At 36.9% G+C, this 144,179-nt stretch overlaps 1 protein-coding gene across 7 annotated transcripts; it reads right to left on the reverse strand.

Moving 5' to 3' along the window:
• Positions 1–24,256: 24,256 nt before the first annotated feature.
• On the reverse strand, positions 24,257–118,939 carry ETV1 (ETS variant transcription factor 1). 7 transcript variants are annotated; one of them, XM_065938446.1, is made up of 14 exons: positions 118,470–118,933; positions 118,175–118,371; positions 117,912–118,043; positions 116,958–117,045; positions 115,548–115,595; positions 106,297–106,350; positions 68,976–69,105; positions 65,708–65,896; positions 61,113–61,360; positions 43,167–43,235; positions 41,553–41,621; positions 38,086–38,255; positions 31,922–32,023; positions 24,257–26,987 (listed from the first exon to the last, which is right to left on the reverse strand). In XM_065938446.1, exons 3-14 carry the CDS (start codon positions 117,954–117,956, stop codon positions 26,766–26,768), a joined length of 1,434 nt encoding a protein of 477 aa, XP_065794518.1. In that variant the 5' UTR covers positions 117,957–118,043; positions 118,175–118,371; positions 118,470–118,933; the 3' UTR covers positions 24,257–26,765. The 7 variants fall into 7 exon arrangements, with proteins under 7 accessions (XP_065794518.1, XP_065794522.1, XP_065794519.1 ...); XM_065938450.1 differs by lacking the exon at positions 43,167–43,235 and having other exon boundaries at positions 118,470–118,939; XM_065938447.1 differs by lacking the exon at positions 118,175–118,371 and having other exon boundaries at positions 118,470–118,934.
• Between the last annotated feature and the right edge of the window lie 25,240 nt (positions 118,940–144,179).

Below are 144,179 nucleotides of genomic sequence, written 5' to 3' on the forward strand. Positions count from 1 at the left end.
GCTGTGGAGGTGTTTGAGCTCAGCAGACAGGCACATTTTTCGTGGGTTGAGCGATTGATCACTAAGTTCTAGTAACAGGTGCATTTTGCTTCTGGGGCCTTGAAACATGACAGCCTGTAGCAAAACTATTAAAATCGCTTTGCTAGCAAAGAAAAATCAATTGTTCTCCACGAGGAGGTGCCGTCAGGCACAATCAATATACAATAGCACAAGGTTGGGCTGTAAAGCCTGGGAATGGATTGAAGCTTTTGATTAGGTAAAAGTATAAAGAATAGTTGTTTTTCCTCTCCCTGATGGGCTGAGAGAGATAAAGATGTTCTTTGCTGCAAGTTGCATTTGGTTTCCCTTCAGCAAATCAACTTGTTAAAGGACAGGTTTGTTTGGGTTTTTTTGGGGTTTTGTTTGTTTGTTTGTTTTCTGTCGAGTATAATCCTTTCTCAAGTATCATTATACCTGTTTCCAGTTCAAAGTGTGTGGGAAAGAGGCCGAGTTGATAAGGGACCTACTTATGAGACTAGTTGGAGAATCAGAATGGAGAGACACATGGAAGCCATGACACCATCAACTGTTAAGAGCTCTGGTTGAAAAGTATATCATATTTGTGATTTTTCTGCTAAGTATAAGAGGCACATGAGTGGAGATTCGGGTGAAGACTTGGTAGTTTTTGTGCATTTTTCTACCAACAAATCAATAAAGATCTGTCATTTACAGACATAGATTTCAAAACTAGAAGAATGGTATTTTCACGGCATTTACAATCTCCATGTATTTTCATAAAGCTTTACCTGTGTGCCAATAATCTTTAAACTAGGCACAAAATTCAAAATAAAATTCACTTCAGGCTGTTCTGATGAGTAAAAAATGCACTCTCTATAACAAAGAACTTTATGCTGAGAACATGAAGTGCTTTTTCACTCAAAGAAATGTTATAGTTGAATAGCTCATACAAAACCCATTGAACAATCATCAGTAACTTTTCATGCCTAGCTAGAACATGTATACATTAACAGATTTAAAACTCAATGTCAAAAATATTAAACAGTCTTGATTTTATACATTAGCAACATACACAGTTCAGTATTTTCATGGAAAATTAATTATATTAATTGAGCATAAAACAAAATATATTTTGCAGTTTACAAGGTGTTGGGAAGTACACATAGTTTAGGTGGTAACTTTTGTTCAACATAGAATCAGCTAGTAAGTATCATTAAGTAAAACTTCCAGTCCCAGGAGTTTGAGTTTAACCAGATTAATATCTGATTTATCTTGTCCATGTGGGGATGTTTTGCCCATAAATAAGTCAGGTAGATTGCCCAACAGAAAGCAACATGGTTCTCAGTCTATGTACCCAAAATAAAGAAATATCCAGAAGTTTGACATTGTCAGGAACTGCGGCCAAAATTCTAAGACACAAGAGTCAAAAACCAGGAGAGGTCTATGAGATTGTTCACTCTAACAGCACCCTTCATGCTACTGCCAACTTTTCAATGGAATCAAATTTAACAGTTGTAAGTTATCCCAATCTGCATCTCCAGGGAAAGGCTATCTCACCTCTGATCAGACACTCTCATTATCCATAGGTTTTGTTCAATAAATTCTAAAGGGAGATTTTCAGCAGATGAAACTGATAAAAGAGGGAAGGATAAAAATGACAAAAAAGTATTGTAAGAGCATGTATTTGGAAAGCCATAGGCAAACCTATTGGTTTCTCCTATTCAACAATGTAAATCAGCCATAAGTATACATACATCCCCTCCCTCTTGAGCCTCTGTCCTACCCCACCATTTTTTTAAGGTCATCGTATTGACTGGAATAGTAAAGGTATTAAGTTCTGTTTCACTTTTTTTAAGTCAAAAAAGTATGTTGTGACCTCTAGGGCAGATGGTGATATGTCAAGGAATGTTATAACAGCAAAAATAGTACAATAATGTGTAACTAACAAACTAATGTGTATGGAATTTAATAATTAAATACAAAGGAAGACTTAGAAAGAGAAAACGATGTACATAAAACAATAGAAGAAATAGCAAACAAATTACAAGATGGCAGACTTAAATACCAATATATAGGTAAAATCATTAAATGTAAATAAACTAAAATTACAAATAAAGGATGAAAATTTCAATACTTTAAAACAACTAAATTCAAACAAGAGATATAGTTTCAATATTAATTTCAGAAAAGTTAAAAATAAAAGAATAATTGAGCAATATAAAAGGAAGTTTTTTATATTACATAAAGCAGACGCTAAGTAAAGATACACTATTAAAGATCAAAGATACATTTCACAATGATAAAGGAATTGAAACCACTGTAAAACTAGAATAATTCTAAATATGTATATCATAATAACACGTCAAAATAAATAGTGAAAAATTTCACAGTTCTACAAGAAGAAAAATAGTCAATTGCACAATTATATTAAAACTTTTTCTTAAAAAACTCTCTCAGTGACTGATGGGACAGGCAGATAAATCAGGAAGGATCAAACTTGAACAACAAAACTAATCAATTTGACATAATTGACAAATATAGAATATCCAAACCAATGGCCACATAATACAAACTAATTTAAGCTAAAGCATCTTCTCTGGGAGTTCAGCTGGTAAAGAATCTGCCTGCAAAGCAGGAGACCTGGGTCCAATCCCTGGGTCAGGAAGATCCCTTGGAGGAGGGCATGGCAACCCACTCCAGTATTCTTGCCTGGAGAATCCCCATGGACAGAGAAGCCTGGCGGGCTACAGTCCATGGCGTAGCAAAGAGTTAGACACGACTGAGCTACACAGCACAGCACAAGTTAAAGGTAAAGGGAATCTATTGATTTACTATAATTTATTATAACTAGGAAGTCTATGCTTGGATCATCAGGAATCAGACATCATCGACCAAGGGCTGAAAATACACTATGGATGTTTTTGCATTTTTTTCCTGGCTCAGTTCTGCTTAATCTTACATGTTTGATTCCATTATTTCCTGATGTAAATAATCTTTTTGAGACTCAGTATAGCGACCCAAGCAATTCTAAATTTATACTACTCAAGCACTAAAATTCCAAAGGCAAGATAAAATCATTGGTAGTTCAGTTCATTTCAGTTGCTCGGTTGTGTCTGGCTCTTTGCGACCCATGGACTGCAGCACATCAGGCCTCCCTATCCATCAACAACTCCCAGAGTCCACCCAATCCCATGTCCATCGAGTCAGTGATGCCATCCAGCCATCCCATCCTCTGTCGTCCCCTTCTCCTCCTGCCCCCAGTCCCTCCCAGCATCAGGGTCTTTTCAAATGAGTCAGCTCTTCACATCAGGTGGCCAAAGTATTGGAGTTTCAGCTTCAGCATCAGTCGCTCCAATGAACACCCAGGACAGATCTCCTTTAGGGTAGACTGGTTGGATCTCCTTGCAGTCCAAGGGGCTCTCAAGAGTCTTCTTCAACACCACAGTTCTAAGGCATCAATTCTTCGGCATTCAGCTTTCTTTATGGTCCAAATCTCACATCCACACATGACTACTGGAAAAACCATAGCCTTGACTAGATGGACCTTTGTTGGCAAAGTAATGTCTCTGCTTTTTAATATGCTATCTAGGTTGGTCATAACTTTTCTTTTAAGAAGCAAGTGTCTTTTAGTTTCATGGTGGCAGTCACTATCTGCAGTGATTTTGTAGCCCAGAAAAATAAAGTCTGCCACTGTTTCCACTGTTTCCCCATCTATTTGCCATAAAGTGATGGGACTGGATGCCATGATCTTAGTTTTCTGAATGCTGAGCTTTAAGCCAACTTTTTCACTCTCCTCTTTCACTTTCATCAAGAGGCTCTTTACTTCTTCTTTGCTTTCTGTCTTAAGGGTGGTGTCATCTGCATATTTGAGGTTATTGATATTTCTCCCAGCAATCTTGATTCCAGCTTGTGGTTCATCCAGTCCACCATTTCTCATGATGAACTATGCATATAAGTTAAATAAGCAGGGTGACAACATACAGCCTTGATGTACTCCTTTTCCTATTTGGAACCAGTCCATTGTTCCATGTCCAGTTCTAACTGTTGTTTCCTGACCTGCATACAGGTGTCTCAAGAGCCAGGTCAGGTGATCTAGTATTCCCATCTTTTGAAGAATTGTCCACAGTTTATTCTTACCCACACAGTCAAAGGCTTTGGCAAGGTCAATAAACAGAAATAGATGTTTTTCTGGAACTCTCTTGCTTTTTTGATCCAGTGGATTTGGCAATTTGATCTCTGATTCCCCTGCCTTTTCTAAAACCAGCTTGAACATCTGGAATTTCATGGTTCACGTATTGTTAAAGCCTGCCTTGGAGAATTTTGAGCATTACTAGCGTGTGAGATAAGTGCAATTGTGCAGTAGTTTGAGCATTTTTTTGCATTGCCTTTCTTTGAGATTGGAATGAAAACTGAACTTTTCCAGTCCTGTGGCCACTGCTGAGTTTTCCAAATTTGCTGACATGAGTGTAGCACTTTCACAGCATCATCTTTGAGGATTTGACACAGCTCAACTGGAATTCCATCACCTCCACTAGCTTTGTTCATAGTGATGCTTCCTAAGGCCCACTTTCCAGGATGTCTGGCTCTAGGTGAGTGATCACACCATCGTGGTTATCTGGGTGGTAAAGGCCTTTTTAAATAGTTCTTCTGTGTATTCTTGCCACCTCTTCTTAATATCTTCTGTATCTGTTAGTTCCATACCATTTCTGTCCTTTATTGAGCCCATCTTCGCATGAAATATTCCCTTGGTATCTCTAATTTTCTTGATTAGATCTCTAGTCTTCTCCATTCTATTCTTTTCCTCCATTTCTTTGCATTGATCACTGAGGAAAGTTTTCTTATCTCTCCTTGCTATTCTTTGGAACTCTGCATTCAAATGGGTATATCTTTCCTTCTCTCCTTTGCTTTTCACTTCTCTTCTTTTCAAAGCTATTTGTAAGGCCTCCTCAGACAGCCATTTTGCTTTTTTTCATTTCTTTTTCTTGGGGATGGTCTTGACCCCTGCCTCCTGCACAATGTCACGAACCTCTGTCCATAGTTCATCAGGCACTCTGTCTATCAGATCTAGTCCCTTCAATCTATTTCTCACTTCCACTGTATAATGGTAAGGGATTTGATTTATGTCATACCTGAATGGTCTGAATGGTCTAGTGATTTTCCCTACTTTCTTCAATGTAAGTCTGAATTTGGCAATAAGGAGTTCATAATCTGAGCCATAGTTGGTTCCCGGTCTTGTTTTTGTTGACTGTATAGAGCTTCTCCACATTTGGCTGCAAAGAATATAATCAGTCTGATTTCAGTGTTGGCCATCTGGTGATGTCCATGTGTAGAGTCTTCTCTTGTGTTGTTGAGAGGGTGTTTGCTGTGACCAGGGCATTCTCTTGGCACAACTCTGCTAGCCTTTGCCCTGCTTCATCCCGTACTCCAAGGCCAAATTTGCTTGTTACTCCTGGTGCTGTGGTACTTGCTAAAAAACGTGGGGATTTCTGACTAATCTGGATTCAGTCTCATGTTAATCTCTCAATTAAACATTGAGGGCTGGAAATGGATGAAATACTTTACTCAATAGCAGCCCCATTAAAATCACATGGGACAGAGGAATTTGCCAGTTAAACATTCCATATAACTACATATGAAATTCCATCTTCCAGTTACATGACCCTCAAAGACAGATTTTGATGTTGGATCAGAATAATAGAGCTATTTAAAAAGTTATGATTGGTCCATTTGGGGTTACAAATTCATCCTTGAACAACTGAAGCCATCCTTTAATAACTTTAGGGAATACATAGTATTCTTATTTTCTCTTTCAACTTTTTATTTGGAAATAACTTCAAATTTTCATAAAAATTATTGGAACTCCTTTATTTCCTTCACTGAAATTTTCTAATTGTCAACATTTGGTCACATTTCAAATTTTATCATACTGTTCATTATGTGTGTGTGCACTTATGTTTCTAAGCCATCACAAAGTATGTTGCAAACATCATTGCCTTTGCCCTACTTAGCACTCATTTTCTAAGTACAAGTACATTCTTTCATACATTATAACCTAATAATCAAGATCAGGAAATTTAATATCAATAAAATGCTATTATCTAATATATAGTTCATACTCAAAGTTGATCAATTATCTCAATGTTTTTAACCAATTTAACAAATGTGTTGGATATTTCCAATCTTTTTTACTATCCACACTCATTTTAATCCTATACTTTCTAAGCTTTTGTGTACCATGGTAGATTATCTGTCTTCTGTATCTCCTTTGTCTTGTTGCCTCCTGCTAATTTCTTTTCTCATTCCTTCCCTGTATTGCATCTCTGAGACCTAAGTATGCAGTTGGTGTTTCCTCCTTTCTCCTGCTATGTATAGCTACATTGCTGTGTTTATCCCCTTTTGATGTCAACAGTTATGCCTTAGGTTTGCATGTATATACTTTAGGATTCTACGATACAATGACCTTAAGATTTATTCACTCTAAGAAAAAAAAATTTTTTTTTCTTCAGAAAGAAAAAGGAGATAATGTTCCTGGGTCTTCACCAATGTTCTTCCTAACCCAAAGTATATTTACATCTCCCTGTAGCTACTTAGTCAATTACTCTAAAATTCAATAAACTACCCTGAACTTCCAGTCACTTACCTTAACTGAAAAAATTTCATTGATTTGTTTTTGCATGGTTACCTTTTATTCAGGAATATGGCTTTGTTACTTTCTCAAAAATGACCTTGACATGGACTTCCTACTGGTTGATTAAACTTCAGGAAAAGTTAAAATAATGTTACAACAGCACATCCTGTAACCCAGTGCTTCACTCCTAAGAACTAAACAACAAAACTGTAAGATAAACATGCAAAGATAAATCTATCTAAAATTTATAACAATACAGGGGGGAAAAACTCCCTAGAAACAACTAAGTATCCATATTTGAAAACTGGCTAAATACATCATGGAATACCTATACAATTAAGCATTATAAAATTTTAAAAAGCCAAAATAGACAGGTGTACCCAAGAAACAGAAAGTCAACCAGTTCAATAAATCAGATTATAAACTTGTTATTCTAGGTTTATTCCCAGATTTGATAGGAAAACTTGAGTTTATATAGATTTCTTACTCTGGGTCTGACACACCCAATCAACACAGTCCAGTATGATTCTGCACATGACCTTTATGGCTTCTATCTTCTGTTTCTAGAGGACAGAGACAAAGGATAGTACCCTGTTGGATCACATGGGGTTCAGTTTGCCTCTAGACTGCCCAGTTCATTAATATCCATGGTTATCTTCATGTCTGTAGAAATAAGATATTTGGACTTCCATTGCCCCATTGTCCTTGCAGTATTTATCAAAGCTGCAATTAGGCCCATTAATTCAGTGTTTGTTTAATTATTGGGCTCCAAAATCACTGCAGATGGTGACTGCAGCCATGAAATTAAAAGATGCTTGCTCCCTGGAAGAAAAATTATGACCAACCTAGACAGTATTTGCTAACAAAGGTCCGTCTAGACAAAGCTATGGTTTTTCCAGTAGTCATGTATGGATGTGAGAGTTGGACTATAAAGAAAGCTGAGCACCAAAGAATTGATGCTTTTGAACTGTGGTGTTGGAGAAGACTCTTGAGAGCCCCTTGGACTGCAAGGAGATCCAACCAGTCCATCCTAAAGGAGATCAGTCCTGGGTGTTCATTGGAAGGACTGATGCTGAAGCTGAAACTCCAATACTTTGGGCACCTGATGTGAAGAGCTGACTCATTGGAAAAGATCCTGATGTTTGGAAAGACTGTAGGCAGGAGGAGAAGGGGATGACAGAGGATGAAATGACTGGATGGCATCACTGACTCGATGGACATGTGTTTGAGTAACCTCTGGGAGTTGGTGATGGACAGGGAAGGCTGGCGTGCTGCAGTCCATGGGGTCACAAAGAGTTGGACATGACTGAGTGACTGAACTGAACTGAACTGAACAGGTCACACAAGGTCAAATTTAAAGAACTTACTACTTCAATTAGTCATGAGACATTGAAACAAAACATAGATAGAATAAGCAAGGAGATACAGTTGGAGGGTGAGTTTTAGATTTTCCAGAGTAAATGTTTATAGGGTGAGCTGAGGGACCACTGCAGGAGAACAAAGGGCCTGAGACAGGATAACTGTTGGATGGGGTTTGGGACACATTCCATTCAAGAGTGTTGTGGAACATCCAGGTTGAGATGTCCAGTAGTAAATTTGAAATTAAGATCTGTAGCTGGAGTTATGAATTAGAGTTCTAGAATACATCAGAATAAGAGGTGATAGGAACTATAGGCTTCAAAGAGAGAATCCAGGGAGAATCCACAAAATGACACTAGAAAATGGCAAAGGATGCTAGCAGAGCAAGAAGACCACTCTAGGGACTGACAGGAGTGACCACAAAGGCAAGACAGAGCGATGCCTGGAAATGTCTTAAAAATAGAGAAAGTGGCCAAGTGTTACTATCAATAAAAGGCTTTATTTGTCTCTAAATCCCCCAGAAGACAACCTAGAACTCAAATTTCTGTAAATACTAGCATTATGTTCACTATAACATGCACAGGGAAACCACCCCTTCTGATCAGAAGAAACTAGTGCATGTAAGAAGGTTCCTTCCAGTTTTCTTTGGTGCAGGCTACCTGTTGATATGTGTGTTGACTCTGGCTGTATTCAACCTTTTAGGTCCTGTTAAGATCCTTCCTATAGAGTTGGTTTCTGGTCACCTTGAAGACAAGGCTTCCCAGGCGGTACTAGTGGTAAAGAACCCACTTGCCTATGTGGGAGACATAAGAGACACCAGTTTGATTTCTGGGTTGGAAAGACCCCCTGGAGGAGGGCATGGCAACCCATTCCAATAAGCTTTCTGGAGAATCCCACGGACAGAGGTACCTGGCAGGCTACAGTATGTAAGGTCTCAAAGAAGTGGATACAACTGAGTGACTTAGCATGCACCATGAAGATGGGCCTTGACCAGCTACCTCTTTTGCTTTCTTTCAGTCCTTGACTAGCCCCCACCCACTCCTGTTCACGCTGTGATGCTACCAGACCAGAGTCTACCTCTTTTGTGGTTTGTACTGGCATCAAAAGTTTTTAACTACCGTCTGTTTCTCAGTGCCAACTGTTCTAACAGGCCCTAAGTGATGGAGGCCTGAACTAGACAGAGCTATTTTTGCTCCTTTAACTGTTTTAAATCTTTTGCTCTTTAGCACCTATGACTGGGAGCATTGGTAATAGAAGCCAGATTGATTCACTAGCCTAAATACATATATATTCAAGTACATTCAAAGACACTCTATTCAGTAATGCATAAAAGGTTATCTTGCTCAAGCTGGAAGCCCCAAAACCTCACCCTGGAATTTTGTATTAGGGAGAGTTGATGGGTTATGATGGAGAAATTAAAGACACCCATTCAATTACCAATCTTGAAGATCACACAGTATTCTGCAGTGAGTGGCAACACTGAAAAATTGTTCAGATAGACCTGTTCCTTTAGTCTCTTCTGTCATTTATGAATGAGGCAGGATGATACTACTGAATTGCAATTTGGGGCCGAATTTATTTATTTATTTATTTATTTTCTAAGTGACTTTTTATTCATTTATTCATTATTTAATTATTCATTATTATTATTATTTAGTTCAATTTTTGGCTGTGCTGGGTCTTCATTGCTGCCTGCAGGCTTTCTCAAGTTGTGGCAAATGGTGGCTACTCATTTAAAAGACCTTCCAACCAACTTGTGCAGATGTGAGTGTGATGCCGACCTCCCCAACATTATCCGTAAAGTACTGAATATTTAAAAGCAATCTCTCCACAGCAAGATACCACTGTTTTCCACACCCTTTCTTCACCCCCATCCCACTGCACTCTTTCTAAGTTTATTTCTTTTTGTCATTTGGGAATGTCAGATTTTAAGCTTCTTGTGAACAGATGTGAAGATGATAACTTTGTATTCCTCACAATTTTCTTGTGCTTTTAACATGGAGAGCAGACACAACTGTTGAGTGGGGGAAAGGGAGGAGATAAACCCAGTGCCCTTCTCTTTGGTTCTTCCCAGAGGAGCTCACAGTCCCTAGAAAATGAGCTTCTAGGGTCTAATTATGATCCTCACCTATCTCTTGCCTCAGCTAGCTGCATTCTAATTGATGAGCTTGTCTCTGTGCTGTATCCTCCAATATATCTGCACATATCTATTAAAAAAAACATTTTTTTAAACAAAAGGAACCTCTTTATACTTATGCTTAGGGACTCTTATGACTCACTTTGGCCAAAAGCTGAGTGTCTAAAATTTGCTTTATATTAACAATCACATGAGGGCCCTCTTTGGTGGTCCAGCGGCTAAGACTCTGTACTCCCAATACAGTGGGCCTGGGTTTGATCCCTGGTGGGGGAACTAGGTCCTACATGCCACAACTGAAAAAAGATCCTGCGTGCCACAACAAAGACCTAGCACACCCAAATAAATAAATATTTTTTAAAATACATTAAAAAAAGAATCATTTGAGCCTCTTAATTTCACTGATATTTTATGAATTAAATTAACATACAGTAAAATTAAAATTTTTCCTACTGGTTTGTAATTATATGAATTTTATGTAGCTCAATGCTTACATGTTGTGGTAGGCAGAATAGTGGACCCCCATACTTACAGACTGCATGAATCCCTTATCTTTCCACAGGACAATTTCAAGCTCTAGTTTCAGCCTCTCCCAATAACCTCAACCGCAGGCACACTTTCTTATATTTTCCATCCCGTGTAAGTGAGGTCGATGAATCTTGTATAGTAGAATCACATGGGATTAAGATTCATTGGAAAAGACCCTGATGCTGGAAAAGGTGGAAGGCAAAAGGAGAAGAGTGTGGCAAAGGATGAGATGGTTCAATAGCATCACTGACTCAATGGACATGAATTTGAGCAAACTCCAGGAGATAGTGAAGGACAGGGAAGTCTGGTGTGCTGCAGTCCATGGAATCTCAAAGAGTCAGACATGACTTAGCAACTGAACAACAATAAGAATCCCAGTCTTACTGAATCTGAAACTCAGGAATCTTTATTTTAAATCAAAATCCCAAGTGACTCCAGTGTTAAAGGACTCAGTTCTGTAGGTGGTTGTTCTACTAGAGGGTAGAGCCAGGTATTGAGTGGTGGTGGCATTTGTATGGGTTGTGCATTCATTAGAATTATCTTTGAAGCTTTATCAGCACAAGCTAGTCTCCTCCTTTTTGTCTGCTGTATCAGTGGGAGTTGGGGAATGGGGATGCATAGCTTAAGGAAGTTTCCCAGAAGATTCTGACATTCCCAGATTTTCTCTTTCTTCTCACTTGCCAGTCCCTGTTATCTATGTGAAATTTTCCACCAAATTTATAAGCTTGGGCTATATATCATTTCATCTATAAAGATGTCTCCATATCCACATTCAAGCAAGATTAACTGCTCTCATAACTGTACTCAGATACTTATTAGATATTCATATACAAAATTTCCCACACTGAATTATAGTCAGTGATCTGTGTCTTTCTTGCTTGCAAGACTGAATTTCTCAGAAGAGAAAGCTTCTTTCTTTTTGTCATTTTCAGAGCTTATCCAATAAATATACATTGAAGTAATTAAGAATTGCTTGTTTTATAAACACAACAAACCAAATATCTCAGGTAACAGTAGTAAGGAAGTCAGTGAGACCAGTTCTAGTGTGGCAACTTTGACCCTTTCATCTCTAGAAAACTCTGTGTAGCCAGATGCAGAGAGTTCTATTCCATGACTTCCTAAAATTTTTGCTATGAATATCAGTGTAGAAACCATCACATTGTTTAAAGATGTCATTTTCCTATTGGGAAGTTTTATGATGAATTCCAATGGTATTTTTCTTGAAATTCAAAACAAATATTAAGAGCCAAAGAAAGTTTGTTACCCATATTAAATGCCCTCCCTGTCCAAGCAGAAATGTTGTACATTCTTACTCTTTGGAACTCAGACTTAGTGAAATGACATTTCTTTGGCTGAGTATGAACAGAAATGATAGTATAACTTCATAGCAGAAGCTCCAGGAGCCACATTCTTCTTCCCTATCAGAACAATCAATGTCCTGCCTTAAGACTGCACCATCAAGGCACCATCAAAAAAAAGTTTGGGATGAGATTGCAGCTGAACAGAAAAATAAGACTTTGTTTTTGTAAGTCACTCAACACAAGCTAATATATCCTGAATGATACAACACTCTTGTGACACTAGACTCATGAATTCCCCAAGCAAGTATGACAAAACTCCTAAATATGGAAAACTTAGTTACTGAGATTTCTAGGGTGTGTTTAAAAATTATTTTTTAAACTTTCTGGAGAGGAGAGTGATGTTACAGGCAGTTAGAAATTGTGTGTATGTGTATGTGTATGCGTATGTGTATGTAAGGGTTTGACTGTTATCATTACTAGAGGACATACTGGCATGTAATGTCTGGGACCTGTAGATGCCATACATCTTACAAAGCATGAGAATCTTGCTCAAGAATTGTCTGGCCCAAATGCCAACTGTTCTGCTAGCAAAACACTGGACCACACAAACCACAGAGAAACATGCAGGTTAACCATACAAAAAAAGAAAGCATTGAAGGAAGGAAGGGGCATGTAGATCTAACAGTTATGGTCATAATGGATATATAAAAAATATGTACCGGGATTTGAATTTTTATTCAAATAAATTATTGAATATATTAGTTTGTCAAGAAGATTCTTAAGTTCTTGGCAAACCTTTGCTCAGAAAGCCATTGAGTTTCTCTACAGTAATCATAACAGCATGGTATTGGCACAAAAACTGACATGGATCAATGGAACAGAATAAGAACTCAGAAACAAACACACACACCTCCCATCAATTAATCTTAGACAAAGGAGACAAGAATATACAATAGAGAAAAGACAGTCTCTTCAGTAGGTGGTGGTGGGGAAAGTTGGACAACCACATGTAAATCAGTGAACTTAGAAGACGCCATATACAAAAATTAACCCCAAATGACTTAAAGACTTAAATATGACACCGTGAAACTCTTCCAAGACAATATAGGTGAAACATACTCTGACATAAATCATACCAATGTTTTCTTAGATCAGTCTCCCAAGGCAAGAGAAATAAAAACTAAAATAAACAAATGGGACCTAATCAAACTTGTAAGTTTTTGCACAGCAAAGGAGATCATAAACAAAATGAAAAGACAGCCTACAGAATGGGAAAAAAACACTTGCAAATGTTGTGGCCGACAAGGGCTTAATTTCCAGAATATACAAACAGCTCACACAGCTCAACAACAACAAAAACAAGCAACCCAGTGGAAAACGGCAGATCTAAATAGGCATTCTTCAAAGAAGAAATACAAATGGGCAATAGGCATGTGAAAAGATGCTCAACATCACTAATTATTAGAGAAATGCAAATCAAAACTACAGTGAGGTATCACCTCACACAAGGCAGAATGGTCATCATTCAAACCTCTATAAATAACAAATGCTGGAGAGGATGTGGAGAAAAGGGAACTCTTTTACACTGTTGGTGAGAATGTAAGTTGATGCAGCCACTACAGAAAACAGTACAGAGGTTCCTTAGAAAACCAAGCATAGAATTTCGTATGATCGAGAAATCCCACTCCTGGGCATATATACAGACAAAGTTCTCATCCAAAAATATACAAGCACTTCTGCATTCATAACAGCACTATTCACAATAGCCAAGACATGGAAACAACCTAAATATTCATCAACAGAGGAATACTGAAAGAAGAGGTGGTACATACAGGTGATACACACATACAATGGAATATTACTCAGCCATAAAAAGACATAATGCCATTTGAAGCGATATGAATGCAACTAGAGATTATCACACTAAGTGAAGTCAGAAAGAGAAAGGCAAATGTCATATGATATCACCACATATGATTCCACATATGTGGAGCCTAAAACATGGCACAAATGAACCTATCTATGAAACAGAATCAAGTATATAAAGAACAGACCTGTGACTGCCAAAGGGGAGGGGGCTAGGGGATGGATGGAGTAGGAAGGTGGGGTTAGCAGATGTAAACTATTACATGTGGAATGGCTGAACAACAATGTTCTACCACATAGCACAGAGAACTATGTGCAGCATCCTATGATAAACCATAATGAAAAAGAATAAGAAAAAAAATGTACATACATTTATTATATAGGTATTGCTGAATCAGTTTGCTATAAGCAGAAATTAACAACACTGTAAATCAACTATACTTCAATTTAAAAAAATCATTAACAGAAAAGAAAGCCATTGCATTTTGGTACATTCTCAAGTCCCTTATTTAATCAAAGGGTAAAATCTGAAGACTTTCTCAGACATATAGCATCTCCCTTTCTCAGGATTTCATTTTTTGTTAATGTGGCTCTAAACTTACTAATTCTAAGTATTTTCAGTTGAGTACTCTTTCTTCTCCTTAGAAAATACTCTCTTTTGCTACTCAGCCTAACAGATGTTATACGTCTGTCATATATAATTCCTTTCCCTTTCAATAATGCTATATATATTTTGATCCTTCATCGTGAGGCTATCCTCCACTACATAATCATTTTTTTGTTGCTGTCTTCTGACTTCTCTCTGTACCTTTTTGTGACTCTGGAAAGGATGTTTCCAAAGGGAATAAACTCAGTCTTCCAGAAGGGACTTGAGCATTGTGTTGGAAACTGATGAATCTTTTTTATAAACTCATCTAGTAGATCAAACATCCTGTTACATCTCTTGGGTGGTATCTGATATTGTAAACTCACATGCAAGTTGCTGTTTCCTGTCACCTCCTGGCATCCTCCGGCTCACTGCTGAATGTCTTTCTCCTTTCCAAGTGACTCTTGCACTTTGCATTTGACATATACATTTCTCAGTTGTGCCAGGGCACCAGTTATAATTTTACTGGTCTTACTGCTTTTTAGCAGCACCTCCCGATTTAGTATCAAATGCAGATTTTATTGGAATGCTTCTGTGTGTGCTAAGTCACTCAGTCGTGTCCGACTCTTTGCAATCCTGTGGATTGCAGCCTGTCAGGCTCCTTTGTCCATGGGATTTTTCAGGAAAGAATACTGGAGTGAATTGCATTTTCTACTCCAAGGGATCTTCCTGACCCAGGGATCCAACATGCCTCTCTTCTGTCTCCTGCATTGGCAGGTTGGTTCTTTACTGCTAGAGCCACCTTGGGAGGCCCCATGTTAGTCACTTGGATGTGTTGGACTCTTTGAAACCCCATGGGCAGTAGCCTCCAGGCTCATCTGTCCATGGAATTCTCCAGGCAAGAATACAGGAGTGGGCTGCCGCCATGCCCTCCGCCAGGGGATCTTCCCAACCCAGGGACCAAACCTAGGTCTCCTGCATTGCAGGCAGATTCTTCACTGTCTGAGCCACCAAGGATGCCCCAAAGAAAAGGGCTCATCCGGGACTGAACCTGGAACCTCTCGTGCCTCAGGCATGAACCGTACACTGTAGACCAATCAGCCAGCTTCCCAGGGAAGAGGGAATGCTTCTACTACTTTCTATTTATTTAATAAGTATCCTTTGAACTTGCATCTTAAGGGCAGTATCTACCATGAAGTCCAGACAGAGTGGTGGGATTCAAGTCACTTCAACACTAAAAAGTTGGGCAACCGAGAGCTTGTGTTATCTTCAATGATCTTTAGTATAAGGCCAGGCAGACTGACAGTAAATTATAGTATGATTTACCCCATATAAGAAGATGGATAACATAAAAAATGGGCTAGTCTTGAGACACAGAAAAAGATCAAAGAACAGCATCATGACAAAATCTCAGAGCACTAAGTGAATTCAATGATCCAGTGACATGTATTTTTAAAGCCATCAAAAATACATGAGTTCAAGTCTATTTTCTCCTTCCCCTAAATCTCCATTGACTTTATATACAGCCTGAAATCAAAAGGTGCATTCTGAATTCTTCATTCCACTTCTTTTTATCAAGCCTGAGAAAGCTGTGCGAATGTTAATATGGACTGAATAAATCCTGTGATCACTGCAGCACCTTATAATGATGTGTTCCCAGGCTGCCATATCATGGTTGATTATGACTTCTTTCTCTTTGCAATCCTTCATTAATTTCCATTCCTTATCGTGGTGTTAATATTCCTGACTCTTTAAATTCAGTTTAGAGTTCGTGAGATACTCTATCAAATGTTTTGCTAAAACCCAAATGTATTACATCTCCCACGTTGCATTCATCCACTAATCTTGTAATTCAATAAAAAAAGCAATCAGGTTTGTTTGGCATGATTTGTTCTTTGTAAACCCAGGCTGCTTACTGCTCAATGGTGCTTAAATGATAAGTAGTGCTCAATGCAAATTTCCTCATCTAACTTCTCATTTTAGCTCAGAAAAGTCTATAGTGTTTTTGTTCATAGATTTTTCTCCTAGCACACAGGAAGTTTATAGGTCCTAAAAAACAGAGACCAGAACAGTGTACTGATTTTACTACTGTGCCACTTTTTCTTTTTGTTTTCTTTTTATATGATTTCTTTTTCCCATTTATTATCCCTACAATCCCTTATTAGATTTTCATTGTATTATGTGAGTAATCCCTTCGTTTCTATTTTCCTCTAACATCTTTTTAGGAAAAGTGTTCATTGGTAGAAGGAAGAGGACTATGAGAATAAAATTTATTTTAAACATTCTCATTAAGAATAAAGGGCAATGCCTCAGTTATATTTATGCAATATCTTTGTCTACATTAGTCATGTAATATAAGACACATACAGTTGTAATTTCTCTCAAGCTTAAATCTCACACATAATGGATAATAATCATCTCACTTTAATGAGTTCTTTCGTTTGAGCATAACGTAAGTATCTGCTATGGGTTTAGCTGTGTCCTCCCCTAAAAAGATACCTGACGTCCTAACTGCAACAGCTCAGAAAGTGTCCTTACTTGGAGATGAGGTTGCTACTGAGTCAGGTTTGCCTTTCCTGTCAAGTCAAAGCAGGGGAGACACCAAGGTTTGCAGGTAAGAGAGGGCTTACTTGCAAGGCAGCTCAGCGAGGAGACAGGAGAAAAGTATCAAAACCACCTTCCCCAACGCAAGGGGTCCTGGATACTGATAGGATAACAAATAGGAAAGCAGGATGGCTTGAGGCCCTACAGGAAAACAGGAGAGGTGATTAGAGGAAGGTGTGTGGTTCTGCGCAGGTGTAACTACGCTAAGGTGTTTGCTGCTAGCTCATGCCTATTTGTAGGGTCAGTGGTCCTAATCAGGCTTTAACAGAAGCAGTATGATCTAAGGAGAGCTGACTCCAAGTTCCTAGATAACGACTCAGGCACACATCTTGTTGTTTAGGCCACGTGCAGCTTGGAGAACATGCAAATTTTAAAATGAACCTTGATTGGTGAAGGAAGGTGAAATGGATTTAACCATGGTTTCAGGGTCTTTACAGAGGTAAGTAATAAGGTTTCGGGGTTAGCCCTAACTCAGTGTGATCAGTATCCTTCTGAAGAAGGAGGAAGTGAATACAGAGGCAGATTCAAAGGAAAGATGAAGAAAAATGGTAAAAGGAAGAACAGCTACAAGCCAAGGAAAGAGACCTGGAACAGATCGAACCCTAGGTACCAGTCCTGCAGAAACCCTTGATTTGGGATGTCTATCCTCAGAACTTGAGACAATAGGTTTCTGCACTTTAAACCACTCTGTTGGTACTAAATACATCGTTCGGGTGGCCCCAGTAAACTAGTACCCATCCTAAACTCATATTGTTTTGCTTTCATCGTTATTCCTCTTGGAGTATACTCTTATAGAACTTGGTAAAGACACCCAGTAATCATTACTTACTGCTTTTATGCACATTACCATGTCAGCAGGCTTTAGAGACCCACAGGAATCAAAATACTCTTGAAGGAAATGGAAGAACAAAAAGGACATATTATATTCAGCAGTTTTCCCATTCTGAAGATGGATGAAGGGGGGGCTTTGAGAAAGACGACACCAGCAGGCAATTTCACTTCTTAAGTTGCCAGTTACTTGAGGGAATTACTTCTCATCCAGCATTCAGGGGCTTGATGGGACTGTATGATCTATGCCCATTTACAGGCAAGAAGTGAGGACACAATCCAAGGACAAACCCTTTTGCTCTCCTAGACTCTGAATCTTGGGTAAAGTAATGCAAGAATGGAAAGACAGTTGGTAATCATCGATTTTAGCAATGGTGACCTGAACAGATTGATGATTATTTCTTGCTACTAGGAATGTACACATACACAGCAAGTGGGCATTTGATAAATGCTATTAATCAAGATGTTCAGGGTCAAGAAAGTCCAGAAGTTAATGAAATCAGTTGTCTGGTCTGCTTTGGTTTTTAGTTAAATGTTCAGTATTCTTCTCCATGATGGGCCACATAGACTGCATGCAAGTCTATGATTAATTGAATGCTTCATTTTATAGTAACAGGTATGATTGACCTGAAACACTCATTATATTTTGGGCTTCCCCAGCGGCTCAGTGGTAAAGAATCTGCCTGCAAAGAGTCAGACAAGACTCAGCCACTGAATAACAATAACAACAAAGTAGAAAACCAACTGGTTTTATGTGTGCGTGTGTGTTCAGTCGTGTCTGACTCTTCGTGACCCCATGGACTGCAGCTCACCGGGCTCCTCTGTCTATGGGGTTACCCAGCAAGAATACTGGAGTGGGCTGCCATTTCCTCCTCCAGGGATTCAACCTGTGTCTCCTGCGCTGGCAGGTGGATTCTTTACCACTGACCCACCAGGGAAGCCCAACTGATTTGATAGCAATGTTTAATATCAATTTGTAGGAGATTCATAAATGGTAATTTTGTGGGATTAAATCAATAGATTTCCCCACAAAGAACAAATTGAAATGAATAACTCAAAATCTGTTCTAATGAGTGAATTAATATTCACTCAATGAATAAATTAGTGTGCAATGTATTTCTCCTTTGAGATATAAATTATCCAAATATTTATTTTCATATTTCTCCTGGTTTGGGTTTTAGAAACACTGCCTCAGGATTTCTACACAATCACAAGTTGTTACGACAATAACTAAACAGTAAATTCTAGAGAAGAATTCCTTTTTCAGTTGATTCTATTTCACAATTTTCTTGATACTGAATTTCAGAGGTTAGCTCGTGAAATAATTTAGATGGCAATTTTATGGGTTGTTTGTTTCACCTGCAAAGCAAGCTCTTCATGAAACAAAAATCAACAAACAAATTTGGAATGTTATCACATTTGGGCCTGATATTATATATCTGAGAAAAAATGAATAATAGAATCTTCTCTCTTCAGATGCTGTCCTTTCAATAATAAACCAAAATTTACTCCATAAGCGAATGATTCTAAACAAGTCATCTTGTGATTAAGTACCGTATTTCAGAGGACAGGTTTTGAAAGGAATCTATGAGATTTGAAAAGTCACAGAAAAATATTCAATTTGTTTTAATTTAGCAAGTTCTTAGTGTTTCAACTAAAAATATTGTGAAGGGTGGTGGCATGGTGCCCAATGTATTGTGTTAGTCTGATTTGACATTAATAAAACACATTTTTTATTAAATCTGTCATGTTTCTGTTTGGGATTTTTTTTTCCTTAAAAATTGTTACCTGAAACTATCTCTGTATTAAAGAGTTTAAGTGTAACTTTGGTATCTTTGTGTCTTAATGATCTGTTAATCAGATCTGTCCATTCAAACTAAAGAAACTTGAGTACAACCTGTCAGTTCTGTTTGATGTGGCTTGTCTTAAAGTGCTAGGCTGTTTTACTTGTTAATATAAATTACTGAGTTATTTTCAAACATTTAATAAACTCAGTATCTAAGTGAACTTTTTCCCCTGCAATCATAGAGAATTTGTAGACGTAGTATTTTTGACGGGAATATATTTGTTTACAACGTTGTGTTAGTTTCTGCTACGCAGCAAAGTGAATCAGCTAGATGATTACACTTATCCCCTCTTCATTCCATCTTCGTCAGTTCCTCTGTTGATGGACATTTAGGTTGCCTCCATATCCCGGCTACTAGAAATAGTCTTTATACATAAACTTTTTTTCTTTAAAAATGTTATTAAACCACAGTATGAAATCAAGGCCAACATATTAATAAAGGAACTATAACATATGAATTATTAGAAAGCATAATATTGCATTTTTACTTTTTAAATATATAACAAATATTTCCTATAGTTTTTTAAAATGCTTTAGGAATAAAATAATCTAAATGGATTGGAAATACTAGCAGTGATGGTTGCACAACACTGTGAATGCAATTAATTTCACTGAAGTAGACACTTAAAATAGTCAATTTTATGTTACATATATTTTACTATAACTTTTTTAAATGGGAAAAATTTAAAGAATTTTTAAATTTTAAAATATTTTCAAGTATAAAGTAAAATATTTCTTGAGAATTAGATAGCTTTTTGCAGTTTAAACTGTAATACAACATGTACTACCTTATTTTCTCCACATTTTTGATGCCATATTTTTCTTCTTTCATTTAAATTCACATAAAATTTTCTACAGGATAAATAGTTTTATGGGTTGTTCATAAAATTTAAGCACACATAAGATATCATAGTCCCCTCTGAAACAATATGATATTTTTTAAAAATTCAGATTTCTTTGAAAAATAGATGCTATGATTTCAGTTCTACTTTCTATTTTAGTTTTTGTGTTGTATTGATTTACTTTGTTTTTATTGGAGTTTAGGGCTTCTCTGGTGTCTCAGACAGTAAAGAGTCAGCCTCCAATGCAGGAGACCCGAGTTTGATCCCTGGGTTGGAAAGATCCCCTGCAGAAGGGAATGGCTGCTCAGTATTCATGCCTGAAGGATTCCGTGGATAGAGGAACTTGGCCGGCTATAGTCCATGCGGTCACAGAGTCAGACATGACTAAGCGATTAACACTCTCATTTTTTCACAGTTGCTTTACAGTGTTGGGCTAGTTTCTATTGTAAGGCAAACTGAGTCAGGCATCCCTATACATATATCCCCTCCTTCTTGGCTTTCCTTTCCATTTAGTCCACCATAGAGCCATGAGTAAGAGTTCCTTGTGCTATACAGCAGGTTCTCACTAGTTAATCTATTTTATGCATAGTATTGTGTATATTACAAAATCTCAATCTCCCAATTCATTCCACTCATTTGTTGCTTCTTCTGAATCACATGACTCCAAATCACATGACTTTTACCATGCTTTAAAAGTTTTCAGGGAAATCTATTACTTTCAGACATCATGTCTAACAGCATCAGCTATGGGGGCAGTGCTTACAACATTCTGAAGAAGTTTATCTGTCTCTTTTGGAATCATTAAGCTGTATTCTTCTCCAGTGGAAAAACCAAAGTGATACGTCAATCATTTTGATTTCTAAATGCTTAAAGACTCAAGAAGAAAATAAATTCATGTTTTGATATTGCTGTTGTTTAAGTAGTACTTGACTTCTTTTTCAGATTTTCTATAAAGACTAATGAAAAATGTTTAATGAAATACATTTTAAATAAACCTGTATTTCAGCAAAATGTGAATCATTGTTACATACATTTTTGCTGTTTAAAGTTTAAATCAAGAAAGTAGCTAGGTTAAGATTACAGAAAAAAGAAGGGTTTATAAACTTGCCTGTGATCACATGATATCTTAACACAAAGACTGGTTTTGTCGTTAGCCTCAGCTTCTCAGACAAAACCAGTGTGATGAAAACTGTAACATGTGTCATGTATGCATGCTGGTTGGCACATGAGAGTCACTGAAATAATTTAGATAGCTCCTTTCCAGGAATTTCTTCCTGATATAGTTGAACAGATTGAGTGAAACAATGCATTTAAAGAGATAGAACACCTAAGACCTGGTCTTCTCTACCTGCAATGCAAGAGATGCAAGAGAATCTGTTTCAATCCCTGGGTCAGGAAGATCCCCTGGAGGAGGAAATAACAATCCACTCCAGTATTCTTGCCTGGGAAACTCCAATGACCGAGGAGCCTGATGAGCTATAGTCCATGGGGTTGCAAAGAGTTGGACAGGACTGAAGCTACAGAATTCAAATGTCGTAAAATAAATGAAATGATTAAATGATTCATTTATTTATTCATTTAATCATAAATTAAATTATTAAAATGATTCAAAAGCAAGTCAAACATTTAGATGATATTTATCAGTTTTGCATATGCCACCTTCCAGAGTGATCACAATAGTGCAATATTTTCAGTTTCTGGGCTTTTATTTTAGACTTAAAATTTGAGCATATTTATTTGCTATAATCACATAAATTCCATAGAATGTTTTCTCAAACTGTATGTGTAATTTTAATACATCCAAGTGAATTAAAATTTTCTTCTCCATAGAAAAATGATTTTAGAATAGAACTAAATAAGAATATTGGAGTCTATATGCAAAAACAGAAAACAATCCTATTTTACATGGGTTTATAAACCATAACTATTTTATATACACTTTTAATAGAACATTCTAAAATCATCAATTTTTTTTTTCTATAAAGGCATCCCTACTCATCCCTTCTCCTTTTCTTAAACTATATTTTTCTATAAACTGGGTTTTTTAGATAAATACATTTTTCTAAAGTAACCTCACATTAAAGAAAAAAAAAGAAAAAGCTAAGTCCTAAAAGTACAAGTTAAGTTCTGAAAAATTGGGCCAAATTTCTGAGTATCATGTCCAACACTGGTGTCTTAGGAAAACTTAGCTTTTATGCAGTTCTTATCACAATTGCTTAATATGCTCATTCGCCTTTTTTGACTTCCTTTTATTATTTTTAACCTTTTCTTTTTCCTTACAATTCTATTTTTCCCCTTCCTCATATCAAACTGCAACTGGAAAATATCACTTATTTCTTATTTTCAAATTCAAGTTTTTCTCTTTTAAGATACCAAGGAACATTCAAATAGTCTTCCTTTCTGTAATGTTTTGTCATTATAAGCTCTGAAAATGCTGCCTGATAAGGATATTCATTTTAGAAACACCTATGATCTGGCCAAAGGCAATACACCAGGTAATAGGTTTTCTTCCTTGTCAAATAAACATGAGTTGACTCATATTTTAGAATTGCCCTTTTGAGTAATAGATATGTTTTATATATTATTCTTTCTTAAACAGTAATAACTTATAAATGTTAAGATTGCACAGTAACAACTCATAATCTCACCAGAAGAAGTTTATATTAAAAAATATGATCTGGCTTGGGCAATCTAATTCATTCTGCTATGACTCTGTAATTACTTTTTAATTTTTCTCTCTCATTGCATAATGTTACACAAGAGGGGATTAAATAATCTAAAAGCTCTGTGTGATAACCAGACACTTTAGTAGAATAGGTGAACTTTAACCTAAGATGTTCTCATTATCTTTTATGAAGAGTATAGTGAGACTATCTCAATGGTAAAAAAACAATGCTCTTTAGTAATTTCTAATCCTAGATCCATCAATAAAACATTTTTGCCCATAGGTTAAGTCAATCAGTATTTTTAATACACCATGTCTTCTGTGTAGTAAAGTGAGTAAGAGCCAGCTTTTCCCCCTCACACCCCTTATCTGCCCCCTGATCCCTGTGAATAACTTACCTGGCAAAAGGGACATGAAAAATGTGATTAAGTTAAAGATCTTGAAATAGGGAGATTACCCTGGGTTATCTGGGTGGACCCTAAATGTAATCACAGGTGTCCTTACATGAGACAGGCTGAGGGAGATCTGACTACAGTAGACAAGAAAGAAGTGTCACCACAGAAGCAGAAACTGGAGTGAGAAAGCCAGGAGGCAGAAATCTCAATAGGATGGGGTTGTCCCCTGAAGTTTCCTACAGCCCCTTTAGACTCATTGTGGACTTCTGGTCTCTAGAATGATAAGAGGATAAATCTGTGTTGCTTGGGGTAATTAAATTTGTGGCAATTTGTTACGACATCAATAGGAAATGGACAAAATCTGTAAAAAGGAGTTTCAGGTATATGACCTCCAAGATCTTTCTAGAATTTGAGGAAACTGCTCGGCACTGTCAGCTGTGTGAATTTTTATTTTATGCATTTTTATAGGCATAACTTCAGGAAAATAATTTTTCATTACTTATTTGAGAGGTAACATTCTTTATTGTAATTAGCCCCTTGGGTATTGGCATCAAGTGGCAGCAAACATGAGGGGAGATATTTCTTTAGTTTCTTTTACCAAGTTGAAAGAAAATGTTACATTATTGATTTCTATGTTTGAATAGCCAATTCAATTAGAAATTCAAAACACAAGAATCTTGCAGAAATCAGCTGCCAGATTTATTAATCTATCTGAAAATAAAAATACAACCAAACAATAAGTAGAATAAGAACAGAACTTAAAAAAAAAAACCTTTAGATACATTTCCCAAAAGAGTTTATAATGCAATGTTTTGAACCCTTCTGTGTTGGAAATATACTTAATGTTGGCCAATTACTTATTCAGTGAGTTACTACCATAAACAGCAAAATATATAATTTGTCCTTAAATACTATATAATCAATACCAATTCTTCCTTGATTCTTTAAAATAGCTCATAGCCCGATTCTTTCTCACTCTCAAACTAGAATTTTTAAAAGAATAAAAGAAAATGAGAAAAAAAAAGAAAAAGTATTCTCAATATAATTTTCACTTGGATCATATTTTAAAGACCCACTTTCAATTTCTCCAAATGTGTCAATTCTCTTTCCAATAAAATTTTAGCTGAATATTTTAAAATCCATTTTTATTCTAAGTACTGTAAATGGCCACATGAGCATAGTGGGTGGGGGGAATTCTGATTTTTAAGGCATATTTGTTAACCCATAATGGGCCTAATGATATATAATGTAAATGTAGAACAACCATTGAAATCACAGGTTACATAGATATGTTGAAATCAGAATTTTTTTGGTAGGAATAAATGTGAATAGTATAGGTTATGTTATGTGGGTTTCCCAATAACTGTTGAGTTTAGAGACATGAACTGTGATCCATGTCATGTTGGAAAATGGGTAGCCAGGAGATCATCTTTCAACAATTTTTTCTGTGTTCATCATGAAAATCTTTTCTAAGTTGATTTTGGCTTTGTGTTTAGGATTTTTTTTTTTTAAACATTTTGCTATTGACTCTCTAAAATTTTTTTTCCTCTGAGATAGTGAACAAAGTTTATGTTTCTTGCTTGAATCATTTTAGCAAGCTAATCAGAGATACTATAACACCATTTACTTATGGTTTTGTCAAGGTAAACAGAACATACCCTGCTTTCACTATTTCCTCCAAATGCAAACCAAAACCAAAACAAAAAGCTTTGAAACTTTAAATCTTCTTTCAAACAATCCAATCACATTTACACAACTGTCCAAAACAAGATGATGGATAATATCAGTGCCAGCACTATGCCATACAGTAACTTCCTCATATTCTTTAACAGTTTGTAAGTAATTTTCCATTTCGCCAAAAGTTTCCACAATTTCCCTTAGCAAGCTGAAGCTTACTCTTCATTTTGTCAATGTGCATAAAAGCTGCTTATAGCATAGCATGGCAGAAGCTATTTTTTAAGCAATAAATGGTTTGAGTCATCTATTTTGTCCTGAAATGCTATCTGTAGTTAACTGCGTTGCTTATAAATGGTCATAGTAAATTCAGCATGAAAGAGAATATTACAGAAAAGACAGCAGCAGAAGCATTAGCATTATCTAATATTTATATATGTTATCAACATAACACAGCAGTAAAAGGTTTAAATGCATATCAATGGGTACCATGTCTAAAAATTACTATAGTACCTATTTAGTGTATTGGATATTTTTCTTAAGAAGTGCTTGCTGTATCTAGAACAGCATATTATGTGATTTAGTACAGTTAATTCTTATTGATTAAATAATGTTTTTATGTACTGAAGGAAGTGAATGGAGACAGATATTTTTTGCTTCATTGCGATCCCAGATTTAACATTTAAATGAAGATCTCAAAGGACCATGAAAAATATCACTGTGAAACTGAAATGGGTTTCAAAATACTTAAAGAACAGTATTATTTGTATCTAAATAGCAAGGTGGCACCAGATACGTATACTGCTACTGGCCTGTGACTCAGCTCGGAGCCAGAGTCCAAAACTGTGCCCCTCATTTACAGTCATGGTGATGCCTCAGCTTCAGAGAGAATACCCATTGTATGGTTTTCCTCTGTGAGTCATATATAAAGCAAAACAAAACAAAAAAACAGTAAATGCAATCTCTAAATAACTTTTTACAAGAGGTGCAAAAACAGTCATTTCTAACAATTAAACTGCCTTTTACAGTAGCTTTTTTTTTTTTTTGTACACCTTGCGGAGACACAGAAATGATAGGGGAAAATGCCCAAGGCAGATAGTCTCCAAGTGGATATTTACACAGTGTGAATTAACTGTACCATAGATACCCAGAGGAAATGAACATTTTCTAGGTTGTTATGAAATCAAATCAACATGATATAGCTTCATCATACTTAAAACTTGTAGGACCCCATCCCAAGTCTAAGTAAAAAGTAATACCCCAATCCCCCCTCCCACTCACCCATTATCTTCCTGTTACACAGAATAAATGTTTAGATTACCCCCACCCACCCTCAAATAAAGTGCGCAGTCCATTGCAGACCATAGAATAATGCAACAGGAAAGCCCCTTTGTGTATTATTATTTAAAAATAAAATACAAATGACAAAAATCAAATATTGAAGAGAATTCAGAGATTCTCTTCATGTTGCAAAAGAGCAGAAGCGCGAGGAGGCCCTTGACTGTCACTGTGTTAATACACGTAGCCTTCGTTATAGGGGTGGGGGTTGCAGCAGCCCCCTTCCGGCATGTAGGCCATGCTTTCGTCAAAGTGGGACAGAGGCACCGTGTCCTCTTCGTTGATGTGACGTTCCATGTCTGTCTTCAGCAGTGGGCGCTGATTATCTGGAAAGGCCATGGAGAAAAGGGCTTCTGGATCACACACAAATTTGTAGACATATCTCTCTCCAGCCACCTGAGGGAAACATGGAAGAAAAAGCCCATCCTTATGTGGGAGGTCGGGATGGTACCTAAACTTAGAATAGAGAGCGTTTTGCAAGAGATACAAATATCCAATCATTATATTTTACATTGGAAGCTAATGCAAGATTGTTACATCAATTACACTGCAATTAAAACACACAGAAAAACACAACCTCATCTTCACCATTCCCAAATGGGGAACGTAGGGAAAGAAATGAACAAAAATATGGTTTAATGCTCCAGAAAGGATGGATAACAAAAGAAAATGGATAACAAAAGAAAAGGCAATCAAGTATTAACAGATACAGATAGAAAAAGAAAAATTCCTCACTTTGTGGAATAAACTACAGTTCAATCAAGGGAAATGCAAAATGCTGACCTTGAGTGATAATTAACATTCATTCTAGATAACACTAGAAACTTAGCAGTTTGTTGTTTTAATATAAATTTAAACATACATTGTTATTTGGGGGGAAAAAATCAATGATTTCATGCAGGCATCTCACATTGAATTTTTTTCCCCTCTGTTTGAAAAGGTAATAGCTACTGTACTTATAAAATAACAAGACCTTTAAAATGTAGTGTTTCCCTCTTAACATTATATTTCTAAAATTGTAGAAAAGCTAAACTTTCAAATCTTAAAAGAAAAAATGGATTGTGTTCCTAACAAGACTAGACTAGTGCTTCACTGATTCTCAGGGTGAACTATTCTTTTTCTTTTCTTTAATTTTTTTCTTTTGCACCGTATAGTCTCATCTGAAAAAAAGAAAGATGCATAGCCTTATTTAAATGAAAGATGGATCAACAGGGCAGTATTATCCTGGATACATCACTTTTAAAAATGAAAGCAAGATGCCTTAGACAGACGTTAAGGATGTATATATAGTGTCAAATTGAATTAAGAGGTGTAAAAAAAGTGAAAGGAATTTAAAATATACAATACATAGGGAGGAAATGAGAAAAAGAAATGTGACAGCTGCCTGAAATAAAGGAGAAGTAGCGTAATTTGTAGGAAATGACACGTCCCAAACTTAAATTTTGAAGAGTAATGCTTCTCTAGGAAATTATAAACAATTGAGTGAAACAAATACAGCCCTCCCCCGCTGCCATTAATAGACAATGCTGAGCTTCTCAAAAACTCAGAGGGTTTGGGTAGGGGGTGGGAGTGGATAAATACAGTTCTTTGTATTAAGTTTGATACTAACTTTTTGTGTGAATGTCGAGTTCAGTAATTTTAGAAAGGTGAAAATTACTCAACACCTCTACTAGTTGCTTTGTGACATGGGGAAATGGTGAATTCATGGTTTGTAAACTATCTGTGCATGTTTGTAGGAAAAAACTACCAAAGAGCAGTTGTTCTAGACTCAGGTTTAGAATGTTTTTTTGCCCTGGAATTTTTTTTTTTAACCCTGTAAGAGAAATCAATTTAGAGAATTCAAATACTGTGAATATCCTTAGGCTTGAAAACAGCCAACACTTAGGTTTTGGACAAGTTTCTTAAACCGCCCTCAGTTCCCCTTTTTTTGACGAAATGGAGGCAGGGGTGGCTTCTTGGAAAGCCTCTTGCAAGACTGAGATGGAAGTTTCTAGCACAAGGCGTGCAAACAGAGGAGTCTGGCATAAGTGTATTTTAAACACTTCATATAAAGTGTATTTTAAACACTTTAGCCCTTTATAAAAAGGAAATTAAGTTCATAAAGGTGAAATGGTGAAACTGCCATAAAAGTAAAAATAGGCCCTATCAGAAACAAAGCTCAACAATACTAAATCCCAGTTTTCATGTTATTCCTTTGTTCACAGTATTTTGAGAAAAAAAATGAAGTAATTGGCCGGCATATCTCAGAGCGTTTAATAACTGGCTTTGTTTTGTTTGCAGCCACTGAGAAGGAGGCATTTGCTTTGCTTTAGGCTACTGGAATGTTTTTGTACAACCTGTTGCTATTGGTTATAATTAGAAATTATTTAATAAATCACTGTGGGGAATTAAAATGTAGATATGCAATCAGCATCTCTTAAGGACTCTGCCTTTATACACTGTTTTACTTTTTCTTTCATTAAACATATTTAGAGCTACCACTCTATTTATTGGATTATGTTAAGTGCCACAGAGTTTAGAACAAGGACTGATAAACAACCAAGGAACATAATGAATCCTCTTATTAGTAATAGAATTACAATATGGACAATGTTATACACTGAGTATATATAAACAGTAATGCTTAGGTAAAACATTAATTTTGCAAGAGAGATGACTCAGAATTAAACAAGGAGGTTATCTTTTGAACTGTGCTTTGCAAGGCTAGCTATTTAAATTATGGGTTAACTCTTTAAAATTTCAAAAATAGTACAGAAATATTGGAGGAAAACTTGCAATTACAGATTAAGCCAAAAGAAATAATAATCTGATCATATCACTAAGAAATAACCAATACTTAAATGTCTGTATATACTTTTATTTAGGCACTTTTAAATTTTGAAGTAAAAGCATATACATGGATTGTCTATAATGTATAATAATCATTACTTCACCATTTCTTCCTTCAGAGCTACTTAAATAATCAGGGTTTCTTTCATGTTTTGATACACTTTGGTTTTAGTTTTTAATTTTTTCATTTAATTTTCTTTGACATACACTACATATACACAGAGTTTTAAGTTCATATACAAGCATCATCAGATAAACATTTTCCCCTACACATTAAAATATGTAATTCTATCTCAGATTTTTTTAAAGGACTGCACAATTTTCCTCTGAATGACTCTGTTAGAACTTACTTATCCATTATGTTATCAGGGAGAAAATGAAGCAATGAGAAGGCCACTGGTATATCAGAGAGTAGGAAGTAGACTGGATCAACACGTGTAATGAAGAGTAAATATGTATGTCTACAGAAACTGTCAAAATCTTGACTATTGTGCTAGTTACAAGTACACTTCAACTTTTGCATTTTCACCTTTAAATGACCTATTCTTCCTTATATCATATGTGATACCCCAAAAGGCCTGTTAAGTACACATTTTGCTATCCTATATTGGCTGATAAATAGTTACTAACAGTTTACCTTGGCAATAGGGAAAATACAGCCTAATAGGGAAAATTTGAGGAGCCACATTTTTCTCTGTATTCCAACATCTATGCTATCATTTGATCATTTGAAAGCATCTTGCCTTATTATTTTCTTAAAATAAGAGGTAAACAAATGGGATGTGTGATAACTACATAAATAAGTGGGAATATGGAAGTAATGATATCAGTAATAAGCATAAGTTTGAATACCTTTGATAATATCTAAGACCAGACAAAACATCTGAAGATACCCCTTTAAAACACTGTGTGTAAAAGTTGAGATATCATTAGATATTTTGAGATACTTTTTAGCTTTCTGTGACTGCTCCCTTTAGTAAGGGGCTTACTAGTGAAGATACACAAGCTATATATGTCTTGGCTTCGAGGTGCAAGATTTATTCACAGATACCATCTGGTGAAGACTTTCACTCCACCAGGTACAAGGCAAGTGTCTCAAGTATATTATTTCATTTAACGATCACAGCAGCTTCATGAGGAAAGAATACTGCTGCTTACTAGCAGAAGAATCTGTTCAAAAACAGTAATCTAACAAGACACTAACATGCAAACCAAAGTCATGCCTCCATTTGTTACCGCCATTTAACACTGCTCAGGGGAGCTGGGGAAGACCTACTGTGCCCGTTTACTTGCTATGCCTGATTATGGACACGGTGATGAAAATGAAAAGGACGGTATGTATGTGAAAAAGGTTGGCTGTAAACAGGAGTGGTTGGTGAAAGAAAGGGAAGAGTTAAAAAAAGACTCCAGGATTGAGATGGAGAAGAAGGAGCAGACAGTAACTGGTTTCACAATTTGAGGGTGAGATTCAGGGGAACAGGAAGCAATTAAGAATCCAATTCAACCTTATCTTTTAAGGCTCTTTGAAGTTCTAACTTACTGGCTGGCTAACAAGACAGCAGATTGCCTTTGGTCTAGAAAGCCCAAATGATGCTATTTCCCCCTCTTCTTTTACCAGTGTCATGGACCAACTGGTATAGTTTTTTTTGGCATAACTATGGTGACATAAAACTATGCCATAATCTGTAACATGTAACTATGCCCATGTTTCCACAATTGAACAAAGGACACATAATGAAACTATAATGTAACGTTCACAATGGATAAATCCTGAAATGCCGTTCACAGTCAAGACTAATAGATTGAGTACACATGCAAGGCTGAAGGATGTTAATAATAACAAATATCCAAATGTTTTATCTTTATTTATTCATTATCTTCTTCAAAAATTTTAGATTTTGTCCCAAGTGTAATTCATTTGTTTTATCTCACACTTTTTATACAAGCTACCTTGAAATATTAAGCCACACTCATTTGAAATAAATCATATTTAATATCATTATGCCAACAAGATAAGATTAAGTACTTATTTCGAATCAACTGTTTAAGATGTTAAGCTGTCAAGTACTGAAATCAGCCAAGAAAAGATGTTTTTCAGAATGAGAACAAGAAATGCTCTGAATATTTTAAGAATCAGAAAAAGAGAAGAAAAGGAAACATTCAGCTAATATGCAAAATTGTATAATTGTGGAGAATGAGCAAAATGTCAACAACTTTTGGGGACATATATTGCCATATTACTACTAAAGCAGGATTTTTTTTTACCAAACACAGCAAAGTGGGGACTTCCAGAAAGTCTCCTATTTTGCATTACACATTTGCCTATAATGCTCATAAATTTATAAACAGAAAGCCTTGTAATAGGAAAACCAACAGCTAAGCATACGTTAAAGTGAGCAAAAACCTTGCTTCAGCAATGTAATGATATATGGCTTTGAAGTATGACATGCAGATGAATGTGAAACATTTCAATAAATTTTAATGCTGTGTTAGCTGCTCACCTTTTGCATGATTCCTTTCTCATAATAATAGCGGAGTGAACGGCTAAGTTTATCATAGTTCATAGCTGGCCTGTTTTTCTGAATGCCCCAACGCCTGGCCACCTGCCACCGAGACAGAATTACATTGTTGTGTTAAGTATTGTCTTATCAACATATTTCATAAAAATTACGTTAATTCATTAATTACTTCCGAACCATCTTAAACATATCCAAATCAATGGCATACGTATAAGAGGCAAAAAGCTATCATGATCTGTATTTCCTGGGTCCTGGTTTGCTTTTTCAACCAGGCATTAAGTGATCATTCTGAAACATCACAATAGAATTCATTGTCAGTATTGTTTTGGATACAAAATTAAATGGAAATAAGGGAATGTGTTTACAACGGGAATGAACAGGCTGCAATTCACCAAAATGAGGCACATTTCCCATTCTGAGGTCCCCTTTCTGCTTTTTCCTTCTTATTTCTTTTTCAGATTAAAAACTAAATATCAAGAACAACTTTATCTATAAATAAAGATCTCTTGGTAAAGGTGTTTTTGAGGTTATGATAAATCAAAGGAAAAAAGATACCCTGCTTGACACTGGCTAAAACACACTGGCTAAAAGACAAGTGGCTTAGTGTGCACAAATTAGTAAGCTCAACTGTACATAATTTTTATTGCCTGAAGCAGCATCAGAAAATAAAAAAAGTGCAGTAAATACTAAACTGGGGGAATTAAGCATTCATTTAAAGAACAGTAATTGGATGCTAAAAATAAGAAGGAAGCGAAAAAGGTCACCATGTATATGAGTCCACAAAAAAAATCTCTAAAGCAGAATATCCACTTTGTGTTTTCGTGAACAATCTCTGAGCTTTTTATAATATGGCTTTGGAAGCGCAACTTTTCTGGCAAAGACAAAGTTCTTCAATAGAACTTTAGCAAAACCTCCTTCCTCAACGAATCTGTAACCCTTCCCTTCCCACTACCCTGGGCTAGCTATAGACGATCCAGAACAGGGTGGCCTGCTTTTGTGATCCCAGTCAAAGTCACATCCTCATTAATTTCCACTTTTGCTTCATCTGAGCAGAAATTGCAGCCCCAGTGTATACCTAGGCAACCCGGAGAGAGCATTTTCTAATAGGGCTAGAATTCTTCTTCAAGTTCACAGAATTCCAAGTTGTTGTTGTGTTGCCATACAGCAAAATCTTATAGAATACTTTGCAGAAATACTCTATTTTATTAGCAATAACCTTTCTCTGTGGTTTGCTTTTTTCTTTAAAAAACACTGATCTTCCCTATTTTCTCTCTCACTAATTTCTATTTCCTGAATGAAGATACAATGTAATTTAGTCACATGCATCAGTATACTTTTTAAAAGCAAAGAGATGTGATGTCACATCCCTGTGACTATATATCTCCAAATAGATATTAAAAAAAAAAGAAAGTCACAGTGACAGGCACACAGTAATATTCCATTAATTAGTGGATTAATTAACTAATGAATTCCATTAATTAATCCATTAATTACTATTAATCAATCCATTAATTAATTTCATTAATTAAGACAAACTTAATTTTAATGTAAATGTTGGGAGCAATAGTGTGATGGGCAAGTGGCAATAATAAGCGAAAGCAATACTTTCTAATAAAACATCTTTTAAACAGCTAACAATGGGCATCAGTGAATCTTTAATAGGACAACTGAAGAGCCTGTGAACCTGGAGAAGATGTGAAAATAAATTATCAGTATCTCCTTAAACTGAACAACAACTTCTGAATACTTTGGCATTTGCTAATGATTTTTTTTCTAGAAGCTCACCGGGATGCACCTAGAAAGCAAAATAACCTGCAACAAACAATAACTTCCTCTCTCCCCAGAAGAAGTCTCTAGGGAGAGAAAGAAGCCTTTTTTTTAATATCATAAGCAGAATTTGACTTTTATGATGCCAGCTAATTCATAGCACTGTGGGTTATCAGTAGACATATTAAAACAGTCAAATTTATTTTTAGAGTTATTTCAATATCACATTTATCATAAAGTTTGAGGAAAATGAGACATACCCATATGCCTAGGAGATGCAGACAAGTTACGGAAAATAAAGGAATAAGATCTAGAAATCTGCTTTAACACTGTGCCTCTAGTTTACAATATTGGACCAAGCACTTAAAAACTGGATAAGAAGATACTCCCATGTTGTGTTACTATCATAATAAAATTATTTTAAAAGACTGAAACTTAAAATGAATAGATAACATAAAAACTTCCGGGACAGGTGAGACCATCTAACAACTAAGAAAGTTCATCCAGCCCTCACGAATGACCCATCACAATCACCACTACATCCAGCACTACCAAAAGCCAAAGGACCACTTTCAACAAGGAGCATGTACAACAGTGTCAATACTTCTAGTAACTTCCTTACAACATTCTTTCAAATGAAAACGTTGGCTGTCAATGAGGAGAGTGGAAAGATCTCTGTAGCACTATAGCATTTACCCTTATTGTCAAATGAATTAAATAGTACAATGTAATTGTTCAATTAGTAATATTATTCAGTTTATTTTTTTAAAATCATGCTTGAATATGCAACAGTAAACCTAGAAACCACAACCTGGGCCTGGCTATCAGACTTCTCTATAACTCTCCCAGCTCAACAATCTCGAATATTACCAAAAGACTTCTACTCTTGCGTCCTATGGACTTTCCAGGTGGCACTAGTAGTGAAAACCCACCTGTGAATGAAGGAGATGTAAGAGATGTGGGTTTGATCTCTGGGTCAGGAAGGTCCCCCAGAGGAGGAAATGGCAACCCTCTCCAGCATTCTTGCCTGCAGAATCCCCATGGACAAGGGAGCCTGGCGGGCTATATAGTCCATGGGGTTGCAAAGAGTCAGACACAACTGAAATGACTTAGCGTGCTGTGTCCTATAGATGCTTTGCTATGTCAATAACTGTTCCCTGGAACAATTTCCCAGGACCCATGATTAATTCAAAAATAAGATCCCATAATTTCAAATATCTCGAAGAGAGAGAAGGTAAAGATTATGCGCTTGCTCAAGTTATCCTAAACACACAGAGCAGATGATCAGTGCAAGACTGAAATCTCACTCGGTATCATTTTAAACTGCAAGATGGAATATAAAGAAGTGGAACTTAAAGCAATTCCAACAAGGATGGTCTCACAGCCACCTTTCATGAGCGGCGCTGTCACAGACCCTCAAAGAACTGCTGCGTGACTGAAAGAAGAGGGTGACCGGGGGCCAAAGGGACTAGAGGAATTTCACAAACACTTCCCAAAGAAGAAATTTAAACATAAACACCAGAGTCATTGCCTGATGGAAGCAATTGCAGCACTAAGCAATGCAGCAATCAGAAATGGAATATTTCATTTTGAACAAAAGGCCTTCGGAGAGGCTCAGTGCTTACTTCGCTATTACCAGGGAGTTAGTTACTATTTGGAAATGGTCTGCCGACTCTCTGAATTCCTCAGCTCTTTTTTTACTTTCAGAATCTGCTACAGAAAAAGGTATCTAAATGTCAGTTTGTCATAAGAACAGATATAATTGTACTCCTTCTAGGCTAAAAAAAAAAGTCAGAGATTCGCAATCTTATGTAACATAATGGTCCCCTGGTCAAGCCTCCTAATCTAGTTGTTTCAACATGATCAGCTTAAAAATCAACACATAAAGAACTTAATCACTTGTCTAAGAATTTTTACACTTCTAAGTGGATCAATAATCACTGATGTAATTCAGTCATACCCCCATCTTAACAAATGAAAGTGAAAGTGAAGGTCATCCGACTCTTTGTGACCCCATGGACAATACCATGGAATTCTCCAGGCTAGAATACTGGAGTGGGTAGCCCTTCCCTTCTCCAGGGGATCTTCCGGACCCAGGAATCGAACTGTGGTCTCCAGCATTACAGGCAGATTCTTTACCAACTGAGCTATCAGGGAAGCTCATGGCAACAATAAAAAAATTCTGTTTCTGCTCACTTTAATCACAGATGGACAGAAGTAACTGGGATAAATCCCTGCTGGACGTCCTTAAGGTCTAGCACGAACCAACTCTTGCAGTGATTATTAACATCTTTCATGAGATGAAGAGCTCACATTCTCATCATTACTTAACAGGCTTTCAAATTGCTTTATGTTAAGTGACTCAATCTTTAGTGCTTCACATTTTTGTGGTTCTTTCACTTACATTATTTAAGTACATTGACATAAAAATGAATTTCCTTTGACAGCCAAATTAAGTTTTAGACACAATACAAAATTCAACTACCCAAACACTTAGCCCATACTTGATAATGGATAGTTACAGTTTTGATTCTGAGCCCTCTGTGTGTGGGTAGGTATGTATGCATGTACCTGTGTATACTTGGTGTGGGGCTAAAGAAGATGGAAGCATACCCTCTCATTGATATAACCTGGAGTAGACTTACTTGTGCTCATCAGTTCCTCTCATTTCATACTTTATTCAGTCCATTTTCCAATCAGATAAATCCCTTAAATCTTTACAAGTACTATCATCTTATCTTCTGGATATCAAATTAGGACGTAGTATCTGATTATGACTGAATACACTTTGGACTCACAGAGCAGATAATGTAAGCTGTATATAGGCCCATTAGCCTATGTTGCAGATGTCAAACCTACATGAAATGAATTAATTTGAGTTTAAAAAAATAGATATCTCTGAATTTTTTTTTACTTTTCTGAGGGGTTTAGATACAATAGCCAATATGAGTCATAGCTATGTTAGCTAGAAGTCTCCCAATGCTTTCTCAGCTAATGTAAAGAGAGAAAGCATCTTTTATGAAAAGACACAAACTTTTCATCAAAGTCGGCCCTTCAAATTTCTCTGCTGGTATAGTGGTTGAGAGTCTGCCTGCCAACGTGGGAAACCTGGGTTCGATTCCTGGTCGGGGAAGATTCTGCCTGCTGAGGGACAGCTAAAGCTGGTGTGTGACAACCGCTGAGCCTATGATTTAGAGACCCCGCTCCACAACAAGACAAGCTACCACACCAGAAGACTGCACACTGCAACCCAGACCCAGCACAGGCAAAATTCTTTTAAAAGTGTAAAGAAATAAAAAACGTCGGCTTTCTCTTGAGGTCCAAAATGCTATTTGGTAGGTCACACTGTAATAGTAATAGTAGGCCTAAATCTAAAGCTACTCCCAGGAAGAATAAACATTGACCTGAGAAGTTTTCTAGGAAAATACTCCATTTGTATGTACACCAAGGCAGGTTGGAAGGGGGTCAGACAACTGAACAGAATGAAAGGAGCTCCATTTATCCATAGTATCTCTATCCAGAGTCCTCTCATTTTGGCAATTTCTTAGGTATCACGGTGACATTTTAAACTTTATTCTTTTTTTTTTTTTTATTTTTCAGTGGGTTTTGTCATACATTGATATGAATCAGCCATAGAGTTACACGAATTCCCCATCCTGGTCCCCCATCCCACCTCCCTCTCCACCCGATTCCTCTGGGTCTTCCCAGCCCACCAGACCGTGTGCACCGCCCAGCTGATTCGAAACAGGTATCACCATTAATCAAAGGGTAACAATATTCCTATGGGCCTGTGTCTCCTAAGAGACACTTAAGGAGTGCGAATTTCCCACTTGACCTTTGACTGCCTTTATCCCCACAGCTGTGTCTCCCCTACAACCCGCTTACACATGACTTAGTTCTCTAAATGTTCCTCTCTGACCCTCCTGCCAAAAATCAAGACTGTCCAATTAATAACTGCTAATTCTCAAGAACAATTCCTCTCTCCCCAAAATGAGTTGAACTTGATGCATATTCCTCTCTTTCTCAAAGACCACCCAACATGCCCAACTTAGATGCACCTTCAGAGAAGTCCCAGGTCCTGCCCTACAAAGTCAGATACAACTGAAGTGACTTAGCATGCATGCACAGTACAGTTCCAGTTGACGTTCTTCAACATCAATTCTATAGGAAGGTATTCAAGTGGAACAAGCCAGTAACATGTTCATCTCTTATTTTACGTGTATGCCTGCTTTTTTGTTTCCCCCTTTGGACTACCTTTACACTCAAAATGTTCCCCTAAAGTTTTAAAATTAAAGAATGAATTTTTGGCACAATAATCAAGTATGTGTCTTTCTATTATGACATAGCTGATTTCCCTACACAGAATCTATGAAACTCACCTCTTCAGGCTCAATCAGTTTAAATTCCATGCCTCTCCCAGTCCAGGCAATAAAATGGGAATTTGAAGGATCGTCTAGGAGAGCTACCAAAAACTGCCAGAGCTGAAGTGATCCCCGCCGCTGGTATGTGGGTCCTTCCCGATACATCCCCGGCTCTTGCTTTATGTCTCCTAAATTAAAAACATTTTAAGTTTCTAGGATTAGCATTATTATGACATTTATATAAAATTTACGTTAAAATAATCACTAAAAATTGTTAAACCACAGCTAATTTAAGAGTTTCTATGAAATACATCTTTTTCATTAAATTGGGATTTAACACAGCTAAATGGTTGAATATAATCTACAAACTTACAGATAACCACACATAGGTCAATATAAATGCACAGGGCGAAATAAAAGCATAGATGTCATTGACTTATAAAAACATTGTATCTTTTTTTTCTTCAGATACATTTTAAAAACTATAGTATCTAATCCTACTTCTTTGCTTCATTGTTAATGTCATCTCTTACTGCTCTAAGCAGGGCTTCCCTGGTGGCTCAGATGGTAAAGAATCTGCCTGCAATGTGGGAGATCTGGGTTCTGTTCCTGAGACAGGAAGTTCCCCTGGAGAAGAGAATGGCTACCTCCTCCAGTATTCTTGCCTGGAGAAGTCCATGGACAGAGAAGCCTGGGAGGCTATACAGCCCATGGATAGAATCAGACAGACTGAGCAGACTCAGTCTGACTCAGATGCAGAATCAGACATGACTGAGCGACTAATACACACAAACACACATATGCCTACTTTAAGCAACAGTGGAGAGGGAGTAATCAATTTTAAGCTCCAGGCATTTTATTTATACAAATTAAAATTTGCAAACTATAATTTACAAAAACCTCATTGATTTGCATGTGACAAACTATTGAAAATTTAAATGCAAATGTTTCAAAGCAAATTTAATAGCAGCTTAAACTCTGTGAGCTAAGTAAAAATCAGGAAAAGATCATGGGTAATGCAAGGCATACTGGATTACCATCATGCCATTTTTCTACCACACATTCATATTGCCACCATGCTTTTCTCAGCTAGCAGCAAGTGAAAATTCTCTCATTTTTCTTTATCTATTGTTTATATTGCACTTATTTGAGTTTAGCTTGTTTTTCTTTTTCTGAAAGTCCAATTCAAAAATGCATATACACATAAAAATGAACATACCAGAGTTTTCTGTAAATCTGTATTTTTAAACAAGAAAGGATTGTTTGTGCTACATACAAACTGCAAGTCTATTAAATAGATTACAGCAATAAAGGTGTCAGTTTCCAATTCTTTGGTATAAATCTGGTCAGATATTTTGATTTTACCAAAAGCAAACAAACGAACAAAGAAAACACACAACTCAGTTTCATGACTACTGATTATACACTTCCAGCTCCAGCAAACCGTCTCAAAAACATGTGGAACCAGTCACACGGGGAGTTGAATGTCTAAGGTCCTATAAGCATATCACTATTAATGCATGAATTTCTCTCCTTCATGCAGAGGGAAATTGTTTAGAAACAATTTAGACAAGAATATACTTAAGGCGATACACTAACACGAAGAGTGAATTATAAAACAGCCCAAATCACAAGCTTTTTAAAAACTTTCTTTTGGTCAGAAGACAGAACTACACCTCTTAAAATAATGATAGAAAAAAATACTTTAAAAAATCAAAGTAAAATTATTCACTCAATAGCTGCTAAAAATCATTATGCTGTTTTTGTCTAAGCTATAGAATATGGAAGTGTCTCTTCATATTGCTCAGTGATAGTTTTATTTATTTTAGGTTTTCCTTCTGAGATTTAGAAATTTTCATGGGGGGGGCGAATGAATAATTTTGCAGATGAAATGAAGCACTCAAATGTTCTAACCTTTAGATTGCTTCTGCCTATAAAACCGACTGATCATATTGGCCTTGCACAAGGAAAAAACATTTCTTTGTTTTTCTTTCTTCTTGTTCTCTTTTTCTTATAAAATGTAAGCCCAATACTATTTTGCCCAAAGTATTTTCTTAGTATAAAGCTGAGAAGTATTTAAAAATCAAAGGGAAAAAATAATCAAGACAATTAGTTTCCCCAAATACAAGTGTGACTCTGTCTTTGCCCTGTTAGATTATACCCTGATCTTGTCTATATTTTGAAATATTTTTCTTCCTTATATGCCCATACTAATTATGGTGATTTCTTAAAAAGTTAACTCACTAAATATGAAAGGAACTGATGAAGGTCATTCTAAAAAGTAGACTTTCTGCTTTATTTCAAGAGAAAAAAACCTAGATTTTAAGCATTTTGATGCTCTGCTAATGGTTCTAAATACAATAGCACACATCACATCTCTGAAACTCAAGGATTAAAACTAACATCTATTATAGAATAAGACTGAAAGTTGGAGTTTAACCCGTGACCTTGGCATGAATTTAGCAGTATAAAGGGAGGCTAAGGAAACAGATAGTCCCAAGACTGGTCATCCTGTCTGATAAGTCTAAGAGTAGTAAAAGCATCGAGAACAGAGTAGTCTTCAAGCAACTAATTCGAGATAGAGGAGCAATCTGCGCATATCCTTTGCTGTTTAAATAATGACAATTAAAACTCCCAAGAGCTACCAAGTCATTACAGCCAAGATTCCGAAAGTTTATGCAATCAGCTAATCAGAAGGCCCCTGCTCGTTTCCTGTTAAACAATCAAAGCAGGAAATATGGAGACCACTCTGAAGAACCACTAAGTCAATCAACTGTTCACTTTTTACCCAAGCCTCCTTTGAGATGCTGACTGTTGCCATCTTTGTCAAGAGAAGAGTCTCTCTAACTTGACACCCCTTACCCCTTTCTAACGTGTGGGGGTGATGTTTTCATTTTCATTGCCACAGCAAGTGATATTAAAAAGGTAATGCTTTCCTAAATCCATTTGGAGCAATTACAAACTAATGTCACATTAGTAACGAACATCTTCCAAAGGAAAAAAAAAAAAAGAGGATGCACAATCACTAAATGGGCAGCTATGTTGCTCCTGTGTTCCATAATGCATCTTTTCATGAACAATAAAAGGCAAAAGGCTACATTAGTCATCTGTGCGTCCACAGTAGCAAGCTTTCTGCTCCGCTTTGTTAATTACGGGATCAGCTTTCAATACATCGCAAACAACAAGCTGCATGTACTCAGTGGGGCAATGGAAAGGGCCCTCTCTTATTCTACATGAAGCTCAGCAAGAATGATACTGTCTGTCTTTAAAAATGGGATCTCTCATAGGACAAAAGAGAAAAGCTTCTTAATGGGAAAAGGAAAGGGAATTTATAAGAGGTGAAGTTTAGCGAGACTTGAGTGCACTGTAAGTGATGAGCATGAAAATCTTTAAGTAGCAATGTTGACTGCTTTCAGGAGAGGCGAGGGTGATCTCTCCAGAGACTCTTACAGAAATCAAAACTTGATACACAATGAAAAACCTACCATCGAATTTCTCTGGGACGACACAGGTATCATCATAAAACTGCCTGGGGCCCTTTTCAAACATGCAGCCTGTGGAGGGAAAATGGGATACATTTATTCATGACAGAAATAAAACTCACAAACAATTCAAAATATAACCATGAATGCAAAAATAGAGGCAGAAAAGGACATCGCTTTTCCACTCTGTGACCTTGGACAGATTATTTAACCTCTGTGCCTCAGTTTCCTCATCTATAAAATGGGAATGATAATAAACCACCTATCTTATAGGGCTGTTGTGAGGACTGAATGGTTCAATATATGCAACTTTAGAACAGTGATTGGCACACGGTAATATATGAAAGTTAGCTATATATATTATTACTAAGCCAATAATGCTCATGTAAACACTGGCAAACCTGTGATGTAAAACAAATTATCTTATTTTTGGTTTCTTCCAAGTTTCATTATTCAAACAGATGAGAGCAAAATCAGAATTACTGACATTTATCTTGTATTATGATCCTGATGAATTTAAACAAATACAGTTTACCCCCGCACTCCTTTACAGAAATATTTAGCTGCATTAACCTCATGATTTCATCTTTAATAGACAAGTCAGATTGGAAAAAAAAAAAGAATTTTCCTTTATTGCTAAATCCTTGGAAAAAATGCAAAATAAATTGATGGCTTTCTCCAATCATTTTCTCCCCCAAATATCCTTGACTGTGGGACTTTCATTTAATTGCTGTTATCTTTAATTACTAGAAAGAAATTTCACATAATTTAGTCACAGTTTTATTTCTCATAAGTATTGGTCTCTGTGGTAGGTACGTAATATTAACAACAACAACAATGAAATTGCATTTGTGCAAAATTTTGGTCTTGTATATTCTGGATTTACCATCTCATTTTATTATCTTTTCAACACAGGGGTTAACTTCTATTGATGCAAAACAACCAATGTTAGACTCAACCTAGAAGGATGGATCCAAGTCATTTCATTGAAGACACACAGTGTTGACACCAAGGATCGTGCACATAATTCAGGAAATCCTTTAAAGGTTAGTCTATCCAGATAAAGGAACTTTCATACATTACCTCGTGAATATCATGCCCATTAGAACAAGCTTTGCCACCGAAGTTACTATAACACATCCATGAGAAAAACACCTTTTCTAAGCCTCTTGTGTGAGGCTTAACAATTACTTGTCCCCAAATGTAAAATCCAGGATATTTAAATGTGATTGTATTTAAATCAACTGCATTTTATCTCAACACAAAAACTTAGCTCTCTAAAGCAAAACTGAAAATTCCTTGAAGATACATTTCAGCAGACAGCAGTAAGGTGGGTGATCTATAAAGCACATGTTCTATTTTAAAAGGATGTGGTTGTTGGCAAAAAAAAGAACAGAGAAATTCACTTATCAGCTGTTTATATGCACATGACTCATGTTAACAAAATATAAGAGATCATGACCCGAAAAATCTTCCTTTTGCTTCAGAGAGTTTTAAAACAATGGTTTAGTGGACCTAAGTGATTTTTCCCGTATATCATGATAATGTGACAGCATCCTGAGGAGGGCTGATTATGTTGACAAGTATTTACAAGAATTTCAATAATGGAAAACTTAACTTCTGTTCTGCTGGGATGAGTCAGGAAGCCTTCTTGCCTCATATAAATGGAGTGGCAGCTAGGCACTTCTGAAAGAGGAAACAACATCGGTCAAAGAGAAGTCTGGAGCTGAAAATGTGTTGTTATCAGTGGACAGAGTGCAGATAGGAAAGTAACAGAAACACACACAAGTCTCCTGAGGGGAACTTGTCAACACACAGTTAACATTGCAGGTGGGGCCTGCACAAGAGACGTGGGGATGAGAACCATATCATGGTGAACAGTGATTCTCCTGAACAGGTGTGTGAATTCCAAGTTTTACCCACACTAACCTTACTAAACTAAAGGTTGGCTAAGCAACAGCACATAAATGTGATGGTGTCCTCAAAACAAATAGCACCATGAGTTCAAAGACATTTCAGGACATGTATGGAATAAATTTGTCTACCCAGTGGCAACCAAAGCAAGATCAATAAAAGACTCGTTCATAGTTTATTTCATGAACATTGGCAAGAAATCATCATGAAAAGAGAAAATTGTTATGTCTCTTACAATTACTTCAGCCTAGTAAGATGACTGCTAATTTTTTTTTCTTTAAACAAAAACAAGACTGACTTTTCATTTTGTTAAGCCCACAGGCCATATGCAAAGCTATAAAAGAAAAATTCAACAGCAACAAATTCAACAGCAACAAATCCAACAGGAGAAATCCAATAGCAAACAGGATTGCTACCCTAAGAGCAAGGCCTTACTTGTATGACCAACTTAATTCATTTCTGAGAAAATAAAACTTGGTTAATGGTTAAACTTGAATCATAGTGATGGCTGTGTATCTAATGTGTTTAGCAGCTTCAGTTCAGTTCAATTCAGTCACTCAGTCATGTCCGACTCTTTGTGACCCCATGAATCACAGCACACCAGGCCTCCCTGTTCATCACCAACTCCCGGAGTTTACCCAAACTCATGTCCATCGAGTTGGTGATGCCATCCAGCCATCTCATTTTCTGTCATTCCCTTCTCCTCCTGCCCCCAATCCCTCCCAGAATCAGGGTCTTTTCCAATCAGTCAACTCTTTGCATCAGGTGGCCAAAGTATTGGAGTTTCAGCTTCAGCATCAGTCCTTCCAATGAACACCCAAGACTGATCTCCTTTAGGAGGGACTGGTTGGATCTCCTTGCAGTCCAAGGGACTCTCAAGAATCTTCTACAACACCACAGTTCAAAAGCACCAATTCTTCAGTGCTCAGCTTTCTTCACAGCCCAACTCTCACATCCATACATGACCACTGGAAAAACCATAGCCTTGACTAGATGGACCTTTGTTGGCAAATTAACGTCTCTGCTTTTTAATATGCAGTCTAGGTTGGTCATAACTTTTCTTCCAAGGAGTAAGTATCTTTTAATTTCATGGCTGCAATCACCATTTGCAGTGATTTTGGAGCCCAAAAAAATAAAGTCTGACACTGTTTCCACTGTTTCCCCATCTATTTCCCAGGAAGTGATGGGCAGCTTAGATACGGGGAAAAGGAAAGACTTACAGATTTAAGAGACAAAAGATAAAAATTCAGGTCCTTCATTTACTACTAATAAAGTTATATGACTTTAGATAAGCCATTTTCTAAGTTTATATAAAATAGAGGAGTGGGTCACATGTTATCTGAGTCTGCTGTTCTTTGACTCTCAGTTTGGAAGTTCACTCACCTAACCAGAGGTCAATTCACGGTGAAGACTGAAGTTTCAACCTTAAGACCCTCCAATTGCAAAAGTGCTGCTGAGACCTTAAGCCTAATTTTGTATATGTCATTTCATTTACTTTTTCTTTCAGGTTCCACATTTTATAAGTTGTAGGTACCTAAAACTTGGGTCCAAATCTGAATATAACATATATAGTTTCCATAGATGCATAAACATGATTAAGTTGATTCTATATTCTGTATGTATTACTAAAAATTTTAAAGCAATATCTAAAAAAATAAGCATATATAAAAAAAAGGGTTGGGGGGGCTTCCCTGGGGGCTCTGCCTGCAATGTGGGAGACCTGAGTTCTGTCCATGGGTTGGGAAGATCCCCTGGAGGAGGGCATGGCAACCCACTCCAGGATTCTTACCTGGAGAATCCCCATGGACAGAGGAAGGAGCCTGGCAGGCTACAGTCCATGGGGTCGCAAAGAGTGGGACATGACAGAGCAACTGAGCACATACAAAAATAGATGTTCAAAATATATATGACAAGGTTGCTATTTAATATAAGAATACAACCTCCTTTCCACTCCTTGTAGTAATCATATAACTTCTGAACAAGTAATAGCATTTAAGTGAATTGGAATCTAAAGGCTCTTCTCTCTTTTTAACTATCAGTCTATAAACTTTCATGCTATAATAGATAATGACCATTATTTAGCCCAGATGTCATTCTTTTTAGGTCCGGAATGTTCCATTTTTATTTATTTATTTATTTTTTCCCATTTTTAAAGTCTATCTGAGTTTCTAAAAATTTGCCAGGTGATAAATGTCAACCAAAATATGAGATATCATTTCACAGGAAAAAAAATACATTATAAAATCTTAGTCAAAAATATCTTAATGGTGATCCTTAATAGCAATAACATTGAAAAGCATCTAGCAATCAATAGTTTACAAGCTGAAAATAGTGTCAAACTCATTTTCAAACATTTTATTGTGCTGCGCCTTCTTTAAAGTATTATGCAGTTTATAGTTCCAACCCTATAAAAGGCAGGGTTAAACCTTGTTTTCTGATATCAGTGCTTATAATAGGGTTGCAATGGAGCTGATCTTCTGGGTCACTAAATAATTAGCAATCCATTTTATCCCAACTTTTTAACCAATGATACTTCAAATTAATGTTTAATGTTATTTTGATTTATTGCCAAGGCATAAGGTCCCTCATGCAGCTGGGCCTGGAAGGGACTGTGTTAATGACTCTGCCATCAGCTCAGCAGCTGCTTAGAGGCAAGCATTTTGTTGAACTGATGTTGACATCCTGCCACAAAATACTTTTACTGACTGCTGCTCAGCTGCAGTGTGGCTGTGAAAACAGCTGGCTGGCTCTGGAGGCAGCTAGAAAACGTACAGGTTAAACTCTATTATATATAAGTGGGACTAAATGTAGTCCTTCCTCCCCAGAGGGGGAGAAGAGAAGTTCAAGCATTTCTGAGAAAGCTGAAGGGCCAGTTTATAAAAGTACTCCAACATCACACGAAACAAGCATAATTCTGGAAAACTAGACATTGGACATCAAAGATAGGATTCGATGGGTCATTTCACTAACACTCAGGTATTTACTGAACTGGACGATTTATTGTTTTCTGCTGTGCTTTAATATTTTTCATAAATTCTACTTATTAATCTATGACGTTTAAAGTATACTAATTTAAAATTCACCATAAATTAATGACATAAAATACACCTGGTGCCAGGCTTCCATTACACTTCCAAAGGCTCAACTTGGGATCTAAGTTCTAAAAAAAAAGGACCAAACAGCAATTTAGAAAAAAAAATGCATATATGAGAATATATTTGTGTTTATGCCAGTTCTTATACTATTTATTACACCTCAGAGTAAATAAAATTAACATCTAGCTCTTGAAATTGAGACACTCGGCCGCATTGTCTAAATTCAGTCTGTCTTTAAATTCAGCATCCTTTACACAGAAAAGAGAAGCCTAAAAAAAATATGGTTAAGAGGAGTTTATTTCCCTAAAGTAACTAAAGTCATGTTATCCTAAAGTGATATCAGTTAATTTATGACCATCAGAGTGGGTCAGACTCTAATCAAATTGTAGAAACATTTCCAAAGTGATTATTCAATCAAATGACTAACATGGTTAATTAGGAGCCATAAACATTGCTCTGAAGTTCATCAAAGTAATGACTTGCCCAGAAAAATTACTGCTAATTAAATTGCCTGCTGCTTTCATTTCTACCTTATCTAATAAAAAATCCAACCAATGAAGTTTGGCATTACATTTTAACTTTTGCTAAATGCTCAACTCAGATCCAAACTAGCCAAGTGGCGACTTCAAAGGCAAATGTTTTGTAGCAGGGAATGGAGGCATTTCATACATATTCATTTATGTTTATTCATGAAAAAACTTTTATAATTCAGTGACAATCATAAGCTGCAGTTTAGCCTATGCACAAATGTTAAGACGACTGAATATTTACAGTCTTAATATGCATCCATAATTATAATCTTAGGATCATTAGTATGGCAGTGATTACAAACATATACCTTGTCATCTAAGAGACCTAGTTTTGAAATCTCAGTTCTGATATTTTGTGGGAGCAAAACATTTTGTTAGTTATTTAACATCTCTCTCAACCTCCACATCTGTAAAATGGGAATCACAGTGATTTCCTTCAGAGATAAGACCATACGGAACAAGTCATGGATAACATTATGCCCAGTTTCTGAGAACACTAAGAATTCAATACAAGGTACTTATTATTAACAGAATCTATTTTTAAGTGAATCTCACAAGTATTTAAAGTGTGTGAATGACAGTACTTACAACAAAAAGTAAGTATGTATCAAAATTATTTTTGTATCTTAATTTTTTATTCTTATATAAGGTATCTACTGAGATGGCTGATATTGCTTATTCAGTGCTTACTCAGTAATATTCTTCATAAATATATTAACCTGTGATATTTAAAATACTGATTTTAAATTCATTATAAATTTATGATGTGTAAGGTTTAAGTGAGATGCTCCATTATATTTTCAAAATATTTGGAGGTACTTCTTTTGAGCTTCCTTTTTGCAGTATTATCCCCCAATATTTGTTGCTATATTTGGACTTTCGTTTAAAAAATTTTAAATTCAGTCTGTAAATTGAATCATGTATATTAAATTTAGGATAAAGGATTTTTTTTAAATTTTGAAACTTATGGATCAAAGAGCATGACATAAAGACACAGCCAAATTAGTTTGCAGAAACTAAACGGCTTATAATTTGTCACAGATGAGTTCATGGTGATGAAAAAGCTGATCTAATATGCTGCAAAAACGCAAAGCAGCAGAACACTGTTGTTATTTTAATGCCCTAATCACTGTGGGGGAAGTTAAGAGTAAACCAACACCCTAAACCACCTGACTTGATTAATCTTCACCTTTAGTAACACTGTTAAAATTTCCTTTAAATAAAGATATGAAGGTATGAAACTAAAAACTCAGTTTCTGTTTCTTGACCTGCACTTCCAGCTGCATTGGGAAACATAACACTGATTTGGGAAGCTATACCAAAGATCTGCCCACGAAGGGCTGCTGTGCATTTGCCAGGTACTTTTCTGGTTTGCCTAAGTGCTACCCTGCAGAGAATGAAGGTTCCTCTTCAGGGCATGGTTTGCCTAAAGTTTCTAGGAGCTGAACAGGCCAGATCAGAGAGGAACTATCTGCCACATTTCTATGAGGCATCCCTATAATGTCTTGAAACTGTTTGTTATAAAATAGTGTACAAACCTGAAAACACTCCAGATTGCAAATTCTAATTAAGAGGAAAAGCACCTCGCTTTCATTTGATGCTTGTAGTTAAATTCCTAAAAAAAATAACCGGTGTGATAACTTAATTAAGCACTCAAATCTCTAAAAGTCAATGAGAAATCCCAGTAAAATAGTACAACATTGGCTGTTGTATTTTAATGTGATTTTTACTTTCATATCAGTGTGCAATGCAGGGATGGACTGATTACACACGTAATTAACTCACTCCTTGAGGAGGTGATGTGAGAAAATCAAGTCCACCTAAATTTGTTTAATGTATAATGATGACGGTGGAAAATTTAGCACATTAAAAGCCCAGGGCCAAAATGAGTGTGTTGACATACATCAGAAATTAACAGGTACTTGGTGAGAAATATGTTTGTGTGTGTGTGCATTTCAATGTAAACATAGCAGTTTAAATAAATTTTGCAAAAACATTTACCCAAAAAATATTGAGCTGTACCAAGAACTAATGACATCACCTTCATTCAAGAAACATGAGTATTATGACAGATCTTGCCTAAGTTTTGTCTGTCTTAAATTTAATTTTTTTGTTTCTACTCATTTCCTGGCAAACTCACAGTTTAACATTTAAAATCTGAAGGTTTTCCAGGGTACATAAATAACATAAACTTCATAAGGATGTATTTAAAAGCAAAACTATTCACATACATACTAGTGTAGCATCCTTTGACTCTGCATATCCACTTGCCACATGAATAGATTTTTGTAGCTGATCAATAAAACATATTTTATCAAGTTCCCTGAAAAAGATGCTAATGTGAGAATTTTTTTTTACACCCTTTACAATCTTTCTATTATGTAACAAACCTGAAAATAATTAGTTCTAAAAATAAGGCCCAGTATTAGTATGTTTGAATTAAAGTGTGTCAAAATCAAGTGTGATGGCAAAAAAGTCAAGTTTTATAAGAGGTGTCTGTTGTCACTCACAAAATCTCTATGTGAATGTAACAACATAGTCATTGAAACTCATGTGAAGAAGGCAGAAAAGCTGGAGTTTTACTTCATTCACACTTAGATGGGAAATTTGTCATTAGGATTTTTAGTAAACTGTAAAGATAAATAATGTAAAATCTGCAGAGATATTTCTTTTGTCACAGTTCAGATGTACTAAATCTCCTGATGATATAGGAGATTATGTTTTTGAGGACAGAAAGAGAACTATGTCAGTCTTTGTACGCCCAGAATAGTGTTTGCAAAGCTTTACAAAAGAAAAAAAAAAAAGCATAAAACAGTGATCTGCAGTCAGATGCTTTTAAAACTTAAAGGCTACATAATCTAAAAGAACTAAAGGACAGGGAAGCCTGGCGTGCTGCAGTCCATGGGGTCACAAAGAGTAAGACATGGCTGAGTGACTGAACAACATAATCTAAAATAACAGCATAGACTTTTACCACAAACTTCTCTTGGAAGCATCTGTTTTTAGGGTGAGGACAATATCCTATACAAATAACAACCACATTCAAACAGGATTGGCTTATTGTGATCTAGTTGGCTCACTGTTTTACAAGTTTTACAAGCCTGTGGAGGTTTCGTTGTCAAGAGTTGAAAATAAAGCAGAAATGATAGGAAATGCAGTTATATAAAATAAGCACAATTTTAACCTTGACTATTTCTTAATATTAGTCTTAAACTTCTGACAACTAGTAGAAGTTTAAAAGAAAAGATACCATTAGCTGCCCAAACAAGCCATGAAACAATTTCTGAGGTGGGGGAATTTTTTATGATGAGCTTCAATACTGAATTGTTCCCTTTCTGGAATCCACGTGATCTGAAAAAACATACCATGAATTTGTCCTCTCACTTTCATTTCTCCTTGGATCACCACAGGATTCAGATGATTTCATCTACTTGCTTTGAACACGGATAGTCCTAGTAATAAGTTGAGTAGGATTGTTTCATTAAATTAGAAACGTCCTAATGCTACAGTGTCTCATCGGCCATACACAACATGATTGTTTTAACGTAAGAACATCTCTATTCTGTCTTATCCTTTAGCACCAAAGTGTATTTGTAAATGTTAGATATCACGCTGGCATTTCATTCAAGAACTAGCAACAATCTTTGAGGAAATCTCGAGAGGATAAAAATCATACCAGCAGAAATCCTTCTTATAATTGCCTGGACCCTTAGTACTTGAGCGTTTTACAAGCACAGTCATTGAATCCTTCAGTGAGTTCAGTTCAGTCGCTCACTCGTGTCCAGCTCTTTGCGGCCCCGTGGACCGCAGCACAAAAACGCCAGAGGTATGGGGATCCTCTGTCCCTTGCTATGAATGACGCAGCTGAGGACAAAAGAGGTAACACCACCCGCTCGGCATGACACCAGCAGTAAACAGCGAACAGGCCCAGGGTTCAGTATAATGTTCCCAGTGTCATACAAAGTGGGTGGTTTTATTTTCTAACACTAAGAATAATATAAACAAGTGAATGAAAACAGTGAACTGTGAGCGCCCACACTGAGTGGAAGGGTGAGCAGAAAGGAACATTTAAGGATACTTTTCTAAACTTCAGAGAACAGTAAATCCATCACAATGACACATGCATGTCATTCTTTTAGCTTTGCCTGGCTCTGTTTTTCACATGTGCCTTTGAATAACTGTCTCTGTAAAATTTTCAAGACTGTATTAGAAGCAATTCAATAGAAAATGCACATACAGGATAACAACAATAATGAGCCATTTAATTTGACAAAACTTCCTTGAAAAGATTTCCACTAAGTTATACACATGTTAGGTAAAAATATTTCATGAAATACAAAGTCTCCTTTTTCTCTAAACTATTAAATAAGTAAGTCACTAAAGGATAGAGTATAAAAAATTCTGTAACAATATTCCAAACCTAAAAATATATACTCAGATATATACACTCGTAAAAAAATATTTATCTGCCCTCTCTTATTCACTTTTATGAAACACACACAGGGAGAGATTCAAATGTACATCCTTAAACTGTCTCATTTAATTGCAAATCTTAAGTTGCACATGTGAAAACAGTTGTATATTCATTTCACCCACTTGGAATAAGCATTTCTGGGCCTAAGCATCGTGGTCATTTTCTTTAAAAAGAAACTAAAAATCCCACCCTAAAAAAGTACACTCCCCTCCCCATTCTAATTCCCTTTTTTCATGCTAGTACAACTCACAAGCCAACCATCCCTCCCTTCCCCCTTTCCTGCCTGTAAAATCCAAGTTAGACAAACACTGTGTGGCTGAAATGACATATTTGAATGGAATTCAGACCCACAAGTTCCTGTTTATGTTTCTGATTTGAGAATGTTGTCTTCTCCGTTCACTATACATTATGAACACTGAACGGCCATAAATAGTGTCAGGTTACATGCAGGCAGGACCAATGAGCATTAATCATTACTTCCAGGCAACTGGCAGAGGCAGCAGCTGATGGAACACTACACCCTTCAGCTCTGTATAAATGGACATTCCAGAGAGTCAGAGTGTGTCTGTGTGTGTGTGCGTCTGTATGTTTTTCCTTTCAGTCTCCATTTTATGAATGAAACTCCAGGCTCTATAGAGTCCATTCATGTAAGAGAAATGCTTACAGGGCTCTGCCTCTAGGGATCAATCAGTCATGGGTAAAACTGATATGATTGGTTTAAAACAGCCTTCAGCCTTCCATTACTGACTTAAAATGCAGTCCCTGTCCATTTGACCTGTGTTAATGCATAAAGAGTAAATCCAGACCATGGTCTCAATTCTCAAATCAAATCACTAGCCAATGCCACTTACTGTAACTGTAGATTTAGAGCATACTGAAGTATTTCTTAGAAAAACTGACAGAGTGGACCAAATCTTGGAGAGATTTGCCATTTTCACTCAGAACTGAATTAGGAAAACTCATATGAGATCTGATAAGCAAAAAAAGGCAATGTCAAGTTGTGAGGCCAATCCATGACCTCTGTTATAATAACAAGATCAATTGGGAAGACGCCACCATCACTTTTCACATTTGAAGCACCTAAAAATCAGAGATTATGTGACCTACTAATCCACAAGTAACTGGCTGAATAAAAGAAAATTATCTTTGGATGTCAGAGAAACAGGTAAGATGTTACTATTTTCTGAACAATCCAATAACTCATTCCTTTAAATTCCCAAGTGATTTTCCAGTTCTTTGAGTGACAATTTTAATGTTAAGAGGGAAAAAAAAATCAGTGGCCATGTTTCCGGAGAAAATGTGACCATAGGCAAACGATGTTCTGTCATGGAGTAGGGCCAAGGCTTGGCCTTTGGGAGTGTTAAATATCAGGTACAAAAAGCCAGAGTTCATGGAACCATAGTCATCACTACACTGGAAATTACTAAAGATGGCAATACTTAAAAATATCTAGAGTTTTTAGGAGGGAAGAAAGCTATTTATGAGCAATTAAGGGAACGATTTGTAAAGACTCAGTCCACTACCAACTACTGGTAAAGCATATCATGGGTTTTATCGGCCATCTGTAACTTGGTCCTTGACTCTGAAAGGAAGAAAATCCTTCTTTCTTCCAGTGACCTGAAGCCATTTTGTGAAATGGCTGCAGTCAACAATCCCTGAATAGATCTTTAACTGATTTCTCAAGGAATCTTCACTATGCTACAGAAGAAGGAATGAGAAGGAACACGAAAAATGCATGGTCTTTGGTTTTAAATGTGTGCAAGATTTCCTAATACGATGTTATAATAATTTAATATTTATCTTCTAATTTCTAATATCTGCCAAATAGAATGACAGAAAATAAATAAAGTTACCACCATATTTAACTTTGAACTAAAATTAAAATAGTTGACATAGCCAGGAGGAGAGATGATAAGGAAACCTAGATTATGTCATCCACAGAGAATACAGAACAGAAGAAGAATACTGAAGAGTCAATATATATTCAATTATTAATTCTTGAATAATATTCTTTTTTCAAGGCTAAAAAAAAATTCAGTATTTAGAACTAGTTTTCATGGTGGTTCAAAGATATGTAAGTAAAAATAATGAAGTAAAGCTGAATATTTACAATTGTCATTATTTCATCTTTTTAAAAATTAAAGTTACAATTATCAGTCTCGGGGCCTTCCATTTTGGAAACGACAAAGCTTTATGGTCAACCTGGAAGTGTAAAATAAGTATCAGGAGCCCTTCTATTCTCACTATTCCATCTAAATCTAATTAGCATTTTCAACAGTTCTCTTTTGCCTTCACTCCACTCCTTATTATTTCTTGAATGATATTTTTGGTTGTTTACTTATGTATAAACCAATTGTTCATTAAGCATGTAAGAATATTTATCATAAAACATATATGAGGCCAAGTTCCCTAAAACACATATCTCCTCTTATAAAGGAATCAATAAAAAAAAAAATAAGATATCCTGAGGACAGAATTCCTGAGATATTACTACAGTAGTAGTAGTGTAGTGGTAGTAACAATCAGAATAGTAATAATTTAGAAATAAACTACTGAGTAAATTTAGCCTTCTGAACTGTTTTCAATTTTGAGCAAGTTGAACCAGTTGATGAGGCCCTGTCTTCAACCCAATAAAGCACTGTTTACTCATATTTCTATGTGGCTGCAGAAAATAATTATCTTTTTCTTGCTCTACCAGCTATTGATTTCATCCCATAAATTTAACAGCATATTCTAAATTTTACAAGGAAAATTCCAAGAATGCTTACGAAGAGCAATGTTAGGAATGATTTCTCTATTTTCTTTGCTATTTAAGATGAGTACCCATCAACACAGCAAAACACAGAATAACATTTACAACATAAAAATTTTCTCTCACATTTCAGAAACCCAAGACTATTTAACTCTGATGGCTGCAGTGCCAGCTTGGGCCTATGTGAGTACCAGATATATTTGTCAGTTCTGACAGTTGAAAGTTAAACACATTGCTAGTTTTTAACATATTTAACATGAGCTAAATATTTTGCATTTATTCTATCATTTCTCTGCCTACATATAATTTTTATACATGCTAAGAACAGATAATTATTCTCTAAATTTGAAGGTTTGTCTACTGGCATTCATTAAGTCCTCAGATGATGAAGAAGTATATGGTGAACATAGAAAGGGTTGCTTGGATTTAAAAATGAAAGTGAGAAAAGGCCCATCTTATTTTTCCAAATGTAAGTTTTCTTTACATATTACAGTTCTTCGTAAGTTTTCTATTAAAAAATAGATTGAGCTGATACCAGTTTGAAAATGACTCTTGTATTTTAAGCCATCAAGCGATCAAGTGTTTTCAAAGAGTGAAGTGCAATAAGAAAGAAGGCTCAGACAAACTCAAAGTTTACATAATCAAAGAATTCTTGAGCTGGCTATGACACTGATTTGTTACCTTTCCTTCTAATTATCATTCATCCTTTTTCAGAAGAACTATTAGGAAAAGTCACTTATCTGACAATCTCAAATTTTGATGATGTCTATGGTGTATTTTTAAAAAGGAGACAGAACACATTTTAATCCAAAATATCATTTGAGGTTTTATATTTTCCTATCTTACAACAGTGAGTACCTAACAATCAGAATAAAATCTGAGGATTATCTAACATGAAATAAATGCCTTCAAATTAGGAAAAGCATACCTTAGGTTTTAGTGCAAATGCTTTCATTACCCTGCATCATGTAGAGCTTTTTAAAATCAAATGCAAATATTCAGGCTAAAATTAGAGAAAAGAATAAATACGACATCTAACAAATTATGAATTAAAGAACTTTACTTTGGACAATTATATGGAAAGACTGTGAACTGTACACTAACTAAGAATAAGAAAACCAAGGCTGTTTCACAGAAGAACTCTGCAACTGATGGTAAGTTAACTTGAATGAGCCTTGGACATTCTATCTCTACAGTGGAGTGTAAAGAAGGAATTTCAATGAGGTGATCCCCAAGAGCTTTCATGAGCTTAAAGACTTATGATTCTATGAAACAGCTATTTGTGTCAATTTCCCAACTGAAAAGAATGCTGCATTTGACAACACATACATGTGACATGCCTCCAGACTGAAAGAAGGCCTCATCAGTACCAGAGGGAATGAGCCTAAAAAACACAATTACAAAATACAGAAACATTTTCCTTAGAAAACATGATCCCAGCTTTCTTCCCCACCCTCCTGAACTACTTCCTTCCCTCCTAAAGCTACAAGCATGTGCTTTTCCTCAATTTTCTTATTTTAGAAACTCTTCTGTCTCTCAAAGTTCTTTCCCTTCTTCATTCCCAGCTCCTGGCTAAAACTGCTCCACCACATGGTGGGGAGGCAGCTTTTCAAATTAATTAAAGTAACAGAATAGGCCCTGAGTGTTAAAAACACTTTATTAAGGTATCACCTCTCCAATCAACTACTGGGTTAAGATTTTTAGTGACAACCCCACATGTAAAGTAACATAAGAGCATTAAATAATGGGGCTGCCAGCACAGTGCAAGGATGAACCTGAAACTGACCAAGTATCATATTCATTCTCTCTAAGGCAGCCCTGGAAACAAAGGAATACAAAGCCAGGTTTGCAACAAATGAGACTATGTCTTTCTTTATTTAGCCTTCTTTTTACTTATGGGACTGATGTGATTAACTTGGACACTTTTCTTCTTCAACTCTAAATTGGTTGATACTTGACAATTTAATACGTACTCTGTCTGATTAGAAAAGCTCTACTAAGCACAATTAAAAGACAAAGCACTTTACAGACAAAGTAGATACTGACGATAATATCACGGCATATATAGTGCTACAGTATTTCTATCCTGGGTCTTATTTTTGCCTGAGCCACAGTTGACATGTATAATTTTTTTACTCAATAGTCTCATTTCATTAAATATTATTAAAAGTCTGATTTCTAAAGACTGCACAATATTTGCTATTGAGAACTGTAACTTACATTACCAATTACTCTATGATATTCCTCCACCACTAAATATTCATCATGTGTCTTCCCTTCCATAATTTTCTGACAGTGAAAAAACCTGATCAAAGTGTATGAATATTTTGTGCTGTTATTTTCTTGAGCTAAACTAGTTTCATGTGTTCACCACTCTCCTAAAAATACTACCCTTAGCTATCCAAAACCAAAACAAAAGACCAATCAATGAACACATAAATTCTAACAAAATACGTTGTTGCGAATATCTAAAATATTTACCTCATTGGGCATTCAGAATCTGCAAAACCTCATTTGTGAGTATGAAAATGGGAAAACAGCAACAATTTTATTTAAATAGAGCACTGTATTGGATGCACTTCATATGGATGAAGCACACAGTGCTTATTCAATTCTTTTTACGGTGTCACTCGGCCACAGGGGCAAAAAAATAAGAAATCAGATTGGATTCAGTAAAACCCAACCAACTAACAAAAAGTCTGTGTCCCTGCTTTGTGCAGCGATATTAGGCTAGAGACACAGAGAAGGAAAACAATAATAATAGATAATTACATCTATTATTGTACTGGACTGTTGAGAACTTAATATTATAATCATGATCATATTGTACTGGTTCATCAAATTGGCCCTAAATATCAATTGTTTTTTTATCTTTTCAGAGCCCTCTGATCCAAGTTTTTTTTCCTTTCTCTTCATAAAAATTTCTACTCTACTAACATAATATTTTGTAATTTTTAGCTTAAATACTCAGCAGTTGAAATTGCATTCCTGTAATTATAATTATGACTAATAGACCTTCCATTTCCCATGTCATAATTAATGTCAGGCTTTATTAGAGCATAATCATGTTGCCTTTTCACTTACAAAGCTTCTTTTATTTTCACAACATTTATGTTATATTGAATTAAGCAATGAAGAGTTCTAGAGGCCTTCTTAAAGGACAATCTGTGGATCATAGATGCTGAATAAAAGGATTATGAAATGTTTTTCGCATTGTCTTTAAATCGCATAAAGTATTTTCTAATGTGCTATTTGTTCAACATCAGTAAGTCAACTAAGCACTCAATGATTCAGTGATAAAAACATTAAATTTTCTAAAAAAGATTAATAAATTGCCAGCAAGGATGCAAGAACTAAAGACAATAAAACAAAATATCTGGAGATCATACTTGTGACAGCAATGACTGACATATGCAGATGTGTCAACCTAATTGCAGCAACTGGGAAGTCAGTATAACACATTTTGAAAGGCACAGGTTAATTTTTCATCAGCCTCGTTACACAGTTACTATAGTTCTTTAGACCACACCCATTCAGAAGATGGATTTACTATTTAACTATTCAAGCAAAACTGAACTGTATCATATTGGCAATATTGAAATTAGAATTCAAAGGTACTGTCCAACTTTAACAACTTGAAATATAATTTAAAGGGGAGAAAGTAACATATATTAACAACTTCTTAAATATTAAACAAATATTCCACAAGTCCATTGCAAGGTATATGGTAACTTACAAAAATGATGCCCTATGTACCTTTAAAATAGGATACTGCACTCTTTATGGACTGAATGATCAAGTCCCCTAAAGTCCATTGTGAAGCTTTAATGCTTAGCATGATGGTATTTGGAGAGGAGAGCTTTGAGAGGTAATTAGAATAAGACCAGGTCATAAGGTTGGGGCCCTCATGGTGGAATTAGTATCTTTCTAAGAAGAGAAAGAGAGACCAGAGCTCTGTCCTCTCTGCTACATGATGACACAGTGCCTAAGTAGCAATCTGCAAGCCAGGAAGAGGAGACTCATCAGGAAATGAATCTGCTGGCAGTTTTGATCTTGGACTTTCCAGCCTATAGAACTGTGAGACTTAAATGTCTGCTGTCTAAGCTTTCCAATTGATGGTATCTGATTCTAGCAGGCTGAGCTAAAGAATGGACTATCCTTTTTTGGTTGTAAGTAACTGAATCTGTGCCTCTGAGGGCCAGACAGCAACTGACTTAGGACTCTTTATTACATATGGCCCAAAACTAATGCAATTAAACCTCACAGTATCAGTTTTGTTTTGTTTTTTTTGCCCTCATTGGATTACTTAAATCTTTGTATTTGGTTCACATCTTCTTAAGAAAAGTTACACATTCTCAATACCATGTTATATATAATTTTACATAAGATATAAATATAAGGAGAATGTTATATTAATATAAATATATGCATATTTACATATAATAATGTAAATATATGGAAAACCAAAGAATCAAGAAAATGAGTCCAATTATAATCTTTCTGAGATATAAAATCATTTCTAGAAAACATGAAGAAGTTTCTAAAAATGCTATGCCTTGCAGGTCCTACTGAACCAATTATTTGGGCTATTTTAAATGATTTACATGTAAAGTTTCTTGAAATCACAATGAATTCAAGAAACTGTGTAAATTAAAATGTGGTTTGGAGAATCAGGATAACATCAGTTAACAGGATTAGAAATTTACATTAAAAAACAAACCTTATCTAGAATAAAGCCCACTGTAGTGCAGGGTTCTTAATTATGCACATAAATCATAGACAAATATAAAAGGTTCTAAACTATAACCACTATGGTACATTTTAGGATGGTCTTGAAATTACAGGGTCTGGGACAAGCATTCAAATAAAGTCCCTCACACCATATGTTTAAATTTTTAGAACAATATGGGGATTTCCCTGGTGGTCCAATGGTTAAGATTTTGCCTTTCAGGGCAAGGGGTGCAGGTTTGATCCCTGGTTGGGGAACTAAGATCCCAGATGCCTAGTAGCCAAGAAACCAAAACATGAAATAAAAGCAATCTTGTAACAAATTCAACAGACATTTAAAAAATGGTCCATATCAAAAACATCTTAAAAAAAAAAAAAACAACTTTTAAAACTATGAATCAGTCCAACAAACTTATAAATAAATAACGTTCTCTTTTCCTATTTGAAAGTGTGACAACATAGCAACTTGGAAGGCCAGGTCAAACCTCGACTTTGGGGAAATTTCTAGGATGAGAACTGAAAGAGAAAATGGTATGGAGCGTTTTCAGTCTTCAGACCCCAGCCCACCCATTTCCTGCCTCACTTCCTATATCCCTCAAGCCCACATTGCTCCATACCAACACCAAACCTATGGCTACAACCAAGCCCCATCCTCATCCTCTCACAAAGAGCTGCCCCTTGGCCACCTCCTTGGACTTAAGAGCTATACGCAAGAGCAATGTGCTCTGTGTAACCAGGCCTGGGATGAACTTGCTCCGGTCCTGGAAGTAGACTCAGGGCTGACTGGGCAGGGAAGGCATGGGTCCTGGGCAGCTAGTGTACCTTCCAGCAGTAGAGTCAGCCTCTCAGCAGAAATTCCCCTTAGTTCTTTGAACTTCTTATCCAGTGAGACAGGATGGCCAGAAGGAGGCTCTCAGTAGGGCTCCTTCTTGCTGAGCTTTAAGATCAGTTTATAATAAAACAGGTTAACTTTATACAAGTTAACTTAAGACAAGGAAACAAGACCAGGAGACAGATTTCCTTCATCAAGTGGAACTGACAGAAAAACTCAGCAGAGTTATGCCTACAGAAGCAGTAGTTCCTTCATAAAGAATATCCATAACTTCGTATCCACGTGAAAGGAAGTCACTTTGCTTTCAAATATTTTTAAGTCTACAACCATCTATTGATCATGCTTATAGTAATGTTAGCAATTTTTTTGCCTGGTGCCCTTCTTAGAAGCATTAGCTTTTATTTCATATTATTTTTCAAAATTCCCAAGATTTCTGAAAGGCAGGTGTCTTGATTTTGAATTGTAAGACAATTCAAAATGTATTCATTTTGTAAAAAAAATTCATTTTGTTTCAATATAAGACAATTTATTTTGTAAGTGTATTTTGAATGTAATTCATTTTGAATGTATTCAATTCATTTTGTAAAATAAAATGAACACAGATTAAGTAATTTTTCTGAGTTCTCAAGGTTGAATATAGGCAAAGTTTTGGTAACATTAACAATTGATGAAAATGTTCTTTATTTCCAGGTAACCCCAGTTCTCCATTTTGACATACTACTTAGCAGGGCCTTTCTGGCCCAGTGAGATGACAGCAAAGCTCTATTATTGCTATTTTTGCTATTCTTTGTCCAATATGGAAGAATTCTTCTTTTTGAACCCTTGGAATCTTGCCAATACCAATAAAGAAAAAAATAGTTAATAAGCAATAAGTTAGTACAGAATATTACCTTCTGTAAATACTGTCATTAATGCCACAGGAGCAAACGGAAAAAAAGCCCAGAATTAAGAATAGAACAGCCCTGTTACTTTCTTGGCCTGAGATAAGAGAGTTTAATTTTACAAATTGTACTTTTCCTCAAACAGGTTTCAATTCTAGACACTCTTTCAACCATCGACTCGTGCCAAAATGGTGTGAAAGTCCAACCCTTCACATAAAGAGAAAGATTCAAAGAAGGAATAAATCAGAAAGTTTCCACCAAAAAACGGTCAGGAGCCACCTAAACTGCAGCCAACACTAATGAAAGGGACAAGCAAGTGAAAAGATATCATAAATGTAACTTAAAGCACAGGCCTACCTGAATCATATGCAAAATCTCTGGGCTCCTGTTTAATCATCAGAGGAGGGGGGAAGCTTTGGCTGGCTGCACCACCAACCATGGTGTTGTGTTCATACACTGGGTCGTGGTACTCCTGCTTAAAGCCTTGAGGTGGGAAGGGGATGTTTGGCTCAGACATCTGCCGTTGGTACATGGGACGTCCTTCCCTTGGCATTGTTGGCAAAGGAGGAAAGGAATTACAGGGTTCAGAAAGTTGGCGGCGAAATCTGGGAAATAAGAAAGCATATTTCAAATAAAAAGGTAACAAGGAATACCCTTTAAAAATACTGGCCCAATTTTTAACCGCTTAGTTAGTGAACGTGACACCAGCTGACTGACCCAAAGTGTAAATCTTTAATGAAGATGAGATTTCTCCTTCCTGGTTCAGTAGCAACATGCTTTCTAATCAGAGCACACCTTGTGTTCCTCTTCTAATTAGTTCCATTCAGCACCATTTCAGTATGTTACCAGAAGTTAAAAGTGTGCATCAAGTAAGGCTAAGGAGAGCAATGTAGCATTTGCAAGAAATACATACCCTGACAGTTAAAATGCCCAATGAGAAATCAACTCGATACTCACCAAATTTCCTTATGAAGTGAGTTCAAATAATTATAGACAAGGAAAAAAAAGCAGAACAGAAACTCTGGAAAGAATCTGATCTCAAATTGCATCATCTTTTAATTATTATCAAGCTAATCAACAAACAAAAAATCAACCAAATAAAAACCTCCTTAATGGTTTTCCGTTTCTTACCATCAGTTACTGAGGAAAGAAGAAAGGAAATGGGTGGGATTTTTCAAATGGGTGGGACTCTCACATCTTCAACAATGTCCTAAAGAACACTGTATTCTAGTGAGAAATTAAACTGGGCAATATTACAGAGAATGAATCCAAGCGAGTTTTTAAAGACCACTTCTTTACTCTCAGAACACTGGACTGGCTTCCAAGAGTTTCAGACAAAATATCAGGTTGATAAAAATGAGCATAAAATATTACGGCAGCCCTCTGAAGATGGAAAGAACACGTCTGCATCACATAGCATTGCAACACGTCATGATGTTAGGTCACGTGGAAGCTCCGAGGCCTCGGCAGTTTCTGACGGTGAGTTTCTAGACTCCTTCCTTCTTGGTCATCTACTGCACTGACTGACTCATCACATCATCATTCAGTTCTGCGTGTCTCATCCTAATACCATTGACCCACCACAAAGATGTGGATTAATTAAAGAGTTAAAAGTGCTCTAAAATGCCCAGGAGTGCTTAAAAATAAACTATCCGACATTTCTATGAGCAAATGTATGCCTGCTAACTCCCCTGCACCCTTCTAAAAGCATTCCTGTGACTTTAATTTGGAGAGTTAACATTTAATTTTGGTAACATTAAATGAAAACAAGGGAAAAGCAAAAGAATGGCAGAGCAACTGCTTTAGCGTTTCTCAGAACACTCCGCCCAGTAATTTAACTCTAGCCTCACCAGCTGCCATTGAAAAGCACTGAAATTCCACCTACACCTGCAGAAAACCAACTTAGAAACTCAAATATTGCCAAACAGTTAGGCTGACTGGCACTGCATTCATTTCCCTTCTCTTGCTTATTTCATTAGCCAAAAAAAGAAACAGAAATTATCATTAAGAACTGTCAAGGAGTGAATGAGAAAATTGTAACTTGAAGTTAAAATAAGAACTCTTGCTCACTTGGGAAGCCATACAAAGAAGTTAATAATACTTCTGCTAAAAGCTTTGTTTAAAAAAAAAAGTCAAGCCATTTGTTTGCAGGAGTCAACGTGATTCCAGTTGGTACTCACTGAGGACCATGCATATATCAACACACATATGCCTTCCTAAGAAACTACAAGTTTGTGGTTACGTTCTTCTGACTGATGGTAAAGAGAAATGGACTTAGAAGCTTCTGGAAGACAGTGCATGGGTAAGGAGAGCATGCTGATGAACTCTTGGGTAGAGAAAAACAGCGTCTCAGTGGTGGGAAACAGAGAAAAAGAGACAGGACTCCTGCACAGTGGGTTCAGGGAAAAGTGCCAAAGGGCTGGACCGAGGAGCAGAGAGAGGCTGAGGGGAGGAAGCGGGGGGCAGCCCAGTTGGCCACGAAGTGTTCCCTGAGAGAGGCTGGGTGCCGGGCTGGAGGGGGCTATTTGGGGACAGGATCTGTTCCCAGAGCAAATGTGCCATTTATAACTGAGGGACTGTCATTTGTTGGCGAGAGCTCTCCAAGAAATCCTCCTCAGAAACATACGGCTTCAGAGATTTTCCTGGGATGGGCCAGCTGGTACTGGCCTCCACGCTCCGCGGGGGACACTGGGAAAAGACCTGAGCTTCCCTCTCCTAGTTCCGGGCCGGCTGTTTGCAGTCTCAAATACTTGACTTCAAGTAGAGAAGCTCAAATGGGTTTGGCTATGGCATCTCCAGTTAGGTCACCTAAAAACAGCCACACTGCTTGTTCAGCAGTCACCTTCCATAAGAGACAGCTCCAGAGAGCGCCAACCACACCACCTCTGATTCTGACCCTCGTCTGAGGGGTGAGAGGCGTGGGACCAAGAACTTTGGGAAGTCCCCAGAAGTAGACAAAACAAAACTTGCTTTTTTCTGCATCGTCCTCTCTATCCCCCCATCAGTCCTACACAATGTGCATCTGTTTAATGGCCCACCCGGCAATAAGATTTCTTTCATCTGTATTTACAAAACTGTTTACACAGATGCTCATACCATTACACTCTGAGAAAGTCTCAGGTCCACAGGGTGAGAAGAGAAAGATAATGGACAGCGTTTCATAACGAAAGCACAAGAGGACACAGGGATGAAAACCAAGGTAGAAACATTATTACTTGGTTTCATGCTGGAAAGAATGAATGCTTTCATCTTACCCTCTCATATCAGAAGAGTGACTGAATTTGAGATTGAGTCCCATTAAATAACCTATAAAAAGCAGATCTGAGTATTCCCTTATTTTAAGAAAGTTGCCAGTGGCACATCTTTGGGTTTCCTCTGCTGATCTGGAGGATTCCTTTGGCTGAGTTATTTTTACAATGCTGTGTCAGAACCCCTTTGCACAGGTTTATTGTTAAAATCTGGGCTTCCCTGGTGGCTCTGAAGGTAAAGAATCTGCCTGCAATGCAGGAGACCTAGGTTCGATCCCTCGGTTGGGAAGATCCCCTGGGAAAGGAAATGGCAACCCACTCCAGTATTCTTGCCTGGAGAATTCCATGGACAGAGGAGCCTGGTGGGGTGCAGTCCATTGGGTCTCAAAGAGTCAGACACGACTGAGCAACTGAACCACAACATACGAATCATGCTCTCGGGATTATACCTGTTCTATCTGTTTGGTAGAAATACTACTATTTCATGGCATGTTACTATACATCTCTTTCCAATTCCACATTCAGGGTTGTCATACTGATAGCTTGGAGTCTGCCACGGGGGCAATGTTTACATCACAGACTCATCAAATGCTACAGATCAAAGTCTTTGGGGTTTTCTTCCATAGATCCTATTGTTAACCATTTACCAACACACCACTTGTTCTACATAAGTACAGGGTAGAAGGGGAAAAAACAAATGCTGTATACAACTGAACTGTGCTTTTAGGTTGTATTATTAAGGCCTCTAAGGATCCTTTAATATTTTATTTAAACACAAACTTTTAAATCTCTAAGAGCTGAGAATTACCCGGCATAGCATAGTCTCTAGGTCTATGTTGTGTCTTGCCTTGTTGCTTTCTAAGTAATTCTAATTCAGTCTCTACCACTTTAATGTTATATTCTCAGTGTTCAGGGTCATGCACCTACTGACATTAGATATCCATCACTTGGAAAGGAGGAAAGAGAGTTCTGTCATATAGGTTCTCTTCTGCAAAACTATGTACAGCTAAACCAGTCAGTCTAAGGTAAAGAACCTAATTCCATAAGCCATCTACTAAAATTAGTCTCCTAACTTTATTTTACAAGTACACACATATGCTCATAAAAATGGGATGATCTGATTTAAAGTTTAAGTGAAGCAATTTAATTCAAGCAAACAGAAAGGGAAATGTTCAAATGTCAGTATATAGATTAATTTTCCATTTTAGCAACCAATTTAAATGTTTATAAAGGAATGTTTATAAATGACCTTCTCCACAAATCATTTATAGCTAAAGACAGAGCAAACTCTCAAACTATTTTGCACAGATGTGCAAAATTAACACACTCACCTTGAATTTACTATAGGTCCTAGGAAGTGGTAAAAGGAATTTCTTCCAAGAATGCTAAAAACAGTTTTGCTTTTTTTTTTTTTAATGGTACTTGCAGTTACCAAGGGATAAGGGGTAGGGAGGAATAAATTGGGAGATTGGGATTAACATACACACACTATCATTGATATAATAGATAACTAATAAGGATATATTTCATAGCACAGGGAACTCTACTCAACTCTGTAATGACCTATATGGGAAAAGAATCTAAAAAAGAGTAGATATCCATATATGTATAACTGATTCACTTTGCCGTATAGCAGAAACTAACACGCATGTTGTAAATCGACTGTATTCCAATAAACCTTTTTTTAAGGTACTTGCACTTTACCTGTGATCCATGGGGAAGCTGCTGTCTTGGATGGGCTGCGATGGAGGGAGGTGAGCTGGGAAGGCGCGGTCAGGTTTCGAAGTGTGAGCTGAGCTGGGAGAGGCATGGTGCAGCGGGGACACTGGAGTGCTGGATGGCGTTGGGGGGTTGGAGGGCCTCATTCCCACTTGTGGCTTCTGATCATAGGCACTACCCAAGAGACAAGAGGAAAGAGAATGTGTGTTTCTTGGGAAAAATTAAAACTCCGTTCCCCCCCGGACAATTCAAGGAAAGAAAAAATATTTCAGGCTAAAGACCTAAGGAAGTTTAGAATGGTATGGTTTTTGGTTTTTGCAATTCTAGAACATGTAATCATCAAAACAGCCACACACTTAAACAGAAAATAGGATAATGTATCACTTGGAAACAGCATAAATATAAATCATCTATTTTTAATACATATACAAACAACACAGCATAAGGAAAATCTCTGTCAGCAAAAGCAGTGACATTATTTCCATCTATTCTTTGTTGTTGTTGTTTTTTTGGTCACACTGTGAGACATGAAGGATCCTATGAGGGATCAAACTTATGCTCCCTGCATTGGAAGTGTGGAGTTTTAACCACTGAACTACCAGGGAAGTCCCTATTACCGTCTGTTCTTGATATGTCTCCTTAAGCAAGTTTCATAGATCTTTTCTAGATCATTAAATATATCTGATATTATAATCCTTCGACATTATAGAAGACTTTAGAACAAGAAGTCGTATCAGTTTAATAAGATGCAGATCATACCTGATGCCTTTATTTGTTGTAGAATGCTAAGAAGCCGATGCTTTTGCCTTATTTTCATTCTTTTAGTGTAAAATAAATGATCCCCGGCATTAACTTCCTCACATGAGATAATAAAGATTTATGAGGCAAATTAAAACGTCTCTGATATATTTAAACCTTCTTGGAGCATAAGAATAGGCACAAAACAATGTTCTTAAGAATAAAATCCTGCTATCACAGACTAACTTCTAAACATAATTACAAAAGAATAAAATGAGTAAGCTTGTTTTTATACACATTAGGAATTTAAGTTGCAGTCTTTAGCATAGTTCTCAGGGATATGATTTAACTAATTCTTCTAATCTAAAAATACTTTATTGAAAATAAATTATATTTAAGTTTCTGAACAAAAAATATGTAGGTTAAAATACTCTGTTTCCTTTTAAGATAAAAAGCATTCACCAGTATATTTTTTCTTTAAAAAAAAAAAAAAAAAAAAACATTGACTTATGTAATAATTTATCCTGTTGCTCCATCTATACAAAAGAATTCCATCCAGGCTTGAAACTACAGAAGCAGAGGAGTATGGGCTGCAAAAGTCTTTCTTCCTTTGCAGCAAAGTCCACAAACTCATACTATCTGGTTCCACCTGCTTCCGTTACCAATATTTCTGAATGAGAATGCACTTCTTTTTTAAAATGGTTCACCTGTCTCATTCCCATGTGAAAAATAATGGCACATCTTCTGTCCTAGGATATTACTTTTTTCTCATAAAAAGCCATACTGCGTTACACTGTTCATATAGAAATGGAAAAAACAGAATTAATCCATTAAATCACTGTGGGAATTATTGGTCCCCGAGAAGAATCTCAAAATATACAGGTAATTCTACCATTAATTTATGAAAGTCAGATGTCTTTTTTTAAAATATGTCTATAAAGCAGTAGTTCTTCCATAGTCACACTTCTGATCAATGCTAAAATGCAATGACAATTCTATACCTATTTGGTTTATTAATTAAGAATTCTCCAATATGTTAAATAATTACTTTGTGAATACATAGTATTCATAAGGAGAAAATGAGAAAAATTAAAAATGTGATAAAATAAAACTCAGATTGATCAATACTATTTTATCTGAACTCAGGATGTTTTAATAGTAGGCTTTTATAAGAGATATATCTTATAAAAGTTTTGCAGTTCAACTGAACCACCTTCATCATTTCAGACTCTGATGAACCTTCTAGGAAAGAGGATATAGAAGACAAGTTTGAAAGAACAAATAGTAATGAAATATCCAAGCATTGGTCAGGAACTACGAAACTATACAAATCAAAGTTTTTTGAATCTTAAATATCTTAACAAACTAGTCAATGTAACAAAAAAGAAGAAGACTCACAGATGCAAAGAACAAGTGAATGCTTTCCAGTGGGTAGAGGGAAGCAGGAGGGGCAACACAGGGGTAGGAGATTAAGAGGTACAAATTACTAGGAGCAAAATAATCTATAAGAACATATTGTACAACACTGGCAATGTAGCCAATATTTCATAATAACTATAAATGGAGTATAACCTTTGAATATCGTGAATCACTATATTGTACACCTCTAACTTTCAGCTATACTTCAATTTAAAGAATGGGGAAAAGATAAAATTATTCTGCAGAAGGAAACAGAGCATAGGTATAAAAAACATCTGAGGAAACAGAAGACTCCTCTGAATCATAATGCATTATGAACTTGAATCAACATAATTTATAAGACCGCAAATATTTGTAATCATTTTTGTAAGTTTCTAAACTAACTCCTTTAAAGGACTAAGTCTCTACTGTAATTGAGAGTAATAACATACAATATACAGAGCCAACTTTTCCCTTATGCAATTAGAGGCCAATATGAAAAGTAGCGGAATGCAATTTACTGTGAAGGGTTTTTAATGAACATACATGTTATCAAATTTTCCAACAAAGGAACAATGTACTTCTACTGCTCCACCCTTTATTATCATCAGAAGGAACAACTGGTTTTTTAAACAGATAACAGCCTCTGCTAAGCCTTATAAAATTCTAACTTTACTGCAACTGTCCATGAATGCAGCTTATAGATCATCTGCAAAGCCTGTCAGATAACTAATGTACTGTTCAGACCTGCCAAATGCTTCATTGTTTTCCCCCTACAAACTCTAAAGTGCATAATACATTCTTTCTAATGAGAACTGAACTTTTGGTACCTGTTCATGCCACCTGAAACCTTTTTTACAATCTCAGGATGCATCACCTAACAGTTGTGGGAAAGCAGCTCATGATCTGGATAAAAATTACTGCCTTAAAATGATTCTAGAAGTATATGATCAGACAGTAAACAGTCCTTTTGAGTTCTGCTCAACACATGACCTAATTAGCTTGTTACATGCTGAAGATGTAACTCTTATAAAATAGAACTTGAGATTTTATATTATGGTAAATCTGTGCTTCAGTAAGAACCATCAGGTGCTCGCTATACACTCAATTACTTTACCTGACATTGTACAGGCACTTTTCTCCATAGCTGAATTTAAAGGGCTGCTCTTGACTGCAGGCAGAGCCGAGTTCTGAACATGGACTGTGGGGTTCTTTCTTGATTTTCAGTGGGAGGCCATGAAAAGCCACTAGAAAACAAACAAAAATACCCACAAAAATGAAATCCTGTTAGGAATTAGGTACACTAACCTCTTCTATCCCTTTTGGTTAAAATGTCACTAATAATATTTCATATTAACTTTCATATATAAGAAAATCACACTGGACAAATTTCATGCAAGAAAAGATTCTGGAGAATCTTATATACTCTCCATATACTCATTGTTTGCTTTTATTGTATAACAAAATGCATGCTTGAACTTCCTCATTACTGAAAGTCAAATGAACTACTTGTAACTGGCTTAGCTGACACTAACAAAACGAGAAGTTCAGTTTTCAGAAAATAAGCTTGAAAATATTTCAGCAAGGTTTCCAATAACTCAAGCAGGAAAAAAAAAAGCACAACTGATTATTCAAGAATTAACTGAAAATAGGAGCATAATTTAAAGAATTAATTGAAAGGAAAATATTTCAAGTGCATCAATAGTAATGGTTTAATGGAATAAAAACTGAACTATGAGGAAGAAAACCCAGCTGCAGTTCTTAGGGGAACTAATGATATACTTTGGACAAAAGGATAAAAACTCAACATCTTTGTGGCCAGTGCTTATATATAAAACTACAGATAAAAGTACTTGTCTAACTACTTAAGAGAAGTGTGAAGATACATTGTGAGAAATACATTAAAGTTATTTTTTGTATATTATGACCCTAAAGCAATTATTCTATATGAAATGATAGTTTCTCCTTTTTAATATGACATTGTCATGTCATTACTGTTCAATATAAAGACAATATCACAAAATATGAAGAAATATGTATATTTAGGTTGGAATCATATCTCTCAAACCAAAAAATAAATGAGGCTATATATTTTTTGTTATTTTATATGAAGCTGAAAAAATATATACTAGGGATTCTCAGAATAACTGAATTTTTAGTAAAAATGGAAAAATAAATAAAAAGATAAGAGGAAAAACAGACATGAGAATGAATTTTAGTTTCATACAATATGCACAGATATGAATAACCAAGGATAAGCCCAAGAAGGACACACTGTGGATAGTTATTCCAATGCTGTAAAACCTGAGATTAAAATACAAAATATTAAGTAGATATACTATAAATAAAGATAAGACAAGAGAAACTTTGTGGTTTATGATGCCATTCAATCTTGATCATAACATTACAGCATTTTAAACTTGTTTTAGCTTGACTGTCATATATAATTTAAGTATAAGGAATTGATATCAAGAGCTACCAAGCTCCAAGAAAACAAATTTGTGAATATAAGCACATAATTTTGACTGAAATGTTCGGTGGTACTCAAGAAACATCTGAAGCACTGTGGAAAACAAATTTGTCACCTAAATTAGTTGTCTAAAGAAAACTTAATAAATAATAATACAATTATTTCACTGAGTGACCTATTTCAAAGTATTTTTTCTAATTTAATGTGTGTTTAACATACCTACTCAGAGTAGAGAGGCAGAGGAACAGAAACAAAGGGAAAATTATATGTGTTTTCATATGCAGATGGTACATATGTTCATTAACTTTACCAAGTTAGAAAGTTATAGTTTATAAAATGCTAAGATGAAAGAGGCTTAACAACCTCAGGAATCACTTCACAAACATGAGGACTTGCTTGGATTCTGATTTGAACAAAACAACTAAAAGAGACAACTTTCCAATGAGTAAGACATTTCAATGTGGACTAGGTAAGAAATTATTGTTAATTTTGTTGACTATGATAACGAAATGGCAGTTGTTCCAAAAAAAAAAAAAAATAAAAAGGTTTAAAGCTAAAGTTTCATAAAATATTTACAGATAAAAAAATAAGTCCTGGAATTTCATTAAAATAATCTAGAAAAAGATGTGTAGGGGAAGAATCAAATAGAAAAATATTGATAAATGTGAAAAGAAGACTGATGGGTCAGTGGGAGTTCATTACATTATTCTCTTTACTTTTATATCTAAATCCTAAATTCACAAGATAAAATGTTTTTAAATCATAAAACAAAAACATAAAGGATTTAAAGTAGCATCCTTTAAGAAAATTTTTTTCCCTCTGCATGTATATGTGTATATCCTACTTCTTAGAATGAAAAATATTGCATAATGAAATCTTGTAATATAGTAATCATACATTTGTTGCTTTCTTAACAAATAGTTTTCAACTCTTTATGACTTCCTTGAACATATACAACAAAATGTGCATATCTCAAGTTCAGCACTTTAGATTAAGTATTGGGTTTTATATTTTCCTAAGAAAAAGCAGTACCAACATCAAAGGAACTCAAATCATACCTGAGAGATCAGAACTAATTTGTATGAATAAAAATGGATAAGATCTCAAAAGCTAATAAATTGGCATTACAATGCAAAGTTGATCATATTTATCAAAATATCAGACATTATCAGAGACTACTATATCCAATATTACTATGTTTTAAAAGTCTTTGGGACCATGAAGTAGGAAAGGATTAGTGAACAGGATGCAAAGGCATTAACCATAAAAGAAAATAATCTATGAATTAAGCTTCATTGAAATTAAGAACTTCTCTTCCTCAAGACACTAAGCTACATACACCAAGAACTTACTTGCTATAAAAAGATCAAAGATATCATACTCAACCTAATAAAAATTGTTACAAAGTGAGAAAAGAAACAACCCAATTAAAATTGGGCAAAAGATTCAAATAAGCAGTTCATAAAAGAAGATATCCAAATAGCAAAGTGAGCAACAAAATGAGCATATATGAAAAGATATTCATCTTTATGCATCAAAAAATTACAAATAAAGTCACATCAGGTTATACTATATACTGACTAAGATGGCTAAAGATTGGCATTACAAAGACATGAAGAAGACCTAAAGCAATAAGAACTTTCAAATATAGGTTACTGAGAGTATAAACTCACACACACACACACACACACATACAAACACTCTGGAAAACTTTTCGACAGTATCAACCAAGTCTTCATATAAACCTCCCCTATGATCTAGTAATGACTCTCATAGGCGGATATCAAAGAGAAAGGGCTGAATATGTTCACCAAAAGGACATATTCACAGCAGCTTTATTCATAATATCAAAACTGGAAAAATTCCAATGTTCATTAGCAGAAAAATGGATAAATAATGTGTGGCTTATTCATACAATGGAATACTCTACAAGAATAACAGGGAACACACTGGTGATACAATGAACACCTCTCAGATGGTAAGCTGAGTAAAAGAACACAAACACAAAAAAAAAAAAAAAAGAAGAAGAAGACAAGCAGAAAAGAATATGTAGTAAAGGAGTTTGAAGAACAGACCACCCCGATAGTGAGAGAACCTTCCGTTGGTGGGTGGGAGTATCAGTGACTGAGAGAGGGAACTAGTAATCTAATGTTGATGTTTAGTCACAAAGTCATGTCCGACCGCTTCACAGCCCCATGGAATGGAGCCTGCCAGGCTCCTCTGTCCATGGAGTTTTCCAGGCAAGAATACTAGAGTGGGTTGCCATGTCCTTTTCCAGGGGATCCTCCTCACCCGGGAATCAAATCTGCATCTCTTGCATTAGCAGGTGGGTTCTCTACAGAACTGTAAATATTTTATATTTGCTCTACGCAGTGATTACGAGTATATACATATGTAAAATTCACCAAGTTATACACTTAAGATTTTTGCATTGAGATAAATGTTTTGCTCCAAAAAAAGGTTTAAAAATGAGAAACATCAAGCAACACTCTACAAATGGAGATGTTTGAAAATGCCTGGCCTCCTGTTCCAGTAGAGACATCTGATAATGTGCTTCAACTTCACAGGATAAATAATTCCAGATGAATCAGAGGAGGGATGACAACTCTGGGGTACCATCAGGAATGACTCCTAACAGGACAGTAGCCTCCTATCAAAATGTCCATTAACATCAACCTAGAAGCAAAAAAGCATAACTCACCCTTGTAGATGCATAACTCACCCTTGTAGATACACCATCTGGAGCTTTCAGACTGGTTCCAAGAACTTCTTGGAGTGACCACAGAAGAAAGAACATAAGGACACCAAAAGTGTACTCAGAGGGAAGCTGATCCCTAAACAGAGGATCCCTGAATTTAGCCAATCATCAAAATACTCAGGGAAATTTTGTAAAAAAAACACCACCATATGTCATTAGTTCAACTGTGTCCCCTCCAAATTTTAACTTGAAGTCCCACCTCAGACACGACCTTATTTGGAAAACTAGTTAAGATAGGGTCATTAGAGTGGAATCTAATCTAGTATTACTGGTGTCCTCGTACTAACAGGGCATTACGATAGAGAAACACAGTGGGAATACCATGTGAATAACGAAGGCAGAGATTAGAGGGATGCTTCTTCAAGCCAAGAACTGCCAAAATTGCCTGCAAACTGCCATAATCTAGGGAAGAGGCAAAGAACACTCTCTCATAGCCATCAGAACCCTGCCAACACTTTCATCTCAGACTCCTAGCTTCCAGAGTTGTGAGACAATAAATTTCCACTTTTTAAGTCACCTGTAATGGCAGCCCTGGGCTTCACTGGTGGCTCAGTGGTAACGAATCTCCCTGCCCAGCAGGAGATGCGGGTTCCCTGGGTGGGGAAGATCTCCGGGAACAGGAAATGGAAACCCACTCCAGTATTCTTGCCCGGGAAATCCAATGGACAGAGGAGCCTGGTGGGCTACAGTCCATGGGGTCACAAAAGAATCCGACATGACTTAGGGATTAAACCACAACAAAAATGGGGAATCTAGCACACTCATACACCGTTCCCAGGAACTTTGCAGCTGGTATATAGATCAGCATTATCTTTTAAAATTTTCTAGGTGACTCTCATAACCAGACAAATTTCAGATCCACAATGATCTTGGCAACACTTGGATCCAGGGTATGCTGCCCTGAAACAGGTCCAAGACTTGAAAAGAATTTAAAAAAATGAAGTCGAACAATGTCTTCCTTTTTGTTAGATGCCAGCACTCAAGGATTCTCACAGGTTCTCCAAGAGGTTTAGGGCTCCCGTACTCTCTTCGTGTGTGGGCCTGTTCATCCCTGTGGGCTCTTGGAACCATGACTTTTTTTTTCTAAACATAAGCCAAATGCTGTTTTTTTTGTTTTTAATTGCTGCGTTGAGGAGGAAAAAAGGAGCTAACCTGAGATCTTCAATCTTTTGCACAAGAACCAAAGCAACTTCATTTTCCTCATTTTCAGTCTTCTGCTTCCTGGAGACCTTAGATCTCAAAAATGCCTTCTTTATTCTTCGGTAAGGGTAGTACAGAGACTCCTTCCAGAGGGGAGACCAGGTTTGGGTATTTCATCACAAGGCTGAGAGTCTGAGCGTCTGCGAACAGGCAGCTTTCCAGCTCACTGGCACGGGCACAAGTGGAGGCAGCACATTCATTTTGTGCAATTTGCTTTACCTTCCCACATGGAGTTGGTGCATGTAAAAGGCTGTTAAGTACTAAATTATTCCTTATCAAATCACCATCATCTGGAGTCATGATCAACACTAATTAAATTACTTGCGCTGAACATGGCTCCAGCCTGCTGCCGAGGCTGCTAGGCACATTTCATCGTACATTTCATCTCGCTTACTGTACTGTCCTGCCTCTGTCGGCAACAGAGGGCTACAGGCATCAGTGCTGTTTGCAGTTTTAATTACAGTGAATCTTTCCTTCTTCAAGTGCATCAAATCAACAGTTAACTCCTTCATTTCATTTACAAGCAGTGGTGGCTCCCAGTGTATGTTACATTCTATCCCTGACTTCAGACAATTCCTATCATTCATCTGCCGACTTCCTCAACCACATTTCCATGCAAACTTTTATGACCTGCAACTCCTCCGGACAATCAGATTTTTAGGAGAAGCCAAGAGAACTCTCAAGAGATGCATCTTGCATTTTTGCTTTGATGGAGACTTGACCTTTAAAACCACATCTTAAGGCTGACTTATAATGACTGAGTTCCTCTAATGGTTAAATTTAAGAGCTCCAAAATACCAAGACGTTAAAAAATGCACTTCCAAAATAAACTTAACCACTTCTTAATTCACAAAGTTTACTTGGGGTTATGGTGTTCATCATAAAGTATTTGCTAGATTAGTGACTGTTTTCATTTTGTAACAATGAACTATGAGGCATCATCTTGGCTTCCATATTTTTTCCTGTCCACATTTTAGACGAGAGGCACACTCCTGTCATCATTCTCCTAGAGCACAGAATGTAGGGCCCTTGGCTCTCCAAGCGCAACAATGCTGGCATACAGCCAAGTCTTTGGTTCAGGGTGTTGTATAGTCACGAAGTTGTGTCCGACTCTTTCGTGATGCCATGGGCTGTATAGCCCACCAGGCTTCTCTGTCCATAGGATTCCCCAGACAAGAATACTGCAGTGGGTTGCTATTTCCTTCTCTAGGGGATCTTCCTGACTCAGGGATTGAACCTGAGTCTCCTGAATTGGCAGGCGGAGTCTTTACAACTGAGCCATCAGGGAAGTCCCATGGTTCAGGGTAGACATATGATAAGTCATATGTGACCATCTACAATATTGATGTAGAAAATGAATTTAACATTTTGCTCATAGAAGAATGATTTCCTAAATAATCATGACCCTTAAGTATTTTTTTTTTTTGGTACTACTAAACTGAAAACAGACCATGTTATGATTGATTGGTTCATGTTAGTTCAGACAATAAACAATGAAATCTATGAATTCAGTTTTTGTTTATATTTCTATAGTGAACATGAAGTAAATTTAAGAAAGATAATATGCTTAACTGTAGGTGTTAATATATTGAACTCTCATTGAGTTTGGAATAGTGACAGAAAACACTCCTACAAAGCCTCAAAAAACTCAAATTTACACAGTATTATAAAGTTTTCAAAGAATCTTCAACAACTCTGGATTCTCATCATTCAAGACAAGAATGACATTAGCATTCCAATTTTGAAAAAAATTGTTAAAGAGGCATAAAGAAGCTAAGCTTCATGCCTAACTAAAAGCCTAGGACTAACTTATTATAGGTAGGAAATAAAGCCTTGGGCTTTGGGCAGCAACTCTTGACCCCTTGATCATACAATTAAAATTTACTTTGTGTAGGCACACTTAAGATTTCTGTCATGCATGAGAACCACTATAACATTATATCAGATGTTTCTTTATCCATATGTTTCATCATTAATTCATCCATTTACTGGCCTAGACATTACGCCATTTGCTAAGGGGCAGGGCATGTGGAGTTACAGAAGTTGAACAGTAAGTTCTACCATCAAGAGCTCACAGAAGTCCAATTAGAGCTTCATAACATTGCCTTTTTTTTTAAGAAAAGTTCTAATAAATATATTAGCCAGTCTTCAGGTTTGATTAATTCATGTGTATGCAATGCATATTTCTATATACATAACCTTAATAATATATTCTTGGCACTTGCATCTAAATGAAAACACTTCTCAAAGCATTCATGCTTGCTTTTAGGCATTCTGCCTTCTTTCAATTTATTGCTGGGACCAAAGGCATTTAAAAATTCACACCACTCATATTCCACTGAAGGAAAAATATTGCTATGCAACAACTAAAGCTTCCCTGTGACTCTGATAACCAAAATGTCACAAATGATGGGTCCCCTTCTCTATGTGGACAGTGAGCATAAATACAATGATAAGTTGTCTCAGCTATACCTTTCACTTTGCTTTCCTCCCAACTCTTGTCATATATGCAAGTGAAATAGAGCAGTAATTTCTGTGAGTACAAAACAATTACTCTGGGAAGAGAAACACATCACATTTTTAAGTACTTATCTAAATAAAACTACATCTTTGAATCACATCTGTAGTTTTTGAATCAATATTAGCTGGGAATTTAGAGCCTTGATGAGAATCTCTTGATTTTGATGGTGAGATTTCTGGGCTGCTCAAAAAAATCTATCTTAGAATGATCTACTGAAAAAATTTCTTGAGAGTCCCTCAGACAGCAAGGAGATCAAATCAGTCAATCAAACCAGGAAATCAGCCCTGAATATTCACTGGAAGGACTGATACTGAAGCTGAAGCTCCAATACTTTGGCCACCTGATGCGAAGAGCTGACTCATTTGAAAAGACCCTGATGCTGGGAAAGAGTGAAGGCAGGAGAAGAAGAGGGTGACAAACGATGAGATGGTTGGATGGCATCAGTGATTCAATGGACATGAACTTGGGTAAACTCCTGGAGATGGTGAAGGACAGTGAGGCCCGGTGTGCTTAAGCGGCAGAGTTGACACATCTTGGCGACTGAACAACAACAAAAAACAGTATTCTAGAACTGCTGCTGCTAAGTCACTTCAGTCGTGTCCAACTCTGTGCGACCCCGTAGACGGCAGCCCACCAGGCTCCGCCGTCCCTGGGATTCTCCAGGCAAGAACACTGGAGTGGGCTGCCATTTCCTTCTCCAATGCGTGAAAGTGAAAAGTGAAAGTGAAGTCGCTGAGTCGTGCCCGACTCTTAGCGACCTCATGGACTGCAGCCTACCAGGCTCCTCCGTCCATGGGATTTTCCAGGCAAGAGTACTGGAGTGGGGTGCCATTGTCTTCTCCGGTATTCTAGAACAGGAGTTGGCAAATAGCACAGCCCATGGGTCAGTCCAGTTTCCCACCTGTTCTGGTAAATAAAACTTTACTGGAACACATTCCCACCCATTCATTTATGTAGAGTCTAGGACTACATTGAGTAACAATGGGGGTATATGTGACAGAAACCCTTTGACCCACCAAATCTAAAATATTTATGATCTGATCCTTTACAGGAAAAGAAAAAAAAAAAAAAGTTTGCTGATCCCTATTCTAGATTATGGCCTGTAAAGAAAAAGAAAAAAGAAAATATAAAAGTGGAGAGATGGCATAGTGACACCTCCTAGTATTAGGGTACGCTAAGTTAGTTAACAAGGGACATTCACGTTTGCTTTATTAACCCTGTGTTTACTCTGACTCTCCAAATCAGATAAACAGCCCTGTGTGGCCAATTTACAGGGATATACACAAACATGATGGTGAAAAAATGACATGCTATTGAGGCTCTAAAACACTAGAGATGTGTGTGCTTTGAGGAATTTCAAAGCATTTACTTAGACCATGGTTACGTATAATGCAGAAAGTTTTCTATACTTGTTTACAAAATATAACTGAGAAAGTCAAAACAAATCATTCTGTGGACACTAAAGCACTTGTAAAAAAAATTTCACTTGGCTATGGCAGTGAATTTTTTAAAAAGTCTCTGTAAAAAGGGGGAAAAGTAAATGGTATACATAAATTAGGTTATTTAAGGCCAGACGCAAGTATGGCATGAAAAATGCATGTAGCCTTTTATATAAATATATGTAGTTGGGAATACACTCACCAGATGAAAAGCATTCACTTTAAGTTAATATCACTTCAATTCCAAGTGATAAATGTGTGGCAGTGACCTCAATTAGTACAGGGTTAAATTCCAGAAGCAAAGGCGAATGTTTGTGTACAAATAAAGACAATAGTGTTACATGCTTAATAAATCCATCTTCCAAGACTTACAGAAAATCGGCAAGCACTTCGGCTGCATCTAAACCTCTCATAGATTCTTTTCCAGTACATTTACCTCTTTCAAGCTCGCCCTACCCCCAGCGCGGACACATACCACTCACACATACACACGCTGACATCCATTACTAAAGGGCCTAATCTCAGCTATCAGCAGAGTGCCTTTATGGGGCCATTAAACCATTTCTCTTGTTTACAGTACCCGAAGAAAGATGTGAATTATGTCTGTGACAAAACAAGCGATAACATTTCTAAACCGCTATCAAAATGCAAACTGAAACACATTTTAAGGACAGAGACCCTGATTCCCGTTTTCCATTATTTTCTGTTATTTGTAGCATCTGGAAATAGATTCACCTATACTTCTGAGACAAAAATTTAGACCACAGCACAGCAAGTTGATGTGCATTTTTTTCTGTTTTTTAAAAGGAATATTATCTGTGGGGTTAGACACCATATCTAGTTGGTCCCTTGATGTTACTGGCAGCACACAGAACTCTGGGCAGTAACAATCACAAAGGTGAACTAAGGGAGATTTTCACCCCTTATTATGGATCCCAGAATTCTTGAATTGAAAACATTAGATGTGATCAAGTTTTACGGACTGTGCTGATATTTCTACCAGAAACCTCTGTGCTAAAGGAATCATAAGTGAATGTCCTAAGGGTATGACTCTTTTCCAAACAGCTGATTCATTGGAAAAGACCCTGATGCTGGGAAAGATTGAAGGCAAAAGGAGAAGAGGGTGGCAGAAGATGAGATGGTTAGACAGTATCATCGACTCAATGGATATGAATCTGAGCAAACTCTGGGAAACAGTAAAGGACAGGGAAGCCTGGCTCGCTGCAGTCCATGGAGTCACAAAGAGTTGGACACAACTTAGTGACTAAACAACAAAAATGGGTAAAAAGATAAAAAAGAGGAGCTACTTTTTTGATTACAAAATACTTTTTTGCTAAAAAAAAAAAAAAAAAAAATGCCAAAGCAATTACAATAGTAACATCAAAGATCACTGATCACAGATCACCATAACAAATATAGTAATAATAAAACCATTAGAAATATTGTGAAAATGACCAGAATGTGACACAGAGACAAGAAGTGAGCAGATCACCTACAAGCCTCGCTGTGCTAGGAGGAGCACATTGCAGGAAGGCAAACAGTCATTAATCTGTCCCTACATCGCCACTGAAAATAAATACTCAGCACTTGCAAGGAACTTCTTGGGCAGTTTGGAAACCAGAACTGAATCTCAGAGAAGCCCCACGTTTCTCATAAGGGGACAATCGGATTTTTTTTTCCTAATACCAAACTCCTAGCAGTTATAGGGACTACACACTCCACTACAGGGATTCCTAAATGGTCCTGCCAGGGGATGTACATACCTAATAAAAAGAGAGGACAGAGTGTATAAAAGTCCTACAAGTCATCCCACACACCTCAAGGGCCCATCCAGAATCAGATGTGGTGTCTACAGACATGAAAACCAGTGCCGAGGACAGAGTCAAAATCAGAAGCCAGGAATTCTCGGGGTGTGCAGAGTAAAGCCTTCTGACAAGGTTCCACAGCCTCATAAGATAGTTATTTCTTAGAAGTACACTTCATAATTCAACTCTCTCTACATCAGTGTACCATCATGCCATTTTAACAGACAGAAGAGGATGGACCAGTATTCTGGGTATGGGACCCATCCTCTCTTCTAAAATTAGAGGTGATACCATGATGCAGTCAACTCTGTCTCACCTGAAGATCACTCATCTACCTCGCAGTACTAATGGTCTAAACCAGAGGGTTTCTATTTGATTCACATAGGAGCTTCAAATAATTTCAGTTAGTTGAGATCATTTAAAAATCAGCTTCAAAATCTCGTTCTGGTTTAAAACTCCACAACTCTGGCTTCTCTAGGAAAAAAAAAAAAAATACACAATATCCGGCAACACTGATTCCACTTTCCAGCCTCAAAAGTTGACTGAGCTCATTATCAGCTTCCCCTTCAGCCAGAACCTGTGTTTTCCTCTCTGCCACAGTCCTCACCATAGCTCCCACTCCACACTCCATTACCTCCTGCACTAAATTCACTTCCCTCATTTCTACGCTGGGCACGAGTGTTTTCTACACCTCACCAAACACATAGCTAAGAAATCATTAGTGAGTGTGTTTCTACATGTGGATGTGTGCGTGCTCAGACACATACACATTACCTCTAATCAGCAAAAATAAATATAAAACTCCTATCACGTTCAGGCTTAGGTACTCAAGTACCCTTCTCAGGCAATAAGGCATGGCGGCAAAGGTAGCAGGTACTTAAATCTGTCAGGTTTCAAAGTCTGCCACCACTTTGACTTACCAGGAGTAAAACTGAGCAAGCCTCTGAGTTTCACTTTACTCTCCTATAAAAAATGGGCAGGATAACAGCAACCGACTTGTGGAGTTGCTGACAGGATCAAATAAATAGGACACTCCATGTGCAGTGTGTAAGTACTCAGTAATATATGCTATTGGTATAGTTATTATTCAAACCCAGAATATTTAGGCATGACAGCTAAGGGAGCATGTAGATCATCCAGAACCATAGCAGTGGTGGCTGAGAGCATGGAGAAGAAACTCGGCTTTGCTACTTACTAAGTTTAAGGACTTCTGGTCAACCAGGTAGCTACTGCAAGATTTGGTTTCTCCCTGTGTAATATGAGGCTTATCACAGACCTTCCACGTGGAGCCTGTGTGAGAATTCAATGAGGCAATGCAAAGGAGAATTTCGAATAGTACCTGGCAGTGGTAGGCACTGGGGAAATGTGAGTTATTACCATTATGACTCCAACCACTTCCTTTCACAGAGGATAAACTGAAACTCAAGGAAGTAAAGTGACTAATGACAGGAGCAGGACTTCAGCCATCAGGGTGTTACTGCACTATGTTTTCTATTTCAACCTGTTTTCAATTTCACATTAAGTCAACTACTCACTAAGAGCAAAAAATGTGTACGTGGAGAAGAATCTGTAAGGAAGGTACCTTGAGAAAAGGAAAAAGCAAACAGCATGGCCTGGTAGAATGAGCACTGGATGAGGAATCAAGTAATCTGGACCTAGTTCCCACCCCACTGCTAGCTAGCTGCGTGACTCCAGGCATACTATGCAACCTCTCTGAGCTTCAGTTCCTAATCTCCAAATGAAAGCATCAAACTAAGCAACCTTGTAGTTCTAAAATGTAACTCTGGATGGTAACTGTACACTAATATCTAAGAAAAATCTAAAGATTTGATATAAGAATTCAGAGGGCATAACATTCTGAGGCCACACAGCTCTAAGTACCTCAATAATAACTGAGGGCATTACTGCATTTTAGCAAATGGTGATCACTGGAATTCATAATGGGCCTTAATCACTATGAAAGAGCAAAATTGGGTGTAATCTACTATATTCAAGGGAGGATACATAGTGCACATTAGAAAGGTGAACATATGGTTAACATTTTAAAACGCCTGATGCTTTAAAAGGCATTTCATGGACCACCTACTTTCCAGTTGATGATGGAAAGTGATGTTATTATTAAGATATTGATAAAACAAAAAGTAGAGTCAAAAGATAAAAAGTTATATTCCTAAAAGCATTACAAGCACCATTAATTGAAAATTAAAGAGACCTCGGACAAACAGTGTTGATTCATTCCTCTAAATTTTAAAGCCTAATCCTACGATAATAGTACTTGAGCAGTAGTAGTGCTAAATGAACCTCATCTTCACAGTCTAATTGCCAGGAGAAAGTGCCCTGGAAGGAAACTGGTTCTTCCATCTGGAAAAGGGTAAGAACAGGGAAAAGAAGGCCTCCTGTTAGACCAATCCAAATCTAATCAGTTTTGCATTCTGCATTGGCTTCAAATCAGATCTTCCTACCCCTACTGGTCCAGTAGATGGAAAGCAGCATGACACTATTTTTTTGGAAACAGATTCCATATAGTGAGCCCAAACAGAGAGTACTTCATATCCAGCTGGCAGGAATCAAACCTGAACAAGCTGCAGCTATTTGAGAAACAGATCTAATAAATTGAAATGGCATTCCGAATCAAGATACCCACCCAAACCTGCACCCCTCAAAAACCACCCTCTTTCATCAATTACCAAATTAAAACCTTTATATATATGGAAGATGCCTCTTAGGCAGAAATTGTCCCACTATGCTTTGATATGGTTACTCGTTAAGCCCTATAAAATCACAAAAATAAATATTACTTCCCTACCTTGTAATTCTGTGATTTCTCTCAAATAATGGACAACACTTTTTTGGAAAAGGCTGAGCAGGATCTATTATTATTCCTAGCTGAGTTGGAAGATGCCCACGCTACCTGGTGTTTCTCAGTCTAGCATGAAGAAGTTCCGAGGGTGGCCACGACAGATGGCTAGAATATCCAGACGCCAAAGGGGCTCTGTCCTCACTACTGTGTGACCATGAAGACGGGTCCTTCTCATAGGAAGGACAGAGAAAGGTGGGCTCTTTCTATTCTGCACCTCTGACTCCTCCATCTCTCCAGAACCCCCAGAGTGCCAGCCCCTGCAGACTAGATCTCTAACAAATGGTTCAGAATGGTGTTAATATAGTCATTGAAATCTATTGATTAAAAAAAGGAAGCAGACAAGAGACAATAGAAAAGAACGAAAGAAATGGCAACCCACTCCAGTATTCTTGCCTGAAAAATTCCATGGATGGAGGAGCCTGGTGGGCTCCAGTCCATGGGGTCGCAAAGAGTCAGACACGACTGAACGACTTCTATTAATTACCCTATAGATGATAGTAACATAAAAAACAAAAGTAAGATGGTATTTCATTGCCAAAGAAGACTGCCAATTACTAATATGCCTGTCATCAATTTGGAATAATAATCACCAAAAAGATCAGCAGTTTTCTATAATTTGTAAGTTAAGAACAAGTAGTCAAATAAATAAGTTTTTAGGAAATTAAGTACTGATATAACCACTTTTCTCCAGTATTCTTTTTTAAGCAACGAAATAAATAATTAGTGATGCAAAGACTTGCTTAAATGAATTTATTATCATGGTCTTCAAAACTAGAGCAGTACAATTCTAAATTTAGAATTCATCTCACATGTAATAGTATGAACTAGAAAAGTCTTTAAATAAGCCCAGAGGTATGAAAAATGGTGCACAATCTATAGAGTGAATATCCACAAGAAGACAACTGAAATTCCAAACCTATATTGCACACCCACAAGTCTAAAAAATTATATCATGGCTCTATTTCTTCAAATGTTTGGGCCTTACTTCTTTTAATAGTAACCTCCCGAAAAGAATCTTTCCATTTTGATTTGATGACCCTGCACTGCTTGAAAGGTTCGATTTTGTTTCAAGTTAGTGAATCCTCACTTTTGATTCATAATTTCAACATACTTTTCCTCCAGGCTGTATGTGAAAATAGTCAGAGTCTGCAATTTGCATGGTCTTAAACTGACCACTTTAGCACCAAAATGATTCACTGGATAGGCAGGAGTCAAGACTCAAATGACTGAAGTACACCTTCAGTATTCTGATGTCACTCTCCTGAAAACATGATCGAGAAAAATTCAGACATTATTTGCCACTTGGCTCCTTGTTCAAAACGACCCCATAGGCAGAAAAAGTTGAAAATATGGTCTGAATACCAGAGCTAGGAAAGTTTGCCCAAAAAAAAGAAAGGCAGCTGGCTAGAGCCAAAAAAAAATTACCTTTCAGTAAATGCCAATAAAACTTTACAGGCTGCCAAAATAACAAAGATAGAGTAATTACAAAGGAAATCTTGCAATTTTCCTGACAATAAACACCTTCTTAAGAAGAAATCATCTGTCAGTTGGCCTCAATGGTTACAGCTGTTAATACTAATGAGGGTAAATCCCACAGACACATTTTACTTAAATCAACCCACTGTAGCTCAAAATTTTTATAACTTCTCCCCAGAAATAAATTTGGAGATTTTCTTTAAACATGCTCTGTAATATTTAATTCAATGTGTTCTAGAGCATTTTCCTTAAGAAATGATCATTTTTACAGAAAAGCTTGCACTCAAACTATCTTGCCTACCTTGAAAAATATTTATCTAACTGCACCAGATTAAGAATGCTCCCCAAGAAAGGGAGATGCATGAGAGAGAAAAGTAAATACTAGGATTTGGGAGTCACATTTTTTAACCTCAAAATAATCTTTAGGAAGAAAAAATTGTTTAATTATTATGTAGAAACCTTTAGAGAACTACACATTATTTTTCATACAGCAGATAATATTGTTGGTCAAATTTCCTTATGGAAATCCATCAAGATTTTCTTAAAAAATAAGAATCATAGCTAAGTAGCAGTGTCTGCTTTCAAAACTGTGAGAAGATCATCAGCATCTCCAGATGCCAATCAAGCCCTTTTTCCATTTCTTAACAATAAATATCAACTTAAAATAATCTATAGCACACAGACTTCCCTGGGGGTGCAGCGGATAAGAAGTCACCTGTCAATGCAGAGGACACGGGTCAGATCCCTGGTCTCAGAAAATTCCATAGGCCTTGGTGTAACTAAAGCCCATGGGCCACAACTATTGAACCCACATGTCCTAGAGCCTGTGCTCCACAACAGGAGAGGCCACTGCAATGAGAAGCCTGCACACCACAATGAAGAGTAGCCCCCACCTGCCACAACTAGGGAAAAGCCCACTCAGCAACGAAGACTCAGCAGAACAAAAATAAAAAATCAATTTTAAAAAGTCTGTAGCATAACAGTGATATCAAAACAATAACTCTAAAAGTCTCTACTGACACAGGACCCAGCCTTCATCAATATAATAAGCAAACAAGTCAAAGGCTAGTAAAAAAAACCAACCAAGAAAGCCTTGGATAGGCTTAACCATGGTCATGAAATAAATAATCAAGAGATACCACATAAAATACTGTATATAAGGAGCTGATTTTACTTTCAAATGTTGCAGGAAGCAAATGTAAAGGATCAGTGTATACACATATCTCATTTCCACAAATAAAGAATATAATCCCAAGAAAACAGTTATTGGAATAGAGTTTCAGAATTATATTAGCATTTTATAAGTGAGTTCTGTAATTTTTTTAACATACTCATTTTTTATAGATTACTTCCTTTGAATATATTTTTCTTACAAAAATGTATTACATGATAGATTATAATTTTTTTTCTACGGGAACACATCTTTAATTTTTAATCAGTGTAACAGTTGGTAGTTATGAATCACAAATGAACCAAGTCAGTACACAATATTACATAAGGAGTTTAAGAGGTTACTCTTGTACACTTTCACAGTCTTCACAATGAACAGTTACTGAGAATGACTTTATCCATGGATATACAATTTCTTAAATCCGATTTTTATACCCCACAACCCAATTTATTTTAAGACATATTTATACAAATTTACAATTAAATATGACTTAGTTGGTATGATCTACATATACATAGATGGTGGCTCAGACAGTAAAGAGTCTGCTTGCAATGCAGGAGACTTGGGTTTGATCCCTGGGTTGGGAAGATACCCTGGAAAAGGAAATAGCAACCCACTCCAGTATTCTTGCCTGGAGAAATCCATGGAGAGAGTCCATGGGGTCACAGAGAGTTGGACACGACTGAGCAACCAACACAACAGGGATATATAACTGTTAGAATAGCTAAAATTATGAAATCAAGTATTATGCAACTATTCATTAATTTTACACGCTGAACACCTAAGAAATTTCTTTAATTTTCATCTTCTTCACACTATTCCAGAAGGACTTCTTAAATGTGTTGAAAATTATCCCCCAATTTTTATTACACTTCATAGAGTTGTTGATGTAACTTCCCAGCTGCTAGCTCGAAGAATGTCTGTATCTTTATTTCCTACCCTAGAGCCTTTCTACTGCAGGATCCCACAAGTGCATCCTGGAGGCCACATTACAGGGGAAAACGCCATGTAATAAGATCGTTCTGGTCCTTCAGGAAACCGCCCTATCTGACAGAACCAAGATTTCTCACCAGTTACTAAATTTGGCTCCAGAGCCAATAATGTCATGGCAACTTTCCAATGTATATTTTTTTACTTTGACTTGTTAACTGCAAATAAGGGGAAATTAGATTACCATATTAAACAAAACATGTTGAAAATAACTGGATAGAAGTATTGTACAGGTATTATTGGAAATACAAAATCATAGCAAGGAAGCAATAATATTTCGATATTAAAAATCTTTTTACTTATATTTTGACAAAGCATTCTGTGGGAACATCAAAGAAAAATGAAAGCGTTAGTTGCTCAGTCATGTCCAGCTCTTTGCAACTCCATGGAATGTAGCCCACCAGGTTCCTTTGTCCATGGATTTCTCCAGGCAATAATACTGGAGTGGGTAGTCATTCCCTTCTCCAGGGGATCTTTCCAACTCAAGGATTGAACCTGGGTCTTCTGCATTGCAGGCAGATTCTTAACCATCAGAGGCACCAGGGAAGCACATCATTAAAATACCAAATCATACTAATCCTTGCACAATGCAAGTCTTTATGTTACAATATATAAATGCACTAACCAGTTAATAAACTATCCACTGGATTGAATTTTCCCATAAATTTCACCTAAATATTAGCTACTAATCCTTGTGGATTTTAAAAATTAAAGATGTAAGGTCTATATAAATGGATCTCCTTGCTTAAATGAGGTGGTATAGCCAAACAATCAACATATTCTAATGTTTAACTGCTTTCTTTGAAAACTGTCAAAACTATATCTGCTGCTACGTCAACCTGAACCATCTCTTTAAAATTTGCCTTTTGAGATGCTTAGATGTTAACAGCAAGCCCATGTGAATATAAACGAATATTATAATGCCTATTGCTGATCACAAATTATACAGGAATGATCATTTTTCTACCATTTAGTGATCAAAGAGGATGACAAACAATGACAACAAACAGCATTTTTTTTCAAGCCCCTTAATGATTTACCAACATAATACAATGTAAGAAACTCACAAGCAGAATGGACTTCTTTTTTAGATGTCCATTATATGTTGTATTCTGAAATATAACCTCACTCTTTAGTACACAGAGCTCTCTCAATGCATCTGTTATAACTGCAGGTGTAAAGTGACTATAAGGTGTGTCAAATACTGTCACCAGCTAACACATTCAGCATCTTATTTAGCACTGAAACACACAAAGAATTTTTTTAGCCCTTTTTTGTAATGGATAGCTCCAAGAAACTAGAAAAATATGAAGATGAAAGAGGACTCGGTATTCTTTCCATGTGTGCAAATAGAAAAGATGAGCTTTGGAGAAACACATGGACACCACCTGCAAAACAACTGTAAGATCACAAACATAACAGGCCTGGTTTGCATTCTCCACCTTACCCCTTTGAAGTTAACAGGAGCTTTGTAAACTGAGGGTGTGCAGAGGGATAAGTATTAAGTCAGATAAAGCTTGATTCCCCTCTCCTGTTACAATGCATGCATTTAAATTCTTAGCCACTCCACATTTCTTGGATTTACCACATTAGATTCCACTGATAGAATTAAAACAATTCTGATAGAGGTGCATTACTTAGCATGTATGTTTTTTAAATATAATTAATGACAGTGTGCCTATCTGCTGAAACATGTGTACAAAATATATATATTACATATGCCCCTTTGTCTTTTTCTTCCTACTTTCTCTTCCTCAATAATGTGACATCTAATTGCATGCTTAGAAATTTCCAGGTTGGCTTGTTCGTCCTTAGGAATAAAGCCCAAATATACCTGATTGATTTTCGCTGACTCACAAATGTTGACTTACTTTGACCTTCAAACTTCATATCTCCTGCTATCCAATGACACCTAATCTCCAAATACAACTGCCTTTCTTCCCAAGGGACAGAGAATGTTCAGATTTCCTGCAGAGAAATTAACACCTGGCCTTCATCTAATCTAATGGGTCCTCCCATCATGACTGCGGAAATCATACACATCATGAAGAGCCAAGTGGGGTGCTGCATGCACAGAAATATTGAAAATTAGCCACTAAGGAGGATTAAGCACCTAATGACTTGGGCATCAACTACTAGTCACCTTGGCAAATTCTCTTGCCCCAATAACCTTAGTTCGGGCACAAAGCTCTATCTGGAACAGTGTAGGAGAGTGGTTACGGGTGTAAACTTGAGAGTTAGATCTGCAACCTCTATGATGATAAACAAGCCACTTAACCACTCTGTGCCTCAATTTTCCCACCTAAATAAAAGTAGATAATAGCTCACAGTACACAAGGTTGTTGTAAATATAGAGTGATACATGAATATATACAAATATGTATGTATGAATAAAGTGCTTAGAAAAGTAGCCAGCACACAAGAAGCACCAAGCAAGCATTCACTACTGCTACCCGTGAAGGGTGGATAATCTCCAGGTTCACTGCATTTCATGGGCCATTTTATTCTAAGGATCTGAATTTCTGGTTCCAGGTCCTATTTCATTTTCTTCATGCAGGCATTCTTAACTATTCCAATTTACAGTAATCCCTTACTTTTAAAAAAGCTATAGAATTTGTGCAGCATTCTTTTAATTGTTAGTCATGCAGGACTTACTCTTAATTTTATAACAATGATGATGTTAATTATGAATACCCTGTTTAGTTTTATTCTTGTTCCACATCTATAGCATCTTTACCACTGAGAGCCTTTTCGTAAGCTCCAGGAAGTGCTGGAATGGATGTATTGTGAGATTAAGTGACTTGCCAAGGTCTCAGCTAAAAAGTAGGAGATGGAGATATGGAGCCTAACTAGTTAGGACTCCAGAACCTACAGTACACTCTTAGTTGCTGTTAACTTCTCACTCTACTGTATCTTAACCATCCCAGGCATATTTCACCCTCTTCTTCCAAATTTCCTACTATGTTTTTTGAATTCAAGGATGACGGTTTGGTTTTGTTTTTTAACATACCTTTATGCACAAAAACTGTATTGTACATAAATAAAGACCTAAATATTTGTCTGTCTTTATCTTGGCACCGTATATGTGCAAATAATTCACATAATTTCTAAAATAGGATGACTCTTCACCATGGTTTAAAAATGGTTCCATCTACGTATAGCACAGGGAACTACAGTCAATATCTTGTAAAAATAACCTATGATGGAAAATAATTTCAAAAATAATATATGTGTATATGTATAACTGAATCACCTTGCTGTGTACCTGAAACATTATAAGTCAACTATACTTCAGTAAAATACATATATTAAGAAAAAAGAATGGTTTCATCTGTCCCACCACCTTTTTTTCCAATTATGAGTCATAAATACACTGCTTATGTTTCTTAGAGGAAATACTTCAAGCACCGGGCATAGACAACCTACCACACAAACTAGAGAAAGCACAGGATCTTTCACGATTTTGTAAGCTAACACTGCTACATCTGTAGTGCTCCCTCCTTTGGGGTTGGTAATGGAAAAAAGGGTGAGATCTTTACTTTTTACAGAGCAATCTATTCTGTATCTCTGAATAGATATTCATCAACAATCTATTCATGATCTCTGTCTAGAATAAGTATATCACCAGCAGGTGGTAGGCAGCAGGAATGACAACACAAACGAAATTTCTTCACCACTAGGTCAACCAAATGCAGTCATTTTCAATTCTTTTAAACTGTATTAGCAGCCCTATGATCCTGAAACTGTCCCTGGTAGCTTAAGAAATCCTCTGGCCTCAAAAGAACATAGACACTGATAATGTCTTCCTTCTACACAGATAGTGAGTTATCAAATACTAACCCATATACCAAAATCTTGATGTAAGATACCTCATTTAATCATTACATCGATCCATTTACTTTCCCCTTTACATACAAGGCTTAACAAAGGTAACTAGCCCAAGATCCCAAATATGGTAAACTGTGCAACTTAAGATTTGAACCTAGACATTTGGGGTTCAAAGTCATTGTGTCACCTTGTGAAATTACAGCTACTGTTTAAGATATTTACTTTACATAGTGTTTGACAATCATCTAATGTTAATAATTTCAGGTTTTTGTTTTTTTTTTTTAATACAGCTAGATTCTACTTTTCTTAAATTTAGCATGCAGAGTCCAAATGCTGGGTCAAACACAACTGGTCTGGTAGAAGTTGTCACTCCCTAGCTAATTCATTCATTCTATTTTATCAGGAGGACCTCAGGTTATTCACAACTTAAACAACCAATTAACTTTCAAATGTGCTTCCCCAGACCTTATCTAAAGCCAACATGGCTTTCACTACAAGCAGTGTGTTACAGCAAAGGTCCTGGGGGTTAATTTTTATTATTTAAATAAGAGATGATCATAAAATTAGCACCCTTCTAATATAGTTCTCATCTTGATTATTGCTATTTAACTGGTGAAATATTTTCTTCAGGCTGAGTGAACACTATAATTATTATTGCTTTGCATTGTAAAGGTTGCATCTTAATTGAAAAATCAACACTTTTTTCCCTTTCAATGAATGCATCAACTTCAAAACCAACAAAAACATTGAAATGCAGGCAATTTTGCTAGACTCACAAATTAGGGTGTCCTTGATCAACTAGAATGCATAACCCATAATCTTAAACATAAGATGTTAACTGATCCTATAACCAAGCCTTTTTTTCAACCATCAAATGTTTCCTGTTCAACCTTCTGTTTATGAATCCTTATGGTCAAATGACAATAAGTTTGTACAAACACTTCCAAGTGTCTCCTGACAGCAGCACTGTGGATATGCACTGAACTGTTAGTGTAACCCATACTAAAAGATCAAATTGCTCTTATACAAATTTACAGTATGTTTAAATAAACCTTTTAAGTAAGGAGGTATAGATATAGTTTCTGAATATGGCAAAAACAAAACACACAATACATAAAGGTAAGTTATTCAAAATGAGTACATTTGGGAAATACTGCAATGATTTTGAACAAACTTCGGGAGACAGTGAAGGACAGGGAAGCCTAGTGTGCTGCGCAATCTGTGGATTTGCAAAGAGTTGGACACGACTTAGCAACTGAACAGTAACATGAATTGTGTGTTTTGTGTATTTCATATATATTTGTGTGTATATAGAATAAAACCGTACATAGGGCTTTCTCTGTTCCAGTCATATTACAATCATTCTGCAGGTATCCTCGGGGTATTAGATCTAGGATCCCCTCTCACCTGTGAATACCAAAATCCGGATACTCAAGTGCCTTATATAAAATGGCACAGTAGTTTATCACTCACTGATTATTACTTACATATTTTACATAAAAATACACAAGTTATCCTAAAACTCAAGTTACCCGAGGGGATGAGAACATTATTATCCAGGTTTTATCTTGCGTTGCTTATACAAAGCACACACCATGTAAATAGAGATCTGAACTCAAGCATCCTAGGTCCAACACCTTGCTCTTATGTAGTATACTGCATTTCGTTCGTTGAAAGGATTCTATATTTATATTACATGGTGTAATACACATACCATGTATATGTATATGTATTTAGTGTCTTCAGCATTAATACTATAAAATAGCATGAATAAATATAAATAAAAGTTGTACCAGACAAAATGCCAAATGTAGTGTTCAATTAATTTCAGCACAATATTGGAACATTTTTCTGGCCAAATTATACAATGTCCAAAGAGAAATAGTGTTCCAAATCAAAATTTAAAAATTCTCTTTGGAGCGCTTCATTATTTTGTTAATCAAACATCCAGGATTCCGGAAGCTACAGGCTTATGTAGACACAGGACTTAACCACACTTCTACAATTCAAAGTATGAGGGTGATTTTCATAGGGTAATAGGGAACTTAAAGGGCTGTCTATTCTACCTTTGTTTTCCATATATGATTTATTTTGGATATTAAGTTATAAATTAGAAGACATCCATACACAATAAGAAACTTTTGGATGTTTTCCATTTTTCCTTTAACTTATTATATAAACAAATTTATTTTTGTATATATTCATATTACAAAAACACTTATATTTTTTCACTCATTTGCCCAGTTGTAGCGTTTCAATGAATGACAGGTTATTGCAATTTGTTCTGATGGGTATAAGAGAAAAAGCTACAAGATAAGTTTTGGTTCTGCCATTCACTATCTAAGAGACTGGGAATCTCATTAAACCTGCATGAAGTTGTCTGCTCTGCCTAAATCCCAGGGCTATTGCAAGGTACAAATGAGATGTGAGTGTAAAAATAATCTATGAATTCTAAATTGCTAAACAAATAGAGATTAGTATTATCACTAATATTGTTTTTAAATTTCATTCTATAGCATCTAGCATAATGTCTGACAGTATGAATATTTGTTGGCTACACTTACTTTTCATTATGGAGGGAAAAAAGGCAATGGTAGGAACTCAATCAAGAGAAAAGGCTACATTTTACCAAAATAAAAATGTCAAATCTTAAGATTCTTAAAACTATTATCCATTTAATAACTTAATTAATAGGAAAACAAGAGGTTTTTTTCCCCTGATGTCACAATTACAGCATTTGAACCTTTTTTTTTTTTTTTACTGTGTGCATTTATTGAAAATTCACCTTAGAGGTTTAGAAGACATCATAATACCAGTTCTGACAAAAACAGGTTTTATACATTTAGAGCGAAAGAGAGAAAGAGTTACTGATTAGAATTTGAAAAAAAAAAGTAAGAAAAATGAAAAAAATATTTTAGGTAAAACCCAGATAGACATTTTTATATGTGGATCTGCTTATGTGTACATCAGACACACTTCATAAACTCTAATGACTGCCTCTCAATACACGTAAGAAAATAGGGCTATACTTTCCACGAGCACATTCTTCAAACCTGAAATTGCCATTTAAAAGCTAAGGGCCTAAATTTCCACTTTGATCAATGAAACAGCTTTATCACTAGATGGGATGCCTGAAGTTTATTGATTAGCTGATAACCTTCTAATGCACCAGCCTTTAATCTGACATAAAACTGCGAATAAAAGTAGAGCTTTCAGAAAGGAAAACAAGGTTTGGTCACCCAAGAAGGAAACAAGAATGTGGAGCAACTGAAGAAGGCAAAAACATCCTGAAAGATGAAGCAGTAACATCCAGTTACTTGGCTTTCCCTGCAGTCCCGTGAGTAGAGATAACTGAGTCATCACCTGATGCTATAGCCCCAAGTGCCAAGGACTAGAAGAATCAAATCAAATCAACATAATAGGCTGTTGTGTCCATAAAGTCGGAGAAAAATAAGCTCACACAGCAGTAAAAGCTCAAACTTCTTCGCAAAACCACTATTTCAAAGGGAAAAGCTCACACTACTGAAGGGTTTACTTCAGTGTTATCCATACATCTTGTTAGGAAAGAGCCACTTTTAACCAAGTCCAGTGGCCTTGAGAGGATTTGACAGAACTTCTGCTGGCAGCTCTGTGGCTGGTAGACAATCTAAGAAGAGAATATCATGCTTTAGGATTAAATGTCAGTGTTGAAAAGTTGAGAGGGAAAAATCAGACAAAGAGTGGGGTCTATATTTCTTTTTGATCAAAACATATCCAGAATTTTATAGTGGTTTATAGATTCTTGGGCATACTTATTTAATGTTTAAAGTTTAAGTAATAGTAAACGTAGAGGAGAAGAAAATGGCAACCCACTCCAGTTATCCTTGCCTGGAGAATCCCAAGGACAGAGGAGCCTGGTGGGCTGCTGTCCATGGGGTCACACAGAGTCAGACAGGACTGAGCGACTAAACCACCACCACCACATTCACACTAAAATTGGTAGTGCAGATACACAAAAGATTGGTATAAAGACATTGTAATTAAATCCGTTCTTTCATCCAACAAATAAATATTTGTGCTAAGAAGTCTGCAGAATTTAGAAGTACCTTCTTTAATAAGAAAATGGTTGAGAAAAAAAATATTTTCTACTCCAATGTTACAGAGAATTTGATAAAGTTCCCCAAACACAAGTACACCCGTGGCAGATTCATGTCAATGTATGGCAAAACCAATACAATATTGTAAAGTAATTAGCCTCCAACTAAAATAAATAAATTTATATATATATATATATATAAAAGAAAAGTTCGCCAATAAGTGAAAGTGCCTGGGTTCATATAATTTTTACTTGCTGTTTTCCCACTTTGGCACAAGTATAAGCATATACTTTCTTTTTTCTTTTTTTTTTTTTCCACTTTCCTTTTAAAATCAGAGAAAGCCCAATAATATTTTTTTCAGTTGTTTATCTTTAAAATAAGACTGCTAATATCACCAATCCACAAGCTGCAGCTTTGGGATCTTCATGAATAGTTACTGCTATTTTGGCAATTCCATCAATATACTACTGTGACTAGTACTGCTTCTACTAACTCTGCAGCTGCTAACTATAACTATTGTCTTAATTACCCAAGCCATTCTTCTCCATCTACCCTCTCCCAATAAGGAAAACATGCCAGGTCTGAAACATTTTTGAAGTCAAAACCTGCACATAAACATGAAAATATATTGTCATAAATCTCTCAAATGCTAAATAAGTAAGATAAAATATTTGAGAAAGAGGGAAAAAAAAATCACTGTAACCTAGATAAGAATTGGTATAGTTCCCAAATACCAAGCCATCCCACCATGCCTTCCAGTTATTACCTCACATCAGCTCACAGAATATCTTTATTGGGGCAAATCCCTATAAAAAATGGTTCTCTTTTTTATTAAAAAAAAAAGGTCTCCTTTTTTATAAAAAAGGTCTCCCTCAGTTTATCCCACCTTGGTAAGGAGAGTTTGCAAACATTACTGATGTTCCCTATGAAGAACACTCTTTGTTTGCAATCTGTGTTTTTTTCAAGATTAATAGCAGCTTTGAAATCTTTACCAGTGGGCTAAGTTTGAGCCCTCAGGGAAGGGAGATCTCCACAGAATGAGGGTGTCTGACCTCTCGAATCTCAATCATGCGCCTTGGTTACCAGTTTATTTCACATCCTAGATTTCTCTCTGTATAAAATGGGAACAATATCAAGTTACTTAAGATTATTTGTGCTAAATAAAGATCACTGTGAAATGTATTGTGAGATATGAGTCTTAAGTAATATTTATCAGAGAGCCCTTATCTGATAACTGAGACTTAGTTCTAATGTTACTTAAGTGGAAACAGCTTTCCATTATCCCTCAAAGAAAAATAAAACGCAGGAAAATAAAAGCAGATATTTGCATGAGATTTTAAACAATGCAAGCTACCTCTGAATGAATGTTTTTAAAGAGTCTAAGCACCCAAGAAGCTACTCATTCAATTCAATACTCAGTGAATACCCACAGCATGAGAATTATACAAGGATGAGTAGGACACCATCCATTCTCTATGAGTCAATTGGAATTGTGTTTAAACTGAGATGTATACAAAGCATCTATGGGCACACACAAGTCATCAATTCTAAGATAATTAAGGAATAAAGGACAAATGAACTGAATCTTAGAGAATGAGTATGATCTCAAAAAGTAAAGGTTAATACACTGTATACAATGTGTATTATTAACATCAGAGTACATAAACTTTAAAAAGTCATAAAAATATCTTCATTAAGTCAACCATCACAGGAAATTTAGGTTTAGGAATAAAGAGGTGTGAACACAGAGTCATCACCTGGGAAATCCAGTGGCTACCACTTTAAGCAGAGTGCTTTTTGTGGAAATAAACAGAAAGTTTTAAAAAACACCCAAGTATATTTTCTTCAGAACATAATAGAGTCTGAACACACAATGATTATGCATACATACTGACCCCTGATACAACGTCACATCCCTCAACATAAGATGAGTGAGACTTTATTAGTTACACTTGCTAATAAGAAAAGCTTCATCAGAGTAGAGGTAATTTTTTCTGGTTTTCCCACCACTGTTATCACCAATGCCTGGATCAAAGCATGGCATATAATAGGCTTAAAACACATTTGTTGAATGAATAAATATTTGGTGCCTTACAAATGTACTTAATGGGCTTCCCAGGTGTCTCAGCAGTAGAGAATCCACCTGTCAATGCAGGAGACGCATATTCGATCCCTGGGTTGGGAAGATCTCCTAGAGAAGGAAGTGGCAACCCACTCCAGTATCCTTTCCTGAAAAATCCCATGGACAGAGGAGCCTGGCAGGCTACAGTCCATGGGGTCACAAAGAGTGTGGACACGACTGAGCACGCACATAAAACCTATCGAGCATCCTCAATATGAAACTATATAGACATATGTACCAATAACTAAGTTAAAATCTCATAAGGAAAATTAAAACTTTTAACCTCTAAGATCTATTATTCATATTTCAAATCATAAAAATGACTATAATGGATATGGCTCACATTTGTAAGAATATACAAGCACTCCAATTTTGCAAACAGAAATATGCATATAACATTTTCCTATACACATCAAGGAACAATCACAATTCAAAACCTATTCCACAGGATCTAATAATTACTCTTAACATGACTGTATATCCAACAAATAGGAGTAACTGAAATAAACCTAAACAGTTTAACAATGTAGCGTCTAAAGTAAAATGAACTTTTGGCTAAAACTTAGATTTAAATAAGCTTTAAAGATGGCATACAAAACCATTCCACAAGTAGTTTTTCTTAAAGTTTAATCAGACATTATATAAGTAGGATTTTTAATTTAGCCATTCCTGACAAATTTTCAATAAATACATTCTTGAGTTAACAACAGCCTCAGCTAATGCCAAATCACAGTAATGCTTGTTGGGGCACAATTCATTAGATTTAAAAAAGCAACTTCATTAAATCAACCACTTTTACTTAGTGAAACACAGCACAAACTCTCATTAGGAGAAAATTCAATAACAGACAGAAGCAAATATGCACTATGCATATTAAGCAGACATTTAACGTTATAAAAGGGGAAAAATGGAAAAAGAATGATATAAATAAAACTCCATAAAAACACTAAACATACAATTATGACAGAAAGATTCACATGGACTAGTTTAGCTCAGATTCTCTCTTCGTGTCTCCTTTAAATCCGATTCCATGAAATTTACATACAAAATTTGGTGCCTCAAAAATGTACTTACTTTCATCATCGCTTTGGCTTTATTTGCAAATAATAATCAATGTTGTTTGTGCTTTTTTATTCATCACTATACATAAGTGTCTTGCATATATTAAAAATACTAGAACAAGGAAAATTACTTTAGTTCTGCAAATAATTTTCCACCTACACCCCTTACCTAAATTTTCCAGTAGATATGGTTTGTCTCTTAGACTAATAAGTCCAGTTACTGCATAACAGTATACTTATTTAATATTGAGTAAAGTTCAACCAAAGAAGGCACAGATCACTTTTCTCAAAATAATTGGTTACTAATTATAGGCAGGGTGAGTGGAAAGTATTTGTTGACATATTCCCTTTGAGCGTGTTTCTGAAGTTAATTTCTAGGATAATTTGTTATGCTGAAGGTCAAGTGAAAGAATAAATAAAATCGGAAACAAAAAGCAAAAATCTTGGGTTGTGATATATAATTTTAGCTGTCAGCTATAAAAACCCCAATTTTTTTTGGAGGGGGGTTGTTTTGCTTCGTGTTTTGGTTTTCATTTTAGCATTGAGTCTCAACTATCTATCTTACAAGGAATAAACTGGTAAAACCAAAATCTGTTAAAAATATCTATCTACTAGAATAGATTTTAATAAAACTGATGCAACTTCTTACTTGTAAGTCCATAGGCATCTACTATAATTTCTATTTATACATTTCCCCATTAATTATGCTTTTTCTAAAATTCATTTTTAAATGCAAGCAAGCATTTACCATATTTAGATGCTACTTTTCCTTTATTTCCCTTGAGTGTAGAAAAAAATGTCACTGGATCATAATGTGGCGTGAGTCTGAGAGATTATTTCTTTGTCATTTTATGTTCAAGTCAATAAAAGTTTAAAAAAAAAAACAGGGCCAAGGTGTATAATTTAGATATAATTTAGATTTTATTTCTTCTCTTGAACTCAGTGGATTCCTGGTAGGTTATCTAAAATGAAAATTATTGCAAGATGCAGCTTATTTTCCATTGGGTTTCTATTTTGATTTGAAAAATATGTTCCTTATGAAACAATCATAGAGAAGGAAATGGCAACCCACTCCAGTATTCTTGCCTGGAGAATTCCAAGGATGAGGAGTCTGACGGGCTACAGTCCACGGGGTTGCGAAGAGCTGGAAATGACTGGGTGACTAAACACACTGAGTGCATGAAACAATCAAGCACTGAACTAAAAGTTGTTTCTGCTGAAAATGCGGCTGCTGGACTCCAAACTGACAAATATGGGGCAGATGTGGACTACCAATGTCAGAGTGAACTCCCTGATAACAAGAACCCTTAATGGAGGTACTTGGAACAGAACAGGGCTCCCAGTGTTTTTTCTAACCAGATTGGGAAGATTCAAAGTTTACTAGGTAGCCTTCTAAAGTAGAATTGATTCTAGGATGACAGGGATGAACACTCAGCAATGACTTTCTTACAGCTAAAGGTAAGAGAAAATAAGCAGAAAATAGTCTTTGGAAATGGAAAACACAAATAACTCAAGCAAAAATGATGAAAATGAAGAAACCACTTCAATAATATCATTTTTATATAGACTTAATTCCCTAGTATTTTCAGTAATAATATGGTAAAATATTACTTGTTAACATTTTCAGAAACTGTATCTGTTACAGAATGGTGTCCACCTTACAATTTAATTGCAAAAAAAAAAAATATGATGCTGCTGCCTTTATTCTACAAATAAGTAAATGACAGGATAATAAAATGTCTAACCTTATTTCCATGGAAGGCCTGTATCAGAATCACCTAACAGCTCGTTAGAAATTCCAGGGCTCAGTTCCAGACTTAAAAGGTCAAACTCTCACAGAACTGGGACCATGATGCTCTATTTGAACAAGCTTCCCAAGTAATTCATGTTCATACTCAAATGAGAATAAGATTACTGTGCTCATAGAAAATTATATAACTGATGACTTTCAGGAAAATAATTAAAAATTTACCCAAAATAACTATCTATCTGAACAGGGCAAAAGAAAAAAATATAAAGTTGATAAATCAATAAGTTGCAGTACAATTACCTCATTTAGTATGTGAGCTAACTACAAAGGAAAAAAAAAAATGGTTGCCTCTACAGAAAAGGATTCTGAAAATGGGGAATGATCTGACTTGCGCTTTTTCTGCTCTTCTATCAATATATTGCTCTGATAAAATATTTAAATTAAAAAAAAAAAAAGGCAAAAGACAAAAAACAAAGCAACAAACAGATCAAGAACAGCCAAAACCACAACAAAAAGCACACACAGAGCAAGCTTTGGAGACGGCCGAGACCTGAGGCACACAGATGATCTCAGGTGAAGCGGCAGGAGACCCTTCATCCTTCAGATGGATAGTGTGAGTCTGATGACAGCAACATACTCAAATTTTCCTCAGAAAATGTTTAAGAAGAAGACAAGCCACAGTTGCAAAACCACGCACTCCAACCCCAGAAATGGAATTCCTCTGTGAACGCGTGCTCCTGTTCAGTGGCTCAGCCACGTGCAGCTCTCTGGGACCCCATGGACTGTAGCCCGCCAGGCTCCTCTCCTCTGTCCATGCGAGTCTCCAGGCAAGAACACCGCAGCGGGCTGCCATTTCCTCCTCGGGGGATCTTCCCGACCTAGAGATAAAACCCTGGTCTCCCACACTGGCAGGCGGTCCTTACCACTGAGCCACCAGGGAAGCCTGAATGTGGACGCACTTCTGGTAAAAGAGAAACGAAAGACAAAACCTTCCTGTCAAGTCACATCCGAAAAATGAACTGGGTAAGAAAGCCTTCAAAAGTAGTCACAGAAAAGTAAGCTTTATACAGTACTCACTGCCTACGTAGAAAGGAACAGAATGCAGGAAGGTAGCTTGGTAGAAAAGAAAATTAAGAAACACACACCGTAAACGGAACTTTCCAATCTAAGAAATACATGTTAATATAAAAGGAATTATTCAGTTAGGGTCTGCATAGACCTATCTAACTTCAGCTTTTTTCAGAGGCAGATTTGTACAAGAATCTGTTAAGGTATTTTTATCTCCACTTCACTGCAAAAGGGATCCAAAGTGCTATTCTTAAAAAAAAAACAAAAAAAAAACTAAGAAATTGAAGTGCAGCTATGAATTTAATTTACATAAACAAAGTATCACCCATATAATAACGACTTTAAACAGTTAAGTCCCCACACACTGGTTTGTCTTTATTTTCTGAATGGGTCACTAGTATTATTGTGTTACAAATTTCAGTTAAAGTAAAGAAAATTGCAACCTTTTTATATTGACTTTCATAAATAAACCAGAGAAGAACCTAGGTAATATTATTCCTTTAATGACATCCTTCTAATTGACTTGCATTCCAGTGTTTTTTCTTGGGTATAAAACAAAGAAGTATAGTTACAAGGAATTGTGCTACTGGGAATTGTGCCTAATCCTGGCTATACCCGTGGGAATGTTCTGGAAGGACATAAAATGTAAATGTGAACATCACCTATTGTGTGAATCACTGTAGAGGAAGCACAAAAAGAACTAATGTCATCAAATGGAAACAAGCTAGTTAGAAAAATAATAACACAACTTTGTAAATGAAGAAAATGAGGGGTGGAAGATTTTAAAGGATTAGCTATATAAAAAATATTTTATTTAAAATATAAGGTTATCAATGTATTATATTTAAAACACATGATTTACAAAAATTCAAGGTGTACACAGATTTGCATCTACTTTGGAAACATAAGGTTGATCTATATTCTAAATACTCATTCAATTCTCTTTTCTAAAGAGTATAATTCTACTTCATCTGGACGAAAGTATATCCTATAGTTATTCTATTTTTTGTCAACAATGTCTGAATTCTGGACTCATTTCTAAGAAACAATTTGTTCAAGCCACGTAATTGTTTTTCTTAGCCTCCATTCATTTCCTAGGATGGGCTTGTAGGCAGTTTTTTGTTTGTTTTCACTTGTTTTTAATGTCTATATATGCTTCGAAAGTCAGCATCCTTGAAAAGTTACCAGACTATAGCATGACATCATTAAAATTCCAGGTTTCTGAGTGAAATACTTCATAAACAAAAACAAGGAACACTCGGGAAAATTTTTAGAAAACACTGAAGTGTTACAGTTTAATTTCATTTCTCAGATTTTTTGAATGCTCTGGTCACTGCTCTTCTACATATGTTTATATGTATTACAGTCAAACATATGTTCTATAATAGAAAGTTGGGCAGAATTTGCCATTCATTCATCCAGCATACATTTACCAAATGGCTAAAGCAATAAAAGCAAAAACAGAAGCATTTTATTTGATTGAGGTATGTAAGGAAATCTGATTATTCACAATGGAAAAAAATAGCCCCATAGAATTAATAGATGGGTCACACAGAGAGGGTGTAGCTTCTTTCTAAAGCTCCTAGAGATAGGGTCCCTCTGCCCCACTAATCTTCTCCAGACAGACAAGTATCAAACATTTATAAAGGGCATTTAGGAGACAATATAGCCTTTCAGTTCCAATATTCCATCAACTTCTCCACCCAGAAATCTTCTTTACAATCTAATCCATATGCCCTACTCTTCTTTTAAAATTATATCCCTCTTGTTCCATCCTCAGCAAAGACTGAAATTAGCTGGTCACCATCATCAGAACAATAGGCCTTTATTTCAATGAAACTTGAATAAATTGCACTTCTACTTTCTTTTTTAGTAGACTCTTTCAGATTTATTTTTACTCGTGTTTATAGGTTTCCCTTTATAATGACATTCTTTATTCAGAAGTCCCAGAGCCATATTTGTTAAACTGTAAATATTCACTAATTGAAGGAAAATTTCAGCATTCTGAAAATGCCGGGCTAAACATTCATGGTTTCAGCATGTTTTCCAGAAGAAAGCTATATATATATTCTTTAAGGCATGATCATATGTTTATACCTTAAGAAGGGGATTGGGACTTTGAAAATACTTGAATGAAAATAAGCACCAAGACGCTGATCGTGGTTATGATGACAATTTTCCTTACTGTGCTTCTAAAATAGGCCAGGCATACTGAATATGACACACTCCTAATTCTCAAGAAGTTCACAGTCTTACTGACATGTATCTAAGTTATAATAATAAATGAAACATACAAGATGTCATGAGTCTTAACTCTGCAGGCTAAGGATGCGAAGAAAGGTCAGGAAAGATCTCAGGGTGATGAAGTCTCAGCTGAATCTGAAGCTGGAAATGCCCCAGACTGCAAAGAAAGATCTTAAAAATGTTAAAGCAAAATGACCATGTGCAAAGGTAAAGAGGCATAAAAGAGCTCACTCTTTGGGGGAACTGAAAAATTAGAAAGCTTCAAGTTTAGAGAATGGGGAGGGACAGGGTACTAGGAAAGCAACAGTTAAAGCTGAAAAGGTAGCCAAGGCCCAGGTCACGGAACCATGTTCTGTACAGCTAAATTAGGATTTTTGCTGAGAGAAGTTCAAAGAAAATTAGCAAAGTCAGATGGATGTGTGTCAGTACCATTGCAGAGAGCAGAATGGAAGGAAATCTGAAGGCAAGAACCCCCACAGAAAGGCTGATTCACAAGTTCAGTGGGGGCAGAATATGGGTGTGAATTAAGGTAGTGAAAGAGAAATGGAAATGAGACCATGAAATTAAGATACTGGTAGAATCAACAACTTGGTAAGCAAAGGAAGTGATGATAAAGAACTGGGAGGGACTAAAGATAAATTAAAGGTTTTCAGCTTGGATTGGTGATGTCATCAACTTAGGAAACAGGAGTTGAAGAGAGACGCTGGGCAGAAAAAAATGAAAGATTTGTGAACGTTCAGTGAAGCCTCACAATGAAAACAGGGGGTGTTGCATAAATGGTGTTTTATGCTGATGCTCAGCTGAGGGTGGAGGGGATGAGTCCAGAGGTGCTGGGTTGTTCTAACTTGCACAAGGACCCCAGTGGTGGATCCGGGGCAGATATTCAAAAGACAGGAGCAGACTGGAGACCAACGCTACAATACACAGTGTAGGAGATCTATTTCAACAGAACCGTGCTGACCACTACAGGAGCCGATAGCCACGTGTTCACATAAATTTAAAATCACAAAAATTAAATAAATTAAATATTAATTTCTTCAGACCCATTAGCCACATTTCAAGTGCTCAGTAACGAATGTGGTTGGTGGTTACTATACTGAACGGTACAGATACAGACTCTTGGTCTACGGAACTATGCAGGCACAGCATAAGAAAAAGAAGAGGAAAGGTTTGCAGACAGAACCCTGGGCAAGAGAGAGAAGGTAGATAAGTGATGTGAGGAGTAGTCAGAGGAGTAAAAAGAGAAAGAAAAATAATCATATGCTGTGAACCAAGGGAACTGAGTTCAAGAAGATGAACTAATCAAGAATATGAAAAACAAAGAGGGGGCAAATAAGGTGTAAACAATTATCTTTAGGCGTTTGTGAGAGATGAAAGAGTTAGTCGTTCAGTTCTGACTCTTTACGACCCCATGGACTGTAGCCTGCCAGGCTCCTCTGTCCATGGGATTCTCCAGGTAAGAATACTGGAGTGGGTTGCCATGCCCTTCTCCAGAGGATCTTCCTGACCCAGGGACTGAACCCGGGTCTCCTGTATTGCAGGCAGATTCTTTACAGTTTGAGCATCCAGGGAGCAGAGTATTAAAATTACCAATTTTTTCAGATGTAAAGTGACTCTATGAGACTAACTCTCCCACTCAGATGACAGGTAGAGTATCAGAAATAACTCTAGTTCCTAACAGGAAAGGACATGCAGAAACATGACTATTCTCTTCCTATACTTTATCAAAGAAGGGGAAGCCTTGCCAAGCTGTTAGCCTTAGCCATCATCTTTCTGGGAATTTCTGAGAGTCATTAATGAAGGTCTGTACCTTAGCTGAATAGGTTTCTGGAAATCTGATGTCTAATAACTATATTCAGACACCAAACAGCACAGAAAATTATTTTCTCAGATTAAAAATTAAATTGATAGGATAGCAGTTACCAGGAGCTGGGGGTCAGGTAAGTGGGGAGTTATTTTTTAGTCAGTACAGTAGAGAGTTTCAGTAGAGATCATGAGAAAGCTCAGATGAATAGTGTCCATGTTTGCACAACAGTGTGACTGCCACCAAGTACTAATTGCTCAGTTGTGTTCACTTCTTTGCAACCCCATGGACTGCAGTCCACCAGGCTCCTCCATCCATGGGATTCTCCAGGCAAGAATACTGGAGTGGGTTGCCATGCCCTTCTCCAGGGGATCTTCCTGACCCAGGGACTGAACCCACATCTCCCACAATGCAGGCAGATTCTTTACCATCTGAGCCGCCAGGGAAGCCCCACACTGCACACTTAAAAATGGTTTGAAAGATAAATTTTTTGGAATGCATATATTTTACCACCAATGAAAAAGAACTTTAATGATTCTGAACTAAAATATGTAAAATGGGAGAGAATCTGGAAGAAACCTTTTACAACCCTTGACACCTGGGAAATAGAAGATTCCAAACATAAAAGTTGAAAACATTGCACGCAAACATCTGTTACTCAAAGAAATGTAGGTATTTGTATTAGATTTATGATATTAGGTGTGAAAATATGAGTTTGATAAGTCATAAGGTATTAAGCATCTGTTGTTGCTCTTGCTACTGCCTCCTGTGAAACTGTCAATGGTCTGGAAAAATGAAACAAGTTAGAGCTTTAAATGGTGCTAAAAGAACAAAAATGACACTTCTGTGGCAGTCCAGTGGTTAAGACTTCATGCTTCCAATGCAAAGGATACGCGTTCAATTCCTGATTAGGGAGCTAAAATCCCACATGAGGCACAGCACAGTCAAAAATGATAAAAAAATAAAAAATAAAATAAATAAAACTAAGGCATGGTACTCCATGTTCATTTAAAAAATTTTTTTAATAAAAAATAAGAGAACAAAATGTATTAAGTCAGTTTTAAGATCACAATGGCATTTATACTCTTTTCTTTACTATTTATACCTCAGGTCAATAGCTGCAGTTTGCTAATAGAGGCAAACCATAAATATCACAAGTAAACTCTGAGGCAACCATGTTTATACAGGCAAAACGCTCATTGGGCAATTATAGGGTAGAACCCTGAATCGCTTCTCTTGCATCCTCTGAAAGGCCCTGGAGTGAGGCTCAGGGAAGGAAACACTGAAGGGATTCTAAGGGAAGCCAATGGCAACTTTCATTTGTGTCACTGGGTCCAGGAAGCAGATAATGAAGATGAAAATGAAATCCGAGCAAGTGAATGTTCATTAATGCAAAATAAAACAATAAGCCAAAGAATGCTTGCGCCAAGGTTTTTACGTCATACAATAAATCTCGTCAGGATTTTAACCACTGACTGTCTCCCATCAGCGTTCAGACCTTTCCTGGAGGACCCACTGAAAAGCTGAATGTAAACACTTGAGCGAACATGGGTCACACCCTGTTTCTCCTCCAAGGATATTAACCAAATAGGTCCAACCAGTCTTCCTAAGCTCTGTTCGGATCACAGAGGAATTCTGCTGCTATCACAACCTGACAAATAGTTACCTCATGACCGTAAGCTGAAAAGGCACGGACACAGCACCAAGAAGTCACTGGAAGGGGAGACCAGTCACAGAGAAAGAATACAAGGAGGCGACAAAGACAAATCCGAGAGATGAGTCATACTATACTTACAACTCTCAGCCTGGTAGTCTGGCACAAACTGCTCATCATTGTCAGGTACCTGAGCTGAAGGGGAAAAAAAAAGAAAGAAAAAAAATTAAGAGAGAAACTGCCAAAGCATAAAGAATGTCAAGTAAAATCTCTCAGGGGAGATCTTTTTAGGTTGAGACCAAACCTACGATTATTTGCCAGTGAGCTCCTATTTAAAATGGTATTGACAGCAAAATTCAAGAAGGGAAATAGAAGCAATCATCAATGTCAACCAGAAAACACATATATCAGAAATAAAATGGTAGCAGTTGTAGTTCCTCTGCATTTTACTTGCCACATGGAAATAAAAGAAACATGAAAATAAAAGCAGCTACAGGAATTCTATTAGCTGCAGTGCTTCTTTTTGCAGGAATGGAGTAAGAAGTATTTCAATTTGCCTACTGCCAATGTTTAAGCAGCCCATTTAAATTTATCATAGAATTCTTTCAAACGATGTGTAGTTATTACACAAACCCCTCTGCCTTTTAGAAATGTCTGTTTTTGAGGTGCTTGGCCTGCTACTAGAATACCATAATTAACATTTGCCCTAAATTTGGCCAAAATACGTGACGAAGTTTTTCACGTGAAAGACAGTCATTGATTTTGGTCATATGGAATAAAATATTATATCTCAATGATTATGGTCACAATCATAAAAATAATAATTAATAAAAATAAAGCTCATATTGTTATTCACAATATTTTCCATTCAACACTAACAAAAAGAATATCACTATTTCTTAATGTCAAATGACTTCCCTGTCTTTAGTAAAGGAATAAAACAATGAATAAGAACTTAATGCATTCAGCAATCAAAACACAAGTATATTTTTTACTTCTAGAATATTTTTATCACAGTTAATTCAGGCATCAAAATAACCTATTCCAAATTGACATAATATCACAAAAACGAGTTTCCATATACTCACAAAAATACGCACATTTACACACATACAAACTACATAAAAGTGGGGTCACTTTTAATGTGGCAAATATATACTGAGTTATCATCCTAATTAACTTTAGGTATAACCTGATTAGCTAGTATTATTTCACTAATATTACCTAATCCTGAAACTTTTTATCTAATCAAGTCATATTAAAACAGATGTAATCTTTTTTTAAAAGTACCTATTCTGTATGACGAATTCTTATAAAAATAAACAGTCTTTGTTGAAAAAGTTTTGGGTTGGCAATAGAGTTAAGAAAAAAATCCATATAAAGAGAAATTCGATATTTTAAAAATTCTATATATGAAAGAAACAAAACATACACACAATTCAAATGTCTGGTGTGTCAGCTTATTTAATAGGATTTTAAAAAACATATTTGTTGAACAAAATTGTTATACTTCAAGAGCAGAATAAATGATAATCTTGCAAATTACCAAAATATATGCAGCAGGACCTTCAACTATTTTCTAACAACTTTCTTCTGTTCACCAATATTTAAATTTATTACAGATAAATTCCATCCCCTGCCACTAAAGGAAGTGAGACAAATTAAGAACATTTTTTCCAAATTAGAACTGATGCCTATTTCACCAGCCTGTACTGGAGGAAAAGGTGTATTTTCTTCAGGTTCCACTAACATCTGATACCAAGGTTAACCAAATCAACTAACTTTCAAATCATTTTTCTATGCTCTGCTGTGTAAACTGTGCAACATTATTTAACCTCTTTGAACTACATTTTACTCATCAGTTTAACAGTGACGATACATATTTTTCATGAAGACTAAATGAAATAGTCTAAACACAATGCCAGCCACAATCGCAGATACTCAAAAAATGTTACATATTTTCTTTCTCCGCCACCCTCCATGTTTTTCCTTTCACACAGGAAGTACTACTCAAATTACTATAATGCAAGTTTAATATTTTTACTTCTAATGAATTAGATTGGAGATGGAAAAAAAATCACAGCTAAAATTTGTACATTAGTATTCTCTTAGTTATAATCATTTTTTGACATTGCAGTAAGCCTCATTTTTCTCAAAGACTCACAAATTATGTAGAGCAATGTCCTTTAAAGTAAGTGTTTTCACCAAAAAAAAGTACAAAAATGTTTTAAATATTTATCTAATAAATGACAGTGGGCAGACAGAATCAAACACTATACATTTTTTCTATCATATCTACACATTTCGGTTTTTGCTCTAAATTAACAGCTAAACAGAGATAACCATTGAGATGCAGTTATCAACCACAGCAATTACTATGCTTTAAAAAGCCAACATTTACAAGAATCTAATAAAAATGTAATACCCCTTTACAGGAATAGTTAAAAATAGCAAGTGAGTAACAAATATATTTGTAACAGAATATGCTGGTATGAATGTCCTAAAGGCCAGACTTTTTTTTTTCTTACTATCACAGGACAAATTTGCAACTCCATGATACACATCACTGCAAGAAAGGCATAAAAATAACTGATGGATAAGTAGTATATGTCGACATACGTGTGGGGTGCGGGTAGCGGGGAGGTTGTTCAGAGTGGAGGGGGCAGAAGCAAAACTTTAGGAAGAGAAGGAATCAGAAGTTATACCTCACAAAGACAGAAAATAGCTACATACTAACAATTTTGTAAAAAGAATAAGAAATGCTATTTCTGGTCTAACTCCTTAACATACTGAATAAATACTTCACACTTATGCCTGAACATATTACAGAATTTTAACAAAAAACATATGACTCACATTTTCACAGAAGCTAATCTTAAGAAACCGAATAGACCAAATGAAGCAGCATGCCACTTAAATAGACAAAGGCTTCAGTCTATCTCTGATTTCAAGTTAGAGTCAAAGGAAAGCAGTTAACGAAAAACACAAGTTGGATCTGGGCAAGGAAAATATGACAAAGTATTGCCACACTCATGTCATACATTTCCTTTTTTGCCTCCATTCACGAAAATTCTATGAAGTAGCAAACTACAGCTGCCTGAAAATTTGTGGCAAGCCATACCCACTCCAAAGAGGAAAATTAACAATAGAGGCCAACCTCATATATATATGTATTTATGTATATATATGTTATTTTACTACTATCTATTATAGACTATGCTTGGAATAATCACCTTTGGGGAATGAAAATGTTTTCCCACACTCTGTAATTAAAGAGGAAGGGGAAAAGTAAGAAAGGGGAAGAGAAAGTATATACCAAAAGACAATAAAAGGCTTTCAAGAAGATGAAGCATGTGGATTTTATTGGTAATAGCTGGAGCGCTTCTGTCAGTTCATTGCACATTAATAGACAAGCTGCCGTCAAGTCTCAGGACTTCGGCTTTAAAAGCGTAGTGTGTGCACTCAGCTATTTGCTTTACCTAGATTATCATCGAAAGTTGTTTCCCCCCCTCCTTCTCTTTTTTTATTACATTGCAATACATATTATGAGAAAGAAAATCATGAAAATATTAATCGCAATCTTGATGTCACAGAATCATTAATCCTTACTTTGAATTCTAATATATACTTTCTTAACTAACATTGCCTAGGCAAGGGGGATGAGGTGGAGAGCAGACAATTTTTAAACAGTTTGTCTGGCTTTTGTGCTTGCTTTTAACGTTCAAATAAAGCAGTAATCATTACTTAAGAAAAGGTGAATGTTGAAATATTTTCCAAGTTTGGCGGCAGACAAGGAAAAACCGTCTTATTCTTACAAACTATGTGCCTGTCGAGTTTTCTTTTAAAGCTAGGGAAAAAGTGGAAAAATTACAAATGAAACAAATGTCAAGTTGAAAAGGGGTTAATATTTAATTAAAACCAGTTCTATCCACTGTAACAATGACCTGGAGCCAAACAAGGCGGAAGATGTATGAGTCATTCTTTCTGCCCGTGAATGAGACAGCTGATCTCCTCGGCAATTCCTCCAGACAAGCAGGCAGAACTGGAGTTCTGCCTCCATTCACAAAAACACAGTCCAGCATGAGCCATGTGGCTCAACCGCAATCTTTTCATGTCACACCCTTCCAGAGAGTTAAAGCAAGTCAACTTGAACTTGCAATATAAACAGACCAATTTTACTGCTCTATCTCAATACAGCTCAGATCCATTAAGTTATATGTTTAAATAAATACATTTACATACATTTAATCCATCCTGCTCTATTGGGTAACTTGTCACAGAAACTTCAATGTATAAAACTAAGACGAGAGAAAGACGGATGGATGGATGGATGGATGGGTGGATGAAGGAAGGCTGGAAGGAAAGAAGGAGGAAGGAGAAAAAATGACAAAGCATTAAAGAAATGCGTTTGGTTTTTTTTTTTTTTTTGGCCTATTCTTCAAATGCTCTTTTTATCTTAAGATTATAATAGTCTATTGCTTAACTTCATAGCATTTCCCTCTCACAGGGTAAGAAACAAATTTCTCTGAAGAAATTCAAATTTTCTTTTAAATAAAACAACAAGAAAATCAACCTTCACACAGTCGTGTTTTGTTTAATCCTACAATGAAGCTTCAGGCCATGGAACAAAATAATCATGAAACCTCTAAGCCAGGTTTTACACCACATCCACTTTTAACATTAAAATGATTGTACCAATGTATAAGCATTAATTAATGCAGAAGTATAAATATATTTAAAGAGCCAAAAAAAGGGGCTATTCCTCCATGGCAGAAAAATCTTTAATATTGATAAAGTCATGCTTTCTGTAGGCTCTAAGAGAAAAGAAAACAGTAAGTTTTAGTTGTTTTTAGCTTCAAATCAACTTCAATTTCCTAACTTTAACTTATATAGAGGTTTGAAAACTTAAGTATAGCTCAGAGCTATTGCTATTAGCAAAACATTTTCTGTAAGGTACTGAGAGCTGACTTCTATTATTGTTGTTATTATTATTATTTTAATTATAATGCTGCACACTGGTCAAAGGGAATAAAGTTTTCCTATGAAATTTAAGAAATTACACATTTTTTTGTAACTGAATTAGCTTAGTAATATTTCATTAACATATATTAGGACCTTCTGGCCAAACTATATCTAGGCTATATGAAAGCCAAATTTTATTTTTAACAAATATTTCTATTTTGCAAATAGACTCTAGATGCATTTATATATTGTCAATAAAGGCTGAGAAACAGAATATGTTTATTCCAACTGCTATCCCTTAATCAGGTCCAAACAAGAAGTCTTTGTTTCATAGTTTAGAGTACTTCGTGGTACAAGAAAAAGATGGGCAGTAGCTCCCTCTTGCCCCTTCACAATGACTCTTGCTCAACTGTTAAGAAATAGTATGGACTTCTGTAATTTAATGTCTAATTCTCAATTCCTCTTTTTTTTTTAAACCACACAAAATAATGAAGCTTTTTAAGCCTTTTCCCCTAGCTGCATCACATGGAGAGAAAAAAAAAATCCAAGAGTACATATCCAATTTATGTTCGATTTCAAAAAGAAAGTCTAATTTTTGAAAAATAAAAATGAATGCATTATAATAGCTATGTATTGTGGGTGATATTATGCATATTGAGTAACAACACATACCATTTAAGGAAATTCATGATAAATGATTTTGAATATAAATTTAGTATCAACCACTAAAGTTGAGGAGATACGATGACATCTCTGCTTTTCAGCAAACATGATTATTAATGGAAGGTCACAGAAAACAAAAGGAAAAGGCTTATCTGCATGATGTCATGAGGTAATAATAACCTTTAGTGTAGAAAAATTATTTTTGGAGATACAACTTTGATTCAAGTGTCATGGCATCATGAAATTTAACATATCACAACTGAAAAACATTCTGCCCTCACAGGAGCGAATCACTGTTGACATTTATCCTTAAAACTATTGACGAAAGGAAACCTCATGGACATCTAGACCAACATCAAAAATAGCACTCAAAAGTTGCTATATATTTATACTGGTTATGTATGAAATGTATCATTTCTCTCTAAGTTGTGTTAGCAGGTAAGCTTTAATGAGTAACTTTTAAAAATGTGAGCCTGTTTTAACTCACATTTACATCCTTCTATTTCTGTCCTCCACACATAAAAGGTTCCATTTTAACGATGAATTACTAGGATACCTTTCCTTAAAGCACCACTAAAAAAGCATATTACCAAGATGTTGTCAGAATTGACATTTGAACTCATTATTTCATGGATCAAATAATTGGAATTGCCTTTCTGTCAATGGTAATCTAATTCAAAAGTCAAAGAATCAATAAAGAATTGTACATGGAAAATGACAACATAAGTAAGTGACTTTGGCAAAATTTAAAATAAGCACTTTCTCCATTTTTTAACTGCTACTGTGGCCACTGAAGACATTACCTTTTCAATTTTCTTCAGAATGAGATGTGATTAAAGTGTGGCATATATGTTAAAAAAAAAAAAAAAACCTTGAAATTGCAATGTTAGTACTTCATAAGTGATACTAATATAAAGTTATATTCTTCAAAAACATACTTTTGATCCCTGTTCAGAAATTGCAGGGGGGCTGTGGAATGGAAGTATATTTTTTGGAGAACACTTTAGTGAACCGAAAAGACTTGTTCCAACCCCACCCTCAAACAAATCCTGCCTTATCTACCCCAAATTTTTCCCTGGACATACAACACATTTCATAATCTATAATAATTTACTTATGACTAATGGTGCACTTTGGGTCTACTTTATAAAAAGTCTTATAGGAAAAAAAAAACAAATTAAACCTGAGAGAATGTATTGTTTCCCAAGTATTTAGGGACTCTGAATACTTTTTAAAAAATTCCTAGGACACATCAGAACTACCTTGACTTTCCTGTCTAATAAATTTTTAGACCTGTTTAACTTTCCAACGGGATTCTTACTCAGGGGAGAAACTTGGTTAATTGCTAATGATCTTTTTTTTTAAAGGGTCAAGATGCCTTAAATTCTATGGTATCCTTCTGAGAAATAAAACATTATGAAAAGAAATAAATAAATGGTTCACAGTCTGACAGCTTGGCAATGGTTTAATTTCTGAATGTCCAGAAGGACATAAATGAACAGATCTAGCTAGCAACGAATAAACTAATGTAATTTTGAGATCTCAGTTAATGTTGATCAAGATGTAGAATAAGTTAAAATGCTAATGCAAATATTATAATTATGTAAAATTGCTAAAAATAAAAATAAATATGCAACCCATTAACAAATAATAAAAAGAAAAATTCACCTTTCTTCTTACCATTAGATTTTTTAAAAATCAAGTTACTGTTAATGCTTATATCATCATAGAATTAAATAATTCTAAAATACAGTCTTATTCATGATTTGTAAAAGGAGCCCACCTGGTTATTCAATAAAACACTCCAAGGATTAATCCCTGAACTTTTTTAAGCTTATAAATTATTTTCCAAATAAAAGTCCATGTTCTTTCAAATACATCAATCACCTTCTAGGTTTATTTTATATAAGAGTAAATCTTCAGGTCTGATTTACAGGTTAAGTTAATTATCGTAGGTAAGAATATTCAGTGCAGAGTTTTAAAATAAACTCAGATAAATTACCAAATCACTTATCTGAGTAACAAAGAAATAAAACAAGTCAAAAGTAAAACACTGCACTGAAACTGATTATAGAATGGTAAGAGTCTGTCACAGTTTCATATTTTTAAATTCCAGGAACAGAGTTGCTATGCACATTCAAAATCTGCCAGCAAGTGCACTGACTTGGAAACAGTGAGACTTAAACATCTTAAAAAACCAACAAACCTTCCAGAACAATTAAAATAGATATTAGAAGGTATTTTGGAAAAGTGAATAAATTCCCTCATAAATGTAATGTTCTTACAACCTTCAACTCTGCAAAACTTAACAGACAAAAGTTCATGCAAGAGCCTCTGTGCAGGTTTTTGTTGAGAAAGTTATGTTTGAATATATGGTTTATGTTGCAATAATAAGTAATCTATTGCAGTAAGTTTCATTTACAGAGACAAGCAAAATGACCTTTAAATATAACTAAAACTTTCATTAACATACAAGTACAATCACTCTTTCAAAGGGCTCCTGGAAAAGCTATTATTTAACTTAAAAGCTTCATAAAGATTGTAGGAGCTCTTTGGAAAAACTAGGATATCAGCAACACAAAGAAACTTATTTTACATGCTAACAGCAATTTGATCAACTACAAGCAAGACCACCCGAAAAAACATAGCAGTCTGCCTCAAAGTAGCAACAGCAATGCTCAATTCCATTTTAAAGACCCTCTCTCTTCTTTGAACCATCTTTAAAAAAATCTGTTCCAAAAATTGCATGTTTCCCATATAATGTAAAGATAGAAATAACACAACTGTACTCAATGCTTAAATACCTATAATTTTCTCTTTGTGTTTCCCACAAGACACATAATATAATAAAATTATTATTTCACATTTAGCATAACAAATCCAAAGGAAAAATTTCAAATTATAGACGCCAACAAAAGTCCCTCAACATTAGACATATCTCAAGTTGCATAAAGCTGTACTGAAGCAGTATCTCTTGTTCCTATAAAATAAAGTTTCACACAATAAAAGATACAATAGATGGCAACACAAAATGTTATCAAAAAGCAATCAAAATTAAAAGCAATGCCTTTAAATGTCTCCTTGCTACATTAAATAAATCCTAATACAAGCAATAAAATAGCAAAAGTCAATTTCAACAAACATCATATCATAGTAACACACAGAAAACATTTAAAAAATCTTCCAATCCCCCTAAGATTTATTTTAAAGCCATAGATATCCTTAGCATTGGATACACACCTAACGTTCTGTGTTGTGAGCAAGGTGGAAAGAAGACACTTGCACTTAAATCTTGAAGCATCCCGTCCCGATGAACCCAGTGAAACTAATTTCTGCCATCAGAAAAGTCCTCCACCAGAACACCAAATAATGATATGCGCTGCTCTAAAGGAAACAGCAAGCCGGGTTCTGGCTCTAGGAGGTCTCTCGAGGTACAATAATATAAACCTGATCAATTGCAATTAAAATCTGAACAGAGGCTTAGAACTTGAAGTCTTGGTGCATTAGTTCTTGCCAAAAGCAGATGTGATTGTGAGCTGGAAGCAATTTCTCCTGGTAATTTGTGATGACACTGGGTAGTGCAGTCCCAGATTCCCCAAAGACAAACTCATCAGAGGCTCTAATGTATGCATGACACATGAGGTGGCTCTTTTAGAGCTCAATTAATTGGGCTGAACATTAAGACAGCAAGTTCAGGACTTTTTTTTTTTTATCTTTCCCTTCTAGAGTTGCTTTTCCCCTCCTTTGAAAGCAATTTTTTGCCTTACCTTCTGCAAGCCATGTTTCCTGTAATTGACTTAGATCTTGAAAGAGTTCTAAAAAACAAGTCAAAGACATAAACAAAAGATTTGCAAACCTTTTAGGTGACATTAAATGGAAATGTTTGTCATGAAATTAGTCCTATAGATCAATTTTATTTGGGGAGGGACATCAATAAAGAAATGAGGATTCATAATTATATCAATAATCCTGCACATTTTGTTGCCTACTAAGCAATGCTTCTCAGAATCTTTTGTACCCCCTTTTAACACATAGCTTAAAAAATAAGCCTAGGGACCTCAAACAACACACTTACAGTAGAACTCAAAAAGGCTGAGATGAAGGTGTGTCTATCCTCAGAAACCTTTTTTAAACATATTCAACTCTTGCTAAAATAATGTTAGGGGAAAAATCAGAAAGACTGAATAACACTTTATTTCTATCTTCCAAATCTTCTATCAAAGATTTAACAGTACATGGTATAATTCTCAAAGTACTATATGTTTTGAGGTTCAATGCTTCAAAACTCAAAGGGACAACTATTAAATACAAGATTTTAGAAGAAAATTTCTAATAGGTTTACAAAAGTAAATAGTTCCCTGGCACCTATTTATTATCAAGTCCAAAACTGTGTATTCTGTCACTGGGGAGGGAGAGGTATGTGTAACTTATTCCTACTTACATGAAGATTTGAAGAAGTTTCAGAAGTCAATATACCTAATTTAAATGGCAAACTGAACTTTGATAATTAAATCTAAGTTTATTAAGTTTATTATGAATGCCCCCATACTGCTGGAATAATTGATAGCATATTGACCTCCTATCAACAGTTCATAAAAAGAATCTGCAACTTAATTTCCTAAATATGTATTATAATTATTAATTAGGACGTAATTATGATTGATTGACCACTTAAAAGGCCTATAAACAAGATATTATGACCTCACCATGCGGTCATCAAAACCATCTCTGAAAAGTTTGGTAACAGTATATGGTTTAGTGTAAGGAGATGGGAAACCAGTCACTTATATTGCTCAACTTTTAATGCAGGAGAAAAAGAGTAATTAAGCAGTGTCTTAATTAAGCTGTCTAATTTGTTCCTCTCTGTTGGATATTTTCAAATTGTTACCTTAGTGTTTGGGATTACTTATATGCCACATGGACAAAGGTATTTAAATACAAAATGGTTAAAAGAAGGATGTCACTCTTAAGTTATTATTTCCTTCTTTCATTAGTTTGTGACAGGGCCATAAAACAGCAAACTGTCACATCACGTTAATTGCTCCAAATACAAGTCTTGCTTAAATGCAGTCATTTGAAAGTTTATTATTCTTAAGGTAAGACTGAGTGCTTCTCTTCTTTATGAGGGTGGGAAGTACAGGTAAAGAGGGGGAATTCAGCTCTAAATCAAACCTCACCTTCTGAATCATGAGCCAGATCTCTGTTAATGAATTTTCTTTTCCTGACATTTGTTGGTTTCTCGTTACAATTTCTCCCACGCTGATTCTACAAAGGGAAAGATAAAATTCTTTAAAAAGAATGTAAACCTCAGATGTCACTTACACGCACACACACACACACACACACACACACACACACACACACACAGAGGCATACATAAGTCTACTGGATCCTCTCCTTAAACAGAAAAATAAAAGTCCAAGGTATCAATCCCAATATCCATTTTCTGCATTCATTTGACAGTGAAAGCGTTTGCTGAGAATTCAACAGCCAGGGAGTGTTGCTTCCCTGTGCGGATCTGAATACACTGTGTATCAGTCATAGATTCATGGTATCTCAGCATCAAAACAACATTAAGCAATTACACTTAAAGTCATTTTTAGGCTAGATCGGAGCTAGATTAAAACACAGTTGAATTTTATTCTCTCAGATAACCCCTAAAAAAAGAACAAAAAGAGAGTGGTGAAATGAAAAATATAAGAGAGACAATGAGAAAGAAGGAAAAAAAAAAAGGAAACAAAACCCATGTAAACAAAAAAGTGTCAGCATTTGTCTCAACTTCATTCTTTTCAATGTGGCAGACAAACCCAGCCAAAAACTTTGAGTGCAGCAGCTGCTGCTGCCCTCCTTCTCCTCTTCCACTCATCTTGAGCACTTTAAACAGAAAAAAAAGGGAGGAGGGGTCTTAAAAACAAAACTATGCCTTATCCAAATCACTGAAAGGTAAGCTCATTTTGAAGACTGGGCTTCTAGAAGCAGAGTCGCCCTACAGTGGCAACAAAGCAGATAAAGTATCTGCAGTCCCAGCCCCCTTGCTCCCCCCCTCCCCACCTTCTCACTCGCCCTCCTCCCCCCTCTCCCCTCCGTCGGAGTCAAGTTTATAAACAGCAACTTTCGAACTGATCACTCACATTGGTGACCATGTAAGGCACTTGCTGGTCATAAAATCCATCCATTCTGCTGCTCTTCGCAAATCTCAGCTCAGTGTTTTATATTTTAAGCATTTAGCTGGAGATTTCCTCGGGATCTGGACTTCTATCAACCTAGAGGGGAACAAGATGGCTTTTAGGCTTAAAAAAAAAAAATCATGAATGAAGCTCTTGAATTTGCATAGCTAATTATCCTCCGACAGTCCCATTCACAAAAATAACCCTCCCTACACAGCCTCCTTCACCTGGATCCAAAGAGAGCCAAGAGAGTTCACAATTTACATATTTTCCTCAGTAGCAAAAATTCGAACAAGAGGCGATGTATTTATTTTCACTCTCGATGTTTCCCTGCGCGGTCGGTGTACCCCGGGCAGCTCTGATTCGCAAACGTGTGCAAAACTAGCAATGGCGATCAGCGAGACTTGCTTTGCACCTAACGGGACTAAAGAGACGGAGACACCTCTTTCATAAGGATAGTTTTTGCAACCCACAACCATGCAATTATCTGGAGAGACATAAAAAGTTGTTGGAAAGACCCACCTGAAAGCCACGCTAGGCGAACGGCTGCAAAAAATTCCCTCCAATTTTAATAAAAACATTAATTATTGCCCAGCACTTCCCCTTTGGAAGCCGAAAGCGCCTCTGACAGAGCTCAATTCGGTGGTTTTTCCTCTACTTCTCCTCCAGGGGCCTCCAATCCAAACTGATGGATCGCTGCCTCCCATTGGCTCCGCGTCTCTTTCACAAGATCAGATTTCGGGCTGTCAATCAGGAGGCTCGCTGCCCCTTCTCGAGAATCTCCCGCGCCCCTCTGCCCAAGCTGGTGCGGTGCCTGCCGGCGCTGTGACTACAGCCTGGAAACTCCACAGAGCAAATCGACTGCCGTTCTAACCCGCTGCTTATTATTAAGGCGCCTGGGGACACCGAAGCCCTGTGCATCGAGTCGCCAGTTCTCCTAACTGGTGTGTTTGGGCCACTATCGGGCTGAAGCACTTTCCTAAAGCACTTTCGTTCGCGTCAGATACACACTCTGAAGCGCTATCCTCCAAGACCGTGCGTTCTTAGTCTCCTTCCTCACCTCCCTCGAGATCTCCAGTCCCTCCACTTTGAACCTGATACCCACCTCGCAATACAGCCTCTTTCCTACTAAGCTTTTGGCCCAAGTTCTCTTCCCGTTTTTCAACGCCCACCATCACCGTTATGGTGTATCAAAAACATTTTTTTTAAAAACGTCATCCTCAAGTCAGTCTTTCATGGGACAGTAAAATCTGTGGGGAAAGCCCTTGGGAGAAGCAGAGGGATTGCTTTTTATAAGGGTTGCGCTGGGAGAGGGAATTGAGAAAACTGCAGAGCTATCTAAGTGAGGAAAAGTACAAAATCAAATGTGTCCCACGAGTGCGCTGCAACTTGGTGCTTCGAGTCCCCGGTGGAGGGGGGGAGGGCAGGGATGGGTTGGGTGGCTCGGATATCCAGGGACTCGCACGTTTCCTGAGCTTTTGTTATGTATACACGGAGGCGGAGGGTGTCACTTACTGTACTGGACGCTTTCGCTTCCTCTCCAGTTTTTAAACTGCCAGCGCCGGGAGTTGGTGGCGAGGGGAGAAGGGGAGTCGGGTTTCAAGGACAATAACTAGGACGTTTAAAAGGGAGGGCTGCAATTCTGAAACCACTTGCCCGACCCTCCAACTGGGCTTAGAGCTGTGAAGAGTCACTTAAGAAAGCCTCGGCCCAACCGGGGCTGAGAGGCCTCGGAATGGCAAAGGGGGACTCATTGATGTTAAAATTCATTTGTGATCCTGGTGGCGACCAGAGCTCAAGACCAAAGGAAGTTTTCGGCAACTCTTCAGCCCGTTGGGAAACATGCTGCAACTCTCAATTTCTAATTGAAAGTTTTTCCTTAAATGGAACATTATGGAGCCATATTAAACGGCGGTATGAACGCACAAGACTCCGGATCCATGGAAGTCAAGGGTCAATATTTTTTTAATAATAATATTAAAAACCTTAATACTGGGGAAACACCCAATTACTGTGGACAGCAAGGGCACACACCGTGAGTTCTTCAAAAGCAGTAAATCAGTTAGCCGGTCCCAAGGCGCGCACCTACAAGTATTTTAAGCGGGAACCGTACATTTACCCCGGCCGGGGAGAGGTTTGGGCGCAGCATGGCCTCAAGGCCGGCACAGTGAGGCTCTCCGGAACTTTCCGAGGGTGCAATCAAGCGGCAAGCGTGTCCGGCCGCCCAACACTCCTGGGATAGCCCAGCCCCTCTAATCTGGGCAACAGTTTCCAAAGACATTCTCTGTGGCTGGAGCTGGACGGGTAACCAGGGTAACAGGAGGGGGCGGAGCTTCGGGCTCAGCCCCCGCGAGGTTCTCTTCGCAGCCAATAACGTGCCGTCTGTTCCCAGCCCATTGTTGTTTATTGCTGACCCCGCAGCGCTCCGCTAGGAGATTGGCCGCTTTAGGGAAGGAGGCGGAGCCTCTCCCTCCCTTGCACCCACCTTTCAGCTCCATTCACAAAATTCCGGCCTGTCTTGGTCACGTGGTTGGGGGCGGGGAGCGGTAGGGGAAATGACACAACAAAGGCCCAAGTTTTCCAAACCACAAAACTTTTTTCTGCCTCGCTACCTCCTCCAAGCCTCATCAACCAACAAATATTAGAAGATGAGGAAAAGTAGGCTTGGGTCTGGGAGCATAAAGGGCGGGGGCGGGGTGTCGCGGGGGGGAGGGGAGTTAGAAATCAAAGGAAGACTCGGGGTTAATTCCAGGGTACACTGCATACGAGAAGAGCTGCAAAAGAGAAAAGTAAGAGAATTAAGGAGAGGTGTGAGAAAGTATTAAAGACAAAGTAGGAACTTTTGCTCGCTGCTGCAAGTCACTGCTTTTAGACTGACAAACAGTAAAATGGATTTCAGTTTTTTCACAACATTCTGTAATGTTCATTTCTACCTTAGATGCATCCCATAGTTTATTAATTTTTTAAACCTTCCTTTAGGAACACTGCAGGTTTTCGCTGGCTGACTGTTTCCATTTCCCAAAACTTCACTCTTTCATAGGCACCCCAAAACACTGCCTCTTCTCCCCACCTAGGCTGGACTGACAAACAGAAGCGGAGACTTAATCCTCAGATTTGATTACGTATTGCAGGGGCTCCATATTTTCCCCTCTGGATTCTTTAAGCTAACTCAGCTTTTAACTGTGTGATCTTAGCAGCAATTGAATATGATGATACATGAAAAAGCAGACAAGCCAGGCTACAGGTCAGTTTTGTTGAAAGAGCACACAGTTTTGAGATAAATCTTTCTGTATAGCAAATGGACTATCAGACTGTTCTCCCTCCTCTCTCTCTTCTGTCTTTTTTCTATCTGTTCTTTTTGTGCCCTGATACTTAATGAGACACTAGCTTATAGTTTAGTTACTGTTTATCTTCTATGCTTGGCGCTGGGAAAAAACAGTAGACCCAGTGACTGAAGACATTGAAAGGGCTAAAAATTCGTTTTTCAGAAAACATTACCATTGTGGAAAATGTCTACAGAGGCAGCTGTTCTATTCACAGAGAGGAACGTCCAAAGTTGCACAAAGTTTCCACTACTTTTAAAAGTGAGTCTTTAAAAATCAGCTTAGTAAGTGCCAGTTCTTCTTGAATGGAAAATTTCATTTTGGCTGGATTTCAGGCATAGAATGGCAGAGCAGAGGCCGAGAGGCTTTGACATTTATTTACTTGTATTTTGAAATTCCATTTGGGTTTTGAAATTAAAACTCTTGAGAGAAAGCCTGTTTCTCTCCCCCCTTCCCCCATAAAAATCCATTTCTGAGGTTGGAAAGTTGCATATAAAGCTATTTAAATCTTTATAGTTCCTTTGCTGTTATTTAATAAAATAATAATCACTATTATTCTGGAGTTAAATTATTATAGCATTATACTGAAAATGCATGGTGGTAAATAGAGCACATTTCTAAAAGCAAAAGAAAGAAACTAAGGGTATTGATTGTTACAATGGGTTAATATGATTGAAATTAAATAAAATTTTGTTCAAATTGGGTAGATTATTAAGTAAAACAGTAAACTCTATAATTCTTTAAATACGTTTTATAGTGAATTGTTAATGGCCTAGTTTGCACAGAGCTACATCAAATAAATAAGGAAAAGATAGACTGTTAAAATAGCCAAGTGGGCATAGGAATGAACAAGTGAACATAAAACTCAGAATTATAGACCAGAATGGTGAAAGATAATTAGTGGCTATAGTGGGCTCCCTATGGGAAGAGAAGCAGCAATTTCAGAGGAGGGTAGACCCTAGGAAGCAGGTAAAGGTGTCAATGAAATTGACATTGTATACAGGGTGTTAGCTCCCACTCTAACCCGCCATTCTCAACAAGGAAATATCTTCAAACTCCTCATAGAGAAAATATAAACATGCGATTTCTAAAAAAAGTCTTAACTGAATTGGAAGTCAGAATATTTTTCATTTAAAAAAAGAAAAATTTTAAATCTTTATTCTATCAAGAAGAAAAACAATTCTAATGCCCAGTGATTTTGCTGTTGGGATGAGGACACTCGTATGTATTTCTGGCTGGAATGTAACTTTCTGCACCCTTTTTTAAGTAAATTTACAGTATGTACTAGACCCTAAAATGTACAATGTCTAATAGACCTTAATTAGACCTAGTAATCCTAATTTAAGAAATTTATAAATATAGAAGTAATGTGCAAAAGGACATTTACTGAAGTATTAAGTATCAGTTCAGTTCAGTTCAGTCACTCAGTCGTGTCCGACTCTTTGCGACCCCATGAATCGCAGCACACCAGACCTCTCTGTCCAAACCAACTCCAGGAATTTACTCAAACCCATGTCCATAGAGTCAGTGATGCCATCCAGCCATCTCATCCTCTGTCGTCCCCTTCTCCTCCTGCCCCCAATCCCTCCCAGCATCAGGGTCTTTTCCAATGAGTCAACTCTTCCCCTGAGGTGGCCAAAGTACTGGAGTTTCAGCTCAGCATCAGTCCTTCCAATGAACACCCAGGACTGATCTCCTTTAGGATGGACTGGTTGGATCTCCTTGCAGTCCAAGGGACTCTCAAGAGTCTTCTCCAACACCACAGTTCAAAAGCATCAACTTTTCGGCATTCAGCTTTCTTCACAGTCCAACTCTCACATCCATACATGACCACTGGAAAAACTATAGCCTTGACCAGATGGACCTTTGTTGGCAAAGTAATGTCTCTGCTTTTTAACATGCTATCTAGGTTGGTCATAACTTTCCTTCCAAGGAATAAGCATCTTTTAATTTCATGGCGGTAGTCACTATCCACAGTGATTTTGGAGCCCCAAACAATGAAGTCTGACACTGTTTCCACTGTCTCCCCATCTATTTCCCATGAAGTGATGGGACCAGATGCCATGATCTTAGTTTTCTGAATGTTAAGCTTTAATCAACCTGCCAACCTTTTCACTCTCCTCTTTCACTTTCATCAAGAGGCTTTTTAGTTCCTCTTCACTCTCTGCCATAAGGGTGGTGTCATCTGCATATCTGAGGTTATTGATATTTCTCCCAGCAATTTTGATTCCAGCTTGTGCTTCTTCCAGCCCAGCGTTTCTCATAATGTACTCTGCATATAAGTTAAATAAGCAGGGTGACAATATACAGCCTCAACATGCTCCTTTTCCTATTGGGAACCAGTCTGTTGTTCCATGTCCAGTTCTAACTGTTGCTTCCTGACCTGCATACAGGTTTCTCAAGAGGCAAGTCAGGTGGTCTGGGATTCCCATTTCTTTCAGAATTTTCTACAGTTTATTGTGATCCACACAGTCGAAGTCTTTGGCGTAGTCAATAAAGCAGAAATAGATGTTTTTCTGGAACTCACTTGCTTTTTCAATGATCCAGGAGATACTGACAATTTGATCTCTGGTTCCTCGGCCTTTTCTAAAACCAGATTGAACATCTGGAAGTTCTTGGTTCACGTATTGCTGAAGCCTGGCTTGGAGAATTTTGAGCATTACTTTACTAGCATGTGAGATGAGTGCAATTGTGCAGTACTTTGAGCATTCTTTGGCATTGCCTTTCTTAGGGATTGGAATGAAAACTGACCTTTTGCAGTCCTGTGTCCACTGCTGAGTTTTCCAAATTTGCTGGCATATTGAGTGCAGCACTTTCACAGCATCATCTTTCAGGATTTGAAATAGCTCAACTGGAATTCCATCACATCCACTAGCTTTGTTCGTAGTGATGCTTTCTAAGGCCCACTTGACTTCACATTCCAGAATGTCTGGCTCTAGGTGAGTGATCATACCATCGTGATTATCTGGGTTGTGAAGATCTTTTTTGTACAGTTCTTCTGTGTATTCTTGCCACCTCTTCTTAATATCTTCTGCTTCTGTTAGGTCCATAGCATTTCGGTCCTTTATCAAACCCATCTTTGCCTCAAATATTCCCTTGATATCTCTAATTTTCTTAAAGAGATCTCTAGTCTTTCCCATTCTGTTGTCTTCCTCTATTTCTTTGCATTGATCACTGAGGAAGGCTTTCTTATCTCTCCTAGCTATTCTTTGGAACTCTGCGTTCAAATGGGAATATCTTTCCTTTTCTCCTTTGCTTTTCGCTTCTCTTCTTTTCACAGCTATTTGTAAGGCCTCCTCAGACAACCCTTTTGCCTTTTTGCATTTCTTTTCCTTGGGGATGGTCTTGATCCCTGTCTCCTGTACAGTGTCACGAACCTTTATCCATAGTTCATCAGGCTCTCTGTCTATCAGATCTAGTCCCTTAAATCTATTTCCTACTTCTACTGTATAGTCATAAGGGATTTAATTTAGGTCATACCTGAATGGTCTAGTGATTTTCCCTACTTTCTTCAGTTTAAGTCTGAATTTGGCAATAAGGAGTTCATGATCTGAGCCACAGTCAGCTCCAGGTCTTGTTTTTGCTGACTGTATAGAGCTTCTCAATCTTTGGCTGCACAGAATATAATCAGTCTGATTTCGGTGTTGACCATCTGGTGATGTCCATGTGTAGAGTCTTCTCTTGTGTTGTTGGAAGAGGGTGTTTGCTATGACCAGTGAATTCTCTTGGCAAAACTCTATTAGCCTTTGCCCTGCTTCATTCAGTACTCCAAGGCTAAATTTACCTGTTACTCCAGGTGTTTCTTGACTTCCTACTTTTGCATCCCAGTCCTCTGTAGTGAAAAGGACATATTTTTTGGGTGTTAGTTCTAAAAGGTCTTATAGGTCTTCATAGAACCATTCATCTTCAGCTTCTTCAGCATTACTGGTTGGGGCATAGGCTTGGATTACTGTGATATTGAATGGTTTGCCTTTGAAATGAACAGAGATCATTCTGTCGTTCTTGAGATTGCATCCAAGTACTGCATTTTGGACTCTTGTTGACCATGATGGCTACTCCATTTCTTCTCAGGGATTCCTGCCCACAGTAGCAGATATAATGGTCATCTGAGTTAAATTCACCCATTCCAGTCCATTTTAGTTCGCTGACTCCTAGAATGTCGACATTCATTCTTGCCATCTCCTGTTTGGCCACTTCCAATTTGCCTTGATTCATGGACCTAACATTCCAGGTTCCTATGCAATATTGCTCTTTACAGCATCGAACCTTGCTTCTATCACCAGTCGCATCCACAACTGAGTGTTGTCTTTGCTTTGGCTCCATCCCTTCATTCTTTCTGGAGTTATTTCTCCTCTGATCTCCAGTAGCATATTGGGCACCTTCAGACCTGGGGAGTTCCTCTTTCAGTATCCTATCATTTTGCCTTCTCATACTGTTCATGGGGTAGGGGGGAATTTAGAAGCAACTTCAATTGGTATTGAAGGTGGGTATTGGTACCCACCTTATTGGTGGGTACCAATAAGGACATGGTTTTTAACACAGTATGATCATTTCTTACTTTAGGATCCAATTATGGAGGTTATATGTAGCTGTTAAAAAGTATGCTGTGTTCTTGGTTCTCAAACTTGAGATTACATAAGAAACTCCTTATTAAAAATTCATATTCCTGGATGGATCCATAGAGTTTCTGATTCAGTAGACCTGAAATGAAGCCCAGCAGCACATCATATGAAAATTCTGTGGAAGGAATTATGTTGTAGTTGGCTTCTGAATCATTCTGGGGAAACCCTGGGTTGGACCTCTACCAGAAGTCCAAAGAGAGACCTGTGATGTTTACTAGTTTGGACATGTTTCACTTGACCCACATAATGTTGACACACTTGGAAAATTCAATGTCAACACATAAAGTTTGTATTTCCACTATGGCTTGGCAAATCAGAGGATATGATAACACTGAGACCAAATTCCCACATAGCAACCATCAACTGGAGCTGAATCCCACTTCCCCCTTGTGTACAGGAGCATGGGTATCAGTTTTGCTGTTGTCCACACCTGTTCCCTAACTCCTGTTTTTCTTATTTATGTTACTTACCTGATCCCTGCAAGTATTGACCTTGTAAATCCTGCCTTACATGTGACATGCTATTGTTGTTTAGTCACTCAGCGATGTCCGACTCTTTGCGACCCCATGGACTGCAGCAAGCCAGGCTTTCCTGTCCTTCACCATCTCCCGGAGCTTGCTCAAACTCATGTTCATTGAGTTGGTGATCCCACCAACCATCTCATCCTCTGTTGTCCCCTTCTCCTGCCTTCAACCTCTCCCAGTGTAAGAGTCTTTTCTAAGGAGTCGGCTCGTCATATCAGGTAACCAAAGTATTGGAGCTTCAACTTCAGCATCAGTCCTTCCAATGACTATTCAGGACTGATTTCCTTCAGGACTGACTGCTTTGATCTCCTTGCAGTCCAAAGGACTCTCAAGAGTCTTCTCCAACACCACAGTTCAAAAGCATCAATACTTTGTCATGTATGACATAGCATCCTAAAAAATAAAAGCAAGGAACAGATACAGAATTCTATTTTGTTCTAAAGGAAAAATAGTGTACATAAATGTGCCTATACATACATATATGAGATATATGTGTACATATACCTATACACCAGTGTTACTCAACATTTTTTTATTATTATCCACCAAAGAGCCTTTGTGGACATTTTTTATTTATAATTTCTCTCCTATTAAATTTTGATATTATGGATACCCTATTTATCTGTTTATATCCTGTAGTCTTTTGGAAGATCACAAATTAGTGTAATATTAGCATCCATCCTTCCAAGGACCAATTTTCAATACTTGGGGCAATATCAACCCCACTGTGAAAGTATAATTTATAGTGTATATTCCTATATTTTTCTCTTTCTGTAAGTATGGAATTTAACCCAGAAACATTGATTTTTATCATCTAAAAGAAGAATACTCACCCTATCTCTTACTATTAGTTACATGAACCTCCAGGAAGTCTAATTAAAGTTGTGACATAAAAGATCATTACATTTTTCGTTGAGCAAGTAGAATGGTTTATTACAACATGCACATATCATGGACATTTTTTGTCCATTTAAGGAGTGAACACATTAGCAGTTTAGAGTTAGTTTTGTAAGAACCACAGAACTTTTCATATAGAAATATCTAGATAGTCATGAATCTTAATTTTGAGTGACTTGTATTTTGGAATAAGTAATGAACAAAGAGCAAAACATAAATCTTTTACCTTTCTTTGGAAAGAGGACCACTGGCCTTTCCTCTAGATTTGAAGGCATGGCACTGATCACTTTAAACAGTAAAACATCATCAGAGGTCACCAGCCTCTATCCTCATAGTTGTTTTCTGGACCACGGTGAGAGATGCAGGTGTGCTGGAGGTGCTTTCCTCAAATACGAAAGACAAGTTAGTGAAAAAGGGGAAAAGGGATTCTAAATGGCCATTTATATTCTCCTGGGACACAACTTGATTTAGAACAATCTAATGACTAAGTGGATGTGATGGAATTCCAGTTGAGCTATTTCAAATCCTGAAAGATGATGCTGTGAAAGTGCTGCACTCAATATGCCAGCAAATTTGGAAAACTCAGCAGTGGACACAGGACTGCAAAAGGTCAGTTTTCATTCCAATCCCTAAGAAAGGCAATGCCAAAGAATGCTCAAACTACCGCACAATTGCACTCATCTCACACGCTAGTAAAGTAATGCTCAAAATTCTCCAAGCCAGGCTTCAGCAATACGTGAACCGAAAACTTCCAGATGTTCAAGCTGGTTTTCGAAAAGGCCGAGGAACCAGAGATCAAATTGTCAGTATCTCCTGGATCATTGAAAAAGCAAGTGAGTTCCAGAAAAACATCTATTTCTGCTTTATTGACTACGCCAAAGACTTCGACTGTGTGGATCACAATAAACTGTAGAAAATTCTGAAAGAAATGGGAATCCCAGACCACCTGACTTGCCTCTTGAGAAACCTGTATGCAGGTCAGGAAGCAACAGTTAGAACTGGACATGGAACAACAGACTGGTTCCCAATAGGAAAAGGAGCATGTTGAGGCTGTATATTGTCACCCTGCTTATTTAACTTATATGCAGAGTATATCATGAGAAACGCTGGGCTGGAAGAAGCACAAGCTAGAATCAAAATTGCTGGGAGAAATATCAATAACCTCAGATATGCAGACAACACCACCCTTATGGCAGAAAGCAAAGAAAACTAAAGATCCTCTTGATGAAAGTGAAAGAGGAGAGTGAAAAGTTTGGTTTAAAGCTCAACATTCAGAAAACTAAGATCATGGCATCTGGTCCCATCACTTCATGGGAAATAGATGGTGAGACAGTGGAAACAGTGTCAGACTTTAATTTTGGGGGCTCCATAATCACTGCAGATGGTGATTGCAGTCATGAAATTAAAAGATGCTTATTCCTTGGAAGGAAAGTTATGACCAACCTAGATAGCATATTAAAAAGCAGAGACAATACTTTGCCAACAAAGGTCCATCTGGTCAAGGCTATGGTTTTTCCAGCGGTCATGTATGGATGTGAGAGTTGGACTGTGAAGAAAGCTGAATGCCGAAAAGTTGATGCTTTTGAACTGTGGTGTTGGAGAAGACTCTTGAGAGTCCCTTGGACTGCAAGGAGATCCAACCAGTCCATCCTAAAGGAGATCAGTCCTGGGTGTTCATTGGAAGGACTGATGCTGAAGCTGAAACTCCAATACTTTGGCCACCTCATGCGAAGAGTTGACTCATTGGAAAAGACCCTGATGCTGGGAGGGATTGGGGGCAGGAGGAGAAGGGGACGACAGAGGATGAGATGGCTGGATGGCATCACTGACTCTATGGACATGGGTTTGAGTAGATTCTGGGAGTTGGTGATGGACAGGGAGGCCTGGTGTGCTGCGATTCATGGGGTCGCAAAGAGTCGGACACGACTGAGGAACTGAACTGACTGACTGAATGACTAACCTGGGACACAACTTGATTTAGAACAATATAATGACTAACAAGTTAATCATTTTATTATCGATGTATTTTATAATCAGTGCATTACACATTGGGAGCACTCTTTCAAGACGGGTTTTCCAAAGTACGTCCTATAAGTATAGCTTGTTTATACCTCTTCCTGGAGGTATATATAGCTTGCTTTTTTTTTTACTTCAAGATAAAATTAGGAGAATTCCTTCCTGTGCCCTCTCAGAGCTGGCATTTTTTTGTTAGCTCTAAATTCTGTGTAAATGTTAATTACCATCCTTCATTCAGTAAACTCCTTAGTACTGTGATTACAGTTGCATTCTCAGCTACTGGCATATAGAAGCAGTTGCAGGATGAATGAACCAGTGAATGGACACCATACTACTGAATCGCCTTATTCTACAAATATAAATGCATTTCAAATATTCCCTAAGCAATATTGTAGGCAGTGACTGTTATGAAAACAAACCAAAATTTACTGGATAGTTGAAAAGGACTGACTACCTGCGTACAAATGACTTTTAGATAAAAATTCTTTAAATTATCATCAAAAAGAAAATTAAAGTATGCACTGAGTTAAATATATTTCTCCAACGTATTTGTTTCTTTCATATTTGACACACATAAACATTCTTTGTGATTTCTAAGGATCTGACATATGACCAACAGCAAAGTATCTGAATTATATAATTCAGAATCATAACCTGTACCACTGTAACCTTCCTTTCATTTTTAAGCACATTAAATGAAGGGTTTGTACTTGTTGCTCTTGAGATCCCTTATGAAAGAAGTCCCCTACATTTCTTAATCTTAGTCAATGACTGTATTAAATAAAATCACTCATAGGAAAATAAAAAGTGGTGTCGTGAAAGAGGATTTGGCATCAGACAGTCATGGACATGAATGGTGGCTCCAACAAATGCCAAATCGCTTCATCTCTCTGAGTCTCAGCTGCCCACATCTATATAATGGATATAAAACCTATCTTCCAAAATTGCTGTGAAGAAGAAATGAGTTAATGTATTTAAATTGCCTCTCAGAGTTGTTACTCATAGAAGTTGCCTTTCTCGTCCTGTTTATTAGAGCTTCTCTCTGACATCAAACAATAGATCCCTCCTCTCTGGGTCAGTCCTCCTTGACCTAAGGTCCCAGATCTATCCCTATGACCTTCCGACTGACTTTTAGAACGCTCCTTAATACATGGGACTGGTCCGCCTGGCTTTCTGCCCATGTTTTAAAATAATTTTCCAGTTTCCCATCTACGTGGGAGCCAATTCCTGGTCTCCGATATTTTCCCTGCTCCAACCAGGGACTGACACCTCAGATTCCTTTCCCTAGTCTCTTGTGATCAGCCAACTTGGTGCCTGACACCACATGCTAATTATCTGCAATTCGGATCCCCTCACTGAGTTCAAAAACTCTAGCCTGGTAGTTGAAGGAGACAGAAAATGTTGCTTGACAACAGAGGGATTAGTCTCAAAAAAGTAAAACAGAAAAGTGATCCAAAACAGAGCGATTTCTGAAAAGGAGCAAAAGAACAGCTTCATGTCCATCACTTCCTTAAAACCTAGAAAAGTCGTCCCAGAATGAGGGTGACCAATGATCCTTAAGTCAGCTTCTTGGTATTTGAAGAACAATGTGTCTTTGAACTTTGTAATAGTGATTTCACTTCTCTGTGATCTTCCTGAGAGTTCTCTTTTATATTTAAAATGTTCCTTTTGTCCTGAATTTCTTCTCAAGTTTAAAAATAGCCCTTTGACTAAAGGCATTTCATGTGAGCACATCAAAGAAAGCTGCAGATCTTCTTTGTATCTGCAAGACACACTCTAAATACAACTTGGATTTTTATTCTTGGCTCATTTTTCTAAATTGACATCACTACCTGTTTCTCTGGTGTCAAATAGTATCAATGTTCATAGGTTTATCAAATATATTTTGGAGCAACATAGTCTACCCAGAAAAATAAGTTTTTATGATGAGAGTCTTACCTTTGTTAGGAAAGATTTGTATCTGATGCTCTAGACATCATTTGAGTCCATAAAGGAAGGCATTATCAGAAAGGCATTCAGGAAGCAGGTATGTATATGAATGAGAGCTAAAAATAATTTTGCATTTAGAGTTGAGACAAAGATATTCTTTCCTCTCCATATACACATTCTGACACCCACTCCTACTGATAACTCAGAATTCTTAAAATAATAAGTGTTAGCAATTAAAACAGAGGAAAAGGCCATGACATTCATTATAAATAGCTCTTGCTACTTGACTCATTCATGACATAAATGTGAGATATCAATGCTTGGATTCTGGGTAACTCAATCTTACAGCTCAAACAGACATCAGTAGTGCATCAATTTTGGTATCAATGCCATTGCTACTCTTCTTATTTTTCTAGCTTATTGAGAGCTTATCAATTCTCACTTAAGCTTTCTATATCTGACCATTGATCAAGAACACACTAGATCATTGTCTCTCAAATCATCTGCACGAAAAGATCTGCATTAGTTATCTATCACACAGTTACAGACTATTCCAAATTTAGTGGCTTAAGTTAATCCACATTTATTATCTCACAGTTTCTGTGAGTCAGGAATCTGGGAGGAAACTTGCTGAGTGTTTCTGGCTCAGGATGCCTCTTGAGATTCAAGCTGTAGACTGGAGCTGCAGACATCTGGAACTAGGAAATTTGCATCTAAGTCCACTCATGTGGTGGCTGGCCATCTCAGTTCCTTGTGACTATTGGCCACACAGCTCAGATTTTCACCATGTGTTCGTCTCCACATGGCTGCTAATGACATGACTTCCCAGTGCAAATAATCCAAGAGAGGTAGCTCAAGGTGGAAATCTGCCTTTTACAATCTAATCTTGAAAGTGACTAACCAACAGTTCTGCCAGAGGCTATTGGTCATACAGACTAATACCTCATGAGAGAGGGATGATACAGAAGGTGGAAGAATAACAGGAGGATGGGATCATTGGGGGCCACCTTAGAGGGTGACTATAAGAACTTCTTTCTTTTCAAATGCCAAATCCATCACAGACTGAATCCATTTATTTGGCATTCAAATTTATGCCATAATTAGATGCAAGACTCCAGGAGATAGGAATTCCTCTTACTCATGGTTGTATTTCTGTCACCTAGCTGATAAATGACTCTTAAGAGAATTACTAAACACATTCTACTGTTAAAGATGCTAAAACAAAGCATATGGACTGAATATCTATGTTCACCCCTTCCAAAAGAATAAAAAAAAAAAAAATCTGTATGTTGAAACTCTAACCCTTAATCTGATGCTGCATGTGTGCATGCTAAATTGCTCAGTCGTGTCCAACTCTTTGAGACCTCATGGACGGTAGCCCATTAGGCTCCTTTGTCCATGGTGATTCTCCAGGCAAGAATACTGGAGTGGGTTTCCATGCCCTCCTCCAGAGGATCTTTTCCCTCCAGCCATCAAACCCACGTCTCTTGAGTCTCCTGCATTGGCAGGCAGGTTCTTTACCACTAGTGCCACTGGGGAAGCCCCATAAGATGGTTCAGTTCAGTTCAGTCGCTCAATCGTGTCCGACTCTTTGCAACCCCATGAACCGCAGCACGCCAGGCCTCCCTGTCCATCACCAATTCCCAGAGTCCACCCAAACTCATGTCCATCGAGTCAGTGATGCCTTCCAACCATCTCATCCTCTGTTGTCCCCCTCTCCTCCTGCCCTCAATCTTTCCCAGCATCAGGATCTTTTCCAATGAGTCAGCTCTTTGCATCAGGTGGCCAAAGTATTGGAGTTTCAGCTTCAGCATCAGTCCTTCCAATGAACACCCAGGACTGATCTCCTTCAGGATGGACTGGTTGGATCTCCTTGCAGTCCAAGGGACACTCAAGAGTCTTCTACAACACCACAGTTCAAAAGCATCAATTTTTCGGTGCACAGCTTTCTTCACAGTCCAACTCTCACATCCATACATGACCACTGGAAAAACTATAGCCTTGACTAGTCAGGATGTAATTAGGATTAGATGATTCCTGAGGGTAGGGCCCTCATGGTGAGTTTAGTGGCCTTGTAAAAAGAGTAAGAAGGGTAAGAAAAAGGGATTCTCTCTCATTCTGTCTCTCCCCTACTCCTTCTCACTTTCTTTACAATTATTACCCTACATATGTACACTCAAGTTGCAAAATTCCAAAGATGGAAATGTGCATCTGGTTCCACCAGGGGACCAGAACCTGTGCCATCATGTCAGGTGAGAGTGACATTTTAGCTTGCCCTGTGTCCTATTGCTGACAATCCTTCAGCTTTATTGTTTCCCACCTCGTCTCCTGCTCCTCAGTAACTCTTCTTGACTGTTAATGGCAGCCCCTGTATGTCAACTGTTGTACTGTACTACTGTACTTCTCAAGGTACTGTAAGATTAAAAATGTTTTATTTTGTATGTGAAAAGTATTATAAACCTATCACAGAACAGTACTATATAGCTGACTGTGTTAGCTGGGTATGTAGGCTAACTTTGTTGGACTTAAGAACAAACTAGACTTAACAAATGCACTCTTGGAATGGAGCTTGTTTGTGGGTAGGGGACTTATGGTACTTCACTCGAATGCACAGTGAGAAGCCAAGTTGACACCCACATCTTGTATTTCCAGTCTTCACAACGGTGAGAAAATGAATCTCCATTGTTAAGCCAGTCTGTGGTATTTTGTTGTGGCAGCCTGAGCAAACTAAGACCCAGAGGAAATCGAGAACTGCAAGTTACAACACCATTTAGGGATTTAACACTTCAGGATTGGGATATGCTTAGTAATAACTAAACTAAATCCCTTATGCTGAAGTGGAAGCTTATTTCCTCTTGTTAAATTCTCTATTTAGCAAATGGAGAAGTGCAGCTGCTACCAGCAGGTCTCAGCACTCATCATCACAATGTGCCAGGCGCTGTGTTATATGAGGAATACACAAATAACAGCACCCCCGCCAGACAGAAAGCATAAGCTGGAAGTAGAGACAGCACAGTAAAACAGCCTTTTAGAAGGGCCCTCCATAACTCACCCTGTGTTTCCCCTACCTCATCTCTCCAGCATATTCATCTGCTTTACTCATCATAGCATTTAGCTTGTCTAAAATGTTCCCACTTGTTTACACATATGCCCAAGTTTTTATTTGTTTCCTGATTCCTCCTTCTCCACCCCAAGACGTAAGCTCCAGGAAAGTAATACGGATTGTTTTTTTAAAATATTTATTTATTTAGCTACATCAGGTCTTAGTTGTGATCAGTGGGCTTAGTTGTTTTGTGGAGTAAGGTGGGTTCTGGTGTTCTTGTTCATTATTTTATGTACAAGCCTGCCTGGAAATAGACTTGGCCCACACTGAGCATTCACCAGATACACAGTGAATAAGCAGTTAACTAGAGGCACGCTCAAGGCAAGATGAGATCTATTACGCTTTTCTATATATTCTCTCTCATACTGTCCATTCTACTTCCTTCATTTATGCTTTCACTTAAGTTCTGATCTTTCAACATTCTGATCACTGATTTTTATCCTCTATGAGTTTGAGTAAACTCCCGGAGTTGGTGATGGACAGGGAGGTCTGGCGTGCTGCAGTCCATGGGGTCGCAAAGAGTTGGACATGACTGAGTGACTGAACTGAACTGATAATGAGTCCTCTTCTTAGCTTTTTTAAGCTGTAGAGCCACAATACAAGCACAATATATATATGGACAACTGAATCACTTTGTTTTACAGTAGAAATTAACACAACTTTGTAAATCAACTATACTTCAAGAAAAGTTTAAAAATAGCTATCATAAACTACTTTTTAGTTTTCAGAACATTTTCAAACCTATATCACCTATCCTCCCTCAAACAAAAAAACTGGATCTCCATTAAATTAATGAGACCTAGTAAAATAATTTGTTTGATTGTACTCCTAAGCTTTGTGAAATTGACCTTTTACTGTATCTGCTTTTTTAAAATGATTTCAGTATGGGATTTAGAAGTAAAGACTGATATTTGCATGAAAAGGATGATTTTTATTTCTTAATTTGTTTTGATTGGGAAGAGATAATGACATATCATTGCCTGATGAATATGAAGGATGCTAAATAATAGGCAGATAACTGTTGGGGAAAGTTATTTCCACAAATAAACTTAAGAGTGTTTAACTGTGAACTTTATTTATAATGAGAGGCATCACAGCACAGTGGTTAAGAACATGGCTAAATTTGACTTCTGTGAATCCTAAATATCTTTGCTTTCATGGGCTCCTTCCTCCATTAAATATTATTAATAAAATATATAATTATATTGTTATATTTTAAGACTGTGTTGGCATAAGAAATCATTATCATATACTCAGAATTATTGCATTATTGTTGGACTGTTTTTGTTTAATTGTAAGTCATGTCCAACTCTTTGCAACCCTATAGACTATAGCCCACCAGGCTCATGTCCACGGGATTTCCCAGGCAAGAATACTATAGTGGGTTGCCATTTCCTTTTCCAGGGGATCTTCCTGACCTAGGGATCAAACCTGGGTCTCCTGCTTGACAGGCAGATTCTTTACACTGAGTCACCTAGGAAACCATTAATTACATGTATTATATTTTTATATTATATTTACTATATACTTGATATTATTAAATTCATTTTTACTTCCATTTTTTGTTTTCTTTTAAAAGAAACTCAAATTAAAGCATGTTTATGGTCCTCTAAAATATGGCAGGCCCTTGGCATTGTGTCTATGTGCCTAACAGAAATCAGCCTCGCTCAGGAACATAGGATCTTGAGCCAGATTGACTTGTTGCAAATCCTAGCTTCTCTAATTAGCAGCTGTGTGACTTTGGGCAAGTTATTTTACTCTTCTGTGCCTTTATCTGTTCTTTTGAAAAACTGGGATAATTAATTACCTCCATCACAGAGTTGATAAAAGAATAAAAGAAATGATCTCTTATCTAGATCAATGCTTGGCACATTTTCTAGCAGATTATACCAATTTATTTTAACATCTTAAAAATAACTGACATTGCAGTTGAAGTTCTTTTGAATAGAAATAGGCTTCTACTTACCTAGGAAGCCAAATAATTATATGTTGGGATTACCCTGGCAGCCCAATGGCTAAGACTCCACACTCTCAATGCAGGGGACCTGGGTTCAATCCCTGGTCAGAGCGCAAGATCCCACATGCTTCAATTAGGAGTTCACATACCACAACTAAGACCTGGTACAGACAAATAAATAAATAAACATTAACAAAAAAAGGAAATAGATTGCATCCGACATAGAGAAGATGGGAGAAGAGGTGGACACTGAGAAAGATAAATTCCTGGGGCTATGCTTTTTGATTCCAACCTTGCTTCTGCCATTTAACAGCTGTGTGATCCCAGGCAGGTTGTTTAATCTCTCTAAGCCTTGTTACTACATTGTTGAAATGTAACATCCAGTTTATAAGATTTTTGTTATTATAGTGTAAATGATCAATTTTTAATACTTTTAAGAGCAGTTGTATACTGTCAAAGGTTATTTTTATTTAACTTTCCACCAGCTGTTTTGCACTTTATCTCTCCCTTATTACTGCCACCTTTCCTTGGAATCCAGAATGTTGGCCTCAACTTCAATGGAGTGACAACTGTAGCTATAGATGGGGAAACCATAATGGCCTCTGCATCATCCTCTGATCCAAAGTATATAAGGAACTATGAAACTAAGGAAATCCTACAGTATAAATATAATTTTTATCAATAAAAAGATTCTTTCTCTCCATTTTCTCATTAATCTCCACAAGCACAAATGCCCTCTTAGTTTGTATTATCAATTTAGCCATGACTAAAATACTAAAGTGGTGGGGTGTGGGCAATGAGAGGTAAGTATTAAGGGTAACCTCTAATGATATTTGCTGTCTATATCGTTGGTTCAAAAGAAGAATCTCTGATAAAAGATCATTACTAAGAACAACTGAAATGATGATTAAATGCAAATCAATCAATCTTTCCAGGGAAAAATAAAATTTGGGGACAAAAATACAAGTGAATGTCTAAGTATGTGGATCCTTGCCAAATGCTGAGTTCCCTCTTGTCTAGGACAGAACTATTTGGAGGCATTATGAGTCTCGCCTATACCCTTCTATTCTCCCACACTTTCAAGAATGAAAAGGGTAGGACAGATATGTATACTTGTGCTTCCCTAGTGGCTCAGATGGTAAAGAATCTGCCTGCAATGTGGGAATCATGGGTTTGATCCCTGGATCAGGAAGATCCCCTGGAAGAGAGAGCATGGCAACCCAGTCCAGTATTCCCTCCTGGAAAATCCCCATGGACAGATGAGCCTGGCTGGCTACAGTCTATGGGGTCGGAAAGAGTCGGACATGACTGAGCAACCAAGCATGCATGCATTTCCCTTATATTCTCCCACACTTTTAAGAATGAAAAGGGTAACATACATATGTATATTTGGTACTAATAATAATCATTCTAATGGTTGACTTATGTTCAGTGCAATTCTATAACTCAAAGAAGTGGCAGATCTTTAATGCAAGAATAATAAAGAAGGATAATTGCATTTCCTTTTTGCTAAAGTGAATAACATATATAGAATTTAGGAAATGACTGCTATAATTGTCAGGAGTTAGTTATAAACTATTATGAGAGATTTTTTTTTCCAACTGATATCATAGTTCAGCTCAGTTCAGTTCAGTCACTCAGTCACATTCGACTCCTTGTGACCCCAAGGATGCAGCACACCAGGCTTCCCTGTCCATCATCAGCTCCCAGAGCTTGCTCAAAAACTCATGTTCATCAAGTCAGTGATACCATCCAACCATCTCATTCCCTGTTATCCCCTTCTCCTCCTACCTTCAATCTTTCCCAGAATCAGGATCTTTCCTAATGAGTCAGTTCTTCACATCAATATTGGAGTATACTGAAGTATTGGAGTTTCAGCTCCAACATCAGTCCTTTCAATGAATATTCAGGATTGATTTCCTTTAGGATTGACGGGCTTGATCTCCTTGCAGTCCAAGGGACTCTCAAGAGTCTTCTCAAACGCCACCGTTTGAAAGCATCAATTCTTCGGTGCTCAACTTTGATTATGGTCCAACTCTCACATCCATACAAGACTACTGGAAAAACCATAGCTTTGAATAGACGGACCTTTGTCAGCAAAGTAATGTCTGTACTTTTTGATATACTGGGCTTTCCTTTTGGATCAACTGGTAAAGAATCTGTCTGCAGTGTGGGAGATGTGGGTTTGATCCCTGGGTTGGGAAGATACCCTGGAAAGGGAAAGGCTACCCACTCCAGTATTTTGGCCTGGAGAATTCTATGGACTGTATAGTTCAGGGGGTCACAAAGAGTCGTACATTACTGAGAGACTTTCACTTTCACTTTTAATATGCTGTCTAGGCTGGTCATAGCTTTTCTTCCAAGGAGCAAGTGTCTTCTAATTTCATGGCTGTGGCCACCATCTGCAGTTACTGTGGAGCCCAAGAAAATAGTCTGTCACTGTTTCCATTGTTTTCCCCAACTATTTGCCATGAAGTGATGGGACAAGATGCTATGATCCTCATTTTTGAACGTGGAATTTTAAGCCAGCTTTTTCACTCTCCTCTTTCATTTTCATCAGGAAGCTCTTTAGTTCCTCTTCACTTTCTGCCATAAGGGTGACGTCTTCTACCTATTTAAGGTTATTCATTCCAGCTTGTGCTTCATCCAGCCTAGCATTTAGCATGATGTACTCTGCATATAAGTTAAATAAGCAGGGTGACAATATACAGCCTTGATGTACTCCTTTCCCGATTTGAGAGATAATAAGATGGCGGAGTAGAAGGACGTGTGCTCATCTTCTCCTGCAAGAACTCTAAAATTGCAACTCACTCCTGAACAGCCAATGACAGGAGAATATTGGATCCCACCAAGAAAAGATACCCCACATCCAAGGGCAAAGGAGAAGTCCTAACAAGACGGTAGGACAGGCAAAATCATGTTTAGAATCATCAGAGACACTTTGAGGGCTCAAACAAAACCTTATGCACACCAGGACCCAGTGGAGCCATGGTCAGCAGTGGCCTGACACAGGGACAGGGGCTCTGGCTGCAGCAGAGCTGGGAGTCACAGTGTGTGAGCCCCACCATGGAGCCCACCAAGCAGATGACCCACAAACTGGAGAACAATTATACCAAAGAAGTTTTCCCACTGTTACAAAGATTCTAGGACCCACAGCAGATTTCCCAACCTGGGGATCCGGCAAAGGGACTGAGAACCCAAGGGAATTTGACTTTGGAGGCCAGTGGGATTTGACTACAGAACTTCCATAGGACTGGGGAAACAGACTCTTTGAGGGCTCAAACAAAACTTTGTGTGCACCAGGACACAGGAGAAAGGATCAGTGACCCCACAAGAGACTGAGCTAGACTTACCTGTGAGTGTCCAGGAGTCTCGGGCAGAGGTGTCAGTTGACAATGGCCTGCTGCAAGGTCCGGGGTACTGAATGTAACAGTGCTGGCATAAACCCTTGTGAAGGAGGTCACCATTATCCCTACCATAGTTTGGCCTCAGGCCAAACAACGGGGAAGGAACACAGCCCTGCTCATCGACAGAAAATTGGAATAAAGATTTACTGAGTATGGCCCTACCCATCAGAAAAAGACCCAGATTCCCCCAAGCCAGTCCCTCCCATCAGGAAGCTTCCACAGCCTCTTATCCTTATCCATCAGAGGGCAGACAGAAAGAAAACTAGAATCACAGAAAACTAACTAAACTGATCCTGAGGATCACAGCCTTTTCTAACTCAATGAAACTTTGAGCCATGCCATGTAGGGCCACCCAAGATGAATGGGTCATTGTGGAGAGCTCTGATAATATGTGGTCTACTGGAGAAGGGAATGGCAAACCACTTCAGTATTCTTGACTTGAGAACCTCATGAACAGTATGAAAAGGCAAAAAGATGTCATATTTACATGCATAATTCTTAAGTCTAGAAAGGAAAATATTGAGATTTTAAATCATGGATTGAAAATATGGGTAATTTAGAGTAAGTATGTATATATAGGAGCTTCCCAGATGGCTCAATGGTAAAGAATCCTCCTGCCAATGCAGGAACCATAAGAGACACTGGTTTGATTTCTGGGTCAGGAAGATCCCCCGGAGAAGAGAATGGCAACCCATTCTAGTTTCTGCCTGGAAAATCCCATGAACAGAGGAACCTTGCAGGATACAGTCCATGGAATCAGAAAGAGTCAAACACAACTGAGTGTACACACACATACACACACGTGTGTATATATATATATATATATATATATACACATATTTAAATATGAGATGAGGGACTTCCCTGGTGGCTAAGACTCAGCACTTAATGCAGGGGGCCTGATTTGATCCCTGGTCAGGTAACTAGATGCCATGTTCTGCAACTAAGAGTTCACATGCTGCAACTGAAGATTCTATGTCCCTCAACTAAGACCTGGCATAGCCAAATAAATAAGTAAATATTAAAAAATAAAATAAATATGGGGAAAAAATATTTATGCCATATTTGTCTAATCACACAAATTTTTACAATTTGGGTGCTTATCATCTGTGGGTTAAAGAAAGTAAAGATAAGATTTCTTTGCTGCTTAGATGCAAAAATTTCATAAACGCTTCACAAGGCAGACTGCATTCCTCCCACCTCCTGTATTACCTACTTCATGTCAGTTATTCTTATCCTTTTTCTTTAAGAAGTAGACAAAAACTTTATTTGCTAAATATTCTTTTACTTTGGTAGGTACAAAGGATAGCCAGAACATTTTACCAACAGAATTAACCCATCTGACTTTCTTTTCATCCAATGGAAGATAAATGGCTTAGCTTTCTTTTCATCCAATGGAAGATAAATGTTTAGGTATATAGTTGCTATACAACAATATAATTGTTATACAACATTTTCATGGGTGTTGCCATTGAAATTTTCACCAATTCTATTGATGTTGCATGTTAACTGAAGTCTGCATTGATTGTTCTTGTTTTCTTTGAGACTTCTATCTTGGTTCTAACACATGAATACGGCTCCAGAATGTCTTAATGGGAGGACTTAAGATGACAATCAGTCAATAATCTCTTCTGACTGAGAGGAACATGCAGTGCTTTTGCCTTACAAGCATAATGTTCTTATATGGATTTTATTTAGGGTGTCTTGGGACATCAATCTTCAAGTCAAATAGAAAGACAAGAAAAGGAAGGCCACTGTCAATATTATATTAATTTAAGTGTCTTTTATAGTTATCAATTTTTCAAAAAACTGACTTGCTGGCTACCTATTAAGGTAGTATAACTGATAAATGCATGCCAGGTTCTTCTGAATAAAACTGATGTTGACTTAAAAAAATGTACAACACGAGAATTGTGAGTTAAACTTTATTTGGGGCAAAATGAGGACTTCAGCCTGGGAGACAACACCTCAGGTAGCTCAGAGAAACTGTTCTGAAGAGCCAGGGTGGAAGGTCAGTAGATATGTGATTTGAGGGAGGAAGAATACATGCAATCAAGCAGATATTTTTCCAGGTTTCTACCAGTCTCATGAAGCTTTCTGTTAGTCACAAAGAACAGTCATTACTATGAAAGATTTTAGTGCCATTCTAGATTTGGGGAGATCTAAAACTTGGGCTCGTTAATTCAGCTCCTGAATATATCTAACTATGTGAAGACCTGTCCTGCTTGTTTCTTGCCCCTCCCCGCATCCCTGAGCACAGAGTGCCTCATTTCTACTCTCCACCCTGAACTCCTTCAGGGAATGTCAAAGGTCAGCAGCTGCAGCAGCACATGATTTAATCCTTGCAGCATTAGATGGCAAGTGCCAATTTGTAGCTGACACTACATCTTTAAAAAAATTCATTATGCTCTAGATTTAACATTGCCTCCTCTATAACTTTTCAAATTATGTCTCTTCTTCACCTAGCTATGAAATGGCATTAATAGTTTTGCTTTCCTGCCCTCAAATCCTGTGTGCTTATCTGAGTTTCAAATGAATGCCTTTGATTTTAGTCTCATTGACGTATTAAAAGTAGCCTTTTGATAGAGGCTAATTTGCAAAAAAAAAAAAAAAAAAAAGTATGCCCATTCGGAGTGTATTATTATCGAACTGAGTTCCAGCAAACATTCTAGATCTTTCCGTTCAAAAGAATGCTGGAGCCCTGATATTTCGGCTCTCTGTTAGTGGTGGGCACATGACATAACAGATGCCTCTAGAAAAGGGCAATTCTAGAAGAAAATAGTAAATAAGGCAAATATATAGGTCTTATATTTAGTGAATTAAATATAATATATAGACTAAAGCATGCTGTTTATTTCAAAGATAACTGCCATCACCTAAAACACTTTCAGATCTCATCCTTTGTAGCTTGCATCAATGCCTACAGCATATTCTTGTTGAATAATTTTAATATAAGGGAGTCTTAGAGTGTGGATTTTCTTTGAAACAGCTTATATCTTTTGGAGGGTGTCTTGTGATTAAAACAAAGTTGGTAATGTTGCTTCTCATCTAACACTACTGAGAGTTTAAGATACCAATAATGAGATTCACTTTGTTGTGTAACTCAGATGGACTCTGAAGACATAAGAAAATGAAATTCTAAAAGTATTAGCTGATGAGAGAAACTTTGTAGAATCCTTTAACTGTCAAAATTAATACATGAATGGCAGTGAAGATGGCAGTTCTTAGCATATTTGACTAAAGGCTAGGGAAATAAAATATTTGGAAAAAATAATCTTTGTAATAGAAAATTCAAGTAGGCTGAAGCTTTGGAGTATCTCATTACAATCTTTTTAACTTAGAGACAATACATTTGAGAAAAGAGTTAAGCAATTTAACCAAGTACACAGATGTCAAATTAGAAACTAGGACTAGAGTTAGGATACTTGACACAGTAGAGTTTTTTTTTCCCCACCACTGTTTCATGAATGGTGACAAGTTCACTGGGTTGTCTCTCAAAATAACTAAGCTTTGTAGAGGCAAATCTCTTGAATGCATTCAGTTCAGTCAGTTCAGTCGCTCAGTCGTGTCCAACTCTTTGCGACCCCATGAATGGCAGCACACCAGGCCTCCCTGTCTATCACCAACTCCCGGAGTTTACTCAAGCTCATGTCCATCGAGTCGGTGATGCCATCCAACCATCTCATCCTCTGTTGTCCCCTTGTCCTCCTGCCCCCAATCCCTCCCAGCATCAGGGTCTTTTCCAATGAGTCAGCTCTTTGCATGAGGTGGCCAAAGTATTGGAGTTTCAGCTTCAGCATCAGTCCTTCCAATGAACACCCAGGACTGATCTCCTTTAGGATGGACTGGTTGGGTCTCCTTGCAGTCCAAGGGACTCTCAAGAGTCTTCTCCAACACCACAGTTCAAAAGCATCAACTTTTCATAGTAATGTACAAAGATAAGGACTAAATAATGCTGTATTTTTTTATGTTAGGCTTCACCCCTTGGGTTTGTAAAAACAAATTTGAAAGCTTTAAATTTTTCTGTGCATTGAAAAGTCCTAGAAACAGAAATAGACTCACAGAATAGAGAATGAAGAATAGAGATGAAGGATGTGAGTAGGGGATAATTAGGGAGTTTGGAATGGATAGGTATACACTGCTACATTGTAAACGAATAGCCAACAAGGACCTACGGTATAGCACAGGGAACTCTGCTCAATGTTGTGTGCTAGCCTGGATAGGAGGGAAGTTTGGGGAAGAATGGATGCATGTTTATGTATGGCTGAGTCCCTTTGCTCTCCTATTGTTAATAGGCTATATTCCAGTACAAAATAAAAAGCTTAATTTAAAAAGCAGGAAAAAGTACTAAAGGTACTAAAATATAGTTTTTAAATTTCATCTATTGTCTCAATTTGCCATGGTGTTTATATGTACATATATTATATAATGCTGTTCTAAGTAAAGAAAAATTA

This window comes from Muntiacus reevesi, chromosome 6, assembly GCF_963930625.1.
Source record: "Muntiacus reevesi chromosome 6, mMunRee1.1, whole genome shotgun sequence".
Taxonomy (NCBI): Eukaryota; Metazoa; Chordata; class Mammalia; order Artiodactyla; family Cervidae; genus Muntiacus; species Muntiacus reevesi.

Excerpts from the sequence above, each read along its gene's own strand:
- ETV1 (XM_065938445.1), bottom strand. The coding sequence starts at position 117,646 with ATGAGTGGAAGAGGAGAAGGAGGGCAGCAGCAGCTGCTGCACTCAAAG. Across the intron at positions 32,024-38,085 it reads AACTGATTGAGCCTGAAGAG|GTGGCCAGGCGTTGGGGCAT; the intron begins GTGAGTTTCATA and ends TCTCGGTGGCAG. Across the intron at positions 26,988-31,921 it reads AGAAAGGAATCATGCAAAAG|GTGGCTGGAGAGAGATATGT; the intron begins GTGAGCAGCTAA and ends TGTTTCCCTCAG.